General features: G+C 38.1%; 2 protein-coding genes across 2 annotated transcripts; one reads left to right on the top strand and one right to left on the bottom strand.

The window, feature by feature from the left end:
* Window positions 1–63,842: 63,842 nt before the first annotated feature.
* On the bottom strand, window positions 63,843–64,379 carry LOC129247401 (histone-lysine N-methyltransferase SETMAR-like). Its single transcript, XM_054886520.1, has one exon. The coding sequence runs from the start codon at window positions 64,377–64,379 to the stop codon at window positions 63,843–63,845; it is 537 nt and encodes a 178-aa protein (XP_054742495.1).
* Window positions 64,380–80,516: 16,137 nt separating this feature from the next.
* Window positions 80,517–143,976, top strand: LOC129248103 (voltage-dependent calcium channel subunit alpha-2/delta-3). Its single transcript, XM_054887537.1, has 14 exons — window positions 80,517–81,549; window positions 130,255–130,336; window positions 130,413–130,779; window positions 130,866–131,380; window positions 131,441–131,800; window positions 131,864–132,034; window positions 134,261–134,338; window positions 134,402–134,778; window positions 134,839–134,990; window positions 135,074–135,579; window positions 139,290–139,532; window positions 139,620–139,713; window positions 139,783–140,204; window positions 143,598–143,976. Exons 1-14 carry the CDS (start codon window positions 81,407–81,409, stop codon window positions 143,703–143,705), a joined length of 3,618 nt encoding a protein of 1,205 aa, XP_054743512.1. The 5' UTR covers window positions 80,517–81,406; the 3' UTR covers window positions 143,706–143,976.
* Window positions 143,977–144,179: the final 203 nt, after the last annotated feature.

Here is a 144,179-nt window from a genome sequence, read left to right as displayed (position 1 = left end):
GAATCTTCTATTTTAGTAACCCTTCACAAATATTCATCAAATGATACTCTAAGTTTGATTTAAAACTAGGAATAATAATTGGATTTTTTTTTTATAAAAATCATAAAGTATATATGTATATATATGTATATGTATAGAATAAATAAAGGTTGTGTGGGATACAAAAGATTTTCATTGTGCGATTTGTTCCATTCGGCCGGCTTAAACGCCACGTCACAAAATCCGCTGTATCTCCGAAAATATTTCAAATTTTGAAAAATCCGTTGAAGGGCATATTTTTGAAGGTATAATCTTTGAAAATATGCAAAAAAAATCGATTTTTTCAAATTTCTAGACCAGAATACCCCCTTAATCCAAACCAATCACCGAAGACGAATCATCATTCAACAAGATAATGCGAGCTTTTTGAGCGCTCAAAATATCGAATTAATGAGTCATCGACCTTACAACCCTTCTTTGGTAACTTATAATTTCTTTTTGCTCCCGAAAATCAAAAACAAAATGCAAGGTCAACGCATGAAGAAGCTGATGAAACCTTTAAATAACTCATTTTGAAGGTATCCACTTCTGATAATAATAATTCTTGGTATGCAGTTTTATATTCCATTAAATTTTAGTATAATAAAGTGCCAGTTGCAAGTGGCTACAAACTATCATTGATTTTTGACAATTTTTCTTTTTTCGTTGACAGGCCAGCACTTCTCTTCCATATAAAAAGATTTTCGAATGTACTTTGCATGGAAGAAAATGCGTTACCGTAGTTTCGTAATAGACAAATTTTTGTTTGGTGGATTGCTGAAAATACGAAAATAATCAAAGAGCGCTTTAAAGTGAGGAACTATTTATTGTCTCGCTTAGTAAGGCGTACTCCATTGATGAGATAAGAAAGCAGCCCTTAACTTGTTGAAAAAATTTGGGAGTGGCAAAGTGAATTTCATGCAGGAAACTGAGTCAGAGCAGGAACTAAATTTTTACGCTTAAGATTTATTTTGTATAGCTTTATATTTTTATTTTGCTACACAAAGAAGTGTAGAGGTTCATATACATATCTTCTTTGGAATCGCATTAAAAACAGGCTTAGAGTTTTACTTAATTTTTTTTGGTATTCCTCGATAACTCATATAAACTTTTAGATGATGTTTTTAATAGGAACTAAAGAAGTACTAAATAAACATCGCTCTGCGCATATTATCGCTCCTAGTCGAGGCATAGAGCGAGTACCTTGTATATGAAACTCCTTTCCTACACTGAACTCAAACACTTCTGTAATTCATTTTTTAGTTTTTTTTTTTTGCTTTACTTTGGACAAGTATGGCAAATTTAAGGTGGAGTGTTGCAAGTATACATACCAACGCCTATGTAGATATACACATACCAATGTACAGCTTCATTTTTCTTCGCTCAGCTTCACATTTCAATCCTTTGAAGCATCACAAAAGTATGTATGACACTTCCCTTGAAATCCATTAACGAACTCATTAAATATTACAGCCGAAAACCTGTCCTTTGTTAACCGCCTCCTGTGGAAATATTGTACAATAGTTTTTCCCCCTTTTCTTTACAACCAAAAACGACTAATGCAAGCATTTTCACGTAAATTATGAGAAAATATTCTTAGGCAAGTAATTTCGTATCTTCGCGGGCAAATAACTACGGCTGACACTTATCTGTTTTGACAGTTTACCCCCACGGCCAAAAGCTTTCCCAACGAATCTGCATGCTCTTCTGCTACTTTACTTTACTTTACGCCTACGCTTTTCCAGAAATACACACAAAGGAAAGAAAATAGTGGAAAGCCCTGACAAAATAATAAAGAATCCTGAAATGGGGGAAACATAGCAAGGAAACTTGAGCAAAAGAATGCAAGGCTAAGTAGAACAAAAATAACAGAGAAGCGTTAAAGAGGAATGCAAAATCTTGACGCTCCACTTTTCCAATGTTACAGAAATCAGGCTAACATTTACCCAGCGCAAATGGGTAGTATTACGATGAAACAGCGACGAATAACCTCGACTTACAACAACAGTAGCAGTCACAGCAGTCGCAGCAGTGTTGCCGCAAAAACAACATCGTTGCTGACGCTGCTTTCGTTGTGCGCCGTTTTTAATTCAAGGACATGGCCACATTAACAACTTTCAATTCGCCACGTCTACCCGCGCGCCACCACCACCCAACGCAGTAGCGGTTAGTTCGCAGCAATTTTCCAAATGTGTGTCTTGTGTTTTGTATTTGTTTGCATTTGGTGCTGGCTGCAGGAGGTAGTTAGCTTGGTAATTTTGTGCGGGCGCTCGCTGCGACGGATAGGTGCGCGATGTGGCTGTGGAAAGTGCGAGATTTTACGCGCGCAGCACAGCCATATCCTGTCGCTTTTCCTGTTGCAAGTAAGTAGTCGTGGTAGGGGCGCTTATTTTTAGTGCTCTGCTGATGAAGTATAGTTAAGCACCTTTTCTATTTAGATTTTACACAATTTTCTTCTTTTTGTGATTTTTGCTAACGTAGAGATTTGGTTATTTTCAACGGTTGCATTGTTGAAAAGATGGCAAAAATGTTACAAAGCCGCCGGAGGTGTTAGTAAATTGCAGAGATTTGGTTTGGTTCTATGAAAAGAAAAACACATTTCTAAAAAACAAAAAAAGCAAAGATTAGAAATTAATAGAGCTAAATATTTTATCTGATATTTTTGTTTGCTTTGTGAAGCTACTTTGCTCACAAGTGAAGCCTAGGTAAAGATCTTTAAAGCGAATCTAAGGGCACAACTATCGGCGTGGTGTCAGTATAATGATGCTAAAGCTAGACACTTGGGAAATCGACTACAGAGGAGATGAAGTGTTTCTAACTCTTTCAAGCCACCTTCTGATTCTTACACAAAATATGCTCGGAAATCTCATCTCCAAGGCAAAGACAGCAATTCTCAGCAAGTAAAGTAAGCCGGAGCATGTCAAAACTCGCTCGATTGTTGATCGCTAAGTAAGCAGTGAGTAACCTAGAATTTTTGTACATACATAGCTGCAAGCCTGCCTGGAATGGCTTATATGTTCCTTCATTTCGAGTAGGTACCACTGAAGTCGGATGGCTACCACGCTCGTCGTTTTCTTATACGGAGATGAACTGTGGGCAAATGTTAGCTTCTAGCATCGGTACAACGAACGACAGCTCTAAGAGTTGTATTTTCCCTGTCGCACAGTATCAGGGTCAGCTGTTCAAGTAATGAGCGATTCAATCCCGATTGACTTACTAGCCTTTGAGAGGAAAAAGTTGTGGACATTAAAGTACGTGATGATAGAAAAAGGAGTAAGCAAACATGAGCGCACGAAATAAAGGACCATAAGGCTATGACAAGACCGTTGGAGAAACGAAATATCTAGAAGATGGGCTGCCAGTGAACCACTGAAATCTACACATTTTTTAAAATCGATTTTTGGCTCCTAATTAAATAAATATTTCCAAAAATTATACCCGGAAGGTGGCTCATATTAAAAATGCGTACCATGAGAATAACTAATTCTACAAAAAATATACTCGCTAGGTGGCGCGATGGCATGAAATATGTAAAACTTGAATTTATGCTCCCATTCAGCTCATATTTAGAACTAACAAAGAATCGCATGTCGAAGCGATAATTTTGAATAATAAATCGAATCGGGAGAGTTTTTTGATTCTAAGAATATATATCACCCCCACTAACACTCCATTTGAAGTGTCCTTTTATCACTGTAAGATACGGCAGCCCATCCATATACACAGATGGCTCAAAACTCCGTAAGGTGGCGGTGCATACCACCTTGTTCGAAAAGTTCCCAGAAGAACTGCCAGGTGATACTCGTAAGTCAATTGATTTAAGTTCTGTGTTTTTTTTGTTAGGTTGCCTCATCTGTGATTGACATTGACAAAATTTTATCGCCATTGCTTCAAACATCTGGGCATACATATATTTTAGCTTTTGGCTCCCCAACAATTGTGGGGTTTCTCCGGCTCATCTGATGGCAATAATTAAGATCGTGATACTGTGTTCCCCCGACAGTCGGTTCTACATAACCGGATCGGCCCGGATTTCTATACAATCCAAGGACTGTCACTTTAGCAGACATCCCGTATATGTATGAGGAGTATTTATACAACAACAATAACAACCGTGACACTGGTACAGAGTAATGCGATACCTGGAGATGATATTCATGATATCTACTAATAGCCAGGTGGCTATAAAATCCCACACAAAGCTGTCGACAACCTCCAAGGTTCACCGACACGTGAAATGTTCTTGATGTGTTGGCTGTGTCATTTCATACAAATGTAACATAGACTCTTCATCATTGCAACATTGAGAGGCATTATAGGGTCGATGAACTAGTTTGGCTCGGCTCCAAAGTTCCTGGCGAGTATATGGTTAATGGCGCAAAAGTACTCTACAATATTTAAAACTATTTATTTTTAATTTTTAATTTGCAGGGAAAGTGAACAAAATCCTACAGAATCACCCGGAAATTGTCGCAATTGTCGGTCGCAATCCTTGCTGAGCCCAAACAAGCATAGTCTTAGCAGAGCAATTTTTATTAATTTCTGTAAAAACTTGGCCCATTTTAATAGGAAGAACTCGAAGGGCACAGACGCATGAATTCTCTCAGAACTGTTTAGATGAAATAGAGAAAGAGACAACTTTACACTCTCTATTCCGCCTCATCAAAGCCCTCTACGAGAACTCCGAACTGGCAGTGCTTCACAAAGGCGATATTAGCGATTTATTCACTACCAACAGCAGGCGTAAGGCAAGGTTGTCCCCTCTCGCATCTTCTCTTCATCATCGACCTTGATGGCGGCATGAGCCAACTGACCCTACACAAAAAAGGCATCGTAAGGAGTTTCACCAAACATCTTAAGGACCTGGACTTCGCCGATGACATATGTCACCTCTCTCACAAACTCTCCGACATGCAAGCGAAGGCGGACAACTACTGGCAAGCACTGTCGGATTGGAGGTCAACAACGCTAAGACCAAGGGCATGAGAGTTAACCACAATAAGGCAAGGCAGATATTGGTTGACGGATGTCCGGTGGAACTCGACGAAAGCTTCTGCTACCTCGGCTGCATCATCATGGCAGATGGTGGAGCAGATGAAGATGTTAACTGCAGGCTAAACAAAGCAAGGGCGGCATTCGGGCGAATGCATATGCTATGGGGGAGTTCGCGAATCTCCAGGCGCACTAAACTACGAATATTCGACTCATGCGTGAAGTCCGTATTGTTGTACGGAAGCGAAACATCGCTGGTCTCTAACACCATCACACAGAGGTTACAATCCTTCCACAACAAATGCCTCCGCATCATCTGCAGAACATTCTGGCCGAACACCATCAGTAACGACTCACTGTGGAGATTAACCGACTTTCCTTAAGGGGGGAGACTGGATTATAAGGTCAAAAAAATCAAATTTTTTTTTTCGTTTTAAGCGATTCCTAATATATTTCAGAATATTCACACAAAGCTACAGAGCCTAATTCTCAATATTTCCGTAGATACAAAGCCAAAGGTAGGCGAGAGTTAGGCAGTTACGCTGTGACCGGACAGCTATAGTACAAACTTTATCTTCTTTTCTCGACTTTTCATTTTTATGATTTCTTTGAATTGGCGTACATGAATGAAAAAAAAATAATGAACCTTTTGAAATGAATCATAGCTTGTTCCCTTCAGTATTAAATTCTCTTCTATTTGAACTAACAAAATAGATAAAAAAAAATTTTTCAAGATTTTTATACCAAGTTGAAGGGAATTTTTTTTTTTATAGAAAGGCAGATTTTTCTTTAAAACCTCCAAAAAGTTGAAATTTTGGAATTTCTCTCAGTTTTCTTAGTTCATCTAGATTCTAGAATAAAAAATCATGATAATTAGAAATCCATTTGAATTTTTTGCTTTAGATAATAATAATTACGAGCTGTATCTTGTACGCCAGTTGGAAACTCCAGCGTTGCAGCGCTCTACTAATTTCTATGTGAAACTTATTTAACCAGTACACAAATTTTTTATCTTTTTAAATGTTCATTCAAAGATAGAAAAAACTTTGCAGTGCTAAATTAATTTTTTCCTTAAAAAAAAAATCGCAAAGAGATGCAATTTTTAGATCTCACAAACCAGGCTAACCCCTTAAGCAAATCAAACAGAGAGAGTAGCGATGGATAGGACACACATTGAGAAAACTACGAGATAGCATCTCGAGAATGGCACTGGACTGGAACTCGCAAGGGAGCAGAGGTCGCGGTCGACCAAAAAACACTCATGGGACGGTTGAAAAACAACAGCACAGAACCGTGTACGATGGAAAAGTCTTGTCATGGCCCGAGAGAAGTGAACAAAGGAAAAAATGCCGCTGTCCTGTTCTATTAAACGATGATTTACAACTCTTTAATGAGATCTCAGCACTGTAAAAGAAAAGGATCTTCTAAAGTTTTTGACTAGTTCATATTAGCTTTAAGGGAGAACAGGGCAATTATGTCTTTTGAAGGGTCAGTAAGACGATAGACAAAGGCAGACAACTTATAGCCTCTAATCGCGTGGTAGTTCGGAAAAATGAATTTATTTTTACAGAATGTGAAAAAGCAAACAAGGCGTTACACAAAAAAATGTTGCCTTAACGGCGGAGCAGTCCTGTCCGAATGTATTGGTGCGTGACTACCATTCGGAATTCAGAGGGAACGTAGGTTCGAAGCTCGGTCAAACACCTGCCCCGCGGCAGGCAATGTCAAATCTCCGAGTGTATTTCTGCCATGAAAAAGCTCCTCATAAAAATATTTGCCGATCGGAGGCTGCTTAAAATTGTAGGTATTTCTGTTTGTGGAAAACATCAAGACGGACACCACAAATAGGAGAAGGAGCTAGATCAAACACCCAAAAAGAGTGTACGCTCCAATTATATATATACATACCTAAGGGCGAAACAGCAAATGCCGCATATTTTCTAGCGCTTAATATTTTATAGTAATCATTGCACAAACGCCTCATGTACAAGTAAATACTCATACATACATATATAACTATTTTCCCTAAAAAAGTGTACTCGATGCACGTACAGTACGCAAATTCCCCTCACACACACATTAACACCGCTGCGTGCTGTAGTTGATCCATTAAAAGCGTTGAAAGATTGGTGGCACACAGCTACACAGCTACATGCGAAAAATGGTTGACACTAATTTAAGTGCCTTTTAACAAATTGTCAACTGTGACAACGGTTTATACACAAACAGCAACAAACAAAAATGATTATATTGCAAAATAGAGAAAAAACAAAACCAAAATAGAAGTGAAAGCGAAACCGGATGGGAAAGTTTAGAAATATTTCAGTGTCAGCGATGTGGTTACCACAAGCAGGCTGAGGAGGGAAGGAAAATGTAAAGGTTTGCGTTAAGAGCGAAATTCGCTGGGAATACTTAGTATTTAGTGCTAACCACGTAACGCATGGAAATAATTAAAATCAGGTTTCTAATCTTCATACATTCCGTGTGCCATTGAATCAGCAGTTCTTCATAAAACTCAGCCACGCTTCCTGTCCTAAAAGCAAGGTTCGATGGTAACTATGAAAAAAATCATCTACGAGGATCATTTCAAACGTCCGTGCGAATATAACAACCACTTAATTCTTTGGTATAAACTTTTTTTATTTTTCGACCTTAAGCCCTTTTGGGCTTAAACACCGAAAACCGAAAGAGGAATTAGTATTTTTTTAATAATAAAAACGTTTAAAAAAAGTTTTTCAAACAAATATTTTTACTAAAAATTAAGTGTTGATTTTGTGAAAAAATATTTCCGGACTAGACCAAATTTCTGTGATTAAAACTTTTAAGAATTCCAGTTGCATAATTCAAAGAAAACCAGAGCAGCTGATCAACAAAACCAACGAAGCGTAGAAGCATACGGCAGATGACAACTACAGCAAATAGAATTTGACAAACCGCCACAAAGGCGTCTAACAAAACGGATGCCACAAGCAAGCAGAACAACCCGAATGAGTGCGCTGAGTTAGGGAAGCGTAATTTTATTGATTCGCATTGAAAGGGCAGAAACAAATATTTCAGTTGCAATTGTCACAATAGCCGGAATTGCTTGCGTACTAAGAGGTAATTGTCAGCATTGCCACAACATGGGGCACTGCAAGCCGCAACAACAGCCCGGCGCATGCCAGCATACGCGCCCAAAGATTCATGTGACAATGGGGCATTTAAACCGCTTTGAGTTGCAAATGAAGGTATCTGAAGTTGGCACCAATCACTGCCGGTAGCAGGTGGATTGAATTGCATTGTACTCTTGTTGCATTGCTGAGTTTTTATTTTGTTGCTGCCAGTGTAGTTTTCATTGATTGCAACAGCAATTCAATTACATTATAACAACTTCTGTTCCACCGCTAGTGACGCGGTTTTGCAAGGATTGGCGTTTTCTGTTTGCTTGCAACACTCGAGTTGCAAATTTCTAAGTCAAATTGGAAATGTTTATTGCAAAGCTAGTGCTTGGATTGGTATTAACAAATGCGCCGTGAAGCTAGAAATATTTCAGTGTCAGCGATGTGGTTACCACAAGCAGGCTGAGGAGGGAAGGAAAATGTAAAGGTTTGCGTTAAGAGCGAAATTCGCTGGGAATACTTAGTATTTAGTGCTAACCACGTAACGCATGGAAATAATTAAAATCAGGTTTCTAATCTTCATACATTCCGTGTGCCATTGAATCAGCAGTTCTTCATAAAACTCAGCCACGCTTCCTGTCCTAAAAGCAAGATTCGATGGTAACTATGAAAAAAATCATCTACGAGGATCATTTCAAACGTCCGTGCGAATATAACAACCACTTAATTCTTTGGTATAAACTTTTTTTATTTTTCGACCTTAAGCCCTTTTGGGCTTAAACACTTCGTCCAACGCTATTCTAGTTTGTTGAACCATTCCGAGTAATAGGATTTGTCCAAGTCTGAAAAATAGCTATTCGTTTCTGCAATCACCTCTTCGTTTGAATGAAATCTTTTTCCCTCCAGCGATTTCTGCATATTGGGGGATAAATAGTTGTTGTTGTTGACGATTTGGATACTTTGAGCGGCTCCAAATAGAGGTCAGCTCCCACATCACAGTTCATCTTAGAACCGTCAGTGCAGAGCAAATAGTAGTCCGAGGCAGCCAAGTCTGCAGAATAGTGGGGATATGAAACGAGTTGGAGCCCTGATTGATTTTGTTACCACAATTGCTGAGCCGTGAGCTGGTGCGCTTTTGTGATGGAAAAGGAAAATCACTCGACTTCCTCGATTCAAGCGAATGCCAAAGACACAGAATTAGTACCGAGAGTACTGCTCTGATATCCTTTCAAACCCCCTCTGTGTACGAAACTCCGATTGTCGTACCACAGTTCAAAATAATGAAGTCGGCACATCAGGATCGCTTCTTTGGGATCGCTAATTTTGGACAATTTGAACAAATCCAATCCAATCTTATTGACATACTTTTTCATATTAATCAATGATTCGAGACTGCCGGCGAAAACGGCATGCATATCATACCAGATCTCACTCGTGGAGTTTAATACTAATTCTGAGTTTTGGAAAAAGGTAAGCCCAGGAGGCAATTGCCACTTTCCAGGGTAGCGCCATATAAAATTCATCAGTTGCCTATATTGAAAAGTAAAGAAATACAAACTAAACAGTTCGGTACAAATTTGATTCCCTCGCTTTCAAGTACACACACAATACTAAACAACCGGATATTTATTAGCACTTCCCAGCAATTCAATCCGGCGCGCACTGGCTACATCTAACACTTCAGGCTTTTATGGTGGGGGTACACAGCAGGGAATGTGTTCGATTTGTTTTGCTGCTCATGCAGCGGCAAAATATTTGTGGAAAATCATCTTTTGCTAAATTTGCTAGCTGTAGTGTCGTATAATACATATTCACACTTATTTTCACTCGAATGGTGAAATTGTGGTTGTTGGCGGTTGATGTGAGTTTGGCTGCTAGTCTAGTGTCGTAGTTTGGCTTCTACTACCTTCTACTCGTACCTTCTCTTATTGCGCTCGTATGGGTAAGCTTGTTGCTTGGTATTGGCTGTCATTTCTTAGCAACGAGCTTAAATTACACTTAAGCCCCAAGAAAAGCAGAAGTGCCAGGCAAGAGCTTAAGTGGGAATCGAAATAATGGGAAAAAATTGGAAAGAAGATGAGAACATGGGGAGTGGGTGCTGAGGAAAACAGGGTAAACGGATGCAATTTAAAGCGTCAATTTTCCCATGCGGCAGAGAATGTCTGAGCAAAAGTATGTAACTCTTTCAGGCATTACTTGAGGTCTCAAATGCGTTAGCTGCTTTTGAATTTTGTGATTATTTTTCTGCAATAAAGTTCATAAACTGCTTCTCAGAAGTGATCACTGCTTTCTGCCGTCAGCTCAAATGAATGTCACATGGCAGATTTTAAAGTTCTTTCCTAGAGGGCAATATAATTTAGCCAGCAGAGCCACTGTGTCCTCATTTTCTAATTGTCCGCAGTGGCTTCTCAGAAATGAGTATTCTCGGTGTATTCTCGGAAATAGTTTTGTTCTTATCAGGAGCAGCACGGATGCAAAGTATGGATTTGGTATGCACGCTTTCAATTTCAGAATTCATAATTTCATAAGCCATTTGAGGTGCAAGAATTGACAGCAAAAAGGTCCACTTGCTGCATTTTTTCAGGTGAGGAGAACTTTAATAGAGATCCACCGAATATAATTTTGAAATGGGCCCGAATATTCGCAGATACAAACACGATGGCTAATCTTTCGTTTTTTTTTTATAATATTTCTGAATTTTTTTAAGTCGTAAGAACAAAACTAGGTTTCCATGAAAAAAAAAATCTTAGAAGGGTGTTTTTCAAAAATTACAAAAAAAGGGTTTTCTTAAAAATTGTGAACAAAAATAAAAAAAAGAATTTTTTTAAGCATATTTTACCCCAAAAAATTTGTAAAATTTTTTATAGATCAAAAGATACTTCAAAAATTAACAGGACATGTACTGTAAAAATGTCAATTGATTGCATACTTCCAGGCAAGAAAAATCTTACGCGCAATTAAAAAAAAAAATTGAACAAAATTAAGTAAATAGAACTAAAGATCAAAAGGTATTCCAAAAATTGGCAGGAAATATATAGCAAAAAAGTTAACTTCTGCATACATATAGCACATAAATCCAGGCGAGGAGAGTATTATGCCCAAATTAATTAATTAAAAATTTGGAAAAAATATTTTTTTGGAAAAACATTTTTTTTATAGAATATATGTATATGTTTTTTGGAAAATATTTTTTTGGAAAAAAAATTTTTTTATAGAAAATATTTCTAAATTTGCTTTTTTATAGAAAATATTTTTTTTTTTTGTTATTTTTTTTTTAAGTGTATCTTAGCATAAAAAAATAGGAAAAGTTAAAAGAACCAAAATACCCTTCAAAAAATGACAGGAAATGAACAGCAAAGAGGTGGACTAATGTCATACTTAGAATCGAGAAGAATATTAAACCAAATTAAAAAAAAATGTTAACAAAAAAATATTCGTATATATTTAATAAAATATATTTTAACAAAAATATATATTTTTTTTAACTTTTCTTTAACTATATTTTATACCAAAAAAATTATAAAATGTTAAAAAGATCTAAAAATCAAAATATCAATTCTTGAAATTTATAGGAGATTTGCAGAAAAGAGGTTAATTTATGGCATACTTCCAGGTGAGGATAATATTAATAGAGAGCCATTCAATTTAAATAAGGAAATGGGGTCGAATAGAGACCGGCAAAATGGCTAAGCAACGTTTTTTTCTTCTGAAATTTCTGATTTTGTTTTACCACCTAAGAGTGAAACTAGAATATTAATGAAAAAAGATACAAAAACGCCTGAGGGGTGCTTTTCAAATATTAAAAAATCAAGTTTTTTCTTAAAAATTTTGAACACAAAAAGTTTATAAAAATTAATTTTAAAAAGTATATTTTACCATAAAGAATTTATGAAATTAAAAAAAATCAAAAGATGCTTCAAGAATTGACAGGAAATGTATAAAAGAAAGGTTGATTTGCTGCTTAATTCCAGGCGAGTTGAATATTAAGCAGAATTTAAAATAAATTTTTGAAGAAATCATTTTTTATTTTTTATTTAAGTGCAATTTACCCTATAAAAATTTTAAAATATTAAAAAGATCAAAAGGTACTTCACTTTGAAAAATTACAGAAAATTAATGGAAAAGACTTTCACTGGCTCACTTGCAGGTGAGGAGACATTAAAAAAAAAATTTACAAAAGTAATACAAAAAATTCAATTAATATAAAAATTATAAAATCTTAAAAACATATTACAAAAAAATCTTGATTTAGAATATTTTCCCCAAATATTATAAAGATCAAAAAGTGAGATACATACTTTGAAAATTTACAGAAAATTGATAGGAAAAAGATTCACTGGTTGCACACTTCCAGGTTAAGAAAAATTAAAAAAAAAAATTTTAACAAAAAAATTATGAAATGGAAAAAAGTTCAAAAAATATTTCACTTTGGAAATTGGCAGCAAATTGATAGGAAAACGAGGAGAATATTAAGCGCAACTCGCTTAAGGGGACAGATGCCTGTAAAATTTCGAAAAAAAACATTTTTTTTTGTGAGATTGAAAAGCCCCGCTGCGACCTTCCTGGAAGAAGGTCTACATCCGCCGTATTTAATGATTAAAATAAAAAACAAAATTTTTATATTATTTTAATATAAAAATAAACTGTATGCCAATTTTGAAAAAAATATATTGACTTCTTCATTTTAAATAATTTCAATGAAAATCAGGGAAAATATGGCCGTTTACAGATATCTGTCCTCTTAAAGAGTATTAGCGAGCCATTGGAACAAATACCCTCTCCTTTCCCTCTACGTTATATCTTTTTTCTCTCTCGCGGAACGAAAATGCCCAAAACGTAGCATGGCCTTAAAATTTTACTCTCCATTCTCGCTCGTCCATCGACGCCTAAGAAGTTTCACTTGAAAAATCCACAATCTTGTTATCCAGGAAAATTATCATATACTTGTTTGATATACAAATTAATTTTATAGGGTGAGTAGAAGTATTTTAAACCATTTTTTGAAAATTTAGTCCTTCGAAACTGTAACGTCTTCTATAAAATTAGGGTGATGAGAAAATTAAATGTACTGAGTATGCAGCTCTTCCATATAAAATCTATAGTTTAACGTGCAAATGCATTTTTCCTTTACTTAACTTTCACTGCCGCACGGAGTTATAATCCGAACTGCGTATACCTCTTAAATGCTTATATTTATTATATACAAAAGTAACATTTCATCGGTAAGCCCAACATTTTGGTAACTATTAAAAAAGTGAATAAATTTAAACTCTCACACATAGCCACTGATGAAGTCACTCTGTATGTGGCCCAAAAGGTTGAAAAAAAAAAACTAACACGAAATTTGTGTATTGCTGCCAAACGGGACTTCACCACTATATTTCCTTCCTTCCGACTAGTGTTACTCTTCGATGTTTTTTTCTGTTTTTTTGTTGCTAAAGTGATATCGCAATTTCGCAGTTGTCGCTTGAACTGAAAACTAAATTACTATGAAAAAGAAAACCAGCAAAGAAAATTAAAAAATGTAAATGCAACGCAGTCTTTGTTTCGCTGTTCGTTGTTTTTGCTTATATATCTACAACGGTGAGACTACAAGAACAAAAATAACTATTAACGCCGCTTGATCAGAAGTGTTGGCTAATGCAATAATGGAGCGGGCGAGCGGGGAGGGGGCTGCATGAAGCGATTATGCCTACATTGAGAGAGAGGAAGGCAAAGGCAAAACTACACGAAACGGAAGTCAAGAGTTGCCTGCTGTCGGTTGAGTTTTTGTGGTCAATTTGCTGAACTGCAGCGCACGCACACACAGACCAACACACCCAATGTGCATTTGACGCAACCAACGAGACTGCAAGACCGCAGTGCAAAAGAGAGGGTAAATAGTGGTCGTGTGAAGGAAGAGGTTACAAATTCGGTTGGCAGGGATGAGTGTAAACGAGTATGAGTTTATTCAGTTTTGCCTTGTTGAATTATTCATTAAGCTTTAAATTTTAATAAAAAATATCAGAGAGTTGTTAAAAACTGATTTATGTATTTTTTATAAGCAAATTGGAAAAGAATATTAAACAACAAACGTTTTTAATTTAAATGCTTTTTAAAATGCACTAAAACTTATAGAATTATTGCTACTAGGCCTGCATAGATTCTTGCCAACTAGCAAAATAGCTAGTCAAATTCCTCGAAAACTCTCATTACAACGCTTATAGACTTCGTCGAAGAGAGTTGATTGGCGGACAAGAAACTTTGAAAATCAGAAATGTTTTTATCAGCTGGAACAATTGAAAAAGTGTAAACTGCATTATTTTTGGGGATAAAGCAGCAAACCAAGCAAAGAAAATGAAAATTTGCGAAAGAAAAATTCTGCTTCAAGTTAAGGGTGACTATTCACTAGACAGGGCTAGTTTACTGGGGCGGCAGCTCTTGGTCGGGAGAAACCCGAGTCATTCCGCTAACAGTTAAGGGTGAAAGGGCGAAGTTCAACAAGGTTAAAGGTGACCGGACAATGTTGCTAATTTTTCCAATTGTTATGTTTCAGCAACTGTCAAAATTGCCAATGACATCCAGCTGTCAAAATATTCAGTAAAATTCCCCATTTTATCATTCATAATTCCACGCGTGTCAAGCGTGTGGAAATTCTTAGAAAATATTACCGAAACTCTTGCTTAGTTGTACGTTAGATTCTGTTAGACTGGCTGATCAAAGACCCTTAAAGACCATATTGGTCCATAGCGAAACAAGATCAGAGTTCTATTTAAGCGAAAATAGGCATCGCTCGAGACGCGGGAACTGTTCGGGAATTTTAGCTCCAGTTCAGGGGCATTTTCATGTCTCTCAAGAGAGCACCCAGACAGCTTAGCCTAGTTTTCGAGCGAGCGGGACAGTAGCATGGCAGAAGTTCCAGAGTTTCTTGCTCTCACCGAGGAGCTAGGCGGTTTACATGAAAATCTGGACTTGCCGTAAAATTATAAGAACATTTAAACCAACATAAATACAGTAGGTTCTGTTTTTATGCGGTAGATACGTTCCGCAAGAAACAGCATAAAAAAAGCTACTAGTTCTATAGTAAAACTATAGATACGTTTCAAATGCTAAAACCGCATAAATCTGAAATAATGTAATAAAATCGCATAAAAAAGGGCACTAGTTCCATATTATAACTATAGATACGTTCCACAGACCGCATGAATCTGTGATGAGTTTTTGCTTAGCTGGTTTAGAATCTTGTTTATATGTACAATTCCCGATAGGTCGACATGCATTTTGTAATTTAAAAAAAAACCGCACTATTTCAAAACCGCATAAAAAAAAGCCGCATAAAAACAGAACCTACTGTACAAACTTTCTTTCATTGGAGAGTCGGGCGGTTCACATGAAATTTTGGAGTTCTTATAAATTTATAGCAAAATTGAAAGTAACATAAACGTAAACCTTTTTAATAAAATTCGGTCATTGGAGAGTAGGGCAGTTTATAAGAAATTTCGGAGGTGCCATAAAATTATAGGAAAATTTAAACCAACAAAACTATAAACTTTTGTTATGAAAATTATATAAAATGATATAAACTTCTCTTATAAAAAAATCGTATACGAGAGCAGTGATGAATTTTTTACAGTAAATTTTGGAGTAGCTATAAAATTATAGGAATATTTGAACTGACAAAACTCGTTGATTGAATAGTGGGGGTTTACATGAAATTTCGGGTTACCATGAAATTATAGGAAAACTTAAACTTAAACCACATAAATATAAACTTTTGTAACAAAAATCCTTCATTAAATAATGGGGGGTTTACATGAAATTTTATGTTGCTATAATATTATAGGAAAATTTTAACCAACATATATACAAAAAATTGTAATTAAAACAAAAACTCCATTGAAGAGCAAGGCCGTTTACACGAAATTTTTGTCTTGCCATAAAATTATTGGAAAATATAAAGCAACATAAATACAAACTTTTGTAACAAAAATCCTTCATTGAATAATAGGGGGCTTACATGAAATTTTGGAGTTGCCATAAAATTATAGGAAAATTTGAATCAACATAAACATACAAATTTTAAATTAAAACAAAACCTCCATTGTAGAGCAAGGCAGTTTACACGAAATTTTTGACTTGTCATTAAAATATACGAAAATATAAACCAACATAAATGAACACGTTTTTCATAAACAGGTTCATTGGAGAGCAGAGCAGGTTACATGAAACTTTGGCGTTGCCATAAAAATTATAGAAAAATTTAAATCAACATAAATATAAACTTTTATAACGAGAATTGTTCATTGGAGACGCTGGACGCTTTAATTACAATAAAATTATAGGGAAACTTTACTTATATATAATATTTTTATGACGGAAGTAACTCATTGAAGAGCAAAGCAGCTTTTGGTGTAACGCAGTTACCAGATTTGGCGTTTATACCACTCCCTATTTATATCTGCTATAAAAATTATAGCAACTTTTTCAGACATTGTGACCTCCGTCAAGGACTATGAGTATGAGCATTATGAACATTATCATTTTACATTTGCATGTCAAAAAAAAACATGTTCGTTTATAATTTAATATTAACAAAATATTCTCAAATCTTTTTTTCTTACATCATAGCAAATGTTAATGCAAATTTTACCTTCAGCGTTTCAAATCTAATTTTCTATAACATTATATGTAAAAGTATAAAGTAACTGTTTGTAGCATTCAAACGAGTTTCTCTTAACTGTGCAATAACTTCTGAATACTACTGTAATCATTTAGACCAGCTGAAGGAAAATGAAGGAAAAAATTGGGGTAAAAAATTTCCAGTTAAAAAAAGAAATAAATTCTTTTTCATCAGGGCAATTCACCGTGGCACAAGAGAATTTTTACAATGGCTAAACTCCATGAGCCAAAGTTTGAATTGTTGGAGCATCCACCGTATTCATGCAAAAATGCATGCATAGAAGGCGTCAAATGATGAGGTCGTTAAAAATGCGTTCAATACGGCCAAATGGGACCAAATACTGATGGCACTTTGGAGTATGAATGTGCCGAATTATCTGATAAAGCTAATTTCTTCATACTTTGATAACAGAACCCTATGGTATGATACAGACGTAGGCCCCAAAAGCTATAAGGTAACTGGAGGAGTTCCTCAAGGCTCTGTACTAGGCCCGGCTCTGTGGAATATCATGTATGATGGAGTGCTACGCGTTGAACGGCACGAACAAGCCAGCATTGTTGGGTACGCAGATGACCTAGCTGTGATAGTCGTAGGGAAAACGCTAAAAGAGGTCTCACAAAGGGTAGAGGACACTATTAATAAAATCAAGCAATGGTTACCACCATCTGGGCTAAGACTAGCAGACCATAACACCGAACTGGTTCTCATAAGTTCTAGGCGAAAAGTTGAAAACATTCAAATAAAGGTTGGTGGTCACAATATAACATAAAGAGATACCAAAAAATATTTCGGGGTAATGATCGACAGCACGCTCAAATTTTAAAAAAGCATCTGGAATACGCAAGCTCCAAAGCTGCGAAATCGTGCGCGGCTTTATCGCGACTGATGCCCAATGTGGGTGGACCAAGGCAACAAATGAGAGCATTGTTAGCAAGCGTCTGCAACTCGATCCTGTTTTACGCTGTGGAAGTGTGGGACGACGTAGTGAAATATCCCAGCTATTTGAGACCGGCTGAACGGGTGTACAGATTATGCAATGCCAGAATCATTAGAGGCTGTAGGACCATATCTGACGAAGTAGCAGGGATAATAGAAGGCAGAATCCCCCTCGATATAAAGGTAAAATGCATGAAACAAAAATACCAGCATGCAAAAAACGCGCGGGTATCTGGTGACAAAGCCTCACTGAGGGACGCCCTACAGAGGATCGATGATACCGCTCTGCAAAACTGGCAGACCAAATGGAACGATAATGGGAAGGGAAGAACCACTTTCGCTGTGATCCCCGACATACAGAAATGGATTCGGAGAACATATGGAAACGTTACCTTCATGCCGACACAGTTTTTAACTGAGCATGGCTGTTTCAGGAAGTATTTGTACAAACACAAGCACACAGACTCCCCATTTTGCCTATAATAATAATAATTAATTGGCGCGTACACTTCTGTTAGGTGTTTGGCCGAGCTCCTCCTCCTATTTGTGGTGTGCGTCTTGATGTTGTTCCACAAATGGAGGGACCTACAATTTTAAGCCGACTCCGAACGGCAGATATTTTTTTTTTTTATGAGGAGCTTTTTCATGGCAGAAGTACACTCGGAGGTTTGCCATTGCCTGCCGAGGGGCGACCGCTATTAGAAAAATGTTTTTATTAATTTTTGCTTTCACCGAGATTCGAACCAACGACCTCCCTGTGAAATACTGCCAAGAAAAAACCCTGTTGGAGTGCTCTAGATTTGATGGGAAACGAAGCACGTGGCGCTCAAATATCGGCGAGAGCATGACAGCTACTAGCCTAGTACAATATATGCTAGAATCTGAAGAAACGTGGAACTATGGCTGTAACGTAGCCTCAACAATTATGCGAAGGCTGAGACATGATGACAACGAACGCAGACAAATGATTGAATAAACACATCCTGCCCCCTCGAAGGAATATCTTAACTGGTAATACCGAGGGGAAAAAAGCATTTTTCTTTTTCTTTCTGTATAAAACAAAGAAAATAACTTAAAATAACGACTTCTTTGCACTCGCATGACCATTATATTTTCAAATTTATACGGCCAAGCACTGTCGCTCCAGAAGCATTCACTAAACATTTATGCACAATGTTTATGCTATTACAACAACAACAACAGCTTTCTGTATAATAAGTTGGGCGAAATATTAAGTTAAGTTGTGTTACGTAAGTTAAACTTTGTTACGTAAACTAAGTTATGTTGCGTAAGTTAAGTTATGTTACGCAAACTAAGTTATGTTACATAACTTGAGTATGTTATCTAATCCCTTAAAGTCTGCGTTATATTACACCATTCCAATAGCCAGTCGTTAGATGCAGACATTTACCAGACGAATGAAATGATAAACAAACAGCGCCAACTGCTGCTGATATTTGCATATTTACAGGCAAGGAATGTGTGATACTTAGCTAAACTTTCTTTACCCAAACCACAATATGGAATACAGACGAATAAGTGGGTTTCGAGTATTTCAACCGCACTCATCGCTTGTTCGGCCACTTTAAATTACACTCTCCCCTATTCCATATTCGCGCTGGCCACTTGCACATTAAATTTCCGCACTACACCTATGCGCTAAAAATACACACACATGTCACACACAGGTCAATGTGCATGGCTAAATTTATAGCGTCAACGACACAAATTCAATTCAAGTCGCTAAGTTACGCGATAGAGCCGCAACGCCACTGTGGGCACCTTGGTTGCACTCGTGCTGTGGATTAATTCGTTTAGTTTGTTCATTTCACCAATTTGGGATTCGTTTTTTTTTTAATTTTTGTTTCTTTTTTGGTTGAAAGTTTTCTTTTTTAACTTGGCTTCTGTCCCAATAGCACAGTAGTTGTCTGAGGTGTTGGGTTTTCGTTTTAATGTCATTACTCGGTTTTAGTTTTTTTTTGTTTTTTTTTCGTGTTGGTTTTTGCATTTTTTTCTCATTCATCTACCACGAAAATGGCAAACATCCACTACTAAATTCCAACACAACTAAGATATGAAAGTGAGGAACGCGCTGGTAAACCAACAAAAAGCCAAGGGTTTTAAAACGAAAATGTAAAAGCAAAACAAAAACAAAAACAAAAACCATTGGTTAGTGGACTTTTATATGCATCTGCTGCTTTTGGATTTGGTTGCTTGCAATTATTCAGTGTTTTTTAAGGCTATATATCGTATGTATGTATGCATGAATGTATGTATGTACGTGTGTATGTATGTACATATGCGATTGGTGTTTATTACACATGTCGTACCATACATCCTTTCCCTTGATATGGCTCAAATGTTCGGTATTTTCTTCTTTTTTTTGCATTTTCTCTTTTTATTTATTATATTTCGCTACCTCTGTTTGCTCGTTCTTTACGTTTTGGCTTTCTATTCCCTGGATGATTCATCAAAGTTTATTGTCCTTTTAACGTGAAACTGACAGTTTTTATTTGGGCTACAAAATACAAATGCAAGTAATTGATGATAATGTTCAGTGCCGTGAAGCGTAATAATTTCTGCTCTAGATAATGTGTACAAGCACACAAATACATACATACATACATACACACATATGTAGATATCCGTATATGTACATATGAATTAATGGCTTATTTTTGGAGCTCAGAATCGTGCCTGCTTCGTATTCTATTCCTCTGCCGTATGAAGCGCTGAAAATGGAATTGTTTGCACGGCGTCAAGCCAAGAAACATAAATTTCAGCTTCATTGCCTTTCTTCTGACTAGTTTGGCACTGACGTCAGCTAAATATAGTTACAACTTCTATTGTTGCTTCGTACCTCTTCCAATTTTAACTGCTTCCTCTTCTTAATGGAGTTGCAGCCACTTTAATGTCTTCAAAATAATTTTTCTGTCTCAAGCTAATTTAAGCCAATTAAAATCGCGAAATGAAGCTGAGTCTTACCTCATCTCGCCTTTCTGAGGCCAAGGAATCTTTGGTGAAAGCTTTTGATTGCAGATAATTTGATTCCCTTCATGCTTCAAACCCTATTCGATCGGGTCAATGCAGAATAATTCGTTGCACTGTGTCAATGTGGTTTAAGGTACACAGAGCTCGTCATTTGTAGGTCCACTTCTCGTGAATACTTCAAAGCTTACCTCGTCTAGTGCTTCTAATCTGTATAAGGACGGACTTGTAGAGGTTCTTTCTCATTCTGAGAGAGCTGGGAGTTTCGCTCAGTTCAGTGACATAAGTTTTGCGAGAATACCAATCTACACAGCGAGTTTAATAAATATAGCACAGGGACTTATTGACATGATGCATGACAGCAAGCTTACATGGAAGCCCAATATTGAGGAAAGAGTGAGGAAGGCAACAATCGCCTTGTATGGATGCAAGGGCGCAGTTGGTAAAAGATGGGGCCTCTCGCCTAGAGTTGTTTTCTGGCTATATAATACTATTGTAAAGCCTATTTTGTTATATGGAGTCATAGTCTGGTGGAACTCACTAGAGAAGACGACATTGGTGAAGAAGCTGGAGAGAGTTTAGAGGTCGGCATTCATTGGAATCAGTGGGGCGCTTCGAACGACTCCTACTCTGGCGCTCAACGCAATGTTAATTGTGGTACCCGTAGACATCGCAGGCAGAATTGCCGCTACGCGTACCGAAATCAGACTGAGTGGCTGAAGCTATAAGCTCAACCTCCCTTATGGGCACTCAAGCATCCTCAGAAACTTCGAGTTCATCCCTCTGTCAACGAATCAGTGTATACCTTCGTTTAGTCCAACCGGAACCTTCTCCACTTATATTCCGTCAAGGGAAGAGTGGGTGAAGGGCTACACTTTGGGGCAGGGCCTGGTGAACTTGTTCACGGATGGACCGAAGTTGGAAGGAAAGGTTGGTGGAGGAGTCTTTTGCGAGGAGCTCCCCATCAGACTCAAATTTAGGCTACCGGACCACTGCAGTGTGTTCCAGGCAGAGGTAGCCGCAATCCAGGAGGCAGCTGATTGGCTGCTCAAATGCGTATTAACGGTCAAGAAAGTAAATATTTACTCCGACAGCCAAGCGGCAATAAGGGCCCTCGGGTCTATGACGGTGCATTCGGTATTGGTCAAGGAATGCTTGACCTCACTTTCGACTGCGTCCGAATTCTTTGACATCAGCCTTATCTGGGTTCCTGGTCACAGCGACATTGCTGGAAACTGTGAGGCGGATGAGCTGGCCAGACAAGGGACATGTGAGGTGATTTCCCCGCGAAGGGAGAGAATTGGGATCCCCCTGACTACCTGCGGTCTGCTCCTGGAAAGATGGGCATCGCGCCAGCTCAGCGAGCGCTGGGCAAGTACACAAACGTGTAAGGTCGCGAAATCTTTCTGACCACGTGTGGACCGCAGGCGTTCGGGCGATCTTCTGAGGCTGACAAAATATCGGCTCTCTAATCTAGTGGAGGATGAGGTGGAATCATCTCAGCACCTTCTCCTTAGCTGCCCTGCTCTGGCGGGGCTAAGATCTAGGCATCTTGGCTCCTACTTCTTTGCCACGCCTGCTGATATAGCAGGCGCTGACATTAAAAATCTGATGAATTTCATCAGCAGCATAAAGCGGTCGACGTAAACATAGTCATCGTTCGTAATCCGCACGCTCCTAACCATCCCAACACCACCTCTCCCAGCCCTCTCCCTACCTTCAATCGGTCTTTCTCTCCCGCCTCACCCCATCATAATGGTATCACAAAGGAAGAATCTTTCTTCGTCCAAGTGTGCTCATTCTCTGGGTAACCATACCAACCTAACCTAACCTATTAACATGATTTCTATGATTCTTATTTAGTTTAAATTATTTTTTCCAGGCGGCCGCTGTAGCCGAATGGATTGGGGTGCGACTTCGATTTGGAAGTGCATAGGCTTGAACCTTCGAGCATGAAACAATAAACGATAGCGAAAGTTTTTTCTAATAGCGGTCGTCGCTCGGCAGACAATGGCAGAGGAGGAGTTCGGTCAAACACCCAATAAAGGGTGTAAACGCCAAATATTTTTTTCCAACGAAGATTGCAAAGATGAAATACCATTAATAATATCTTCTTCAGATACTGGCAGTGACCCAAAGTCTAAGGTTTTGGGTGCATCAACACAAAAATCATAATTGGTGTTTTCTGAGTCAATAACAAAATTGAATTTGAAGAAGTCAGCAAAAAAGTCCATTGGAAAAAGATGGAAAAAGAGAGAGAAGAAAAAAGAGAGAGAAAGAAAGAGATCGGTAATTCGCTTTATGTTTTTGGATGGGGAAAAATGCGAGGACCCATTGACCACAGTTAGCTATTGCTTCAACAAATTTAAACGTGGGCGAACATCTGTTTTTGAAGAGGAGCGACAAGGACGCCTGGCAGACGTGGTTACCGATAAAATCATCGAAAAAGTTCACGACATGATTCTCGCTGATCGACGAACGAGAGTGCGCGAAGTAACAGCGGCCATAGGTGTGTCGACCGGAACGGCAATTAATATTTTACAAGATAAGTTGGCGATGAAAAAATTTCCGCCCCAATGGGTGACGCGATTGCTCTCGGTAGACAACAAGCGGATGCGGCTGTTAACTTCGAAGCAGTATTCGGAGCAATTAAAGCTAGATCCGAAGAAATTTTTGCATCGAGTTGTCTCCGTTGATGAAACCTGGATTCATCATTGCACACCAGGAACTAAGCAACATTCAAAACAATGGATTCCTACCGGTGAATTGGCTGTAAACGAAGGCAAACACAGTCCCATCGGCCGGAAAGGTCATGGCAACGATTTTTTTTTTTGGATGCGACCGACGTCATCCTAATGGATTTTCTATAAAAAAGGAAGAAAGATCACTGGGCAATACTACAGTGAGTTATTGGACCGTTTGCACAAAAAATTGAAAGAGACTCAGCCGGATTTGGCGAAAAAGAAGTTGCTGTTTCACCACGATAACGCACCAGCACATTCATCCGGAGTTGTCGCCGCCAAGCTGCATGAATTGCGTTATAAATTGCGACCGCACCCCTCGTATGCACCCGATCTGGCTCGCAGCGACTTTTTCTTGTTCCATAAAATGAAGAAATGACGCGCAGGAAAAAAAATTTGTGCAAACGGGGAAGTCATCGCCGAGACAGAGCGTATTTTGGAGAGTTCAACAAATCCTATTTTTTGAAGAGGTTAAAAAAATGACCGGAGCGTTGGGAGAAATGTATCTTTCTAAAAGGGGACTATGTTGAAAAATAAAAATTTTAACTTTTTTTTGATTTCTAACACAGGTACTTATTGAACTCCCCTCGTATGTTCTAGTAAATACCAGCCACAATCGAACTGAAAAAAGAAATTCTACTAGCAATCTCATCTCAGCTGCGAATGGCAAACCTCGGAGTTTATTGCTGATGTGTGAAGACTTTTCACAAGAATCGCTTGCCATTATCAAGTGGCATCGAAATTCATTTCATTTCCACCAACACCTAAGGATGTGTGTGTCACACTATACTTTTATACCTTTACTTATATATCGACTTTGAAGGCTAATTCGGAAGCACTAAAATTAGTGGCTGACGCTTTCAATGAACTGAAATTGGAAGCCATCAAAGACTCTTAAAACCAAAGCCTATATTAATTAAGACATTTAATAAACCAGTTAGCACATCTGCTCAATATTTTACCTTCACAATGACTACCAACAGCACACATGCACACACACAACTACATACACAAGTGCCCGCATAATCATTGAAAGATGTAGACATATTTTCAATTATCACTTCACCGCCACCAATGACAATGGGACGATTCCATTGTATGTATGCATGTACACTAGACGCACATAATAAACGAGGTCCACACAGCAAACAGCAACAACAAACAAGAATAATAAGGAAATCAGTGGCAAATAAACAATAAAATATGGAATATAATATTGGACTGAAGGACTGAAAAGTTGGCGAAGGTTGAAAAGGCAATAAGCAAGAAGTGCAGACAAAGAGCAAGGTAAAATTGCTATATATGTACGGTCATATATATATCATATATATATGCACGAGTGTGTATGTTTTATTAAAGCCACAATAAACACAACCAATCAGTTTGCAAACCGCTAGGCAACATATTTATTCTTACTTGCCTACTTTACGGCTGAACCATTAAACCAATAAACCTTGGGATCGCATTGGGATGAGAATGAATTGGAAAAGACGGCCCGTGAGCATATGTTTCCACGTACGCACTTGCATATATATACATGAACGTATATGTGTATGTAAATGCAAAGTAAATGAAGCTGCCTCAATGCGAGATCTGCCTGCTTATTGGGACTTGCTTTAAAGCATTCCCCGCAACGTGGATATGGCGGATATAAATTTATGCGGTAAGCATCAAATTCTTAAGAGTTTACGGCACATATCACGAGCCTTATGCTTACACATAGCAGTTTTGTGATAAGATGCTCATGGAATACTCAGGGACCTCTCATGCTTTCGTAAAAATGCTATGGTAATGAGGCGCTATTCGAGCGTGTGCACCTATACATATTCAAACTTACAGTGGTGAGCATAACTGAGTGCATGACAATTCTTTTTAATGCTTACAATGATTTTCGCTCTATGCTACGATATGTGCAGAGAGATTTTTTTTGTAGTAGTTCTTTGGTTCTTCTTAAAAATGTTGGGGAAAAGAAATCCATCCTTGGTAAGTGGCTGTAGTGATGGATATCTTGTAAAGTATCGATCAAACAATTTAAATTTATGCTCGTTTTCAAAGCGACATTTCACACTAAAAAAACTCTTTTGCTGTTTTTTGTTTGTTCCATTCAGTTGTGAGTTATAGGAACAGAAAATTCGGTACATTTTACAGTTTTTCTTCGATAAAGGCGAAAATGCAAAAATGCAAGCCAAGCCGCTGAAATTGTGAACGGTGTTTATGGTGTCGATACTGTTAATTACGTGCAATTTTGGTTTCCTCGATTCCGTTCAGTCAATTTTGATGTGAAAGAAAATTTCGATAATGTCGATAAAATCACAGAAATAATCGAAGTTGACCGGCTTCTTAGTAGTTGTAGCAACGCCCAGGAGCTAAAGATCGACCATAAAACAATTTTGAACCGTTTGCGCAAAAATAATGGATTTATTCCCCCCAAACTAATATTCCTTATACAAACAAAAACCAAAATACTGGTTTTACGACTTACATTTTTTTTACTATTTTTTTTTTAACGTCCACTTTTTAACCAAATCCATATAAAGCAAACTTTCAAACTTGGTACAGGGTACGTCATCTTTTATATCGGTATGAAAACGCTGAATAACTTTATCATTTACCAACCGATCGACTTCAACATACATGTTTTCGATGCGTCAATTCAGTACAATTTCAACCATGGGTCGCTTTACACCGAAACAGCGCGAAATCGACGCCATAAAACCCGAAATGCTTGACAAGGTGATGACAAACGCAGAAAAAAGATCGCAGTTTGTGATTGCTAATAAAGGTGGCCACTTCATTGATATTGTATTCAAAAAATAGTTTTAATAAATTGTAAATAACCAAATCAAATAAAAATACCTCACTTATACAAATCAGTTGTTTTTTTGTTTTTCTTCAAAGTTATTAACTGTTTTCATACCGACATAAAAGATAGCGCACCCTGTACAAAGCTTAGAAAAATTCAAAAAAATCTTATTGAAAACAAAACCAAAATAATGGTTTTACGAGTTCAATTTTTTTTTTTTTAATTTTTTAATGTCCATTTTTTAACCAAATCCATATAAAGTGTAGAAAAATTCAACAAATTTTAATTTAAATTTTGAATTTTTTAATAATTTTTTTTTTTAATTTCGAGCATGCAGTTTTATCACCTATTACACTTTAGCAAAATAAAGTGTAAACTTTAGGCAGCTAAAAAATCGTGTTGATTTAAGTAAAAAAAAAAAAATAATTTTTGATGTTATATTTTTTTAACTGCTATTTACGTGCAAAAACTGGACGTAATTAAAAAAATTTGTTTGTTTGTTGCAAAGGTGGTGCACCTTTTTTCCATAAAAAATCATTTTATATGAAATAAAGTACAAAAAACAATCAGAAAAAAAATTACTAAAATTTAAACAATTTTTCTTACACTTATTTTTCAAAAATTTTTCTAAAATTTCACTAATCATGTTAGGTTTTAGGTTAGGTTTGGCAGCCGCAGCGCACATAGAGACAACGATGCCACTTAGTCCACGAAATGAGTCCGTTGTTACTAAAAGATATAAATAATTGGCGCGTTCACTTCTGTTAGGTGTTTGCCCGAGCTTCTCCTCCTATTTGTGTGATTTTTCATGGCAGAAATACACTCGGCGGTTTGCCATTAGAAAAAACTTTGTCTATCATTTTGCTGTTTCATGCACGGAGACTCGAGCCAGTGCACTCCCGAATGGTAGTAACACACCAACCCATTCGGCTACGGCGGCCGCCGTCTGAAAACCACTGAAAACGGCAGGTGATTCTTTTTAATTTTTTCGTCGGTTTCTTGCGCAAGAAATTCATTCTTATATGGAACAAAGTACCAAAACCCGTCCGAAAAAAATGTTGAAAATCCAAGCGATGTTTCTTGCACTTATTTTTCTACAATTTCATATAATAAGGTATAAATTTTAAGATTTTATTAAAAAAATGTGTTTGTGATGGCGGTTTTTTTCAAGTGCAATTTGCATATTTTGAATAAAAAAATAATAAATGATTTTTAATCTTTAGCAACTGGTATTGCACTTTTTTCGTCAAGAAATCCGCTTTTCTATGGAATAAAGCGCAAAAGCCGTCAGAAAAACAATTATTAAAAATCCAGGCGATATCTGTTGCATTTATTTTTCTAAAAGTTTAAGAATTAAATAATCCGAGAAACTTCTAAAACTTCACGAGCCTTGTTATTGCGTATTGGAAAAACTCTTAAAATGCATGGGCATTTGCGGCAAACGCTGCTAATCAATTCTTTATTAAATAATTTATTTTTTGTAGAAATTTTTATAAAATAAAAAAATAAGAAAAAAATAAAAAAATAAAATAAAATAAAATAAAAAAGTAAAATAACTGAAACTTAAAAATACTTCTATGAAAAGGCCGGAAACTCTGCACTTCACCATGCCGTCAGTGCAGCTGATGATAAATTTACACCTCTTAGAATGATGCACAAGTTTAACAGCAGGAACACTACAACAAAAATGGACAAAGTTGAACAATGGTCACGAATGCCCATACATGGCGTATTTAACAACGAATTGAAAAGCCCGCATGCCGACGCGAAACTGTCGCACTTATGGCTAATCAATAAAGTAATTTTCGCGGAAACAGAAAGTGCTATATTTGCTATGCAAGATGGAGTAGTGCCCACGCGAAATTATGTAAAGTACGTCATCAGAGAGCCCAATGCTCCGGCAGACATATGTCGTAGATGTGGCGACCACGGCGAAACTCTAAACCATGTTTTAGCTGGGTGTACGCTATTAACAAACTCCTTCTACCCTAAATGGCACAACGATGTTGCAAAAATTATACACCTACGAATTGCTCAAATGTACGATTTTCACCGTTAGAAGATACCCTATTACAGATATGTTCCAGAACCAGTGCATGAAGATAAGGACATGCTTCTCTATTATGACAGAACAATGCTTACGAATACCACAAGAACTCATAATAGACCTGACATATTTGTGGTAAATAAAAATGACAACCCTGCGTTTGCCATAGACATTGGTGTCCCATTGAACAAAAATATCCATAAAACGTACACAGAGAAAATCAGCAAATACTCTGATATGGGGATTGACATCAAGCGGCTGTGGAAACTCAGAAAGGTCTTTATATTGCCACTGATCATATCGGCCCACGGACTCGTTCACGTAATTCTGACGGAAAACCTCAAGAAACTCAAATTGAAGACGCACCTTATCTATGACCTTCAAAAAGCGGCTCTGCTGAATTCTTGTCACATAATAAGAAATTTCCTTCAGTAAATTAGTATATATTTATTGCTACAATATTCACACCTGTACCTCTTAGTTCTATTTTAATTTAGAGTACGATAATAAAAAACTTATTAAAACAGTGTAAGCATCTGACTTGCAGCTAAGCTGCCGCCAAGTTGTGTAGGTGCCTCCCAAAGAATGAGATGTTTGAACAAAAAAGAAAAAAAAATAGAATAAAATAAAATAAAATAAAATAAAATAAAATAAAATAAAATAAAATAAAATAAAATAAAATAAAATAAAATAAAATAAAATAAAATAAAATAAAATAAAATAAAATAAAATAAAATAAAATAGAATAAAATAAAATAAAATAAAATAAAATAAAATAAAATAAAATAAAATAAAATAAAATAAAATAAAATAAAATAAAATAAAATAAAATAAAATAAAATAAAATAAAATAAAATAAAATAAAATAAAATAAAATAAAATAAAATAAAATAAAATAAAATAAAATAAAATAAAATAAAATAAAATAAAATGAAATAAGATAAAATAAAATAATTAGAACAAAATAAAATAAAAACCATAAAAAAATTTTAAATAAAAATTAAATTTATTAATTTAAAAATTCATATTAAAAAGTTCAAGTTGTAGTTGAGAATAAAATAAATAAAAAATAGAAAAAAATTGAAAAAAAATTTTTTTTTTAATTTTAATTTAAAAATTCATATTAAAAAGTTCAAGTTCTAGTTGAAAATTTGTTGAATTTTTCTAAATTTTTTATAAAGTTTGAATGTTCGCTTTATATGATTTTGTTTAAAGCATAAATAATGTTAAAAAACATTATACCAAAAAATTATAACCCACAAAATATTCAAAATATGTATTAAAACAAAATATCATTCTGCACTCAGTTATGCGCGCCACTGTTTGTACACACCTACATGCATACATATGTGCATAAGTGTGTGTTAGTGTTGACTTTCAATTCTTGAAAAAATAGGAAATTCTTAAACAAGCAAGTCATATTCGTGTTTCGTACGCTTGGCTTAGGTTTGCTTGTTTCTTCCCAATCAACTCGGAGGCTGCGCGGTCTGATGCGGTTTGCGAGCACTCACATCGGTTTATTGTTGTTTTTATTGTGCGTCTCTCATTGGTAGCGTTGTGTGCTGTTAACTATTATCCTTGATTGGACGCCTGCTGTTTGTATGCTTTTAAGATTATGATATTTTTCTTATTCTTACTTCTAACTTTTGGTTCTTTTTTTTCCTTTTTAGTTTATTTTAGCTTTGCCGAAGTTGGTTTTCTTCCGGCAGAGCTAATAACGTGGCAGGTGTAAGACTGCGCTCATGGAAAGTTCGCTAAACAATTTATGCAACGCTAGTGATTTTGATTTTTTCTTTTTTTTTTGTATTCACTTATACGCTCAAACGTGATGGGTTATTTTTATGCATTTATTCACGGAGTAGAGGAAACAGTAATTTGTCTAATTGAAGACGCACTTAATTAAAATTCTTAATGATGTTCTAGTTCGAGGAACACTATATTCGTATGCCAAAGAGGTTGATGGTAGTCAAAAGCATGAGAATAGAAGTACTTTTCAATTTACTTTACATAATAAAGTTAGTAGCACAAAGTTAATACATAAGGGAGGTATGTAGGTAAGTAGGTCTGGTGGCTGCCAATATGGCACACTTACACACCTGTCGTAGTTCCGTTGTGATCCCACTGGAGCTTCTGCCTTACGCTAAGGGATCCCTTTTAAATAATCCTGCGGCTTTTATAAACGAGTTTACTTCGTTAGTTTAAGATGCGCTATATCCGCTTCATCTGTTAAAAATCCACTACCAAGCGTGTAAAGTCTACTTCCACCTCATCCTTCACACTCACAAAGGAGAGCTCTTATAGTTTCCCCCTTTTCTGAATTAAATCAGCTTCCACAATCATCGTAGTATGGAACTCCACGCCTTCTGGCATTGTTGCCTATTAGGCAATGACCAGTTAATACACCTATCAAAGTTCTCTCTGTTGAGTTTTAGCAGGCATTTTGAACGACCACTGTTCAATTTCGGCCACATCAATTTGCTTATAGATTGGATTTGTGGGGGGTTGGATAGGTCCAAGCGCTCAGTCAGGAAGACGATTTTACTACACCCGGATAGGGGACAGATATTATTTGGATGGTAAGACTGAAAAATTGTTTTGAGATCACTCTTCCGCGAATCTTTTTCATTCATTGATGAATCTTAAGAGATCCGGAAGAAGAAAGATTATGAACTTTATCCATACTCAGAACACCCAATAACCTAAGTCTGATTCTAAAAAACGCCGGACAGCTGCAGAGAAAATGCTCTGCAGTCTCCTCATTAGCACGGCAGGACAGGCATATTGGGTCGTCAACGATTCTCATGGTAGCTATATGCTGACACAGGCGTGATACCCTGTGATTACACCCACCAGTACTCTCAGGTCCTTCGTACTAAGTTTTAGGAAAAAGATCGCTAGTTTCATCCTTGGTTCTTTCACAAAGCACTTGGCTAATATGCAGGCGCCCAATTCAGACAAACGTTTTCTCATGAAGTCGTCAATCCATAGTTGAATTGAGGCAAAATTGGAACCTAGAAAGGGTTCACGACCTAGTGGTATGCTTTCAGAGCTCTTGTTAGCCAGTTTGTCAGCTAACTCGTTCCCTGTACAGGCATCCAGTGTCCAGGCATCCAAATATGGTAATCTTTGTTATGTTTTGCAACACTGTTCAGTTTTCTCGTACATTCACCGACTAATTTCGAAGAGCAGCGTGGGTTAGCAAGGGCTCTTAGTGCTTAATTCGAATTGAATTTACTGTTCTAATAATTTCTCTGTCTATCGCTAATTTACAGGTGGTTATGGGCATGGGTATCACCGCTTTATCCGATTGAATAGTTTGAAGATAACCAGTCCTTCAAGTAAGACATTTTGCAAATTTCCCAGGTTTTTAAAGCAATAATCACCAAGATATTTGTTACTCTTCCTTTGGCACGGCTTCTTTGAAGTGCAGGACATTCACAGAAAAGGTGCTGTGGCGACTCAATTTTCTCTACATCGCCACAGCTCCTGGAGAAGTCATTGTGAGGTACACTCATTCTACTGGCTATCACCTGTGAGGATGATTTGTTGAATCCAAGCAAACATTTTGTCCTTTTAAGATTCAGTTTTGGCCAGAGCGTTTTGGAGACCCTGCAGTTAGTAGTCAGAGAACACCTTCTATTGGTTTTGCGCTCAAGTCAATCGTAGTGTACAGTTCGTTTAGAGGAATGCTTATGTCCTCTACCACTCGCTGAAGGTCAAGCTCAGAGCCTTTCCTTGCGCACTCATCCGCTCATTCATTGCCCCCCACTCCAGACTGACCGGTGATCCAACAAAGTATGGTGTTGTGTTGTTGGAAAACGGAGAGCAACCTCCTGCGTTCTTTAACACATCTTGAATTGATGTGCGCTGAGGCTAGTGCCTTAATCGCTGCTTGACTATCAATAAAAATGGTAAGGTTTGCTGGAAGTAAGTCCATTAGTCTTATCGTCTTTGCTGCTTTGTCTATAGCGTAGATCTCAGCTTGGAAGACGCTACACCGGTTTGGAAGTCTAAAGGAACAATTTAAGTACATATAATTGTTCCGAGTATACTCCTGATCTAGTGACATTGCCAATCATTGAACCGTCAGTAGAAATATGGTAAGTACTATCATCTGATATGGCTCTGGTCCGCCAATCCTTTCTGTCGAGTATTCTTATTTCACAGTCCTTTTTCACATCTATTTTGGGACTAATACCAATAGCTTTCGCTTGAAATATACCTCAATGATCGGGTAGGTGGAATTATTGCTTTATCACCAGTTTTTCGGAGTGACTCCTCCAGCTAATCTATTATCTAATTTTGATCTATCTGGACAGATGGTTATTTAATTTTCCCAATTACAATAATTCAGACGAATTTCTCTAGTATGACCGACTAACCCTTATGGGACGTTCTGAATGAGTTTATTTCCCTTAATCTAAGAGCTGATTTGGCAGCTACTTGCTTACCGAATAATTCGATTGGTAGTAAGCTCAGCAAAATACTTAATGCAACTGTAGGTGTTGCAGGATGGTTCCATATGTAAAAGTCCACGCAAGTGGGGAAAGTTACTGATCCGCATTCACTTGGGAGTGGCCAGGTCGATTCTTCTGCATATGGTTCAAGCAGCTCACAACTTCCGGAGTTAGCCCAAGTATCCTCTGGCTATCTTCCGAACACCCGTTCGAGAGCGAGCCAACGTGAGAAGGTGAAGCATCTCAGGATTGCTGGTTGTGCGCTGAGTTTGGGATCCGCCACATAAAAATCCCCCGCAATGAAAACACGAACAAAGCCTTGACGACCCTTGCAAACGAACTAAAGACTACGATTTGAGGGCATGCACCTCGAATGTCCGGTCCGTTAATGGGGAAGGTGTATCTTCCCGGGTGATTGATGTCCTCGTGAGAGTAAAGGCTGACATCAGTGCCATTCAAGAGATGCAATGGACGGGTCAAAGCAGGAAAAACTGATCAGAGGGGGTACTCCTCTTTCGCTGCTACCTCCAGCTGGTACCGCATCGAATACTTTCAAAGCCGGAGCATTTGCATCCATTCGGACGACATGAGCCAGCCAACGAAACCGCTAGATCTTCATTCGCAGCACTACGTCTATGTCGTCGTAAAGCTCATGCAGCTCATCGTTCCATCGCCTACGATATTTGCCGTTGCCAACGTGCAAAGGTCCAAAAATCGTACGCAGAATCTTTCTCTCAAACACTCCAGGGGACACACGTTAAGACGGGCATGATGACAGCCTTGTAGAGTGTTAGTTTTGTTCCTCGAGAGAGAACTTTACTACTCAATTGTCTACTTAGTCCAAAGTAGCACTTCTTGGGAAAAGAGATTCCACGTTGAATTTCATGGCGTTAATATTATATTACAAAGTCTCTTACAACCTCGAAATCATAACTGTCAACAGTCACGTGGGTGCCTATACGCAAGAGCGCCGACTGTTTGTTTGATGACAAGCTTTGTGCCTCAGCGATGAAGCTTTGCGGCCCGCACGATCTTTTCGAGTATCAGGTTAAAGAAGTCACACGACAGCGAGTCACCCCGTTTGAAATCCCGCTCGGAGAGGTCCTTTGCGCTGCTGGTATTGCAAAGCCGTATTAGTTTTGCGGTGATCCCTAATTCAGTCATCGCGGCATATAGATAACTCATTTTTATGCTGTCGAATGCACCTTTAAAATTGACAAAATCGAATATACGGTTGAGTCAAAACTTGATGGTAGGAGCAGCTACTCGGAATACTGAGAATAGAGATAGAGTTAAATTTCGCCTGTTCGATTACTTCAACGCCTAATGCTAAGCTGTTGGCTCATTGATGCAGTGTAATCCTACCCTTATGATACATATCAACAATTCCAGTGGCATTCGTGCGGCTAACAAATTCTAGAGCCAAAAGTCGCTCACATCCAAAATGGTGCGAAAATGCCGCTGGTGTTTTCACGGTATAGCCGAAATTTTTACCACACACATTCTCTCCGATTCCAGCTCATTACAATATTGATGAAGTAGCTCACCGTGGCGCAATCCTTTCTTGAAGGAACTGCAAAATTTTAATAAGTGAAAAATTCTATCCCAGTGGATGGGACCCATTTGCCTGATTTTGGTCGTCTATAAACATCTAACACACAAAATTTCTACTCAAACTCTGGTATGCCTTGCAGAACTTTAAACCTTAACCGTTAAAGAACTTAATGATCACAAGGCCATGAAAAACGTAAACTTGATAAAATTCATCTGGAGCACAAATCGGTTTGAGGGAAAAAACTCTGAGCCTAAGTGAGTCTCATTAGCGATGCCAGCCTTAAGTTTTTAATGTCAAATAGTCCTTGTTTTTTAAGTGTAAGTATAGAAAATACACCTTGATTCGCTTGAAAGGGTACGAAACATTTAAAAAACGCACTTCGAATTGGTAGCCAATGCGAAAAATCACACAAAAAATGCACTCGTCTACTGAGATATAGCAGACCTGCAAAGTAAAAATAAAAAATAAACGAACATTTTAAAACACCTTTCAGTTTGTATTTCCACAACTTTATTAACCTTGGAAAAGTACTCCAATGCAAAAACAAAAACCCTTCCACCGCGATAACGAATACATTTGTTTTGGATTTACGTATGACAATGCCCCTGACATTAATGCTCACAAAGCCAATGTCACCAAGGTGCATCACATGCATACACATACGTAGGTACTTGTGTGCTTAACACACATGTATGTGTAAGACTTCGAATGCTTGAGCATAACTAAGTATAGTAGCGATATTTGATTGGCTGTGGTGGAAAGATGCAATGGTGCCCACGCAATGTGCGAAAAAATACAACAAGAGCAAGTGGGGAAATGGCATGGGAATGAGGGACAAATGGTAGCTGTTTATTGTATGCGTTACTTGCGATATTTTTAGTGTGTTTCACTATGTATCGAGATGGTAAAATGCTGATCATTTTAAATATGTATTAAACTGAGCTGTAAATGCGCTCACCTGGTTTCTCAAGCGCAGGCAATTGTTAATGCTGCTCGTTCTCAGCTTTTTGCAATTTTTTATTTTCACTGAAAAATACTTCTAAGTGCACACTGTACGTTTGAGGAAATTGAATAATTTTTGCGTAAAATTTTTCTATTTGTAATTTCTGTATGCTTGGGGTGTTTTTGTTGAATTTTTTTCGTGTTTTATTTTAAAAATTTTTTTTTTTTACCTTTATATTTTTGGTCAATTTTTCACACTGCACTTTGTTTAATTGTTTTCGTTAATTTGTTTAATACTTTTTAAGCTTTCCTTCAATTAAAATTCATTTTTCATCAAATTCTTTTAATACTTTTTAAGCTTTCTTTCAATTAAAATTCATTTTTCATCAAATTTTTTAATACTTTTTAAGCTTTCTTTCAATTAAAATTCATATTTTTTTCGAAATTTTTTTATCAATTAATTTGTTTCAGTAATTTGTGTTTTCAATATTTTCTTCTATTTTTCCCACAAAATGTTTGTTTCATTTGTTTACGTACTGATTTTGAATTTAAATTTTTGGTATTTCTGCAGCTTGGCACTGGGCCTGCACTTGCTTGCCGCTAGCAAATGGCGAGCTAGCCTGAACATTCACACAAATATTTTGCTTAGCCGGAGCTGTGATTGTTGCAAGACCAATATTTACGATTTGGAGTTGAAATCGTTGGCAAATGTTTTACAACAACAGTAAATTGCGCTTATCTTGTTGCGATGTTTTTGAAAATCCTTTTGTGCACATACATACGTACTTATATAAGTGCGTACGTGTGTGTAGAGTTCACGCTTTACACTCACTACTGTATATTTTGTTTTTTACTATCGCGCAAGCCGCCTTGTTAGTACATTAAAAAAACTGCTAATCTCTCTTTAATTCATATTAAACACATTTCTGCACCGTTAGACTGCTTTTTCTAGGCTTTATAATGCAATTCTTCCTGCGAGCTTTCAAGCAATATCGCCTTCAATTGAAATTCTTGCTTGACGTCTTGTTGTTTTTTTTTTTTGTTTTTGTTTTTTCTCAGCCAAATCATTCATTCCATTCTTTATAGACTTGTTAATTGCTGCTGCTGCTGCTGCTTCCTATTTCCTCTTATCTTTGCCTTTACTCTCCTCTCTCTCCTTGGATCCACACTAACCAACACCGAATCTACTAAACCTCTTCCACACTCACACACGCGCGCAAACACGCTTGCAGCAGCCAAAGGAAATGAACAATTTCAAGTGTAGCTCTGTTGCCTTTTTTTCTTGATCCTTTCTTTCAAGTACACACACCAGTGGATAAATATAGAAGGAGGAAAAAATTTTGTAAGCACCTACGACAAGCGACGTTCTTTGGAAAATTTTCATAAAACGTAACGTGCAGCTTCGCGTTTAGCGCCCAACTGAGCTTCTGTTAGTGCTGGATATTGAATATTAGATGTGAGCAAGTGGCATGTGAGCTCAACGAGCCGAGCGTGCGCCACACAAGTAAACGAACACAGGCTCACTGGCACACAGGCTCACAGTCACACGAAAGCAATCATTCACACAACGTCGTAGCACTCGAAACCGAAACCCAGATGTACCTACTGTTGGTGTTCGTACAAATACATATGCGAGTACATACATACGGAGGCACACACATATGGGAAATTCCAATTTATGACTGCATATTTTATTGTTGAATGGCGTCGCCGCGTCTCTATCACACTGGCACACTACTACACTTACGTACAATCAAAAGCGCAATCAACTTCGGCTTTAATGCTAATGATTTCGGTTTCATATTCGGCTAGACTCTACTGCCTCAATCGATGTTTCCGTTTGAATGGTCAATTTACAGCAACTATACAAATTTCGAAAATACTCGTGAAAGCTGTAAATAAATAGTAGATATTTTCGTTCTCTCTTGCTTTCTCTAACACACTCAACTTGGCTGAGCGCATTTTATGTGAGCGAAAGTTCCGTAAATGACAATTCCGCATGTGTACATGTATGGTAGGTATGTATATGTGCCGTGAGTGTCCGAAGCAACTGCTGTAGGGGCTGTTTTAGTGAATTGAAGGTATGCACTTGATTGTTGTTTTTTTTTTTGCTCTCTTGGGCGGAAGCTTGCGATTTTTATTAGCTAAAATTTTATTTTTTTACCTCTTTCCTTGTGCGTGTTTGCGAAAAAAGCCGGTAATAGTTTTGGGTAACAATAGAAGTCGCCTAACGTTGATTAGGGTTGCATTTAAAAGGCACTGCATTCATTTGAAAGTTTGAAAAAGGTTTTGAAAATGCTTACAGCATTTTTCTTTTAAATAAAAATAAAAATGTTATTTTTAAATAAAATTTAAAAAAATAAAAATTACAACTCCCATCGCAATTCACAAATTTTTGAGAATATCGTACTTATTTCCATTTACTCTCAATATCAACTCCACACAGAACGACACAAAGGGCGAGATGTGCTATCGAGAACAGTAAAAAATCTATATCAATTTTAAAGATGTAACCTTAATAGCCAGTCACAAACGAATACGCATTGAACAAGAAATAGGCCAAGGCTTTCATCAAGGACTTACAAGTAATTCTCAAACAGCTTACAAATTTTGTTAAGCATTTAATTACATTCCACGTCTATGACATTCCGGTAAACGATGCCTTTAGGTTAGGTTAGACTTGCTTAATCCTCTATATCGAAGTCAGAGCCTGTATCGACTGCAGTACTTCGGATCCAGTAGTACTACAACCACTGGGACCTGCATGGAATGACTCTAAGGAAATCAGATTTTAAAGCCGCTCAAGCAGAATCAATTTTTCCTGGCCTCATAAGCATAGATTTAACTAATCGTCAGTAAGTGCTTATTACTTGATGGAGACACCTCTACTTCTTGCTGTTAAACTTAAAAACCGCCCAGGCAGTTAAGCCTTCAATGCAGCTAAGGTTTCCAAAGTGGCATCAATAGGGTGTTTTTCCACTAACTGGAGCGATTTAAAGTGTAATGTCGGTTTCGAGTGACAAGTAGTTTTTTATGAGGAGTTTTTTTATGTCAGAAATATACTCGAAGGTTTGCCATTTCCAGCCAAGGAGTGGCCGCTAGTAGATACACTTTTTCTGTCATTTTGGAAGCCTGCTAGTCACGCTTTAACTCATTCGGCTACGGCGGCAGCTGTTCGATAGGTGGAGTTACAATGGTAAAATAAGAAACTTTGCTTTTGCAGTTCAAGCTGTATTTCTAAAATGCCACCACGAAGGATTTTTGTTCTTGGCTGAGATGAGATGAGATTTAACCACAATTTTGCTGGACTGCCAATAAATCATCAAAGAATGAACTGAAGAGATTTTGCATAAATAATTTCCCATGAAATGTATGGGCACTTGATGCCCCAAAGATTATATATATATATACATATAATTAGCGCGTACCCCCTGGGGTGTTTGGCCGATCTCCTCCTCCTATTTGTGGCGTACGACTTGGATGTTGTTCCACAAATGGAGGGACCTACAGTTTCAAGCCGACGGCAGATATTTTTTATGAGGAGCTTTTTCATGGCAGAAATACACTCGGAGGTTTGCCATTGCCTGCCGAGGGGCGACCGCTTTTAGAAACAACTTTTTCTTCATTTTGACCTTTCACCGATATTCGAACCTGCTTTCTCTCTGAATTCCGAATAGTCGTCAAGTACCAACCCATTCGGCTACGGCCGCCTACGATTAGAGGTTTAAAAAATCAGATTGCGAGAGATGCCTCAAAAACGATGAGTTGCACAGAAGTTGAGAGAAATCTACATAAATGTATGGACATTTGATACCTTGACAATTGGAGGGTTAAAAATCAGATTACGAGAGACGCCTCAAAAACTACGAATTATGCAGAAATTGAGAGAAGTGTAAAAAAAAATTTTGTTGAGTAATTTAAAGACGTTCAATGATAAAAAGGAATATTTCTTTAGTGATATGAAAAGTGTATTTCCCTTTAGTTGGATATCAAACTAAAAATCTACTTCTGATGCATCAAGCACCTTAAGCCGTAATCTTATCAGTCGCCCTTTTTCGGGTAATTTGGATGTGATAATAGGCGGCACCTATCGCAGAAATTTTGCTCAAAAATACGCACAACATCGAAAATACTAAATTCGACTGTGCGATTGAACTCAACTGACAACCCTGATAGCAGTTAAGCGCAAAAGTAAAAACATATTTAGGTGTGCACTCTCACTTTCAGCCTCCCCCCTCACGAAGTCACGTCTTCGCTAGTAAAACAAGCTTTTCTTAGCGCCGACGTAGCCTAAAGTAAAGTAGGTCCTTCCGAAGCACACTCGTTTCCTCTCAGCCTCATACACAGTACGTTTACTTGTACGAAATGAAAACGAAAGCGGAGCTTTGCAAAAGCTTAACTCGCCCAAATTGCTACTGAGATAAAAGCTCATTGCCTTTCTCGCACTGTCTTTCGCTCTTCAAAAGCTTGCCATAATTTATGCTACCAGAGCTTTTATGTTTTATGTCTCTCACACACACAGACGTACATGCATCGCACTGCTCCTTCGGGTAGCTGGCATGCCGCTTCGAAGCAAGCGAAGGCCACTACTAGTATTCCCAGCACAATCTCCATTAAGTAAGGTTAGGATGCGGGTTCCGTGTGTGCTTGCTTGGCACAGGCTTAAAAGCTGGGAGCGCCCCGAACACGCAAGCTTTCTTAGGTGGGTGTGTACCAACCGCTTGCATTGCTAGAATGCCTAAGGATGCTGTATAAGCCTAAAAAGTTTGACATTCAGACGATGTAGGGTTGTCTGGGAAGATGAAATGATGCGTGATGAACAAAAAGGCGAGTTTGCCTTGGAGGCACTGAGAAGCAAGGGACCTTGACAGCGGGATGACGACTGTAAACAAGCGAAACTAAGAACAAAAAAATCTGATTTCACTGAAGATAGATGATGATGCGCCATGATTCAATGTAATTGTTGGCACTTGTCTTTTTGTTGTTGCTACTTTTAAGCACGCCAAGCGGCACGTACAACGGAAGCGGGCTTTCGAGTGCGATTTGAGTTTTGTATGAAATGCTGGCTAGGCGCAGGAGACACAATGGCAATCGAGTGTGGGTGGTGTCATAAAAAAGGAAAAAATGACTTTTAAGTCACCTGACAAACAAGAAATGACTTTGATGGGAAAACGTGCGTGAAAAACGCGCAAGTTTGGCATATTTGTAAGCACCTTAAAGGTTTTTTCGAGCATTTCTTTTTCCTTTCCAGTATTCTTTTCGTCCATTAAAAAAAAAAAGTTCATTAATCCAGTGCAAATGGCGGGCGCGAAGGAATATGCGTTGGAAATGCGATAGTGTGCAATAATTTAAATAGCCTAGCTTTAGGCGCTTAAAATTACAGAGCTAAAAGGTCAAATGCATTAATAAATGCGCGCGTGTGTGAAACAGAGATGTGCAAATGTCAAAGGTCATATTGATTTTCAATTAAAGCAACGTACATACACGCATACATATATACATACATATATTCGCACACAAAAATGCGTCGAATTGAAAATATGCACCTACGCCAGTGGCTTGCAGCAACAATATCCTTTCCGAAGGGTCCGCCATAGTTGCACTTTTTTCATCAACATTTTCTTTTTCTCTTGTTCTTTTTGTTGTTATTTTTTGTTATTTTATTTTACTTTTTATTATTTCTTCCATTTTTTTTTGTTTGCTTACAAACACCCATTGCACTGCAGTCCTGCACGACAGCCAACAAGCGCCGCTGCATGCCCACCTGTGCAGTTGGCATATTTTAGGGCGCCTTTTGACTGCTCATAAATATTCATTACATTTTGCGGGAGTAATTACAATGACGGCGCATTTACGTTTGGCTGCTTTCTAGCCAAATATTTTTGCACAGCCATTTGGTACATAAAAATAATATGAAAATTTTTATTTTCTATGATTCATAGAAATATTTACATGCACATAGCCACGTAGCCACGTAGGTGTACATAATGCGCGCTCATAAATAAATTTGGAGGTGAAGCAGGTGTGTTTAATATTTTAGTGGCAAAGAAATGTTTAAATTGTGAAATTGATTAAATGTGGAAATTTTAAATAATATTTATGAAAAATTTTAAATATTTGCTATGCCTTTTTATTTAAGAAGTTGAAAGATTAGGCAGTTTGAAGAGTTCGGTAACAGAAATGTCGGTAAATATGCTGCAGCTTTTTAAAGTATCTCTTAAACGAACTTACAACTGATAAGTAAAGGGTGGGCATTGTAAACTTTGCTTTTTGAATCGGCTATAAAACAAAAACTAATCCATATTTTTTCAAACTTTTTTTTTTATTTTGAAGATTGAACATTGTCATTTATGAATGAAAAATAATATCGTTCAAATGACTGCCACGACTGGCTTTACAGTAGGCCATTCGATCAATCCAATTTTTAAGCACATTTTCGATTGTTTGGGCTGCAATTTCATGAATGGCAACTTCGATTTCGTATTTTAAAGCATCAATCGTCTATGGATGGCTTGCATAGCATTTGTCCTTAACGGCTCCCCACAAAAAATAGTCCAACGGGCTTAAATCACAGCTTCGAGGCGGTCAATTGATATCGGAAGCAAAAACGGTAGCCCAAAGTTCGAGTGTAATTTTGGCCGTGTGACAAGTTGCACCGTCCTCTTGAAACCAAATGTCGTCCATGTGATCCGCTTCAATTTTTGGAAACCAAAACTCGTTGAGCATGTCACGGTACCGCTCGCCATTTGCTGTAACCGCGGCTCCTCGCTCATTTTCGAAAAAAAATCGCCCGATGATGCCGCCAGACCAAAAACCGCACCAAACAGTGACTCGTTGTGGATGCATTTGCTTCTCTACAGTAACGTGTGGATTTTCTGAGCCCCAAATCCGGCAATTTAGCTTATTGACGTAGCCACCGATGTGAAAATTAGCTTCATCAGAAAAGAAGAAGAAGACTCACCACTTTGGAAATAGGTTTTCAATATTTCCCAATTTTGTTCAAGCGTATAGTGTCCCATTTCGTAAATGTCAAACCTTTAAGTAAATTATGAACACATTTGACATGTCATTTGTGTTACCATTCTCAAAAAAATAGGTGGTTCAAAAAGCAAACGCTATATGGCCCACGCTGTAGTTGCTTTTCTTTAACCAACTTTCCTCTGCATGCGGATGATTTAAAAATATCTGCCATTATTTCTAACTCGGGGGATTTACATAAACTTCAAGCTGATGAAGGCAGTCGCCGTAGCCGAATGAGTTGGTGCGTGACAAACATTCAGAGTTCAGAGAGAACGTAGGTTCAAATCTCGGTAAAACACCAAAATAAAGCGAAAGTTTTTTCTAATAGCGCTCGCCCCTCGGCAGGCAAGTTTTGAACTCTCGTTTCCAAAAATAATTAACACCATTCCTACTTGTTAAAACATCGGTTAGGTTATAATTCAATCTGTTGAAAAAATCAAAGATCTAGTTTTTAATGTCCATTTCACATTTCTTAATTACATAGATTTAATTCTATCTAAAGCGTACTCTACTCTGGGTTTTATACGAAAGAATAGCTCGAATTTTGCAGACACTTTATATTCTACCGTTTTTTTTTTTCTTTATTTATTCGTTCTAAAGCGTTTTTAAGAGCTATAGGAAAGTTTTTCAAAAACACACACGAAAAATTCAAAAAAATGCATGAAATTTTTATTTAAATCGATAATACAGTCCATATAATTTAATGTTTGAAGATTATTTCATGCAAATGTTGACCGCGACTGCGCTTCAAATGGTCCATCCGCTCAGTCTAATTTTGGCATACTCTTTCCAATGTTTCGGCCGGTATCTCACATATAAATGCTTTAATTTTGTCTTCCAATGCGTTAATTGAAGCAGGCTTGTCTGAATAGACATAAGCTTTAATATAGCCGCACAAAAAATAATCTAAAGGCGTTATATAGCACGATCTGGGTGGCCAATTGACAGGTCCCGAACGTGAAATGAAATGTTCACCGAACTAGCCTCTCAACAAGTCCATTGTTACACGTGCTGTGTGGCATGTGGCACCGTCTTGCTGAAATCACATGTCATGCAAGTCAAGCCCTTGCATTTTGGGCAAAAAAAAGTTGGATATCATTTCACGGTAGTGCTCACCAGTCGCAGTTGCGTTACGATTCGGGCCGTCTTTGAAGAACTACGGTCCAATGATACCTCCAGCCCATAAACCGCTCCAAACTGTGACCTTTTCTGGGTACATTGGTAGCTCACTCCAAAATCGACAATACTGCTTATTAGGGGTGTCCTTATTTTGGGAAAGTTACTAGATCATCGTTCACCGGGTATAATTTTTTCCTTTTGGTATAAAAAAAATAACTGCAAAGTTTGAAGCCGATCGGGCTTCATTTGATGGACCCGGAAATCGCTTATATCTGAAAGATCCACTAATAGGTGTAAAAAAGACGATTTTTTCACTTTTTTACTTTATTCTGTATTTTTTTGCTCATGGTTGTTGCTTTTTTTTTTATTAAATTACATTGAATAAAAATCTTGATGATTTGTTTGATATTGCCATCGGTGATGCGTTGGAAAAAATTCGAATTGAAGAGGACAGAGAATTTTTAAAATTGCAAAGACAAAAAGGTCGTCCAGGCTGCATGGTTGGTGTCGATATGAAGTTATATGGGCGAGAAAAACGTACGCAAGAACGACAAGAAAAAGAAGAAGCGCGTAAAAGAAAACACGAGGAAGAGATGGCTAGACCTTCAGGTAATTTATTGCAATATGTCATAATTTCAAAAATCATATTTGATTCTGAATTTTTTCAGATGTCGTGAATTGTGATGATGAAGATGCTGAAATGCCATTTTGTGAAACGATTGATGAAGAAAATGAACCGATTGACGATGACTGGGAACCAGAGAAAGTAGCTGGTAACGCAACATCCGCCAAAAAAAGAGGCCGAAAAGAATTCATCACAGCAAGATTGGCTGCTGCACTTGATAATGCTAAAGTTTCGGATGGTATGGCCGTGCATATCCTCATTGCAGCTGCTGAAGCATTTGGAATACGGGCTGAAGAGTTAGCTATCAACCGTTCAACTATTCATCGCGCTCGCCTGGAACATCGATTGGAAGATACAAAAGATGTGATGGCTCGGTTTCCCGGTTTCCCAACGTAATTAAAACTTCAGCTTATATTTAATTTTTATTGGGTTTTCAATTTTTCATTTTAAAATAAATTTTTTAGATAAATACCGTTGGATCATTAGTTGTTCATTGGGATGGCAAACTACTACAAGATTTGATTGGTAGACTCAAAGTTGAGCGCATAGCAGTTCTTGTGAGCTACAATGGGGCATCCAAGTTCCTCGGAGCACCGAAAATTGAATCGTCAAGTGGAGAACACATTGCTGCTGCGGTTCACGAGACATTAGTTAAATGGAACATTGCGGAGTACGTGCAAGGCAAATGTTTTGACACAACTTCAAGTAATACCGGCACAGAAAAAGGAGCTAGTGTACTCTTGGAAAAGAAACTAAAGCGTCAGTTGTTAGATTTATCGTGTCGACATCATGTTTACGAGATTCTTCTGTCGAGCGTTTTTGAGGTCAAATTATCACCTAGCTCGGCACCAGAAGTTCTAATTTTTGAAAGATTTGCCAAGTCTTGGACAAGTTACGATTTGGATTCGTTTTGCAGTGGTCTCAACGAAAAAATGGTTCTTTTGCAAATTGATCAAGTTGAACAAGAGAACATCAAAAAATTTTGTTTTGATCAGTTGACAAAGAATCAAATTCGAGACGATTATAAAGAGTTTCTCGAATTGGTTCTTACATTTCTTGGAGCAGGACCGTTCAACTTCCGTACACCAGGACCAACGAGTAACGCTCGATGGATGGCAAAAGCTATTTATTGCTTGAAGATTTTCTTATTTCGACAACAATTTCAGCTTACAAAAAGAGAAGCGAATGGTTTGCGCGATATTTGCATTTTTCTCATCAAACTTTATATCAAGCCATGGTTCAGATGTACGAATGCTATAGCTGCTCCTCTCCAAGATTTGAACTTCGTTAAGGCTGCTGTTCAATATGATCAAACTGATTCTGCAATCTCAAAGGCAGTTACAAAAAAATTGACTCATCATTTATGGTATTTGTCGGAAGAATTGGTAGCCCTAGCCTTCTTCGATTCAGATGTGTCTCACGAAGAGAAACGCCAAATGGTTGAAAAATTACAATCCAAAGAGCCAGTTGTGAAATTAAAAAACGGTCGAACATATACTAATTTATCAACATTTGAAAATTACACTTTGAAAGATTTCGTTTCAGAAAATACGAAGAAATTTTTCAACCGCTTTGGTTTGTCAACAACGTTTTTAGAGTTTGACCCATCGACTTGGGAAACGGCATTTGATTACGAAGAAGGTTGGACTTTTTGTCAAAATTTGTTTGTGGTTAATGATACAGCTGCAAGAGGCATCAAATTTATAAAAGATTTTAACAGAATTTTGACGAACGACGAAGAAGAACTCCAATTAGTGTTGCAGTTTGTGCAATCATATCGCGAAAAATTCCGTTCCTATAAGAAATCTGACTTGACACTCTGAACTTTAGTGAGTTTATTTAACACACTTACTAGAAAATGTAAAAAAAGCAACAACCATGAGCAAAAAAATACAGAATAAAGTAAAAAAGTGAAAAAATCGTCTTTTTTACACCTATTAGTGGATCTTTCAGATATAAGCGATTTCCGGGTCCATCAAATGAAGCCCGATCGGCTTCAAACTTTGCAGTTATTTTTTTTATACCAAAAGGAAAAAAATTAGACCCGGTGAACGATGATCTAGTAACTTTCCCAAAATAAGGACACCCCTACTGCTTATTTACGTGCCCATTCATCCAAAAATGAGATTCGTCGCTGAACACAATTTTTCGACTGTTTTATAATGAAATTCAATCATTTGCAAGCGTTGTCCGTTTGTAAGACGATTCATGGTTAAATTATAGACCAAACTGAAGATGTTTGACAGTGAAACAAAACACGGAACGTGCGACAGCTGTTTAAACCAACTGCTTAAAAAGATAATAGCTAAAAAATCACCCGTTACATTAGAATATGTCACGTTTATTTGTGGAACTCACCAACAATTCTCTATCGAACAACATTCTCTATCGAATTCAAAAAGTTTTTCTTAAGTATGGCTTTTCTTCCCTGAATTTCTCTGATCATTTCCCATCATATAATCAGTCTTCATCATCATCATCATATTGGCATTACAGTCCGGCGTGGGCCATTGCCTCCTCTACAATACGCCTCTATTATTCTCGACAGCTCGCTTTCGTTCTATGTTGTGAGATACCCACCTTTCGTTCATCGTCTTCTACGTCTTGCAACCATCGTCGCCTTGGCCGGCCTCTCCTCTTGCTCCTTCAAGATTTTGGTATTATTATAGCTTAGCACATCTGGAACTTTGTTTGCTTTGATATCAATAAAGACTCCACAAGTTCGATATGGCCGAAGTATTTAAACTCTTGCATGAGCTCAAAAATATAACTTTCGATTCTAATGTGACTATCATGAAAGGATCGTCCGTCATGTATTTCGTCTTTTCTATCAGGTCAGTCCATAAGTTCGTGCGTATTTTACCCATAATTTCACTTTTGTACGATTTTTGCATACAAAAAATTATTTGCGGAATACAACGGAACTATGTATTTATATTTTCTTTGATATATTGTGCATTCAACAAGTGATTTTAATCGCGGATAGATGCACGTGTTGTTAAAAAAACAAATGGAATCTTCGAACGCGTATAAGAGGAATATTCTGTATTTTTTTATAAAAGTGGTAAAAATGCAACAACTGCTGCTGCAGAAATAAACACTGTTCTCGGAGAGGATACCCTGAGTGTAAGGACTGCGCAAAAGTGGTTTTCAAAATTCCGAAGTGGTAACTGTGACGTGGAGGATGTGCGCGCGTCGTCCTGACTCTTTAACTCCGACGGCTTGCTCGAACTCGTGGGAGCTGAGCCAAATTTGGCTGTCGATGTGAAAGCTCAGAGGTTAAATTGATCGCATGGCACAGTTCACAGGCACCTCGTTCAGTTGGGAAAGCTTTCAAAGCTGGGAAAATGGGTTCCGCATAGACTTTCCGTCGCCAACCTTTAGCAGAGAGTGAATCTGTGTTCTTAGCTGCCGCAACGGCTTGAAAATGAAAGGTTTTTGAACCGTACCGTTACTGGTGATGAAAAATTGGTCCCTTACAATAATCCTGTTCGCAAACGCCATTGGTTAGATAAAGATGAAACACCAGAACCGACCCCTAGAGATGACCTTCACCCCAAGAGATTCTCCGGTCTATTTGGTGGGATATTGCCGGTATTGTTTATTATGAACTTCTGGAACCAAATCAGACGATAACTGCTGATTATTATTCCCATCTGTTATCAAACCTGAATGATGTACTTATTAAAAATCGACCGTCTTTAGTGAATAGACGCACAGTTTTGTTTCACCACGACAACGCAAGACTTCATACCACAAGGCAAACATTAGGCAAGCTGAACGAGCTCGGATGGGAGCTAATGCCGCATCCACCATACTCTCCGGATATTGCACATAGTGGTTATCACCTTTTCTGTGGACTTCAATCCCATATGAGTAACAAGAACTATTCCTCAAAAGAAGCTATAAAACGGGATATCAAGCGTATTTTGGCTCCAAGGACAACAAATTTTTTGAGCAGCGAATTAAAAATTTGCCTAAACGTTGGGAAGACATTGTAAATAATGAAGGAAAATATATTATTGATTAATAAGTACTTTTAACATCTTTTTTATTAACTTTAAAACCACCTTTAAAAAACGCACGAACTTATAGACTGACCTGATACATTTACCTTGAGGCCCGCTGGTCTTGCGGTCACTGGCCGCATGCAAACGCTTTGAAGAGCCTCCCTTTTACTCGCAAGAATAACAATGTCGTCCGCGTATGCGCACATTCGTATCGGTTTATAAAATATTGTGCCATCTTGATTTATTTTGTTTATTGCTGAAAGGTGGACTATGGCACGAATTGAAAATTGTAGACTACAAAATAGCGGGAAGCAACTATAGAGCTCTGTTGGAATCATATCTTCTCGAAATTCGTGAAACATTTGGACCCATTAGATCTTTCAACGGGATGATGCAAATGTACACACTTCAAGTTTGGTCAAAACTTTGATTGCGTTCCGAAACGGTGAAACATTAGCATGACCACTGTATTCCCCAAATCTGAACATTATTGAAAATCTACCTACTAAAATCTAGTACTTCCAACTCATGCGGCTACGGATGCCAACACTAGATCAAATACGATTGCTATAATAACCATTTTCTTCTCTTAAAATTATTGCCTCTAATTAAGTGAACCGGTCTGTATATATAATATTTGCTTGAGGGGAAAAAGAAATCCATTATTTTCTCGGTAGATTGGTGTAGTGATCAATATCGCGTAAAGTATCGATCAAACAATTTGAAGTTTATGCCCGTCGTCAAGGTGACATTTCACTATAAAAAAATTCGTTTGCTGTATTTTGTTTATTCCATTCAGTTGTGAGTTACAGGGTGTTAACAATCGAAGTCAACAAAGAGAATATTCGGTACATTTTACAGTTTTTCTTTGATAAAAGCAATACTATAAAAGCTAATTATGTGCAATTTTGGTTTCGCCGATTCCGTTCAGGCAATTTTGAGATGGAAGGAAATGTGGAAAATGTCGATAAAATCACAAAAATAATCAAAGTTGACCGGCATCTAAGTAGTCGTAGCAACACCCAGGAGCCCAGTTTTAAACCATTTGTAGAAAATTTTTTAATAAAAATAATGGATTTCTTTTTCCTCAACCTAATGTAATTGGGCCCGCTTTAATGCGCATACGTCGAATACATTGAACTTATTTGAATTTATAGAATTTCATATCACTTAATTAAGATTGACATTTACATCAATTCGAACAATTTAAACAAGTTAAATCGAATTAAAATCGCATGCATGCGTGCTGACATACAAACAAGCGCCAAAATGCGATTTAGTGATAATAAAAAATGTATACACAGAAATGCTGCGCGCCACAGTTGGTGGGATATACAGTTTACATATTTTTCAGCTTTTTGTTTTAACGAATTTAATGTATTTTTCATGCTGACATCCACCTGGATGGTCTGAGAAACTAAGTATGTGTGTGTGTGTGTATGTGTACTACGAGGTGTGTTCAAAAAGTATCCGCGAATTTTGAATTTTCGCAGGTTACGTATATTCGAATCTCGATTTTTTTGTGGCGATATGTTGGTACTCATGTCTCTCACTCATGCCGACGAGTTCGGCCATTTTGAATGTTCAGTTAATTGTTGACAGCTGCTTTGCTTGCATGTGTTTCGGCTCGTCTGCGATTTTTACCTATTCAAAAAGATGGATCAAAGAACCTGTATCAAATTTTGTGTGAAACACGGAATTAAGTGCGCGGATGCATTCCGAAGGTTGACTGTGTCATACGGAGAAGCTACTTTGGACCAAAGCAACATTTATCCGCAACAAAATGATCTCAGAACACGTCAACAACAGACGAAAAAATTGATGAAGTGCAGAAAATGGTATTGACCAATCGTCGAATCACCGTTAGAGAAGTTGCTGAGGACCTAGACAAATCGATTGGCTCGTGCCATTCAATTTTTTTCAATGATTTGGGCATGAGACGTGTCGCCGCAAAATTCGTACCAAAACTGCTCAATTTCGACCAAAAGCAGCATCGCATGAACATTGCCAATGAGATGTTGGACTCTGTGCGCGACGACTCAAATTTGCTCCAGAGGATCATAATTGGTGACGAATCGTGGGTTTATGGTTATGACGTGGAAACCAAAGCTCAATCATCGCAATGGAAGCTGCCGCACGAACCAAGATTGAAAAAAGCGCGCCAAGTTCGGTCGAATGTAAAAGTTTTTTTTACCGTTTTCTTCGATTGCATGGGCTTTGTGCATCATGAGTTCTTGCCACAGGGTAAAACGGTCAATAAGGAATATTACCTGCAAGTTATGCGCAATTTGCACAAAGCAATCCACCAGAAACGCCCGGATTTGTGGAAGAACAAAAATTGGCTCTCGCATCACGATAACGCCCCTGCTCATACAGCGTTGCTTATGCGCGACTTTTTGGCCAAAAACAACACACTAATGATGCCACAGCCACCGTATTCCCCAGATCTGGCTCCCTGTGACTTTTTCTTGTTCCCGAAACTGAAGAGGCTCATGAAAGGACGACGCTACGATTGACAAGGTAAAGACGGCGTCGAAGGAGGGAGGAGCTGAACAAAATAAAAAAAATGATTTTTTGAAGTGCTTCGGGGACTAATTTGAAGGGAAGAAAATAGACATTAATGAATAAATAAATAATTTAAAAAAAATCACAAAATTCGCCATACTTTTTGAACACACCTCGTATATGCAATTTAAATATTCGATTATTGCCTGCATAGTTAAAAATGAAACCAATGTAAATGTATGACATTTCTGTCTGCCAACTGTAAGTGTTGGTAAATTTCCATTTGCGAGCAATGTACGTTTTGTGGAAAATTCAATTATAAATTAAAATTTTTTCTTTCTTTTTTTTGAATGCAGAAAGCCACTAGAAAGTACATCTGGTTGATTGAGCTGTTGCTCACGTGCAGCTGACAATTGACATGGCTGGTTCAATTTCTCAATCAATTAAGCTATGCCGCCAACGCATAGACTCACCCACACACACACACACCCATACTTACATGCTTACCAAAACACTTGCAGTTTTTCTGTTAGTCCACTCATTTCACTCACTCACAGCTTTGCGCTTTCACTGCTGTCCATCTGCTTACAATTATAGTATTTTAAATTAATTTAAATGCTTAAGTACCTCAGTCTTGATGTCGCCTCAGCTCAATGCTTGGCTCAGATGTACATTCATAGCTATTGGCCTTACCTACCGTGTCGTACATCATTCTCATCAGCCCCTACATGGCCGCATATAAATACATACGGACGTATGCAACAGGCAATTAGCTGCGCGTATGTGTCACAAAGGTGAAGTGTCGCAAAGAAAACAAAAAAAAAAACAACAACGAAATGGAGAATAAAACCGAAGATACACAAAACTAAAAGCAAATTGAATGCAGAATATTTTTAGTATTTCGTGAAAGATATTTATTAAAAGAAATTAAACCGAAATCATGCAAGAATTATGGTGGCAATGTTTGAGGGCTGCGAAGAGTGGAGCGCGCATAGTTGATTGCTGTTGACCTCCAACACGAAAAGTTACACGCATGTCCGCACACATGTATGTATGTATGTTCACCGCAAGTCACTTAACCGGCAACATAGTTGCCTAAGTCATTGTCGTCATACAACAATCAACACTGTCACCAATGTGACATTTCTTTTCGACGTGATAGCGAGCATACACTTACTTATTGGCACAATGTACCCTGTAGGACATGCGTAAGCTGATTTTGCGGCTCTTGTGTACAAATTTGAGTGCTGTTGGAGCCACACCGATTTTTAAACATTTTTGAATATTATTCAGATAATTCAAAATACGAATTTGCCATATTCCTCAAAAGTTATATTATTGCTTTCGAAGTACCCTGTGGCAGCCTAACAAGAAAAAGCAGAACTCAAATCAGTTGGCTTAGAGCATAACACGAGGGAACTTTTTGATCAAGTTGGTATTTAGTCGGGTTGAGTTGCTGCAGATTAGATTCGGTATTCGTGCTGGTCTAAGTTCAACGACAACGGGTCGAAGTGAACGATGGGTGAACAACTTTCGTTCGCAATCGAAGCGTATTTCAAGGCCTATGTTTCGTGTGCAACTGCTCGTCGTATATTTTGTCACGTTACAATATTCGATATTTACATTCATGAGTGCGACGGTTCTTGTGCCATTCCAGTATTCCCTGATTTTAGTTTGGATCCATTTTTTGGTTTCCTGTTTTATATTATTATTGTTATCACGGATGGCTCGAAGTTGGACGGAAGGGTTGGTGGGGGAGTATTCTGTAAGGAGCCCCCCATCAAACTTAAATTTAGGCTCCCGGACCACTGTAGTGTTTTCCAAGTGGAGGTAACCGCAATTAAGGAAGCGGTGGACTGGTTGCTTAATTCGGTAATTACCGTTAAGGAAGTAAATATCTACTCCGATAGCCAATCGGCAATTAGGGCCTTGGGCTCGCTGTTTGTGCGTTCGAGATTGGTCGGGGAATGTCTGGCTTCTCTCTCGATTGAATCCGAATACTTCATCATCAGGCTCATTTGGGTTCCCGGGCAAAGCGGCATAGAGGGAAACTGCTGGGCTGATGAGCTGGCTAGACAGGGAACTTTGGTTTCGTCGCGAAATGAGAGAATTGGGGTATCTCTGAGAACCTGTGTTCTGCTCCTGGAAAGATGGGCCTCGAGTCAACTCAGCGAGCGCTGGGCTAATGCGCAAACGTGTAAGATCGCGAGATCTTTCTGGCCACGGGTAGATCGGGGACGCTAAGGCTAACAAAGCCCCAGCTCTAAAATTTGGTGGGCATCTTTACCGGGCATTGTCCGTTAGGTATTCACGCCGTAAGACTTGGGATTGCCTCAAGTCCGTTCTGCAGAAACTGTCTGAAGGACGAGGTGGAATCATCTCAACACCTTCTTCTCAGCTGCCCTGCTCTCGTCTGGCAAAGACTTAGAAATCTGGGATCTCACTTTTTCGCTACGCCTGCGGATATAGCCGGTGTAAATATCATAAATTTGGTGAAGTTCATTAGTAGCTTGTTACGGCTAACTACGAACGTAAATCAGTCCCCGTCGGCGCCGTCGTAAAATGTATGGTCATCATTGTATCTAATCCCAAGGCTCCTTCTTCCTTCCCATCTCTTTTCTCCTCTCCCATGTATGGCACCACAACGGACGAATTTCTTAACATTTGTTCAAGTGAGCCCTTTAGCTAGAGCAGCCATTTAACCTAACCTAACCTATTATTTTTGTTAAAGCCGAAAAATGGGATTGGTCCAGTAAATAGCCCTTCTGCCTCTTGTTTTTAACTTGAATGTGAAGCTGTTCAAGACTTTGAGAACCGATTAGCTGTCTGAAAGTATTTTAATTTTTACTTTTTCGAACCCTCTTTTGGATACAATTTCCACTGTTTCCATTATGGTGAAGAGCTCCGCACGTAAAATCGTGTTATCTGTACTTAGTGTTAGGGATTTGTGTGCTCTAGGCCACACTATTCCTGCTCCTTCTCCTTGGAGCGTTTTGATTGGATTAGTGTTCCACTCATCCCTAGACGGGAATATAACCTTGTATCTCTTTATAAAATTAAGTACGGGTTCCATGTGGTCATTCGCCTGGGTTATGCATACTACATGTTGAACCCTGTTCCAGATATCGAGGTGTCCAGTAAGATCTCCTGGTTTAAGTTTTTCTTTCATATGAAAAGAGAATGCTTGCATAGTAGCTTCCTTTTGTATTGCTAAATGTAACAGTGGTAAGTTTATAAGCCCTTCCATGCCGATATGGGTAGTTCTCATGGCCCCTGTTATGCTTAGGCATGCCAGCCTTTGTAGTTTACACAGTTTTCATATAGCAGTAGTTTGATTTGTTTTAACCCACCATACCCATATAGTAGAATAGGTGTTACCATTTGGTTGTAGATCCAGAAGGTCATTTTAGGGTTCAGACCGCAGGACTTACCCAAGAGTTGTTTTGTTGTCCAAAGATTTCCCGTTGCCCTTTTCATCACTGAGTTGAGATGGGCCTCCCTTGTGAGCTTTTCAATCAAGGTAATTCCTAGATATTTCGCCTCTTCCTTTAGAGGTACCTCTATTCCATTTAATCCCAGGGTGAGTATATTTAGAACACTTTTAATGGTAAATAGGAGAACAGTGGTTTTAAAAGGGTTGATAGATAATCCCTCTTTTCAAACTAATAAGCGGATTTTTTGACATATAATGGCTACATATAGGTTGCCCAATCTTATCTCTACGCACTTTTTTCTGTGTGGGTACCTCAAAAGTCTATGAAACAAGCTGAGCGTCCATCTCAGCATTGAAAGAAAATATCATTCGCGCGAATAATGGCATCCCGACATCATTTCTCCAGCGTTTGCAGCGGAGTACAGAAGCCATAGTCTTACCATCTACCGAATGTAGTGTTCAACATTTAGAGAAAATAATTAAAAAAATAATAATAATAAGATTCGCACTTGTATTCTATGTAACATTTCAATAAATTTTCCCATTGTAACACCTGCCAGAATGACAAGCATGCAGAATAATAATCAGTTTAACTTTTTCGTTTCAGATGTCCTAAAGAGCCAAAATCCTGTTGGCCTATCTTGTTTTTAAGACGCTTACTTTGGTGCCACACTACTACAAAAAATATGTAAAAAAGAAAAAAAAAAATGTTTTTGTGTATTATTTGATGTCAATAATAACATACTATAAAATCAAAACGATCGCATTTTATTTTCTTAAAAAAATTCTTAAAAAATATCTATAAAAAACTAGCAAACCCGGCCCGCTTCGCTGGGCACACTAAAATAGAATAGATATGGTTTAGAACAGAAAAGATATGGTTTTCATATTATTTATTTCTTTATTCTTTATTCAAGTGCTTTGGCATTAACAACATTTTTTGTTTTTCTATTTGTTTTTGAGTAAATAAAATATAAATTGAAAATGAGGAAAAAAAAGATTGTTTTTAAATTTCAAATCAACGCAAATGAATAACTAACTTTTATTAAACATTGGAGCTTTTTTAACCATTATTCCTTTATATTTTTCAAAAAAAGAAAGGAAAAAAATTTTTTTTTCCACGAACACATAATTTCATTTGAACATTCGGATTTCTCAAATTTGAACAGACTACTACCTACTATTTGATTTTCAAATACTACACTATTGAACTCCTTTGACGACGTTCGAAAGAACTTTTAACACTAAGAAATCAAAAACTCTTGATAGTGATGTGGATCCACTAACAAAAGTTCGAGTTCCTTCTTCGATAGCTGCCTGAATGATGATAAGACGGAATCATCTCTACATCTTTTCTGCTGTTATGCTTGGCCGGAGCTAAGATTCAGACATCATATATTTTAACTAAACCTGAAAAGCTGTAAGGTTGCAATAATAGACGCCAGCACAAATTTATCATCAGCACACAGCCGTTTTTTGTCCTTAATTCAAAATCTTCCTCTCTCGAAAATCTGCTTTGTCTCTTCCTCTTATCCCCTACGTTAACTTTTTAACTTCGTTCACACTTTAAGAGGTTTTCTACTTACCTGTCCAAGTTGATTCCACTTTCTTTGTGCCCAATCATCTAACCTAACTTAGCCTTACCTGTAACACTTCCGACGGGGTACATAAAAACATATGTAGGTATGTATGACTATGAATTACACTACCATAATTGGCACATTTCATATTGTGTGCGTGTGTACTTTCAGCGCATTGCGACACTTTGTCGCATGCCGCATAAATCATTGTCAGCAGACGTCAAGAGTTCTCTTCTAATGTCAAGTTATTCGCACTTTCACAATTAACATAAGCGTGTGATGCTCAGAGAGCGTGTGAATTTTTTTATATCAATTAATGACGATTGGATGGTTGGGAAAGTCAGAAGCATTATTGTTGCAAGAGATGGTTTTTAGTCAGAATAGTTACATATCACTGTAGCATATTTCAAGCTGAGCTGTGAGCTGTCTCACAGGTACGGTGTGAAGCGATTTATAGTTATGCAGACTAAATGTTTACTTATAGCTAGTCGAAGACTTTGTACCATAAGTAAATTGTACCATAAGAAGGCTTGACTGGCTCACATGGGGAGATTTCTATAGAAGTTGCTGAGAAGTGAAGGTGAAGGAGATCGAATAATACTTTCCATACCACTACGCAGAACTATTTAGTCGAAGGACTCAAACGCTCGATAGATATTTCTTTACGAAAATTTAGGATCTGCGGTCCAAAAGCAATAAGAATCGGACCTACAGATACCAACTGATTTTCTCGGTTTTGGCAGGTCTAATTTGAATCTCCCTGACGGTACCACAAGAGGCCTCCGAATCATTGGAATGCTATACGATTTAATTGTGTATTGTAAGTGGCGGCACGGCGGCCGCCGTAGCCGAATGAGCTGGTGCGTGACTACTATTCGGAATTCACAGAGAGAACGTTGGTTCGAATCTTGGTGAAAGCAAAATTAATAAAAACATGTTTCTAATAGCGGTCGCCCCTCGGCAAGCAATGGCTAACTTCCGAGTGTATTTCTGCCATGAAAAAGCTCCTCATAAAAATACCTGCCGTTCGAAGTCGGCTTGAAACTGTAGGCCCCTCCAATTGTGGGACAACATCAAGACGCACACAAATAGGAGGAGGAGCTCGGCCAAACACGCAAAAAGGGTGTACGCGCCAATTATATATATAATATATAAATATATAAGTGTTGTTCAGGGGACCCGGTGGCTAGAAATTTCAAAAATCCTTTTTTTATTTATTCGATATTTCGAAAGTATAGGCTTTAAAGAATATATTGTCAAATTTTTGGAAGGATATTCCCAGTATTTTCAATTCTACAACCGTTTTATCAGGTAGAATCAGATTCGTCACGTGGTCACTCTCAAAACTTTAAACTCAATTATCTCAAAACTACTTTGTTGTCAAAAACAGAAAAAAAACTATTCGACCGAATCGTCTGAAATTTTAAATGTTGTTCGCAACATCAATGGCTATGGCCTGTACTAGAATCATATTATTATTTCGTATTTTTTTGGTTAAAAAACTGAAAAAAAATACATTTTTAGAGTGTCAAATTCAAAACCTCGCCATTTTGTCAAAATTTTTTTTTTTTATTCTAGTAGGGATATAACTACAGTCATACTAATTAATATTTTTATTTTATGCTTTTTGTCTTTCAGATAAATAGAAGAGCCAAAATGAACAACACCTCCCATGTCCAATTTTTCGAGAGAATCAATTTCAGCGCCATTTTCAAAATTATTACAATTAAAAAAAAAAGTTTTTTTTCATTTTTGTATGTAAAAGAAATTAAATATTGTAAAAAGCCTATAAAATTTCAATATCGTTTTTCATTTTTTTTTATTGTAAAAAAAATTCCTGAAAATACCCTAAATTTTCGATCTCTAGACCGAAGTGTTTCATCCATAATCCCTTCCACTCTGTGTTGTGCATCTTAATGCTGATCTATAAATGGAGATCTCAGATACCTTATGTGTAGGCTTTAAAAGCTCGGTATAATTGCCAATATGTTTAAGTCGTCATTCTTACCTTATATCACCATTACCTTTCGGAATCAGTTTACGAACATCCAGTAAAAATCAATAAGTCTTAGTTGCGTTATGAGATTTAGCCAGCACCCAATCTCTGGAAACTTAAAACTATAGTACAGTCAGTATTGCGAAGAGTTTATATTACGGATCCCACGTTACGTCGAGTCTTCTTTTGCTATGCCAAAACGTAAGTCTTTAAAGGCTCTAGACTTAACGCAAAACTATGAAGTACTTTGGAATAGACTTTGTGCTTCTAGTAGTTCGGTAGGCTTTCCTTGGGGTCTTTACTTTATTTAGAGGATCCAAATCAGAAAAAAAACTCGATCACTCCTCACTTTATTCTATCAAGTCAATCACATAGGGTGTTGTTTACACCATTTTCTAAAAACTGCTGTAGGAGGAGAGCCCGTAAGAAATCAAGTCGCTTCACCTGCATAATCTGAGATATTGATAATAGAGTCATTTAGGTGAACCAAAATAGGACCAGAGGAAAAGTAGAACACGATCATTCTGGAGTCAACCCATTTATTCAACGCATATTTTAGAATCCTTTCAACTCGAACCTTAGTAACCCTTTATATAAGATCGGGTCGGGTTCAACGTAACCTCTACTATTGATATTGATAAGTTTTTACTCCATTTTTTTTTTGTCATTTTTTTTTTAATATAATATGATTCGTTATATAAAAAATTATTAAAAGCTCCAAAGTTTTCACCACATTTATAAAATTCAAATTATGATAGGATAGGACGTGTTGTCTGAGTGGCACAGCCCAGACGCAATTAGCATAAAGATGCCCTTTTGATATGGTGGTGGAGGTGTTAGGTTGGGATAGCATGGCATAAATAGCTGCTCATGCAGGCGCCTATTTCGACAAAGAATCGATTTCGTCCATTGTGATGCCATAGAGAGGAAAAACAGAGGGAGAAGAACCGTACGGTGGGGAAAAAGAAGAAGGGAATTTTTTTTAAAGGAGGATGACGACTGAACGGCAGCTAATCACAATTGCGTTAACCGCTTCAAGCTGCTGATGAAAATCAACAGGTGCGTGATATTTAAACCTGTTATGTTCTGAGAACGAGCTCGGCCAAACACCCAAAAGAAGTGTACGCGCCACTTATTTATTTATTTATATATCCACAGTTGGAGCAACAAAGTAAGAGCCAATATGTGTGAATTGTAGCCCGGTGAGAGCAGGACACCTGAGGAAAATATATTGAGATGATTCCACCTCATTCTCTGAACAGTTTCTGCCGAAGAGACTTGAAGCAATCCCAAGTTGCACCGCATGAATACGTAACGGAGCATGTCCGGTGAGGATACCCACCACATTCGAGAGCTGAGATTTTGTTAGCCTTAGAAGTTCGTTCAAGCGCTCCCGATCTACCGGTGGCGAGAAGGATATTGCGACTTTCCAGCATCAGACCGCAAGTTTTCAAGGGAACCCCTTTATGCGGTAAAACCGTCTCGGGGATCATCTGTCTAGCCAGCTCATCAACCCTGCAGTTTTCCGCTAAGCCACTGTGATCGAGATCCCAAATAAGTCTAATATTGAAGTACTCAAATGTAGTCGAGAGAGAACTCAAGCATTTGCCGACTAATTTCGAACGTACCAAGAACGATCCCAGCGCTCTAATTGCCGCTTAGCTATCGGAGTGAATATTTATCTCCCTTACAGTAATTATGGAAGTAACCAACTAATCTACTGCTCCTTTAATGGCGACTCCCTCGCTTGGAAAACACTACAGTGATCCGGCAGACTAAATTTGAGCTTAATGGGGAGCTCCCCCCCCCCATCAAACCTTCCGTCCAACTTCGAGCCATCCGCAAACATGTTTGCCGTGCCCTGCCTCCAAATGTTTCACCCGACTCACTCCTCCCTTAAGGAAATAGGAATAGAAAAAGTGCCGTTTGGACGAGCACGTCCATTGATCAAGCACCAGCAATTCCAGAATGTTCGTAACTTAAGTCTGGCTTGTGTAGATATATAGACACTCGAAGTGTAACCAACTTCAAACCGCTCCCGCAGCTGATTCACGGGCATCAGCTGTCTGTTAGTTGGCTAAATGACAGTCCAGAGTATTGTTTACAAGCGCGCGGAAGCATTTTGCCGAGAGTAAACGCGAAAAAAGAAAATCAGCAATGGATTTCAAACGTAATCGAGTGATTGCATAATATTTGGCTGGAAAATCACAATCAGCGATTGTTCGTGAACTCGAACACTTTAAAGTAAATAAAGTTTTCGTCTATCGCATCATTACAATGACACTGGTAGCATCGCGAAACGTCATGGAGGTGCTCATCAAAAGACTGCAACGGCACGTGAAATGGTTCGAAAAGTGAAGCAGCAACTTGAGCGAAATCCCCGACGAAGTGCCAATCAAATGGCGAAAGAACTGAAAATATTTAACCATAGCATCCGCCGCTTAGTGAAAAATTATCTCAAAGTCGCACCTTACAAGATCCAAAAGGCGCATGATCTCACACCAAAGCAGCAATAAGTCAGACTTGAGAGGAGTTGCTTGAGAGGAGTTGCTTCACTTGGCCGAAAGTGGTCGATTTCCTAACATTGTGTTTTCTGATGAGAAAATTTTTCCAATTGAGCAATGCGTAAACTCTCAAAACGATAGGGATTATTTGACCGACCGTTCATACGAGAATTTGAGTCATCGATTGGCCACCAGGAGGCAGCACCCGTCATAGATAATGGTTTGGGCGGCTGTAACCGCAGATGAGCGCTCTTCAATCGTTTTCATCGTGCCTGACGTCAAGGTAAATGCGAAATATTATCGGGAAATTATTCTGGAGGTTGCTTCGTTGCTTTGAAGTCAAGGGCAGACAAAAATTAGGTGGCAGACCGTGGACTTTTAAACAGAACTCAGCACCGTCTCACAAAGCTCGAGTTAACCAAGAATGACTAAAAAACAACGTTCCGAACTTCATAACGTCCACATAATGGCTCTCAAATTCCCCAGACGCGAATCCGATGGATTATGCTCCTTGAGCCATTTTGGAGAGCAAGGTCTGAACTCAAAGATGCACCCGTCTCGAGGTGCTGAAAAAAGCCATTGTTCGCAAGTGGGCCAAAATACCTGCAAGTCACATTCGGGCAGCTTGCGATTCGTTTCTGGACCGTGTTAAAGTCAAGGCAACAGGTGGTCATATCGAGCAAAAGTAAATTGATTCTCAATTTTGCATTATTTTCACACATTTTTTACTTTGAGTTGAATGAAAGTAATTTTGAAAACTAAATGTATGGCCTTTTTAATTGGTTAAACTTCAAATGCCGGACCCTGTAGCTTTATGCGCTGCTGGAATCTGCTATAAAAATGATCACCCGGTAGTAATTATTGAAATTCTACTCTTAAGTTTCGGCAACCTTGTATTATTCATATTTTTCAATAAATATTTTTTCTTTTGTTTTTCACTTCCATACTAATTAGCATTCCAAATAGATAAATGCTGCAAATGTACAAATCACATTTATGATATTGAGAGGAACTGCAAATATTTTACCACAATTAAAATTCAAACCGCCACTTTCGTGTCACAAATAAATAATGGAAAATGGACTAATGAGAGATGAATTTCAATGAAATTAACTGTAATGATGCGAATGTAATGAACTGTGAAGAGTGTCAATAATAATGATATAAATTTCACCAATTTCGCTTAAAATACACATTAGGGCTAAAATTTGAATGTCACTGACATATGAACTGAATTAATGTTTTTGTAAATGCAGCGAAATTATATGTAAAATATTGGTTGAATATTTTCAAGTGATTTTAGTGGTTCCGCTCAACTGATTTTTGTATGTAATAACGTAGTAATTTCGAAACGAAAATTTCATGTTAATAATTATATGCAATGATATAATATTTTTTCGTTTATCATTGAATATCAATTAATGTGCACTTTTCATGTATACATATACATATACGTATACATATATCTTTTGAGGCGACTGCTATATGCGGTTTGCGTTTTGGTCATTTGCATTCGTCTAATTATGAAATCATTAGCCGAGGTCTCTTTGTCAGCCATTATTTTATTCTGAGAATTTATATCGTAAATACCAACATATCACAAAAAAAGGTTTTCCTCATAGCGGCCGCTCCTCAGCAGGCAATGACAGACCTCCGAGTGTATTTCTGTCATGAAAAAGCTTTTTATAAAAACCATCTGCCGTTTGGAATTGGCTGAACACTTTAGGTCCCTCCATGTGTGGAAAAAACATGAAGATACACGCTATAAATAGCAGGAGTAAGAGCCCCGCCAAACAGCCAAAAAGTGTGTAAGCGCTTATTATAAAAGGTGGTCAATTTAGAGGTATCGATTTTTAAATTGGAATAAAACAATGAAAATTCAAATTGATTGGGCAATCTTTATTATTTTTGTGTAGAACCATTCATGACATTTATTTTTTAAAGATAATCCCTTTCAAATGATCACCCTTTATATGTATGTAGATATATTATATATTGGGTTGTCCGGAAAGAAATTGCCGATTTTTTAAAAGAAAGTAAATACATTTTTATTAAAACTTTGAATGAACTTTAATCAATTATATATTTTCCATTTTGTTCGAAAGGAGACATCACCATCCTGATGGGTGACCTAAACGCACAAATTGGCCAATGCAATCTGGGCCGCGAAGAGATAATGGGTCGACATGGGTTAGGTGTACTCTCAGAGAATGGTGAACTATTCACTGAGTTATGCGCAAGTAATAACCTTGTTATTGGCGGCACATTATTCAATCACAAACGCATTCACAAACTAACGTGGACGTCACCTGACCATACTACAGAAAACCAAATCGAAGGCTACTCCCTCTACTGCAAAACATTTGGATGTCCGGGAAGATTCCGAATGACATTAAGGAGGGTGTCATCACGCTCATACCGAAAAAGGGCGATTTATCCGATTGCAAGAATTGGAGAGGCATAACACTATTTAAGCATGGTCAATAAAGTAATAGCGCATATAATTAATAAAAGGCTCTCCGACGCACTGCAAAGTGGCCTACGGAATGAACAAGCGGGATTCCGACCACGCTGTTCTTGCGTCGATCAAATCAACACCCTGAGAGTGATTGTCGAGCAATCGGTCGAGTGGCGTTCGCCACTTTATCTCTGCTTCATCGACTTTGAAAAAGCTTTTGATACTCTTAACCACGAGGCAATCTGGGGAGCACTTTACTGCAAAGGAGTACCTGAAAAAATCATTTCACTTGTCAAAGAACTGTACAGTGAAGCAAGCTGCCGTGTGAGACATGAGGGCATCCTGAGCAACGCTATTCCAGTTCGGACAGGAGTAAGACAGGGATGCGTGCTATCTCCGCTCTTATTTAATCTGGTACTGGACTTAGTGATGCGACAAGCCTCAGCGGCGAACAGAGGCATATCCTGGGGCCTGAGCGGCAACCTTGAGGACTTAGACTACGCTGACGATATTTGCCTGCTATCACACAAACACTCACATATGCAAGCAAAAATAGAGGCGGTGAGCGAACTCGCAGCGAGGGCTGGACTGAAAATAAACATTGTGAAGGCAAAGATAATGCGCATCAACACCACCGATTCACATATCTTTCAGATACGCGGCACTAACATCGAAGCTGTAGATGAATTCTGCTACCTAGGCAGTGTAATAAATAAAAACGGCGGTTCAGCGGCTGACATACGTAACCGGATATCGAAAGCTCGCGTAGTGTTTGGCATGCTTGATAAAGTTTGGAGAGCAACGCATATAACGAGGCGCACGAAACTGAGAATCTTCGAGTCCAATGTGAAATCTGTCCTCTTGTATGCATGCGAAACGTGGAACGCGTCAACACGTGACATACAAGCAATGCAAGTATTCATCAACCGCAGCCTTCGCAAGATCACGCGCATTTTTTGGCCTAACGTCATATCAAACTCCGATCTGTGGACTATAACGAAACAGATACCAGTCTATCTCGAAATTCGACGCCGCAAATGGAAATGGATCGGCCACACACTTCGAAAGCCATATGGTGATATCACTAGAGCAGCCCTGGATTGGAACCCCCAAGGCAGCCGCAGACCTGGCAGACCATCTAACACGTGGAGGCGACTAGTAGAAACAGAAGTGCAACAAGCAGGCCGCTCCTGGCGGCAAATAAAATTCCTAGCTTCTAATAGATTTAACTTTAACTTGTTCATTGAGGCCCTTTATTCCACCTAGGAACCACGGGAAAATATATATATATATATTTTGTTCGATAACTTTTTGCCCTCTTTCCGGCAAATTCATTATTACGCGCTCATAGAACTTCTAGCCTTTATTTGCAAAAAACTGAACCAAGTGCGATTTTATAGCCTCGTCATTGCCGAAAGTTTTACCATTTAAGGAGCTCTGCAAAGACAAATGGTAGTCTGACGGTGCAAGGTCAGGGCTATATGGTGGATGCATCAAAAGTGTCCAACCAAGCTCTCTCAGTTTTGGGCGAGTGACCAAAGATGTATGCGGTCTAGCGTTGTCCTGATGAAATATGACACCTTTACGATTGCTCAATTCCGATCGCTTCTCGTTGATGGCTGTATTCAATTTGTCCAATTGTTGGCAGTAGACATCCGAATTAATCGTTTGGTTCCTCTGAAGCAGCTCAAAATATACCACACACTTCCAGTGCCACCAAACTGACAGCATAATCTTCTTTTGGTGAATATCAGCCTGTGAAGTGGTTTGTGGCGCTTCATCATGCCTGGACCATGATTGTTTTCGATTAATGTTGTTGTAAACAGTTCCTTTTTCATCACGAGTGATAATCCGTTTCAAGAACGGATCGACTTCATTGCGTTTAAGATGCATATCACATGCGTTGATCCGGTTTTTTAAATGAATTTCTTTCAATTCATGTGGTACCCAAATATCAAGCTTTTTTACCAATCCAAGACTCTTTACTCTTACTCCAACACTCATGAACGGTTGATTTTGGTATATTTAACTTTTCTCCAATCTCACGCAAAGTTACATGATGATCCAATTCGATTACAGCCTTGATAACCTCTTCATCGACATCACTTGGACGTCCTGAACGTGGCTCATCTTTAAGTGAAAAATCTCCAGAACGGAATTTGATAAACCAATTTCGACACTGTATTTCTTTTAAAGCGTTATCACCATACAAATTACGCAACTTTTTAGCAACCTTCTCTGAACTTTTTCCTTTATGGAAATAATAAAGTAAAATATGACGAAAATGCTCTTTTGTGGGCTTCATATTAAAATTGACGCCAAACAAACAAATATAAGCAAAATTACGCGCACTTTTTTTCTAAAACAAGCTTAAAGGGGCAGCTAATAACTGTCAAAATAAAAAATTAAAATTAAAATATTTATTATTTAAAATAAAAATATTTCTCCGGGAGCTCCTCGCAAAAAAGGCGTTTTGCGGTGATCACTATATCTCTGAACTGGATCTCTGAAGTTAAAAAACCAAACAGATTTGGTTATGTTTCGTGATGTTAAATCTAGTAATTAATCGAAGGAATAAGCAAAATAATTTTTTTTTACAAAATGGCGGTTTCTCAAAAAAACAAAAATATCGATTTTTGACGGTGAGAAAAAATCTTCGATTAATTACTAAAAAATATATTTAAGAAGCTCGTGTTAAAATTTGACACTAATCGGCTTAGCCATTTTCTAGTAATTTGGTCACCGACTTTAAAAATACCATTTTGAGAAAAACGCGTTTAAATTTTTCCAGGTAAGCGCTGCCGCTCCGGCTTTGTACTTTCCAGCACTCTGAAACGGCTTCTCAAATTTGCGTGTAATTTCGAAAATATTCGCCGGAACGATATTAAATTTTCTGTGTGTATTCTTAAATATATGTACATTAAGAAAATAAAATAAAAAAATCGATTTTTTGAAAATTCTAACTGTATAGGGATTATAAAATAATCAGCATTTGGTATTTTCAGCGCCACAATATGCGGTTACTTTAGCTAGTAGCTTCGTGCATGACTATCAATCGGTTGGCCCAAGCTTTTCTATTTCCACTAGTGGCATCAAAAGTCATCACATGAAACATAAAAACAAAAGTTTTTCCCTAATAGCAGTCGCCACACAAGAAGCAATGACAGAGCTTCTCATAAAATCATCTGCCGTTCGGAGGTAGACAACTTCAAAGACGCACTCCACAAATTAAGAGAAGCTCGACCGAATGCATATCGCGCTGCAATTGAAGTAGTTCGTCTTCAATCTTTTTCAATGCTAGCAACTGATATTTTTATCATAACATATAAAACCCCAATTTTTAACTGGCATCGCAAGTCTGTGAGGTAAGTACTACAAACTTCACTTAAGCAACGGGCACTCCCAAATTCTTAGAAACTTGAAGTTCATCTTCGCGATGAGTGATCAGGCTGAGCTCAAGTCGCACATTCTTGACCCACATCCCCGCAAGATAGGAATGGACGGGCATTATTTGCAGACATGTCTCACTGAACTTGTTCACGTATGGCTTGAAATTGGACTGTAAGGTTGGTGAAAGAATGTTCTGCAAGGAGCACCCCATCAACCCCAAAACTCAGACTGCGGAACCACTGTAGTGTGTTTCGAGTGGAGATAACTGTTGTCAGAGAAGCTATTGAAGTAAGTAAACATCTAGTCCGACACCTGGACGTCCTTTGCTACACTTAGAGTCAAAAGAAAACATATTTATACTTATACGTACTCGTATACACAGGCCGACCGCATTCGCATGCTTTAATACTAAGTTCATAAGGATACTTGGACACAGGAGCATTGCAATAAAGTGCTGAATGTGTGTGCTAGCTACATAGGTAGGGGACCCGTCACGTGTTTTCTTGCACAAAGAGAAAATTAAGACTCGCGTGAGCATCACTGGTCTGTTCCTAGAAATGTGCGCTCCGCGGCAACTCAGCGAGAGTCGATCTAACACATCAACTTAAGAGTCATGATATCCTTCTGGTCATACCAGACCAGCCGGAGGCGCTCGTGAAAATTTCTTAAGCTAACAAAGTATCAGCTCTTGGTTATTGCGGGTGTCTTTCCTGGTTATTGCTCTTCAGGTATCCATGCTGTGAGACTTGGCATTACCGTGCGGTTTGTTCAGGGTAGCTGTCTGGAAGATAAAGGGGTCAATATTATCTTCTTGTTTCTTGCTTTTATCCCATTTCACTTGGGTTCAGCTCTCCTAGTACGTAATCTCCAGATTTTTCGATCCTGGCTCGTCTCGGTGTTTAAATTCGCTTTCAAATCACTTTCTATTTGGTTCGTCCATGTATATTGTGATCAACCTGGCTTCCTCAGCACCAATGTTTAACACGTTTTATGTCATATCTGATTCAGGTTTCCTCTGGACGTACCCATTACCAGCGAAGATGACTTTCTTGTATTTTTTGCTCAATCGGTACGATTTTAATACTTCCACGAATGAATCGATTAGGTGTTTGGTCCAGCGTTGTGAAAGAGGCTGATGATCTCAACATTTTCATTTCTACCGTTTGAAGTTTTCTTTCGTGTGACTTTTTTATAGGCCAACATTCGGCTCCATGTAACAAAGTGGGACCCACAGCGGTTTTACAATACCTATATATATAATTTGCCTTTTAGGTGAAGCGGCATTTTTTTGTCACATAGTTTTCCACTCTAACCATGCCGAGTTAACTGTATGCTGCACATCTTCATGCACTTTTCCAGCATTTGCTATAACGGATACTAAATAATTCAACATGGAGACCTCATTTAGTAGGCTGCCGTCCAACAAAATTGGTGTTAAGCTTGCTGTTATTGAGGTGTCTGTCTTTTTCTACTTACTTTTAGCCCATGCGACTTGAGGTGGTTTTGCCACTGATTGAGTGTGGCTTGGATATCATTTGCGTCTCCGTTCACTAGCACAATGTCGTCTGCATACATTATGGTCCTCGGGCCGTTGCGTTGAATGCTGGCAGTTATGCAGGTGGTGAGAATATGATTTAGGTAATATTGACGCTTACTGTTTTACTACGCCAGAATCGCAGGATTAGATATCACCTGCCTACCGGATTACATTAGTTCGATCTTTCACCCCTTCCTTATTCGCCTTTCCTCTATAGATCTCTTATAGATGCTTGTCTTTGGATTGATTGCTCGGATAATCTTTAATTGACTTCATCAATATCTATATTAGTCTAATCTTCACTTCGTGAATCCTTAACTTTGATAGAAGTTTGATTCTTTCGGGTTTTAATATGAAAAATTTCGAACAATTTTTTTCTTTCGGAAAGTAACAGTCAGGAAGTGCAAGGTAAATTTGAGAGAACTGAAGAAGACGTGAGAAGGCGTAAGTTATAATTGGCCATTTATTATCTACTACCATGAAACAAATCCCTCGACTTATAGGATCAATGAATTAACTGAGGGTGAGATTATATAATAATCTACTACCGACTACAGGCTTTAGCCATCCTGGCGCCATTTTTATGTAAGTAAAGTTGCAGAATTTTCACGCATCAGTATATCTCATTAATTACAGCAAAATTTAATCACAGAGAACCCCAAATACATATACATAGTATACATATATACAAACATACATACATACACATATTCATATATTTGCAGCAATAAAAGTGAGTTTGAAAATGGTTGGCATGCTGCCAACTATTAATAAATTCCCAACATATACAAGTACATATTTATGTAAATCATACCACGAATTCATGAAAAAATTCTTTCCATGAAGATTTAATTTATGTGAAGTGACGAGTGGCGATAACAGAAAATCCATTTCGTCCTCACATTGCAGTTACATTAAAAATGTATATGTGCCGGCACCATCATAAAAACATCTTACGCCCACACAATACCTACAATAGATATGTATGTATTTCCGTGCAGGAACTGAAACGATATCACTTCGAACTAAAACAAAACTTTTAGTAATAAAACTACTAATATATCAGGCATGTAACTGTAATCTATCTGATAACCCTAAAGTATACTTACAATAAAAAAAATAAACAAATTGGTAGAACATTGGTGTTCCATCGACGATTGTAAGCCTAATGGAATGCATACTCGTACACACATCGTCATATACATGCAAGTGATTTTATTTATGGGTCAATGACCACAAAAAATGTTAGTGATGCGTTGAAACACCACATGAGCTGAGGGCGGAGCAGCTATTCTTGGGTGGAAAGGACGATAGCAAAGCAATTGAGTTTGGCGGCAATGGTTAGCAAGACAATGGTAATTAGGAAGTCGAAGCAATTGTCCGTGTATTTCGTATTTGGTTAATATGTAAATATTTACTTCCCTCACCTCAGGCTTTTAAGTCGAATTTTAGAAGCAAAATAGTGAGGCTAAATGCTGAATGATAAATGCGAATGATGAAGATAGAGAGATAGAGATAGAGATAGAGGTAGAGATAGAGATAGAGATAGAGATAGAGATAGAGATAGAGATAGAGATAGAGATAGAGATAGAGATAGAGATAGAGATAGAGATAGAGATAGAGATAGAGATAGAGATAGAGATAGAGATAGAGATAGAGATAGAGATAGAGATAGAGATAGAGATAGAGATAGAGATAGAGATAGAGATAGAGATAGAGATAGAGATAGAGATAGAGATAGAGATAGAGATAGAGATAGAGATAGAGATAGAGATAGAGATAGAGATAGAGATAGAGATAGAGATAGAGATAGAGATAGAGATAGAGACCCCTTGCGAGTTGGGGAAAAGAATACATCCGAGGTAAGGCATACCTGTCATAAGAGGCGACTAAAATCCGGTTGGAGAGTAAGGCCGAAACGCCTCACATGCCTCGAGAACCTCCAACGGAGATCTTCGCTTCTTGGGAGTGGACGACTAAGTTCGGCCCTAAGCTACTGTGAGGGCGGCAGGTTTCGGAAAGCCGAAAGAACAACGTCAAAATTAATGTATTGGAAATGACGATCTCGGGCTGGCAACTGTGGTATTCGGCTACCTTAGTAAGCGAGAATGACATCTCGTTGAAACGGCTGGTCGCCTAATGCCTCAGTTGTCTCCGTCCTGATAAAACTCTGGCAAAGCGCAGAATACGTTTGACCCCCATCGTGCAGGTTCCGTTGACCTTGTCCCTCATAAGGTACCGTATCAACCCTAGCATGGCCTCCCTACTTAACTTATCTATGCAACGGGGGCTAATAGGTAACTGCATATTATGGATGAAGAAAGCGGCCCTGAAGAGGTACCCAACAGAACAAAAATGTACACAACAAAAACAACAACACCAACAGCAGCAACAACAAAAATAACAGGAGATGGAGCGGAGAGCGTTATCAGCAACCCATTCGCAGGGAACACGCTTCCTCGATCGGCCGAAAATACACTAAGGGCTAATGACGCCACTAGTAGCGCAACATCTCAGCGTAGCAGCGCTAGCAAACTCCTTGAGCAGTATTGACATTGCCAAAATTCCGACGCGCCCCTATGCAAGCCAACGCTGCTAGGAAATGTGAATGAGCTATGGAGTTAGAGTTAAAGTTTTGGAAGGATAAGTTGAAAGTGTACCATGCCATCAAAAACATGTATTATAACATAAAGCACATACACACGGAGGCGATGGTTCTGCTTGAGCAAAAGGGTAGCGAAAAGCGTAAGGGTGATCACAAGGCTACATAGACTAAGAGCAGCAGGGATGCGCACCTCTTCCAATCAAGACAGATCAGGAACGCGGTTAGCAGCAAAAGGAATGCACCCCTGTCAGAGAAAAGACCTAGGGCGAGTGCTGACGAGGAGAGCCATTTCCCACCCTTTAATGCACCTGCAGCCAGAAAAAAAGTGTCGTACACCAGCACCAAAGACACAACAGGCCTGGAAGCAATAAAAACAAGCGAAAGACGACCATTCGCTCTAAGTCAGATGCGATTGTCGTTACCGCAAACGAGTAGGGCAAATCGTATGCAGAGATCTCACGTACCGTTACGTCTAGCGACGCACTGAAGGCTTGATGACCGTAAAAAAGATTCGAGGAACGGGCACAGGCGAACTACTTCTTGAGCTGAACAAGCAAACGGATAACTGCACTAGTGAATACCAGGGAGCAGTGGCGCAAAAGCTGAAAGAAATTGTGAGTGTAGCTGCAAAAACTCATATGGTGACTCTTTAAAGATTTGGATGAGGTAACCACCCAAAGAGAAATATGCAATGCGCTCCATGGGTAGTGTGGAATCAGCAAGCCAAACGAATTAGCGATTCGCAGCATGAAGCACACAAACAGCTTTCAGCAGCCTTCCAGCAGGGGATGCCAAAAATGTAGTCGAAGTGCATAGAATAAAATAGGTAGGGTATCGTGTCGCCTGCGTGAAATCTCGTCGCCAAAACGCTGATTCCGTTGCTGGCGGTCACATGGCCACACGGTGTACAGAAACAGACCGAATGATTCTGTGCAGAAAGTGCGGAGAAGCAGGTCATACGAGTATGGCTGCGTCTTGCGCTAATTCGTTGTATTATTTATATATGCGTTCTATGTGAAGAAAATCATGCGGCAGGAAGTACGAGGTGTCCACGTTTCCGGGATAGATAGAGATGAAAATAAACACAAAAATGAAGAGGAAGTGCAATCCAATCTTAATTAAAATTACTAGTTTGATGTAAACTAATTTTAAGATATGCGAAAAATTCATTAAAGCCTTACATTTTTCGCTTTAACTCTCCGTTGGACATCCGGGTCTGGTCTGATTTTTCCGACTTTGGACGTGAATTCAACATATTTCTATTACAGCTAACAACTTCAGCTTCCAGGTAGCTTCCTAAAGTTTAATTTGCTATCGATGTATGGATACAACTTTTTAAAACGGATCCTCTAACAGGCCGAAGGTTTTAAAAAAGGTGTCCAATGGAGGGTTAACTTGCACGCATACATACATATTTACATATGCAGTTAAACCACGCTCACTTAAACGTTCTCTTCGTAAATATGCTTTAAAGCCTACTCTCGCGTGACGACAGCCTAGCATCTGAGTATATTGAAATTTAAGACTAATTGCACTTTATTGCATGCGGTTGCATACCACAATGCCTGCATGAGACACATATCCTTACACATATATATATACCTACTTATATTCACACTCACACTCACATGCATGGATGGTTGATAGTGCATACATGTGCTCACACAAGCCGAGGCACTTGGGTCGAAGGTAACTAACAGAAAGTATGCACTATGCACTTAATTTTACAGGCACGCGTTCACACACATGCATGCACATTAGTGTATTATACATATGAAATTGTATGTGCGGATGTAATTGTTAGTACATTCCTGGTAGTACATAGTTACTTTGATGGGTTGTGCGATTATTTCCCCTTTAGGGGTTGGGGTAGTGAAATTATGCATCGCATGCAACACGCGCAACAACTTATTACACTCATCTACCCACTATCTAACTAGTAAATACATTTCCCAACCAGCCAGTAAATGAGTAGGTACGAACATGCAGTAAAAGTAAACTGCAAAACAATAAGCAGGACTCTTAGTTAAGGGGTAGCATGCAAATGTCCTTCATGATTGTTGGTTATTGCGGCTGGTAGTGAGTGCCGAAACAAGCGCACAGTTTGTCATGCATGTGCACGAGTATGTGTGTGTGTGTGTGACTGTGGGTATGCATCTCGGGCACACATGCGGCAGTAGTCAAGTATGAAAGTGTGCTCGTGCACTTGTTTATGTGCATAAACTTTGATGTCGCTTGGTTCATATAGTTGACTCACACTTTGCGTGGCAACAGCTGTCAACTGTCCTAAGCCATATTGTTATTGTTAATGTCGCCGTCGCTGTCGTCCCTGTGGTCGCATGTACCAGAAGTGTCGGTGCGGCGTGAAGACTTGCAGCACGAGAATTCGTCTTAATGAGTGGGAACGAAGGCGGTCATAGGAAATTCACCTTTAGCAGAGAAGAATTTGAAGACTCATAAGTTAATGCAGGTTTGTGCATATCTGGGTGTTCATGTGCATAAAGGAAATATTATATATACATATGTACGTACATACATGCATCTTCATGAAAGTGTATGAGATGTTTTACTAAAATAGTTTGCGCACATAATTTGAGTAGTTTTTTATATTTTTTAGCTTAATTTTAAGGTACATATTTTTTGATGTTGCCGACAAAATATTTTTATAGTAATGATTTTTTTTAAGATAGCGCTGTAAGAGGCGCAGAGAGGTTTTTCTTCTCTTCTTTTGCTTTACTTGGCGGTTTTATATATTTATTTTTTTAATATTTGTAACAAAAAAAAAAAACACAATATTTTTAAATGGGTAAGAGCTCGCATATGAGGCCTAAAGACTTCGTACCTATTAGCCTATCCTCATTTCTATTAGAACCGTTTAAAGCAATTAATAGGCACTTTGTAAGGGAAGGCTTAACACCATCACTACTTACAGAGATAGAGTAATCAATAGAGGATAAATAAAGGGTGATTTTTTAAGAGCTATAGGAAAGTTTCTCAAAAAAACACATGTAAAATTCAGAAAAATGCATGAAATTTTTATTTAAATCGATAGTACAGTCCATATAATTTAATGTTTGTAGATTATTTCATGCAAAAGTTGACCGCGACTGCGCTTCAAATGGTCCATCCGCTTAGTCCAATTTTGGCATACTCTTTCCAATGTTTCGGCCGGTATCTCAAATATAAATGCTTTAATGTTGTCTTCCATTTTGGGCAAAGAAAAGTTGGATATCATTTCACGGTAGCGCTCACCATTCACAGTTACGTTACGATTCGCAGCATCTTTGAAGAAGTCCGATCCAATGATACCTCCAGCCCATAAACCGCACCAAACTGTGACCTTTTCTGGATACGTTGGTAGCTCTTGCAATTCTTCTGGCTGATCTTCACTCCAAAATTGACAATTCTGCTTATTTACGTACCCATTGATTCAAAAATAAGCTTCGTCGCTGAACACAATTTTTCGATAAAAAGTGGATCTTCGGCCACCTTTCCAAGAGCCCATTCACCAAAAATTCTGCGTTGCGGTAGGTCGTTCGGCTTTAATTCTTGCACCGGCTGTATTTTGAAAGGCTTCAAACCTAAATCCTTTCGCAAAATTTTCCACATTGTTGAGTAACAGAGGCCCAATTGCTGCGAACGGTGACGAATCGAGAATTGATGGTCATCATTAACACTGGCCGATGCAGCTGCGATATTTTCTTCAGTTCGCTCTCTACGTAAGCGTGTTGGTGGTTTGATGTCCAATAATGTAAATTTGGTTCTAAATTTAGTCACAATGGCTCGAATAGCCGCTTCAGTGGGTCGATTACACTGACCATAAAATGGACGAAACGCGCAATAAACTTTCTTAACAGAACACACATTTTTATATTTAATAAAATTCAATGATTTGCAAGCGTTGTTCGTTTGTAAGACGATTCATGGTTAAATTATAGACCAAACTGAAGATGTTGACAGTGAATCAAAACACGAAAAGTGCGTTAGCTGTTTAAACCAACTATTTAAAAAGATAGTAGCTAAAAAATCACCCGTTAGTATTATCTGGTAGCCTCCCTAGGCATAGAGGAAGCTTTTAATGACTTATTTGGGTATCGCCGAGGGACTTGTGCAATTTATCGAAAGGTTGTTCCTAGACAGGTTCGAAATTTTGACGTTGAGTCTCTCGGCGATACGCAGCTCCGTCAAGAGTGGTACGCCTCAGGGCGATATACTTTACCTTCAGCTGTGGGCTCTGCCAATGAATCGATTGTTAAAGGCTCCAGAGGATAAGAGGGCACATGTGATGGCGTATATGCGATTCTGTTGCAATACTAAATAGAGGAAAATTGTCAGATACTCTCTGCAATATAATGCCAAATGCCTTGAACGATGTAAACAGGTGGGCGAAATAGTGTGGCCACGGGGTAAATCCCAATAAAACAGAACTAATCTTGTTCGCTAGGAAACACAGAATATCTGTTATAAACCCTCTGCCTCTACTACCGATTGAGGTCTATACAACTAGCGGCAAAATCACCCCTCTAGTTGAGAGAATCTTCTCACTTAGCCCCTTACAGAAAGGGTCACGCAAAAATACCAGGCGAATTCCCCTTCATACCCCATACAACAGACTTTTGTAACTCAACAGAGCTACACTTAAATACATCCTTTACCACAACATTCCCAACGAGAAATTATTGGGACAATGGGGTAATGGACAATAGAAATGGAGTCAGTTTCTATACTGATGGTTCCAAGCTCAATGAATACTTAGGCGGTGGCTCTCACTCTGAGGAGATGAGTGCCAGCATTTCCTTCCGACTACCGGATAATAGTAGCGTATTTCAAGCTGAAATTATGGCTGCCAGGGAAAGACTGTTGGTCTCAAAAAAAGTGTCCTCACCACAAGAAAAATAAATATATACTCAGATAGCCAATCGGCTCTAAAATCACTACAATCACCCAGTGTTACCTCGAAGACAGTAAAAGAATTTATCGACGTTTTGACAAAACTAACAGAATACTTTACCATAAATCTGCTCTCGGTACCGGGTCCCAGTGACATAGAAGGTAACTGCAAAACTGGTGTAGGTCATAGTTAAGATTGGATACCACATTACCGATCCAACCGGATAAAGTAAACACATCTATATCTCTAATAACTTGTAAGATACTAATGATAGGCACACCCATCAAAACTGCCGACGTGCTATGGACTCAGACCTTGACCTAAATAGTAGGATGACGTGGCGAGAACGGAATATGGGTCGCACTAGCCGACTGTTGAAACTTAACAGGAAGGACGTGAGAAATCTTGTTGGGGCTCTAACAGAACACTTTCTATGCGGGTGCATGGTCTGGGTAACAGAAGGTTTAATATTCTAGAAAAACGTTTTTTTTTTAATAATTTGGCAGAAGTAACCAATTTAAAACTAACAAAGATTGTCAGATACATGAAAGCCAAATGACTTCGTCTGACCTTCTCTGTGCAATTTTATAGCAAGCAATTTTTTAGAATATTTTAACCCTCTCATCATCATCAAGTAGCGATTGCAGCTCAGGGTGAGCTTTAGCTTCATCCACATTCCTCTTCCAATCTGCACGGTTCATAGCAACAGACCTCCAGCTCCTAACTCATAGCTTTTTCAGGTCGGCTATGGCTTTGTCAAGCCAGGTTAACCTTCGACGTCCTGGGGCTCGGGTCATTAGACAATTCGTTGATAAAAAAATATTTTTGGGGGCGGCTGTCTTCCATGCGCACATCATATGGGGTCAAACACCCTTCGGAGTACCTTTCACTCGAAAACTCTTAGGCTACTTTCGTCTTTGCTTGTGAATGTCCAGCACTCGCAGCCGTAGGACAGCACCTGTAGTATTATTGACTTTTAGAGGCGGAGTTTACATTCACGTGTGAGCAGTTTGGACTTCAGCAATATCGTGTGGGCATAATATGCTTTGTTTGCTGTCATTATTCTGTCTTGTACCTATTGTGTCGTAACTACTGTTGTCATTTTTTATTAACACTTCCAAATATTTGAAGTGTTGAACACCTTCAAAGGTTAATGTCCCGATTTGGATGTTTTCAGGGCTTCGTCTTTCTTCGCTGCGGGAGACCTTCTGATATTTAGTTTTGCCTTCATTTATTCTAAGGCCTACTGATTTTGCACGAAATTCAATATTACAGAAGGTTTCAATGAGATATCTTTTGTTCCTTGGCACTATTGGCATATCATCCGCGTACGCGATTGTTATTCCTTTAACCCTCTAAGAAAGAGACTAAAATGACCCTTTCGAGAAAGAGCTAACGGTTTGAGATGTTCCACAAATGTATTTCTCGTATAATTTTATTAAATGCACTTAGCCAACATATTTCGCTCCAATGTGTATTTTAACTCTATTTTGCATTTATTCTAAAAACAAAAACTGAAGCAAAATTTTGAAAGTTTAAAAAGGCCATAGCAAAGAAATTTGACCAAAGAATGCAAACCACTTTTAAGGTTTCACTACATGGATCTACGTCTTTCACCCTGGGCTGTTGTACAGTGTAATTTAACAAATTTAATAAAAGCCTTAATTTAATTATTTCAGTTTAAAATTGCGGTGCCTATCACGCCTTTTTTTTATTTTGAAGATTGAACATTGTCATTTATGAATGAAAAATAATATCGTTCAAATGACTGCCACGACTGGCTTTACAGTAGGCCATTCGATCAATCCAATTTTTAAGCACATTTTCGATTGTTTGGGCTCCAATTTCATGAATGGCAACTTCGATTTCGTGTTTTAAAGCATCAATCGTCTATGGATGGCTTGCATAGCATTTGTCCTTAACGGCTCCCCACAAAAAATAGTCCAACGGGCTTAATTCACAGCTCCGAGGCGGCCAATTGATATCGGAATTCAAAAACGGTAGCCAAAAATTCGAGTGTAACTTTGGCAGTGTGACAAGTTGCACCATCCTGTTGAAACCAAATGTCGTCCATGGCATCCTCTTCAATTTTTGGAAACAAAAACTCGTTGAGCTTGCCACGGTAACGCTCGCCATTTACTGTAACCACGGAAGAAGAAGAAGACTCACCACTTTGGAAATAGGTTTTCAATATTTCTCAATTTTGTTCAAGCGTATAGCGTCCCATTTCGTAAATATCAAACCTTTAAGTAAATTATGAACACATTTGACATGTGATTTGTGTTACCATTCTTAAAAAAATAGGTGGTTCAAAAAGCAAACGCTATATGGTCCCTGAGTTGACGCGAGGTCCATCTTTCTATGAGTATACCACAGGTCCTCAAGAGAATCTCAATCCTCTCATTTGCAACCGTGTCCAGAGTCCCTTGTCTTGCCAGATCATTAGTTGTCCCTCGACAGCCATTGGAAAACCTCCAAGTCATTGCAGCTGTACAGGATGTGTTAAGCTGAGAAGTTGCCTCAAATTCCCCCGGTCTACCTGAGGCCAGAAAGTACTCGTGACTTTTCACGTTTGTACACTAGCCTAGCCCTCGCTGAGTTGATGCGAGGTCCATCATTCCATGAGTAGACCACAAGTCCTCAAAGGAATGTTAATCCTCTCATTTGAAACCGTCTCCAAAGTCCCTTGTTTAGCCAGATCATCAGTTGTCCCTCGACAGACTTTGGCAAACCTCCGAGTGTATTTCTGCTATGAAAAAGCTCCTCATAAAAATCATCTCCCATTCGGAAGCGGCTTAAAATTGTAGGTATTTCCATTTCCAAATACCCAAAAAGGGTGTAAGCCCCAATTAGATATGTATATCATGTATCACATTTACAAAAATTCATTGCAATATAGCCCTTATAGGCTCATTATTGAGCTCTTCTTGTTGTCCGGTGACCAGGAGGGGCTCAGGTTGTGTTGTTTTCGAGCCCGCAACCATTCCACCCAATGCTTCCATTACGTGCCTAATAATTTTAATCTATGGTCAAAGGATACCAAGGCCTTCAGTGCAGCCTGACTTCAACTGAGAAGCTGCTCGTTTTGAAGGTTCCCTGTTAGATTGATCCTTCCGCATAGATATATGGCAATGACTTCCGTTTAGACGATACTTAGAAAACTACCCATCGGTACATGGAGATTTGTTTTTGGACCAAATTTTTTAGAGCCCATATCTTTAGATCCATTTCGAATGATTTTTCAGCCATTTGTATACCAGTTGAGGGTACACTATTCGAGTTTTCTTTCCAGAGCGGTGCTTTTTTGTCCAGTTCAATTTAGACCCTTTTATTTAATGATAATACCATCGAGATATCATCTCTGGGGAGTTGGTCAAGTGTATGTTGCAGGTTCGCAGATTTAATATTTTTAAACGGGATTACTTTTCCTTTGGAAAAGCCTTCCCTAGCTTTGTTAAACAGGCACGTTTGGTGAGGTGTCAGCTCGAGCTTTTCTCTTAACATTGATTTTTATCTGGAAAAAGTCTGACGTTTGAGATAAGTAATTTTTATGCACAATTTTTTGACTACTTTTTCGAGCATTTGAGATCCTACGCCACAAATTAATGTTTGTTTCTAGGTCTATTTGTTAGGCTAATCACTTAAAATACTTACCGTGCATTGTCCGCTAGGTGTCCATTCAGTGAGACTTGGGTTTGCTTCAAGTGTTTTCTGCAGAAGCTGTCTGGAGGACGAGGTCGAATCATCTCAGCTACCCTGCACTCGTCGGGTAAAGGTAAAATTCATAAGTAGATTGAAGCTATTAATACGAAAGTAATTAGCCAGTCGTCGTCGTCATCCTTTAATCCAAAATCCCTGCTCGCTTTTTCCACCTGTCTGGTTCTTTGACTGCCTGAGTATATATGCAGCTATGTGAGCACCCTTGTTGACCCACCCTTGTTGACCCCAATAAGATTTGAAATTCCTTCAATTTCAGCCTGAAAGGTACTAGGCCATTTACCCTTGGTAGAGGTTTTCGTGTTTGATACATAGACCACCGCACCGGTTCCAGTTTTCGAATTCGTCTGTGAACCAATCGAGACTGGAAAGATCGAACCAAGATCTTCCCAATTTCCATTCTTTCCAGTTACGCAGGATGGCGCTTCTGGAGTTGTATGTCAGCTCAGGGAATTGGAAAACTTGTTTTTATACAAAATAACTTTAAGGGCTGTTTTGCTCGAGGAATAGGAAAATATACCTGCCTAATTTCGCCCAAAGATGATAGTAGAGTCTTAGAGGCTCTTTCTGAAAATCTTGGTTGTCATACGAAATACAGATACAGTGAAACCTCTCTTGTGCCCGTCACTCACCGTCAGTCAGCTTTTGTTCATCCAAGAGAGTTATCCACTCAACATAGAGTAACTTCTTCCGATAGATAAGATTTGGTATAGAAAAAATGTCCGCTCTAGGGAGATAACCGGCTAATAGAAGTGTCCTCCTCTGGTTGCACTGTAGCTAGCAAAAATCTAGTCAGAAGCAGAATACTTTTGTAATTTTGTAAGCAATGATTTCTGATTGTTTTTTTTTTATGAAAAGTAGCAATTATTTAACCTTTAATTTTAATAAATAGTGAAGTGAGTTATAAGTACCATACATTTAAAAAAAAATTTAAAACTTAAAGATTTACTTAAACGTTTTTACGAAGAAAATACTTAAGTCAGCCACTCTCCAAACTAATTAAAGCAGAAAATTTAATTTCGAAGAAACATAAAATGTCTACTCCTCTGACTCTCACATATTTTTTGCTGAAAAACAAACTAATAATTAGATATGGCATTTGATTACACCTTCGATTCGATTCCAATACATCGAAGAAACTTCGACGAATTCGCCTGAGCTGATACATATTTACGCTCACTCTCTGTCTCTGTTACGAAAGTGTAACGAAGCAAAAGTTAAGCTAACACGCGCCCCTGCCACAACAGAACAAAGCAAGCAGAATGAGAATAAATTAAAAGCGAAAACAAGATTTTCTTTCATTCAATGATAAAGACAAATGAGCTCAAGCAAAATGGGAAGAAAAATCAATACGAACAGCTGGCAAATGAGCAACAAAAAAATTGACTCGCGCTCATTGAGCCAAATAGCACAGAAGTTAAATTATTTTTTATTATTATTATTCTTTATTTTTTGTTTTTTTTTTTTGCTTTTACTATACTTCGCCATTTAAACATGGACGCCAAAATGGCAGCACAAAATGGAAACCGCAAAAACACCGCCGCACATCCTGTACAGCTGCGATGACGTTAGGAATTGCGGTCGGAAATCAAAGGGGACGACTATCCCCAAGAGTTGAGTAAAAAAATTAGCGCTCACACGAAAATTGGTTCACAACAATTACAAAGTATGTGAAAATATAACGGACCAACAACATATCGAACACATCGTTAGTGCGCTCTCGAAAATCCCTGCCGAGCCACAAACGAAACGCTCTGAACGAGTGTGCCACTGAGCAGCCAGCACTATTAACTGTACACTTTCCCACAGCACCAACACTTTTCCTCGATTTTCACAAATTTTCATTATTCAGTTTTTCTTGGCTACTCAGTGGCAACGGTACGGTAACGGGAAAATCTTCCAACTTTGAGAAAACACACCAACCAACGACCAACTGTGGCCCGGTGCGCGATTAATAGATAGTTGCAACAACAACATCCCCAACGTCAACGACGACGACGACGAAAAGCCATCACACAACAATAACAAAATACAGAGTAGCTTATACGAAACGACCGCACAAACACACGCATATATATTCGTACATACGACTACATCAGCATACACACAAACGTACACCGAGTTTTATATATAGAAAATTTACGCACAGCTGAAAAATTTCCTTTTGGTGAAACAGTGAATTTCGGTGCGGTTTTCCTTCATAAGTTCACGTATCGATGAGATTTTTCATTGTGAATTTTTGGTAGTGGAAAAAGTGTTGAAAATCTTGTAATTGTGCAACAAGAGCCACAATGAAATTTATTACAACAAAGTGAATTGTGTTCTAAACAAATAAACACAAAATCTGGGCATGTCAAAGTTTAAATGTAGCTGCTGCTATAATCGTTCGTTCGTCGCGTCAACACTTCCATTTTCGGGACTCCACCCAGTTTTGTGGTCACCGAAATAATATACAAAATACGTAGTTCTAAGAAGAAGAAGAAGCAGCAGCAGTACTTAGAACAAGCAATCACATTGCGTCTAGCCAAATAGGCTAATGAGGCCATAAATACATATGTACAGATGCAAATATATTTGTGCCAGTGGGTGTGTGCGCGATCTAAGTAGTTAATAAGCTTGATTGCAGATTGAAAGCAGATCTTTAAGAAACCAGTAAATATTTTGTTGTAGTAATTCTTGGTCGAAAAGTGTATATCAATAGTGTCGTGTGTTTGAACTTGTGTAGCCGCGCCGTTTGCGACGCCCGCAACGCTCGAAATAGCAGGGAAAATGCTAGAAAAATGCCCAAGATGCTCACATGCGACAAGTTGATGACACATTTTACTGTCATTGTGACCGCATTCCTGCTACTTCATTGCATTGGGTTTTCACCGTTTACGCCGCAGACGTTGCGCGCCGTTGAGGCCACTCCCGAGGATGAAGCGTAAGTTAACAACTTTAATAAATAGAAAAGTGCACATAAACAACATGTACATACAAAAATTTACACACATATATACATACATATTCACGATACACCAGAAAATAAAATTAATTATATTAGTTGTTTATGTTTTGATCTGCTGGTAATATTCGTCAACGTGGAGCTGCTCTCAAAACATTTGATTCAAAATTAGTTATTTCAGAATTACTTTTTTTAATATTAAATTTATGTGGCCAATGCAGGTGCTACGTATACCTTCACAACTGGTGCCCTTGACTTCATGGCAGGCATTCTACTCACCCAAGAGCAACTGAAAAATCGGCTTGCTGAGAAGCATTGAATCATTGAGAAAATCGCAGCATTCCTGAATGGACTCGTTATCAAATTCCACGAATACCTTTATACTGAATTTAAAGCTAAACCCATATAATAAACCTAAAGGGGATTTTAATTGAACTATAATATCGGCGAAGAATGTTAAGCTTGATATACTGATAAAGGGTGATCCGATTGGAGATTTTTCTTCCAATAGGGTTTTTTAACAGATCACGCGTGACTACTGTCAAACAAAATACATAATTTTTTTCCGTATTCATTGACATTTCATTATGGAAAGATTTACTTCTCAACAACCTTTTCGACGCTATGTGAAAAGTGTTCATCGCGCGCTCAGGTCAACTTATGGTGTACATAACCGTACTACCCAATGCACGATTCGGCAAACCATCGCCAAAATTGAGAATAATTTTATTTTATTGGATGATACTTGACCGATTGCACCACGTGCAGCCCGAACTGAAGAGAATTTTGCGGCTGTAAATGAGAGCCAACAGCTTGGCTTATCTTATGGCACAACTTCGGCGATTTTAAGCAAAGATCTTGGTTTGAAATCGTATAAAATACAGCTAGTCCAACATTTTAAGCCGACCGATCTTCCAAAGCGTCATAATTTCAGTCCTTGGGCTCTGATTTTCGGTTTAATGGCTCCGTAAAAAAGCAAAATTGCCGTATTTGGACTGATAAGCAGCCCGAAGCCATTCAAGAACAGCCATTATAGTGCATCCATTGAAAACAACAGTTTGGAGCGGTCTATGGGCTGCAGAAATCATCGGCTCATAATTCTTCAAAGAGGCTAGCGCCAGTGAATGGCGAACGCTATCGCGTAATGATAAACGACTTTTTGATGCCGGAAATTGAGGTCCGTGATCACCACAATATTTAGTTTCAACAAGACGCAAAAGACGGCGCTACTTGCCATACAGCCCATGAAACAATGGATTTACTGCGTCGTCGGTTCGGGGAGAAATTGATCTCTCGTCTCGGACCAGTGGATGGGCCACTAAGATCGTGTGATATCACACCTTTGGATCTTTATTTGTGGGGGTATGTAAAGTCCTAGCGGCCGGCAGTAAAAGCGGCCGCCGTAGCCGAATGGGTTGGTGCGTGATTACCATTCGGAATTTACAGAGAGATCGTTGGTTCGAATCTCGGTGAAAGCAAAATTAATAAATACATTTTTCTAATAGCGGTCGCCCCTCGCAAGCAATGGCAAACCTCCGAGTGTATTTCTGCCATGAAAAAGCTCCTCATAAAAATATCTGCCGTTCGGAGTCGGCTTGAAACTGTAGGTCCCTCCATTTGTGGAACAACATCAACATGCACACCACAAATAGGAGGAGGAGCTCGGCCAAGCACCTAACAGAAGTGTACGCGCCAATTATTTATTTTTTTATGTAAAGTCCTAGTTTCGCTGGCGATGGAACGATGAGCTGTATGGGCTTTACGACGACATAGACATAGCGCAGCTATCATGGGTCATGGGTCATGCCGTCCGAATGGATGCAAACGCTCCGGCTCTGAAAGTATTCGCTGCGTTACCAGCTGGTGATAGCAGAGTATAATGCCTCCTCTGCGTTGGAAAGATCAGGTGGAGAAGAACTTGGCTTCACTTAGTGTGTCCAACTAGTGCCGGTTAACCCGAGAAAGAATCGACTAGCGCGCTTTAAGGAGAAGAAGAATGTAATGTCTGAATACACTGTGAATAAACCAGCTTCGACTGAGGCATTGGAAGCCAACATTACTAAAGTTATTCTCGAGATGCCGACCGAAGTCCTCCAGCGAGTCATTCAAAATTGGTGTTTAGGGATGGCCGAATTACCGTACAGTTGCGGCTTACAGCTTCGCCTACGTACTAAACAACTCTGTAGGAGGAGGAGCTCGGCCAAAAACCTAACAGGAATGTACGCGCCCATTATTTATTTATCAGAAGAACACACACCAAGTTTCAGGTAGGGCGGCCTATTTCTTTGAGTTTGGCATTCGTTTGAATCGAGGAAAAAATTCTTTCTAAACCCGTCTGCAGGCAGATCGAAGGGCACATACAAAGAAGAAATTCTTTAGCCCAATAGCCAGAAAAATCAGCTCATAAGGCTGCCATATGTCATCGGGACCCAAAACATGATAGTCAGTAGCCTCAAGTTCCACAAAGATATGCTGCTAGTATATATATATTACATATATATTTTTTTATTACCCTGGTTTAACGGCTAGGCAAGTATTTCGCTTGGGTGTAAAGGTAACAGATTTTGTCTCATTTGATTTTATTTTCCAATCTTTGAGCCATTGGAGTTTAAGAGAAGTCACATAAGGGAGGGAGTCAATTGCAAGTAAAGTGTCATAAACAAAAGCTCCGACGATAGTTTCCTCAGTAAGTGGCAGATCGTGAGTGTAAAGCAAGTATAAGAAGAGATATATAATACTGCCTTGGGTTAGCTAAAGTTTCGCAGAGCTGAGATTGTCCGTCATTTTGTTTTACAAAGAAGTGCCGATTTTTTTAGTAGGATTTGATAAAGATATAATGATTTGTGTGTAGAGTAACGTTTATTTTACAAATTAAACCGTCATGTTTGAGTACTTCCCCATTGTTAAGATCATATCCGGGGGCTTTCTGGGTTTTAAGCTTTTTTATCGCTTCTTTCACTTCGTTTTTTGAAAAGTTTTTTATGGGTGGATCCATCTAGTGGATGAGCTTCAGGGTGTCTTTAACTTTTTGAGCAGTACTTAGCGAGGGTTCGATATCATGGAACGAACATGGACGCTAAATGAATACCAAGGTTGCCTTTTGTGTACTTTGCGCCTAATAATGAAAAAACAGTAAAATAATAATGAAAATTGTTTTCAAAATATCTCCTTGGAAGTCAAAACACTTCTGTATTCGCTTAGACCGATTTTCAAAGCACTTTAGCCACTCAGAAGTGCTGTTTAGGCTTCAATAGCTTCTTCAGACGTTGAAAAACATTGACCTCGCAGGTTTTTTTTTATGCTCGGGAACAAATGGAAATCATTCGATGCGAAGACGGTCTGTAAGACGGAGGACTTATTAATTCTATCTTTTGAGCGCTCAAAAACTCTCTTGTGTAAGCCGATACACGCGAGCTCGTGGAACTGCTCTGGTAAAGTATGATTTATACTCGGCGGCTGATTTTCCTTAATTATTCGAAAACTTCCGGCAATCAAATGACTGCGTACCACTCCGAATTAACTGTTTTAATTTTATCTAGTCGTACAGTTGCGACATGGCCACATTATATGAAAAAACAGGCGACCATTTGCTTTAAAGTGCTTCCTCTGTGAACAATTTTTGTTCGATTAAGCTCGTTTTGGAACACTCATACTAGCGATTGCTGTTTTTTTCCGGCTCCTATGCATAAATCCAAGATTTCTCGCCTCTTACGAAGTCGTAGACGTTCTTTGAATAACCGTCGCTAAACCTCTTCCACATTTCTTTACAACATTCGGCACGAGAACTTATTAGGGCAATTGTTATATTAAATTATGCGGTACCCAACGAGAACACCAAATGCCTATGCAATATAGAATGTTTGCCAGTAGCACTAATGTCCAAGAATGCATTTATCTTGCACCGCATCAATTGATCCTGGCGCAACATCCGTTTTTGGACGGTCTTCACAAAATTCATCCTGCAAGGATCGACGGCCACGTTGGAACTCGTTGTACCAGCGTTTCGCAGTGCCTAATTGTGGTGCTTCAATGCCAAAAGTCGAAGTATTATTATTATTATTAGAAGTCCATTACGCACTGCGACCAGAGCTGATCTATTGTGAAAGGCCTATTTTGTAACCCTAGAGTTTTAGGCTTTTTAAAAATTGTATCACGATTTTGGATTTGATGTTCCAAAGATTGCATGGAGATACTACGATACCACCAAGGGGATGAAGACTCTGTCTGCCCAACGCAGGACATTCACAAAGCACATATTCTGAGCTTTTTATGTCCATTTCGCAAAAGCGGCAGACATTGGTCTCAGATAGACCAATATTATTTAGATGATACCTCAGGCTGCAGTGACCTGTAAGATATCCTGTTAAAAGACGCAGATCTACTCTGCTTAGTGAGAGAAGCTTGTCAGATATTCCTTTGTTGGGACTTAGGAATAGTTTGGCTTGACGCTGACCGGCACAGTTTAGCCAGCGTGCGGCAAGTTTTCTTTCTTCCCATTTCCTAAGGAATTCATTTATGTGGCCTTTTGTGAGTCCACAGAAAGGCTCAGGACCAGTAAGTTGCATATTTGCTCCTTGTTTTGCAAGGTCATCAACCATTTCATTTCCCTCATAACCTTCATGTCCCGGAGTCCAGCCTAGTGTTGAGGTTTCCTAACGTGTTAAGAAGGTTTAGGCAATCATTTACCAATTTAGAGGTGATAGTTGTTGATGGAAGGGCTTTTAGAGCCGCTTGGCCCCTGTTCTACCATTTTCCAATTTCCATAGCTCAGTGCCAGGCTTGAAAGAATGAAGAAGGGGACTATGTAGGAAGTCTTCTAAGATCTTTAAATGTCCTTTCATATCCCCACTTTTAAGTTCGGATATACCTTTTAATCTTAAGGCACTCGAGCGAGCCACCCTTTCAATCAATATTGGAAGCGGTGGTATGTTCAGGAGCACACCCAATGCATCCGTGGGGCATGCATTCCCAATTTGTGATTTGTTGAACCTCCTAAATGTTAAAGATGATGGCTCATTAAAATGATGAAGAGTCTCAATACACCTATACGAAAGAAACGAGAAAGAAGTGGCAAAAAAAAGACCCGTCATCTGAACGGGTTGGAATTTCATTCGCAATGGATTTCTGAGAATACCAGCTGATTGATCTGTGAACGATATCTGATATTTGATCTCTTTATAATTTATCCTAGGTGTTCACAATTGCATACCCCTTTTTATAGGCATCAAGGTTTCTCTGCAGCTAACCTCCCGCTCACTCTCACCCTCTGCCTACCCCTGACACACTCACTCATACTATTAATTGGCTTGTTTTTATGCTAAGTAATTCGCTATTAATTGCACGTTTTCATTTCTGCTTTCATTTCCTCTGCTTGGTGGGTTTCTTGCTAGCCATTGTGGCCTCCTATTTCTACTTGAAATTTGTCATTTCTTTTGAAGCAGGGTACTTACGTTTGTACATATTGTATGTAAGGATGTGGGCGTGCATGATTATAAGTGCTTCTTTGTTTTTAGTTTTGCAACAAAACATTGAATTGTCAGAGACAGACCACTCGCGTGCCTTAATGCTCAAGAGAGGAGGTGGTAATTTCTTTTTTCTTTGGTATCTTTTGGTTTTTTTGTTTGGTGGGATTATGTAGATGGCAACGATGGTGGCCTACAGATGCCACATACTAAACCTCCTGACCAGCGGCCGGGCGATGTGTTAAGTCGATTTACAATGTAGCCGATATTTTTATGCAAATACGGATGGTTTGGTGGTATTAGCGCATTTGTAAAAGTTTTTTCGGGTGGCAAACTGCTAAGTGAAATTTTATTTCTTATATTAGGTTGGTGCCTTTTGTTCATTTGAATTTGTCAAAGCTATACTGTTTATGAACCATTTTACAGAAACAGGCACTAAAAATACATCGACTTGGTTAGGCTGAATGATTTCAAGCAATTTCACATAGACCAGAGTTGCCCTCATTGGATTTTACTCTTGATCATAGTACACTATTTAGCGAGTTTTAACAAAATTTGATCTTCTGATGCGTAATTTTCCCCAATGAGTGGAACAATTTAGAACCAGTGCAGACAGGGCCGGCGGAAGAGGAAAATTCAGAGTATTGGGCTAGCGAACCGAACCCCCCTCCCCCCTACCCTTATTCGTTCTAATTAAAAAAGGATCCCCATATTTTTTAAAGAAATTTACAATCAATAAGAAATCATACAAACATATGCTTTTACTTTCCAAATAATATTAAGGGGGTATTCTAGTCTAGAGGCCCGAACTTCGAGCATTTTTTGACGGTGAATAAAAAAAAGCTATTGATATTTTTACCATCCATTTTTTTATTTATTTATATGTTAGGAGCACACAAAATGAATTAAAAAAAAAAAAATTCATGGAATTATGCGTCCTTGAAGTGGAAGGGGGAAACAAAAAGCAGTGTCCTCATCGTCACGATTTCTGCCCTTGTGGTCATCTGACAAAAAAAATGACAAATTCTTAGTTAATATGAATGTTATTATCGTATGACGCAGAAAAAAATTAAAACAAAAAATTTTTTCATAAAATGGCGGCTACTCAAAAATTCAGGTCCATTTTTTCCTAATTTTTAAGCTTTTTCGAATTGTTTACACATATTAAAAAATTTTAATTTCCAGTTTTTCGTGCGTCATCCGATAGAGATATATTTAAAGAATATTCATGATAAACTTCAAGCAAATCGGTTGATTAGAACTTGAGATATCGTGCCGACCGTATCGAAAGAAGTAGTTTCGAGAAAAACACGTTTAAAGTTTTACATCCGCTCAAACCAGTCTAGCTGTCGCGTCACTAAAATAGTTGTAACTTATATTTTTGAATACTTAAACTATCGAATTTTTAAAAAAAAATTGCGATTTTTTCAAATTTCTTGACTAGAATACCCCCTTCATTAAATCGTCTTACAACAAAAAAATCTACAAGTTTCATCGATTTATCTACTTCATGGCAAACAAAGCTGATCGTTGAGCATTTTTCGAGATAAATTAATTCAACAATGTTTCAACATTCAAAGTGTCAATGAGATCTGAATATATGTGTAGAATAGCTACATCGTTGAACCGATTTTGGGTCATAGTTGCGCGAAGATAATTCTTCAATCTTCGGAGAACTGAAAAGACCTTTCATTCGTACAGGAAGAGCCAGGTGTAGTCATAAGTAACTATACAAATTTTAAATATTCAGAGAGAAGCGATCGAATACTTTCATTTTCGCGGAAAAAATCAACAATATCCTTTAATTTCTGGATTACAATATCTTTGCTTTTCGTCAATCGCAAGAACATGTCTAAATCATTTTTCAATCTCGATTCGTCAAAATCATCTTGATAAAACTCAATGATTTTCTCAACCTCAACAGATTTTCCAGTTGCGAAGGCTTCAACAGATTTGAAAAATCGAGTAAAAATAGTATCGAATCGATCTTCTAGAGAAGTGATAACTTAGTCGAATACTTCAAAATACCGACAATGCAATTCGTGTTGACCATGAATACGAACAGCATTAGGTATAACGAACAGCTGATGAACGCACACAGAGAAACAAAGAGGCTTTAGAATTTGCGCTTGTTCAACAAAGGTGGCGCTTTTAGTTAGGTTAAGTAACATGGAGGGACATTTGAAATGTAAAATTTTGAGAAAATGTTATAGTTTGTTTGGTTTTCATTAATTTTATTGTTATTCAGATAAAAATTGACCTTTGTTTCAAGATTCCGAGTATTGGATCCAATACTCGGTGAATTTCGAGTATTGGGCACCCTATACCAACAACATATCTTTCGCCGGCGCTGAGTGTAGATATGCTGCGTTCTGCAAAATGCTGGGAAGTGACAGAGAAGGTGTTCTAGGATACCTTTGACGTCTACTTCGTTTCATGCTTTTCTCGCTTTACTTCGCGTCAGATGTGAAGCCCATAAGCATCACAACTAATATTAATTTGGCGAAAAAGATAGCTTAAACCTATTTGTTTGAAAACTGTTTAATGGTCGATCTTTAGCTCCTGGGTGATGCTACGTCTACTAAGACGGTGGTCAACTTCAATTATTTCTGTGATTTTATCGACATTTTCGATATTATCGACATTTTCTTTATCATCAGCTGTTACAGCATCGGCACCATAAAAACCATTTACCATTTCAGCGGCCTCGCTTGCATATTCGTATTTTCGCCTTTATCAAAGAAAAACTGTAAAATGTACCGAATTTTCTGTTCCTATAACTCACAACTGAATGGAACAAATGAAAAAGAGCAAAATATTTTTTTAGTGTGAAATGTCACCTTGACAACGAACATAAATTTTAAATTCTCTGATCGATGCTTTACGTGATTGGATCACCACAGCCATCTACCGAGAAAATAATGGATTTCGTTTCCCCCAAACTAATATTTTTAACATATCTCGCTTGGTACTATAAATTTTTTAGAATTTTAATAAAAGTTTTGCTAACAATCTCCCGAATTTATATAAAGTTTATATAAAAAGTTTGAAACTTGGATAAAAATTGATATTAAAGAATTTTAGTAAGCTCGTAAGTTATTAAACAAACAAATTTCGGCCTGACTGTCTAATCGCATCATATCACTTTTTAGCCATAACCTCGAAAGCCCCATCAAAAACCAAAGCAAATTCATAGAAGGTGACCTCGCTAGAGCAACAACGGCATTTACATGTGTTTTGTTTTTGCAATTTAGTCATGTGATTGTACAAATTTCAACGAGAATGTAAACGATCAAATAAGGCAACATCAATTAAGCAGAGCACTTTGACAGTCAAACCAGCAAATCATAAGAAAAAAGTCAGCTGCTATAGCGAATTCCCCTGGTGGGAATTCGTCTTGACTAACACCATTCAACTCGATAATCTCTAACGATTTTAAACCTAAAACTTAAACAGTAAGTATCTCCTTAATACCTCCAGAATACTAAAATTGTGGGAAATAGTGAAAAAATCTCTTACTGCGACACTATTCGCTAAAACCATTACCTCCTCCATTAACCACTAAAAACATCAAATTCGATACTCTCAAACTTTTTTAAGCCTACACCCGATGACTTATCGATCCATGAGCTAAATGCATAACCCCACACACCGTTTAAACCTTTATCCTCAGTCCGCTCTAACTCCGTGATCCAAATGCTGAAATAGTGACACTCAATTTCTTACTGCGAAACTAATCATGGCAATTTGTGAAATTTTGTGTGAATCTTATCCGAAAATGTTTTGTAATTTGTATTGTTGTAATTAGTATTGGGTTTTTTTGTATGAGTAGTTTACTTTTCTTATTTTCATTTCTATCAACCCAAGATCACGGCTATTCAATAGAAAGAAATGACCCGATACCAAACATTTATTGTCTATTGTTTCGATTTTATTATTTGATGGGGGGACAAAGAGGGCCACGCACCATTTTCAAGTTGTGTTTATAAAATTTCTTTAAATTGTTTACTTAGATATGAAAGTGGTCATGCTGAAATGGCAACCATCATCTAATGGTTCAGTTTTGATGATACCGTAAAAGTTATTGTACGTTGAATTAATACAATATATTTTAAAATAATGTGGATGTGAAATAACTGACCTTTTTTTTTGTAATTTTTACTTAGACCACTTTCACAATTATGGGCACAATTGAGTAATCGGCTGGAAATTCTCTATCTTGTTCGTTCCAAATATGAATATATTTGAGGATCCCAATCGTTTCCCCGATAGTCGGTTCTACGTTACCGAAACGACCCGGATTTATATCCGGTCAAGGACTATCACTCCAGCAGCATTCCCCGTATGTAAGTATGCTGCTACAACAACAACAACAGCATCCCCATAATTTATGGAAGTGACGGGCAATTTTGGAACTTTCTACATATTCGGTCAAATTATCTTAATCCACCCCTCGCTAACTATATAACGGGTGATCAATTAAGAGGAGTTTTTTTCATTTGCGTTTTTTTTACAGATCGCGCGCGAGTTGTGGCAAACTGTCATCGTGGATTTGTTGAACAGCGTTTGGCATTTCATCATGGAAAGACTCACACCGCAACAACGTCTACAAATTGTTCAACTGTATTATGAAAATCAGCGTTCTGTGACAAATGTTTTTCGTGCGCTTAGACCGCATTATGGTCAACGTAATCGGCCTGCCTTAAACACTATTCGACATACCATCAACAAATTTGAATCCGAATATTCATTGGTGGATAATTCTCGACCGAATAGACCACGTCCAGCAAGAAGCATTGAGAATATAGCGGCAGTAGCAGAGAGTGTACGTGAAAACCGCGATGAATCGATTCGGCACCGTTCTCAGCAACTTGGAGTGTCGTATGGAACAACTTGGTCAATTTTACGGAAGGATCTTCATTTAAAAGCATACAAAATACAGCTCGTACAAGAACTAAAGCCAAATGACCTTCCTGCACGTCACCGTTTTGCTGATTGGGCTCTTGAAAAGATTGAAGAAGATCCGCTGTTTTCGAGCAAAATTTTGTTCAGCGATGAGGCGCATTTCTGGCTCAATGGTTACGTCAATAAGCAAAATTGCCGTATTTGGGATGAAGAGCAACCAGAACAGGTTCAAGAGCTACCTTTACACCCAGAGAAAACAACGGTCTGGTGTGGTTTATGGGCTGGTGGAATCACCGGTCCATATTTTTTCAAAAATGATAATGGCCGCAACGTAACTGTGAATGGTGCTCGCTACCGTACCATGATATCGGACTTTTTGCTACCTGAAATTGAATCTAATGATCTCTACGACATTTGGTTTCAACAAGACGGAGCCACTTGCCATACAGCTCGTGAAACAATGACTTTATTGAGAAGTCATTTCGGAGAGCAGCTGATTTCACGTTTAGGACCTGTGAGTTGGCCACCAAGATCTTGTGATATCACACCTTTGGACTTTTTTCTTTGGGGATTCGTGAAGTCCAAGGTCTATGCTGATAAACCAGCTACGATTGAAGCTCTGGAAGCCAACATTACGCGTGTTATTCACGACATACCAGTCGAAATGCTCGAACGAGTGATTGAAAATTGGACCTTCAGAATGGACCACCTTAAGCGTAGTTGCGGCCAACATTTGAATGAAGTCATATTCAAAAAGTAAATGTCAAGGAATGTCCTTTCAAGTGATAAATAAAGGTTTGAACATAATTTACATTTTTGTTTTTTTTTTTAACTATTGAAAAAAGCACCTCATGATTGATCACCCGTTACGTAAATATAGAGAGATAGTTGGATGTGTGATATTCTACATATTGTAAATCAAGAGAAGATAGTCAAGCATCGATTTTAGACATCCCATCGGCCTGCTATCTCTCTGTCATTGCTGTATGCCCGGCAACCAGTAGGTGTTACTTGGAAAATTTGGCAAATGTGCCCCTACGCCAATTTTTTTTAAATTTTCTTCTATCATTACACCAATAGACTGCGCTTACTTCCACGGCGAAAGAATTCATTCAAAAATAAAAAACTTCACCCGATTTACATACACCTTTACCTTCAGCATGGTTATGATCATTTCTCCCCATTGCCTGTTTGAAAGAATACATCATCTCAAAGTAATATTTTCAACGATGGGTTTTTGAATATGTTCGCTTAGAATAAATGTTAAATTCATCTTTACTACTTTTTCTTAATACTTTTTTTTACTTTTTCCCCTTACAAATGATTCCACCCTAACACACAAATGTAGCTGTATACGTGCATGTAATGCGATATATGTAAATATACCCTGCAGGGAAAACATGAATTAATACCTTTGACTTAGGTATTACCTTAGGTATGCTGCCATTCTCTTTAAAAGTTGAAAGAGTTATGTTCAATAACAACAGGCATTATGACTGTGGTCTCTTGAATTCAATATAGTTTCGGCTTTCGATGCTTCGTCATAAAAAACTAAATAATAAAAAAACACAATTTTTACTAAAATATAGCTCATACTACAACAACCATAAAACGAAAAATTTCAAACTTTTTGCAAAATTTTTAAAATCTTTATTAAAACTTTCAACTTTTTAACCAGAATTGGCAGAATTTTTCGGGGTATACAGTGTCATAGTCCATTGAGTTTAAGTGCAAGTTTTAAATGGCTAAAAAATAGGTACTGGTGATTTTTCGGGATCTTGTTTGGCTTTATCTTCCATATAAAAAATTTCGAGTACATATGTACTTTGTACCTACAAACAAAAAAATTACGCAGTAACAACTCATTTGTGACAAAAAATGGACGACCCTTGAGGGATAAAAACTAATACGTTTTTCGTTTTAAGAGTAATTGTTGCAATTTTGAGCAAAGTGAAAGAAAATTTTTTTATGTCCAAACCTGTGTAGGTATGCTTTGAAATAGCCATATCCAGTAATCTCAATCCACCTCGCAAGGTTTGGAATCAGTTCGAAGGTGCACTGACTTTTCTCGGATTGCTCCCACTGTATCTGCTATTTTGCAATTGTTCGCAGCCTTTCTTCTTTCTTAGCTGCACTCGACGGCCTCAGGCCAATGGTGTTATATAATCGATCCATCTCAAGGTCGATAGGCACCATTCACGTAATTACATGGATTGTGTCAACTGAGGCAGTGACTACTGTCACGGAGTCATGTCTGTGTGTGGCTCGTGCATTGCTTCATGTTTGCCTTAGTTTTTGAGCTGCGAGTTCCAACTTCGCATTTCCAAGCCATCTTCTGATTCTTGCAATTGCATCGTTGCAATTCTTCTATCCTTTCCACAGCTGTAATCGGATCTATAACCATTGCATAGTACTGAAGCCCATTCATCTACGGCATTCGCGAACTTATCATAATTCTAAAATTCCAACAGTTTGAAAGTAGTTGGTTTTCCTGCGGGGTATTTCCCATACATATTTACTTATGTGCACATCTATGTATGTATATGTGCACAACTCTGCATCATTAAGTGGTATTAAGGAAAATTTTATTACTCCCATTAAATTAACATAAAACTGTAAGCTACGTAGTAACAAAATAAGCTGTAAAAATGGTACCAACTCGCCAAATAAGCTTTTTATGCGAGCAGCGCTCATTTGCATAGAGCATTGGAAGAATGCATGCCATATATTTTTGTTATGTGATAATGAGCGGATTAATAAAGAAAAATTGTTTACTGAACGAGTCATTTTGCAGTGGGAGGCTCAAGAGTGCCGCTTGCTACCCTACGCAGCTATTGCCAGGCTTTGCATTTGACGGACAACTGAGTGAGGACTAAAGGGGTACGGATTTGGATAGTTTCAACAGAGCCGTAGCCAACTACTTGCGAAAATAGCTGTGGGGTGTTTATAGTAAATGCTCATGAGGAGAATATTTTTGAGTTTTGTAAGAGACGTTTATGCAGTATTATTAGATTTTCTTTTCTAAAATGCGATTGGGGGCTAAAATTGAAATTCAATCGAAATTCGTTTGTCTTTCCTGTCACAATGGAAATTAATGAGAAACTTAAGTCGAGCAGCAAATATACAATAATAAATGTATGTGTGTGTATAAAATATCGACAGCTAAATTTTATTACAATTAATTTTTCGCTTAATTTCATGCAATAAAAGCGCAATACAGTCAAAAATTCTCAGAAAACTTGCTTGCGTGCAAATATTCGAAAATAGAAATAATGAACTATGAATGAATGAATGTATGTATGTATGCACATATATGTGAGTATGTAAGTACACGAATGCATATATATACTAGGGTGATCGACACGAAATTATTTTCGCGCCTCGAGAAATCATCTAAGTAGGATGCCGTGACTGAAGTTGTTATTGCTGATAAATTTTATTCATTTAGGACTGCCATCTATTTCAAATTATTTGTAGAGAATTACAGGGTAATCCATATTCGACGAACCCGACGGATTTCGATGACTCCTTGGGCCCATTCCAATCGACGAGGCTTGTCCGCGGGCAACAATCTTTGGGTCAATTGAATCTTATACGGGAATAAATACAAATCAATGCGGATAATTCGTTGTAAAGTGGTCCGAGCAATGCCCAACTGCTGAGAACAGCGATTTTGGGATGTCCTTGGCGACGCCTTGATCGGTTTTGATTTAGCCTCTTGTAATTAAAAAGAGCATCACCAGTCGAAAACCTTTCGTACAAACGTTTAATGGTGTTCTTAGAAGGCGCACTTTTCACATTACTTAATTTTTTATAAGCACGTTGAGTTTTCACGATTGACTTCTTTTGTTGAATGTAAATTTCAACAATTTGGGAGCGCTCGCGTGGCGTGTACTGTTCCATGGTAAACATTTGCTTGGACTGATGCTTCCAACGCGGTATGTCATTAAGCGACCTGACGTCTCTGTCAAAAGATACAGGGTTGCCAGATGGGTTCGTCGAATATTGGCAACCCTGTATTATATAGGGCTTTCCAATCAGAGGTATTATGCTATTTTTTAATATAAATGATCGGATGTTTATTTCATTACAAAGAGGAAGGTATGCCGTTAATAGTGGAAAATAACATCAAGCAAATGACCACCACGACCACGCTGACAGGACAATATTCTTTTCATGAAATTTTCCATTACCGAATTGCAAAGTGACTGCCCTATGTCCTCGATAGCCTCAGGAATTCCATCTTTGAGGTCTTGAATCGACCCTGGGCTGTTGGCGTAGACCTTCTTTTTCACGTGGCTCGAAAGAAAAAAGTCACAAGGTGTTAAAGCACCAGATCTCATTGGCCAATTGTGATCACCTCTTCGAGAGATAACACGGTCCGGAAACTTTTCCCGTAAAAGTTCAATGGTTTCGTTGCTTTTGGGGCACGTAGCGCCGTCTTGTTGAAAATAAACATTATCCAGATCAATACCATCCAATTCCGGCCATAAAAAATCGTTAATCATCTCTAATCTAATCTAAATAACACCTGTTATTGGAAAACCCTTTATCTATTAATATCGTAATCTTCTTCTTCTTGATTGGCGCGGTAACCGCTTACGCGATTTTGGCCGAGTTTAACAAAGCGCGCCAGTCATTTCGCCACATTCCTGATATGGGAAAAAAATATATTGGGGTCTTGCCATGGTAGCTAAAAGCATCCCAGGTCATAAGAGCTATCGTAGAAGTTTGGTTGGTGACGCGTTTGTCCTGGCGCGCGAACAAAACAAAAAAATCTCGTTTTGAATATTAGTTTCCACCCTGGCAACACTACCGCAACGACGTTTTATTCTTCGCTTTTTCTTGATTGGAGCAAGTCATTTCTTTCTTGTGCGAACCTTCGCCAGTCGGACACTCCAAGTGAAGCCAAGTCCTTCTCCACTTGATCCTTCCAACACAGAGGAAGCCTTCCTCTTTCACTGCTATCACCAGCTGGAGAAAGCGAATACTTTCAGAGCCGAAGCGTTTGTATCCATTCGAACGACATGACCCAGCTAACGAAGATGTTGGATCTTTATTCGCTGCGCTATGTTTATGTCGTCGTAAAGCTCATAGAATCTTTTAGAATCTTTCTCTCAAACACCCCGAGTGATCCCTCATCGGATGTTGTCATCGTCCAAGCTTCTGTGCCATACGATAGGATGCATGGTAAAAGGATTTTTAGAGGTGTACTACCTAGCATACCGTTATTCGACGCTGAGCGAATTTGACAGATATGCCGATGTTATTCGTTTTATGTTTCACTCAACTAAAGCTACATTTTTTGAAACACAAAACGAATGACGTAGAATCCAAAATTCCCCTCACATTTTTTTTCACCATACCCAACGAGCAAACTTGGCATCTACCAATCTATCATCCTTGGATAGGACAGGCATGGTGAGAGTCTTGTAGAGTGTTAGTTTCGTTCGTGGAGAGAGGACTTTACTACTCTATTGGATTGTTTGCTCTTTTTACAACAAATTTGAATTTTTTTGCCACTCCAACTCTAGAAATGCTGCACCTTTTTTTGAAACGGGAATGATTGCGTGGTTAGGATTTTGTCGTCCATATTTAAATCGGTTTTTTTTGGCTCGCACTAAGGAGTTAAAGTAGTAGTCCGGTGTAACGACCGAAATTTCGACGTTTTTTCATGAATTTTTTTTTAAAAAGAAAATATAATGCGATCGTTTTAAAATGTTTACATGTTTTTATTGGTGTTTTGAAGTATATAAAAAAATTTTTTTTAAGTTAATTTTATATTAATTTGTTTAAAAATTTTGACGTCAAAGTGGAACCCTTAAAAAAAGATGAGTTGGTTCGGAGAAACACACAGCCTTCCAAAGTCATCTGAAATAAAAAATTCAAACAGATTATTATTCTGTAGACTTTGTTTTAGGTCCCGAACCTAAAATATACATAAAAATAAAAAAACAAAAACAAAATGACGGGCTTGTGAAAAAAGTTCTCAAAATCTAATTTTTTTCTTCATAAATTGTTTAAATTAAATTAGTTTATTATTAAAAAATTAAATGTTTTAAAGGTCCGGGATCTATATATGTGGGTCTAGAATAACGGGTTAAATTTTTAGCCAAATCGGTTGAATAGTTTTGAGTCAGTGATTCCCCGAAATTTCGAAAACATGGTTTTGAGAAAAACGCGTTTAAAGTTTCGACAACAGCTGCTGCTGGTGTGTCACACGCTTTCGTCCACACTACGGCGCGCTCTCTTATTTTAGCTATAACTTTAAAAATAATTAAAATTTCTGTCTGAAATTTGTATAGTATATTTTTAAGATGTGTTTCTTCCGGAAAATGTAAAAAAAAAATCGATTTTTTGAACCCGTCACACCGGGCTACTACCTTAACTCAATTTTAAATTATTTCATGAGAACAAAATGAAATATGCGCTAACATTTATTCAACTTTTGCAGCTTTAGAAAAAATTTAAAAAATTTACGTAATTTATCTATAACTTTAAACCACTTCTCGCGGGTGGAAGAATGCTTATAGCATGAGCGCTCAAGGGTTACTTTTGTTTGTGATTTATGGCAATGATTTGTTCACATTTTTTTCCTCGCTAAATTTTATTTGTCCTCCACGTATCTCCTTTCAATCCCAACTCATTGTAGTACAAATCGCTTTTGTGTTCATTGGATTAAAATTAATGAGCTACTGCTCAAACTTACACACACCCATATGTACATCAGACACACAGCATCATTTTAAAGCAAATTGGCGCCAAGCACCTTACTAATGTGCAGTCACCAAAATGTATCGCTCCAAATGCTTGATGACCACAAAACAAGATTTAACGGCACATGTCCCTTAAAATTGCCCTCTCGCAGCACCTTTTTCAGCTGTTCAATGGCTGTTCATAGCATCTCTTAAACACAGATGTACTCTCACATACTCGTATATAAGAGTGTACTTATATATGTACATATCGTATATGTAAGTATGCGTGTATATGTGCATAGAAGTTCATGAAAACATATTTTGGCGTATCTGCGCGCTTGTGTGTATTCACCTTAGCGTGCCAAAGGACGTTCGACTCAGAAAATCAATAGCAACAACAGCAACGAGTGTAGCGCAGTATAAAACACTTCAGGCGAAAGTGTTTTCAAATTTATATGACAAAATGTAATAAATACACATACATATATGCTCACATGTACAAGCGCATGGACGTATAATAATTATCGAACTCTAACGAAAATGGTTCTGCTTTTTTCGCAGGAATTTTAAATGTCATAAAAACACTTAAAGCAAATGGCTTTGCGAAACATGAAAAATAAAAAAAAAACTTCTGGCAATGCTTTATGGTAAAAGGCGTTTAAGAATAATAACTCTCCCACATCAGTTTTAAAGTTTTCTCCTGAATACTTGTTAGGTGGTCCCAATTTACCCCGTTTTAGGATGAAGCGGCACACCATATCCTCAAATCGGATGTACAAAATGATTTCAGAAAGTTTAGAAGGCACTATTTAGCAAAGACATTCGATAAGCCTGCCTCTTATCACTGCTCTGAGCGCATGACAGTTCTGAATAGCGGCTTAAAACATACAAATGCAGAAGTTCTAGAAATACTACAATGGAGACTAAATAAGAAATTAAGTGACCTCGATTATGCTGCTGATATTTGCTGTATGTTGCAAACGTTAGCTGATGCTTCTTCTTGGTAGAAATACTCTCGGCAGTTTGCGATGGCCTGCCAAGGAGCGACGGCAATTAGAAACATTTTTTTCTTTTATTATTTGGTGTTTCAGGCTCGAAGTTTCGAGCTCGTGCACTTCCGGTTGGTTAGTCACGCAATAACCCATTCGACTTCAACGGCCGCTTTAGCTTCATATGGTGTGGTAATGGTAATGGTTTTGTCCGGGTTAGGCTAAGGGCTGTATGCACTGCGACCAGATTGCTCTGGTGTGCTCCCTTAAGTGCTTAATTTTCATTATTTAGTATTGCGTGGAATCGAACCAGCTCTTTAGGAGGGAGTATTCGTAAGTCCTAGTCTAGTAGGTATGAGCCCAGTATTTTGTGTATCCTGTGACCTAATGTTTCACAATTGGTGATTAAGTGTTGCATGGACTACTGCACAGCACAGAGTAATCTGAGCCCCTTTTTGTTTAGGGCTAGAGCAGATTTTGCTCTGTTGTTATTAAAGTTCAGGAACTGTTTGGACTGATTACAGTCGCTTGTGCCGTTCCAGTATTCCTTGGTTTTTATTTGGATCCATTTTGTGGTTTCCTGTTTTCGGTTGTTTTTGTTCAAGCTAAATAATGGGGTTGGTTCAATAAATGGCTCTTCCGTCCCTTTTTGGCGTGTATTTTCAATTTCTTCGTGTCTCTCATGGGCCGGTAGCTAAATTAGAGAAACCTGATTAAGTCACCAGTTTGTTGAGTGACTTTCCGAAAGTATTTTAATCTTTACTTTTTCGAACCCTCTTTTGAATACGATTACCACTGTTTCCATTATGACAACTGTCAAAGTAAATACATAATTTTTTTCAGTATTCATTGAGATTTCATCGGAGAAAGATTTAAGTCTCAATAACGCTTAAAAATCATTTTAAAATTGTATTACGAAAATCGACGCTCTGTGAAAAATGTTCATCGCGTTCAGCGATGAGGCTCATTTTCGGCTTAATGGCCACGTCATTTAGCAAAATTGCCTTATTTGAACTGAAAAGCAACCGGAAAACTTTCAAGAACAACTGTTTGGTGCGGCGTGTGGGCTGGAGAAATCATCGGCTCATATTTTTCCAACGACGAGGCTAGCGCCAATGTAAAAGTGAATGGTGAACGCTATCGCGCCACGATATACCGGGTTTGATTGAAAAGTAATGAGCCTTCCCGCGCGGAGCGTCTGCCTAGCGATCAAACAAATCGGCTGGTGGTGGAAAATGATCGTTGGACCTTCCCCTTCCACTAGAAACCGGTCCCAGTTTGCTGGCAACAGCGGTGCAGTCAACATCGTTCCGCGCGTGAAAGCTGTTTTAAAAGTGTGTTAGGATTTTGCAGTGGCGAAAATGCAGCGATCGTTGGAGCAACGTTACTCGATCAAATTTTGCGTAAAGCTAAACAAAACGAGTACCGAAACCATTGGGCTACTCAAGGAGGCTTACGGGGACCAATCTCTGTCCAGTGCCTAGGTAAAACGGTGGCACAAGTCGTTCAAGGAAAGCCGGGAGGCGCATGTCGAAATCCAAGGTCAAAACCATGCTGATCATCTTTTTCGACTCTCGAGGCATCGTCCACAAGGAGTTTGTACCTCCAAGAAGCACTGTAAACGCGGCATTTTACAAAGAAGTGCTCCTTCGGCTGAACAACCGCGTCGCACGGGTTCGGCCCGACCTCGTCAACAATTGGACCCTTCATCACGACAATGCGCCAGCGCACACCGCCTTCCTCTGCACCTCTGCACTGGCCAAGATAGGGGTTCCGGTGCTTCCCCATCCTCCCTACAGCCCAGACCTGTCCCCTCCGAACTTCTTCTTGCTCCCGCACTTGAAAAGAAAGCTGAAGGGGAGGCATTTCGACTACATCGAAGCGATCCAAAAAACTGTGACAGCCGAATTGAACGCGATTCCAGCGGATTAGTTTAAAAAATGTTTCATGCAGTGGAAGGACCGCTACCAGCGGTGTATGGACGTTCAAGGGTGCTATTTTGAAGAATATTAGTTGTATAAGCCAAAAGGTTTAATAAAACTGCTTAAAAAAATAAGGCTCATTACTTTTCAATCAAACGACTTTTAAATACCGGAAATTGGCGATGGAACAATGAGTTGTATGAGCTTTACGACGACATAAACGTGGTGCTGCGAATAAAGATTCAGCGCCTACGTGGACTGGGTCATGTCGTCCGAATGTATACAAACGCTGCGGCTCTGAAAGTATTCGATGCGGTACCAGCTGGTGGTAGCAGAGGAAGAGGAAGTCCTCCTTTGCGTTGAAAGGATCAAGTGGAGAAGGACTTGGCTTCACTTGGAGTGTCCAACTGGCGTCGGTTAGCACGAGAGAGAAACAACTAGCGCGGTTTGTTAAACTCGGCCAAAATCGCGTAAGCGGTTATCGCGCCAATTAAGAAGAAGAAGAAGTCATTAAATTTTTTATCGATTAGCTCCGTATTTCTATTCTCACACATACATGTACACTTCTTTGCAAATATAAAACACTCTTGTGAAGATATTGCATTACGCATCAACGTAAGGGAAACAAATTCATCACTCACCTTCATCAACTTATCTACGTTCATATGAAAATTCATTTTGTAGCAGTTCACATTTAATTGAATTTCAATTGAAAACAAGTACCTAGAAAGGCATGGTTACCCCGACGCCAGTTACAAGCGAATTCAATTAGTATTATTACCAACACTCCAGTCAAGAGTTGTTAGTGCGATCTTTTGATGCATTCTGTTGGCAGTTGCCATATTTTGCAATTGATTACACCTCTCCCATTCATTTGAGTGCAAATGGAGAATGATGTATGAAGTACTTGCATGCTCAGCCGGGTAAAAGAATGGCGCACCTTCGCTATACATGCAAACACAGACATGCGCGAGGGTGCACTTGCACACAACATCCATAAATAAAGGGACTTTCAAAAGTGACGCTTAGATGACAGTAGTGAATAATTGCGAGATGGTGTTTTTTTTTAATAATCTTTGACATTTGTCCAGTAGGCAGTTGTACAATTTTACACGATTGAGCAAGCATTAAAATTATTGAAGCTTATTATAAAAATGTTCGACCTTCAGGAAAAGCATATCGCAAAATTCGTGACTTATTTCTGGGAAATAAACATCCGAAGGAGTCCACAATTCAAAGTTTGGCGAATAAGTTTAAGGGGGTATACCCATGAACGGCGTGCAAAAAAAGGAAAAGTTTGGAATTTTTTTTTAAAGAAAAAAAATTCAACTATTTTTTCTTTTTACATTAGATTGTTTGATATTTATTTTATAACTGTATAAAAAATAAAATTAAAATATTAAAAAATAGTGGAGATATGACTCCACAAAAAAAAGGGTTGTCGCCGCACCTCAGCCATGATAACGGCCGTTCTATTCATCTGAAACAAAAAAATAAAAAATTATTTTATTCCGGAAGGTTGTCGTCATCATAAGAACTAGAATCTTTGAAAAATAATTACATGCAATGAAATGGCAGCCTCTTAAACATGAAAATCGCGATTTTACTATTTTTTTTTTACTTTGGTGGGCCATAAAAAATCGAAAATATTATTTGATTCTAATAATTCTAATTCATATTATATTGGCATTAATTACGAACAAAATGAGACCTTACACGTCCAAATCGGTAAATTACATTATGATTTATCGTGACTGAGATTTTGAAAAACGTAATTCTTCGTAACTCATGGAGATTTCAAGATTTCTCGAAAATTCCTGTTGAAGAATATTCGCAAAGGATTACAATTTTTTGAACCTGAATCATGGGAATACCCCCTTAAAGAAACTGGTTCTGTCGGGAATAGAAAAAGCGCTGGCAGACCAAAAGGTGAACGCTCTATTGAAAATATTGCTGCTGCAGCGCGAAGTGTTGCCGAACAAATTTCAATATCGATTTCTCGACACTCTCAACAATTGCACATTCAAATATCGATTGTTTGGCGGATTCCACCTATGGACGTGCTCAAACTGGACTTTTAAGGGGGTCTTCTGGTCTCCAGCGAAAAAAAAATCGATGTGATGCGAGAATACGCCAGAGAAAGGATTTTTTGAAAATCGCATTTTTTCACATTTTTCTGAGCACCGAAGTGTACCCTCCTCCGGCCGTTTTATCATAAACTTTATCTTTAAACGCGTTTCCCCGAAAATCGTGTTTTTTAAGCATTTTGGTCACACTTTTCATAGTAGTTATACTCCGATTTCAATGGTTTTGGTCTTAAAAGGTTCGGAAAACTTACCGCTAAGTTTCCCCGTGTACGATTTTTGAAATTTTTTTTCATTCCATTTTTATAACCTTTTAAAGTTCAAAAAATGAGCAAAAAAAAATTTTTTTTGCAAATTGTTGCATAACTTTTGAAAAAAATTTAAAAAAAAAATCTGTCACGGGAAAACTTAACCAGGGCAACTCTGAAAACAACGCATATCTAATTTTTGCTTTCTGATTACCCAGGTGGGAAAACCGTGACCAAAATGGAGACCTGTTTCGTTTGGAGGTGGACGTCTTCAGCGCCATTTCAAGGTCGCGGGTGTTAATTTTTTTCAAAGTCAAAACCATTTTTTAAAAGCCAAGAGATGTACCTTTAAAATAAAAAAAAAAAAATTTTTTAAATATTCACAGGATTTGTCACAATCAATCCCCCAAAAAACCCTTCATTTCAGGGCCTCGAGACCAGAAGACCCCCTTAAATGATGCAATTCTCCACATAGAACTGTCAAGAGTCGTATTTTAAATAAAAATAGTGAAACTTGAAAGAATCTAAATTTTTACATATTTTATTCAAAAAAAAATCTTTTGCGCCCCTTTGGAAGCCCCTCTACATGCAAATACTCTGCTCTTGTACATATTTCTGCTCCTATGACGAACACCATATTTTGTTCTCTACATCCAACTATTTAGCTTCCAGTCGCAATAATCAATCATTCAATCATTCAATCAATCAATGATGATTATTTACACTTGAGTGTGCAATGTTTGTCAGGATGCTAAGTTTTGAATTTTGTACAGTGCCATGGCGCATCTGTTCCTCGAAAGCATTTGATGCATTGGTTGTGCCAGATATCATATTTAGGCTATTTTAACATTTTTGTTAGTTACTTTCAAGTCTATTTTAAATTCGGAGGGATCTACGTTTCAACATAAATTTTAAATAATGCCTATGGGCTGTGGTATTCTGATGGATTCCTCGGCATAAAAAAATGGATAAGTTTCTATTATGGCATTTTAATTATATTTATTTATTTTTCACTTAAATAAATATATTAAAGGAGTAAGGCAACTAGTTTTCATTGCATTGTCCTGAAGGCAACACATTCAACGGGAATTTCGCCACTCCCTTTCCATTTGAGGAGGAATGGAGTAAGATATTCTCACTAAAAAACTTCGATTCTATAGCCTATACAGATGGCTCTAAAATGGATTGTGGTGCTAGAGCAAATAAACGGTGGTTAAGTTTTAAGGGCCGGTGTTGATTTTGAACAAAATACAATTTTTTTAGAAAATTATTGTTATTTCTCTATATTATGATAATATTGGTATGGCTCAATTACGCATGAAATAAAATATTGGCCAAATGGCCGCCGCGGCACATCGCCATCCGAAGGTCTAAATTTTCAATGACGCTGAGGCATAATTGAGGTTCTATGCCGTTAATGTGCCGAATTATCTCATCCTTTAGCTCTTTAATAACCCCAAAGAAAGAAGTCCAACGGTGTCAAATAACATGATCTTGGCGGCTAATTGAGATCGCCGCGACGTGAGATTATTCCGCCATCAAATTTTTCGCGCAAAAGAGCCATTGTTTCGTTAGCTGTGTGACAAGTGGCACTGTCCTGTTGATACCACATATCCTCCACATCCATATCTTCCAATTCGAGCCATAAAAAGTTTGTTATCATCTCACGATAGCGAACACTATTCACAGTAACTGCCTGACCGGCCTTATTTTGGAAAAAATCTGGCCCAATGATGCCGCCTACCCATAAATCGCACCAAACAGTCACTCTTTGTGGATGCATTGGTTTTTCGGCAATCACTCTTGGATTATCATTCGCCCAAATGCGACAATTCTGCTTATTGACGAATCCACTGAGGCGAAAATGTGCCTCATCACTGAAGATGATTTTCTTCACGAAGTGCGCGATATGCATTTTGATTTCAACGCCCCTTTTCATAATGAGCCTGAATAACTTTAACGCGTTGCTCGATTGTGTATCTTTCCATGGTTGAAATTGAATTAGTCTGAAATTCAAAAGTTTTAAATAAAATTAAAAAAAGCACTAGACGTTTAGATGTGGTTTACATTAAATATCGGCCCTTAAAACTTAACCTACCTTTATATATTCTCATAGACTTAAAATTGAAATATCTGTATGTCTTCCTAATTCTTGCAGTGTCTTCCAGGCGGAAGTACTGGCAATTAGGGAAGATTGTAAGTTACTAATCGTAGATTTCTCTTTTAAGTGCAATATCGCAATTCTTTCGGATAGCCAAGCTGCAATCCAAGCACAGGATTCGGCAACAATAACCTCTAAACTGGTGAAACAAAGCAGGAATAGCCTTACCACCTTGAGTGAAAACCATGAAGTTACCTTTCTGGGTCTCGGGACATCAGAGCATTGAAGGTAATGGAAAAGCAGATGAACCGGCAGAGGGGTATCTGCCATGAATAACATTCTTGCAGAATCGGTATTCACACCACCAATTTCCTCAAAGTACCTCCGAATCGCGGATTGTACATAGATGGAGAGACCAAACGGCAACCTCAAGCAATAACCAACATTGACAAACATTAAACAATGGGATGATGGGAGGACGGGACAACTAGAAACTCACGGCTCTCATAACCGACAGACCAAAAGGTCGGGAAACAAGCAGCCAAAATGACCATTTCTCGCAACACACACACTGACTCAGTTGTGAGCAACCGGAAAAAAATGAAACAATCTTCCATTTCCTCTGTGAATGCCCTGCCGTATGGAAGGACAAAATATTGACCCTGGGCAAACCACTGTTTCGAACAGCTGTCTGGCTTAGACGTCAACAACCTAATAAGGTTCTTAAACCTCACAGACTGGATATAATCGTGCTGTAAATAATCGTTAAACAAGTTGGTAGCGAGGATGTGGCAACAAAATGGTGCGGAAGTTGAATTCTGGATGAATCACCTCTTTAACCAACCAATCAAGCAGCTTTAGTGAAATTAACAGTGGAATAATACTCTTGAATACTTTAATCATCTAATGACCTCGCATTAGAGAGACAAGCAATTTTTTTTTGTGAAGTTTCAAAAATTACTCTTATGGGAGGTAATCGGTGAAAATGTTCTGCAAATAAATGTATCGTGAACTTTTACTACAAATATGTGTCCGAACGTTTTTGTTTTTTTTTTTACACTTTTTCGCAAAACTATCAGGTAAATAATTTTAATATTTGTAAGTGCTTAATAAAAAGTTTTCCTCGGTATGGAAAAACCTTTGCGGGCTTTATTGCATGTGTCTAGTGTTTTTATGCTGCGTTGAAGTGAGTGGCTCTACAAAAAAGCAGTTGCGCTGTGTAACCGATATCGTATCAGCATCTATTTTTCCAAAAGCAATAAATCCAATAGACTTTTTCATACATACATATACTTTATTACATTTTATTTAATTTTTATTCAATAAAAAACTTTTGTTTAATATTCCATTCAAAAAACGCACTATCGCTTCAATCAATTGAAATTAAATTCTCAAAAATGAGAAGGCCAAACCATTTAATCATACACGTACAAGCATAGATCTCACAATAGAACAAAAAAAAAATATTTTAATCGAAAAACATTTAACAATAGTACTAAAAATAGCACACAACGGCAACAGGCAACTAAATGCTTGCAATCATACTTACTTGCTGGCGTATCTATACATTAGGGTGAGCTATTTGTGTGACTGCGTAATACGTAAGGATGATATTTTTATCTTTTTCTGATAATTTAACACAAAACCTTGGATCTTACGAAATCTCAAAATTAAATAAAATTTTATTTATATTTATTTTTTTTTTAAATAAATTTTTTTGTTCTGCAGAAAAATTTCATTCTTACGTGAAACTTTGTATAGATTTTTTACAATAATGCTGTATACTCAGTTTTTCATTTTCTCATCAATTTAAATTTTTTAATGGGCTTCAAGGTGTCAAAGGGATAACTTAAGAGGGGAGCCTGCTTTAGAGGCTTCAAAAAATCGATTTTTTCGTGAATTTTTTTGGGAAGGAAAGAAACATTCGATTGAAACGAAACTTTCACGTTTTATTGTTATACTATATATTTCAACAGCCTTCTCAATTTTTTTCATTAAAATATATGTCACATTATGCCTGGTGCAAGCATTTTGTCGAGGCGCCTCGAGTGTGCATGTGTCGTGCGGCGGGAAAGATGCAGGTTGCAATTTTCATCTGAAACTAAAAACCCAAAAAAATGTTTTTTTTAGTATAGTATAGCTTCTAGTTAAACCAAGAAAATTAAACAAAAAGTGAGAAATTCAACAATTTTTCGCAAATTAAAAAAACAATCATTTTTTTTGGAAAAACAAATTCACTTTTGCTTGTTTAAAAAGTGGGTTAATCATAACTTTCTTACGGTTTTTTAGGTTCAACTAGAAGAGAATTCAGTTCCGAATACAATCAATGTTATCTTGTTTCGATAGGATGTTTAACTTTTTCCCTATATTTCCCGCCAATTAGGAAAAATCGTAAAAATAAAAAACCGAGAAATCGCATTTCGGGCGATCCGGCCGCTTCTTCAGTAACTTCGAAAATATTTTGAATATTTTGAATTTGCTCCTGAAAATTTGAGGACACATTCTTTGATAGTTTGGGAAAACATTTATGCAAAGAAAAATCGATTTTTTTGAAGCCTCTAACAGGCTCCCCCCTTAAGCAGAGGTGTGCACTGCGTATACTTTATTTCATAGGAGGAAAGTTCAACTATTTTTTGGCGCGTTTTTATAGAACAGTAAGAAGGACAATGTTGAGGTACAACCGTTGAAAAATACTTAAGAACGATTCGTTGGCAACCATAAATGCGCATGTTTTATCGGATACGGAGCCATAACTGTACTTTTTGCGCCTGAATATATTTGCAGTGATTGAAGTGCGTTGATTTATTTAAATATTTTGAAGGGTTCGCATTGATTTTTTGTCGTTTTAGAAGGAGCAGTGATATTTTTGTGTAATTTGTAACTGCTAAGTAAGTAAAAAATAAAATACCTGATATATTCCTACAGGACTTTACTGTAGTTGAAACGATTCAATAATGTCGAAAGGAAAAAAATTGGACTCCAGCTCTTCGGAAAGCAATCATAAAGTTGCAAAAGGCCAGATTATCCAACAGTGCTACACAATTAAATGTTTCAAAAACGATGATTTTTAATGCCTTGAAATATTTTTCTGAAAGTAAAACAACAGAAAAAAACCCAAAGAATATATAAAGCGCGAAAAATATTGTCAAACCAGGACCCCAGGAAAAGTATGATACTGCTGACATCCATCGAGAAATTTTTGTTCAGCTGGAAAAGCCAATAACGAAAAGAATAAATGCGCTTCGATTGGCCGAAGGTCTTCACGGTCGACTGGCATGAAAGAGGCCATTGATAACAGCATCGCAAAGACAACGCCGAATCGATTTTGCTTGAAAGCAGATATCCCGGAGTGAAAATCAGTGACGCTATAATATATTTTATTCAGAGATTAAATGAAAATAAATAGAGTTGGTCCAGATGTTAGAAAGAATTTGCGGCGGCCAAAACGTGCAGCAGTCGACTCGAAGTTCGCCACACTAATCATAAAGCATGCGGGAGGCTCAATAATGGTGTGAGGCTGCATTGCGTGGAACAGTGTTTGGCCAATTCATCATCTTGAAGGTAATAGGGATGAAGTCAAGTTTGTTCAGATACTCCAAAATGTAATGCTACCTTACGCGACGCGGAAAAGAATTTAACGGAGATTTGGAAATGTCAACAAGACAATGAACCGAAGCACACTTCTCGTGTGGCAAAAAAGTTGTTCGAAAACAAGTCGAACAATGTTCTCGATTGGGCATCTTCGAGTGCAATAAAACATCCATGAACATCAAAAACTAGGTATGCACCATTACTATATAAAATCTATAGTTTCAAGCATTTCATAAAAAAAATTGAAAATAATAATTTTTTTAAATTATTTATTAGGTGCGCAACTAAGTTCCCGCTGTTTGTCAATAGATGCCGCCAGCACTGTGTACTAATCGATTCTAGGATAACCTAAACGTCGTAAACCAAGCTTAGACATATGATAAACAAACTGCTTCGACACATTAGAGATTTTGTTTTGGTATCATATACTTTTGCTTTTGTAAAAATGTCTGATTTTGTGCCGAATAATCGTCATTTGCCATTTGATTTTCCTCTTCCATTCGAAAAAAACGGCGACTGCAGCACATCGAGAGCTACTAAAAGTTTATGGAGATGCTGCTTTAAGTGAAACAACGTGCCGAGATTGGTGCCGTCGCTTCAAAGACGGTGATAATAATGTTGACGATCGTCCACGTGAAGGAAGGCCAAAAACCTTCGAAGACGTTGAATTGGAGGCATTGCTCAATGAGGATCCGTGTCAAATGCAAGAAGAGCTTGCTTCAGTATTACAAATTACCCCTCAATCCATTTTCAAGTGATTGTATCCTTTGGGAATGATTCAGAAACAGGGGACTTGGGTTCCTTATGATTTAAAACCAAGGGATGTTGAACGTCGTTTTTTCTCCTGTGAACAACTGCTCCAGCGGCAAAAAAGGAAGGGTTTTCTTCATCGCATCGTGACGGGTGAGGAAAAATGGATTCATTACAGCAATTCAAAGAAAAGAAAGTCATGGGGACTGCCCAGTCATGCTTCTACGTCGTCGCCTCGGCCAAATATTCACGCTGCGAAGGTTATGCTATGTATTTAGTGGGGCCAAGTTGGTGTTATTTATTATGAACTGATAAAACTAAGCGAAACTATCATTGGGGATCGGTATCGACTACAATTGATGCGATTGAGCCGAGCACTGCGCAAGAAGCGGCCGCAATACGCGGAGAGTCATGAAAAAGTGATTCTACAGCATGACAACGCTCGGCCTCACATTGCTACTTTCAATAATTCACTTGTAAATATTTTTTCAGAACAAAGTTGTATTTTCATCAAAAAAAACTAGTTGCGCACCTAATTATTTTTTTCAGCCCTGTTTTTCCTTTGATTATTTGTTTTAATAGCAAATAAGTATGCTTATTTTGCAATAATTTCTAGTTCTACTGATCTATGGCTAAGAAATTTAAATAGTTATTATGGCAAACAAAAGCTTCTAATCGATTTGATGACTAATAGAAATAAAAATTTAGTAGATCTGCATGCGCCTTCCTACCTCACTTAAAACGACCAAGCCTAATATGTGTATGTATGTATGTATATACCCCACTATATGTATACATATACAGTTGTACATAAATATAAATTAGTGAAATTGTTGACCGCAATGTGGACTCGGCCGGACGAGTCATGTTAACAACCGACAACAATAAAAAACGATGTTAGAAGTGATAAGGATAAGGGGCCGCGAGGTATGAAAATTGATTACAAAAGTGATAACAGATAAAAAACAAGCACGCAGTAATATTGAAAATAGAAAGAAAATAATATACAGGACAAAGTAAGAGTATAATTCATGGCTTTAGAACTTGTTCGGCAGTGAATATAAAAATAATTTATCTATCCAACGCACATTTAATGCCTGTAAACAAAAACTTTGTAACAAGTGACATTACCAAAACACTTTAATAAATAAATAAAAAAAAACGTTTATCAAATAAAGAAAATAATAATAAGAGACTAACGCATACTACCTTCAACAATATAGGGCAATAAGGGCCAAACGTCTCCTCTATTTTGTGGATTTTATGCCGCCTCAAAGAGACAACTCGTTTTAATGGGAAGGCTTTTTCAGGCAAGAAATACATTTTTTAAATGTCCGCAGCAGTCATGATACATGGGGCCTACTGCTTGTGTAATGTGTCACGCACGTACACATTAAGCCGTAACGGCCGCCAAATAAATTGTAATAGTATGCTGGCGCCATACAATATACAGCTACTGGCCACTGAGTTATGGCATATGTGTACTTGAAAAACATTAATTTTTTAATCTAGTCAAGCAACTATTAAAGCTAAAAAAAGGTATAAGAACCAGACCATTCAATTCTTGCATAAAATCTGTCAATGAATGAGAAAATAAATTTTTTTTCTGTGTTATAATTTTCGGGATGCCGCCAAATAATGGGATTGAGTTGAAGAAAAAATAATATAGTTAATCGAAAATTTGCTCTATTCTCATTAAATTTTTCTCCACCACTATTTTCTTACTATTCTTGTTGCCAACTAATTAGTCTTCTCACACTTGAGGGCAGCATACCCATTTTGGCGTACTCATTTGTCATTAACATCATAACTGGCTCAATGGGTTGCCCTTGCCTTTTAGAAAAAATTGATTTTAATAGCCCCTCTGGAATTCTTTGCCATTCGCAATTTCATTTCATTTATTGCCCAAAATCATTTTAACATAAAATTCTTTAAAATTGTTTTTCTAGAAGTAGTTATGGTGTCAACGCTCCCCCATATCTAGAACCTGCTGAATATAAAAATATTTGCAATATCTGGAGAATCCGTTAGCCAATCGAATAAAATAAATAAATAAAATAAAATCGAATGGAACAAAAATAAATAAATTAAGAATATAAAATACAAAAACTACTCGCCATGCGCTGCTCTGCTGATAGGTATTCAAATCAAGTGCGGAGTTAAGAGGTCCCGGTGGTCTAGAGCTCGAAAATTTAGTGTATTTTCAGGAATAAAAAAAGAATAACGATATATAAATTTTTTGGACTTTTTATTTGACTTCTTTTATATACAAAAATGAAAAAAAAATTTTTTTTTTTACTTTTAATAATTTTAAAAATGGCGTTTTGAGAAAATTGAGTTTAAAGTTCTGAGAGTGGCCACGTGACGAATCTGACTCTAACTTCTATAGGGTGGGCCATGTAAAATTTGCTTTTTGAATCGGCTATAAAAAAAAAACTAATCAATATTTTTTCAAACTTTTTTTTTTTATTTTGAAGATTGAACATTGTCATTTATGAATGAAAAATAATATCGTTCAAATGACTGCCACGACTGGCTTTACAGTAGGCCATTCGATCAACCCAATTTTTAAGCACATTTTCGATTGTTTGGGCTCCAATTTCATGAATGGCAACTTCGATTTCGTGTTTTAAAGCATCAATCGTCTCTGGATGGTTTGCATAGCATTTGACCTTAACGGCTCCCCACAAAAACTAGTCCAACGGGCTTAAATCACAGCTCCGAGGCGGCCAATTGATATCGGAATTCAAGAACGGTAGCCGAAAGTTCAAGTGTAACTTTGGCAGTGTGACAAGTTGCACCGTCCTGTTGAAACCAAATGTCGTCCATGTCATCCTCTTCAATTTTTGGAAACAACTCGTTGAGCATGTCACGGTAACGCTCGCCATTTACTGTAACCGCGGCTCCTTGCTCGTTTTTGAAAAAAAAAATGGCCCGATGATGCCGCCAGACCGAAAACCGCACCAAACAGTGACTCATTGTGGATGCATTTGCTTCTCTACAGTAACGTGTGGATTTCCGAGCTTTATGAGACGGTGCCGAGTCTTGTTGGAACGTCCATGGCTTACAACCGAAATGTTGGCTCTAAAGCAGCTTCTAAAACATTTTACCGATAACAAGTCGCATTCACTTTGACACCAGGCTCGATAAAAGGATTGGAGAGCGTCCATCAGCGGTCACTGCGGCCCAAACCATTACTTGCGATAGGAAATTGCTTCGAGTCGACATACGTAGGCTCAAATTCTCGTATGAGCATTTGGTCAAGAAAACACGATCGTTTGAGTATTTATGAACTGCTCAATTGGGAAATTTCATCATAAACACAATGTTAGGAAACTCGCCTCGTTCGTGCAAGCTCAACAACTTCTTTGCTCTTTCGCACCGAACTTTTTTTTGCTGGGGTGAAAGATCGTGTGCTTTTTGGAACTTGTAAGCCTTGACCTTGAGCTCATTTTTCAATATGCGTCGAAAGTTGTCTTGCGATATTTTCAGTTCTTTGGCCATTTTTCTTTCACTTCGACGTGGATTTCGTTCAAGTCGAGCCTTCACTTTCCGAACCATTTCTGGCGTTGTTGCGGTTTTTTTGGTCCACCTCCATAGCGTTTTGTAATTCTACCAGTATCATTGTAACGTTTTATAGTGCGATACTCAAACATTTTATTCATTTTGAGGTGACTGAGCTCACGAACAATGGCTGGTTGTGATTTTCCAGCCAAATATAACGCAATCACACTATTACGTTTGAATTCCATCACAGAAAAAAAAAAAATTCAACAAAACTGAGACGCAAATGCTTTTGATGGCTTATAAACAATATATTGAACTGTTATGAGAACAATTTTGACGTTGATGTCTTGAGCTGTTTTACAGATACAAGCAGTGTGAAGTTGGTACTACTTCATATCATTCACCCTGTATATTCTTAAAAGCCTGTACTTTCGAAATATAAAAAAAATGGATTTTTTCTTGACCACCGCACAGTGCGGCCGATTCCCGAAAAGCTGGCCAAAACTCAAAAAATTAAGTAATTGATTCAAAATTTCTTACTCGGGGGTTGTCGGGGTCGCTGATTACGAATTTGATCTTAAAATTTTGAAAATCCACCCCCTTCCACCCCTATTGGCCACCCCCTCACGTGAAATAGCGTATATTCAAGAACATAATCTAGATGCATGTAAATTTATATGTTTTCGGGGTCGCAAGGTAGCAAGTGGTAGCAGCTGAATCTTATTTTATTCAGTAACCATTACTTTTTTGAGTAACCTTTAATAGGTTTCAAAGCAGCATATGACGGCGTTGTATTACTATACAGTTTGAAAACTCAAATTTTATAAAAAAAATTGCAAAAAATGTATCTACGTATTGCTGCAGCTAAAAATTTTGTGTCGAGGTATTGATATGTACTAAAGATTTCTCGAATTTTACTAACCTTCCGAAGATGATTCCATTTGGTTTTGTTCAATTTACTCCATTACAAAATCTTTCAAATGTGTACAACTTTCACTATTCATCGACAGTAATACGATGCTCAAACGAAGGCCACGTTGTGACTGAAAATACAGAGGATACTTAGGGTACAGGACGTTGCTATGAACGGTTTTCACTACACAAGGCATTACTGTAGCCAACCCAAAGACAAAAAAACTCTATCTAGAAACTTTTTTTTTCGACTTTTGGCCAGCTTTTTGGGAATCGGCAGCACTGTGCACCGGGACTTAATTAAAATTAAATGGAATTAATACGATTTTTAGAAATATCGCTACTCCTGCAATAGCTAGCTGACCTAATTTTAGCAAAACTACCGATTTTATACCTCATAAGCACACAAGCACAAATATCCAGACTCCAGCACCACCTATCGGATCCATTTAGTGGCATAGTATTGCAGAGTGTGTTACTACCGACTAAAAAGACTTCAAGTAGTCGTTCCCACGTTACCGGAACGACCTACTATATATTTTATGACTGTCAGTCGAGCAGTATTCACCAAACAATTAGGGGGAATGTTTAAGCTATTACAACAACAACAACGTTAAAAAAAACAACAGAACGACGGCTTCAGCAAAAAAACCGAACTTTGGCCGATCATTTTTTTTTATCATTAATTTTTCGGTTTTTGTAACATTTATTGAATACTAATATTGAAGCCTCCATTTTGTGGTGTTCGAGTGTGATTAATGAGCAATTGCTCAGTGAAGCGGGTCTCTTTATACAATATCAAATTATTATGTTATGTAAAATTATTAATATTATTTTATTTTTACAAGTATATATTGGGGGCTAAAATTAGTGTGATTGAAACATTTTATGTAGCAGTTTTATTAACATAAATATTGAATTAAAAAAATCATTCCTTTTTTATCACTTGTTCCATTAGGCCCTATAAATCGACCCTCAGTCGTTCTCTAACTTGAAGGTTACATTAGGCGCCTTCGATTCGTCAATTCTCTGCTCGCCATATTTGGCTTCTGCTCGCTTGACAAGAAATGTGCATGTGGAAGCAACAACAAAGTTATCGAGTAAGATTATACAAAACTATCTTTTCCGTTATTAATCAAATTTCATTGGGCCGCATTCAGAGAGGGAAACTTTTGTTGTATCAACTTTGCGAATTCTCTTTATAAGTTGGTCATTTCCTTCACACATGCAGTGCTTGCAATTATTGAGTTGTTGGTCTACAGTCAACAAAAACATTGAAGAGTACTAAAACATAGAAGTGACTCCAGAAAAATTGAGGGAAAAAATTAAAAAAAAATTGAAAAAACAGAAATTAAAATTTCGCAAGGGAGAAAGTTTAGAATTATTTTAATTTGAAGAAAATTACAAAAAAATAATAATTTAAAAACTACTACAAAAGAAAGTTTAAAAAAAAGAAAAAAATTTTTTTATTTGACAAAGGAAAAAAATTAGAATTTTGTTTTTCATTTTTTCCCCCTTGTGAATGTTTTTTTGTTTTTCTACTTTTTTTTAACCAAACTAATCAAAAACTTGCTTTTTGCCCTACTGCTGCTACCTGTTCAATCTATCGTATCTATTTCCACAAAAAAATATTTAATAGACTTATTTTTACAATCTTACAACTAAAAATTCTATTTAGTTCTAATTAGAAATAGAACTTTGAAAAGCCCGTATTTTGTTTTATTTTTTTTTTTTTTGCTAAAACACTTAAAGAGTGCATAAAACGAAATATTAACCCGATCACCGCTCGAAATTAAAAAGAAAGTTACAGGATTACCGAAATTATTTACTTTCCTCAAACTTTAAAAAAAAATGTATTCCGGATTATTCCGCTCTTGGTAATAAGAGAGAGGTTTTGTTCGCAGATTACACTGGTTTACAGCCAAAATGCACCAGAGACGCCGTTATGAAATTCCTATGTAAAATCACCGTCTGATTCCGAAAATCAAGGTTATTTTTTATTCTATGGTAACGTTTTTGAGATATTTACGAATTACCGTTATTTCAATAAAACAAAAAATTGGGCCCACTTAATCATATATATCTCGAAAACGAATTGAGCGATTTCAAAACCGTTTAAAGCTTTTAAAAGGTAATAAAATTTCTTATAAACTGTGTGTAAAACACTTTTTGCTAGGTCCTGCAGATTCAAAGATAACGAACTATCATAACGGATTTTTTAAATTTTTTTTGTAAAAATATAAAAAAATTTGTACTTTGAGAGAAAGGATCTCGAAAACTGTTTACTTTTTCGTGTATTTTTTGTTTTCACTCTAAGCTCTGTTTTATTACAAAAAAAATAAACTTTGGTTAAACAAAATCGATGAACTAATACAAAAGTTACAAGCATTCAAGTAAATATATCCATATAGTAAAACTTAAGTACCCTACAAATAATAGCATATGTACATATGATTCTTAAACTATCTATTTAGGCGACATTTACACCAATGAAGTGGAGGGAACCAACTTGCCATTCAACGGACTGCTATATTTATATTTGAGGTTGGAAAGTCTAGAAAAGTAACCTATGCGAGCATATCTACAGTGTCATTACCAGAACTAAATTCAACGGAAGCTACATTGCCAGAATCAAATTTAACTTTAGTTTCGGCTCCAGTTTCATTGTCAACAGCAGTATCTGATTACGCAGCATCATGTTGTACTGAATTGCAAACGGAAAACGAAAGAAACCCTTTGTCACAAGCACAACTCACTGATTGGATAAGGGATTTGGAATTGTCAAAAGAAAATGCCGAACTACACGCCCCTCGTATGCAACAATTTAAATTTGTTTCATCCGATGTTAAGGTAACATATTATAGGACTCGTCACGAACAATTCTCCCAGCACTATACGAAGAAGGACAGTGTTTGTTATTGCAAAAACATTGCTGGTCTATTTAAACAGTTTGGTGAATCATATGATTCAAAAGAGTGGCGATTGTTCATAGACGGCAATTAAGGCCGTATTATTGCATATTGGCAACCAAAAGCCATCTATCCCGATCGCGCATGCAGTAAATACGAAGGAAACATATGAGACAATGCAAAAATTGCTTAAATTCATTAAATACGAAGAACATGATTGGAAAATATGTGACGATCTAGAAGTCGCTGGAAAGCTATGTGGTCTACAATCTGGATATACAAAATACTGTTGCTTTCTATGCAAATGGGATAGCCGAGCACGTCAAGAACACTACATCATAAAGGATTGGCCAGAACGAATCGAGTTTCAAGTTGGGGTGGATAACATAAAATACTCACCACTTATAAAAAAGGAAAAAATAATTCTACCTCCGCTCCACATCAATCTCAGCCTTATCAAAAACTTTGTCAAGGCTTTGGGCAAAGAAGGCGAAGCTTTTCATTATTTGAAAAAAATCTTTCCACAGATTTCAGAAGCAAAAATATAGGAAGGGATTTTTGTGGGGCCGCAAATAAGGAAAATAATGGCCAATACCCATTTCAAAGAACTATTGTCACCAGTGGAGGCAGCGGCGTGGGACTCTTTTGAAAAGGTCGTTACTTCTTTTTTAGGCAAATACAAAAGTCCTAACTTCGAGATGATAGTGAACGATTTAATCAAAAACTATGCAGAAATGAGTAAATAAAAAACACATATAAGACCGTTTTCTCAGTTAACTTTAAAACTAAACAAAAAATTTGAAAGCAAATTTTTAAATTTACATGAGAATATATAGCCCTTAATCTGAATTTATTGCCCTGCTCCGAACAAACAAGAACGACCAAAATTTGTTCTGAATTGGAAGATTAATGTGTCACTTATGTATTTATCTAATTCCCTTTTTAATTTTCTTTCAGGAGTAAATATGTCTTTAAAAATTCATTTCCTCCACTCCCATTTAAATTTTTTCCCGCAAAATCTTAGCGACGAGCACGGCGAAAGGTTTCACCAGTAAATGAAAATGATTGAAAGTCGGTATCAAGGATTCTGGGATGTCGCTATGATGGGTGACTACTGTTGGTTTCTCATAAGAGAAACCGATCCTTATATAAATTTGCGTCAAAACAAGACACATAACTTTTTCAATTATAAAATAAGATCATAGAGTTAAGACAGAGTCATATGTACATATGCTATTATTTGTAGGGTACTTAAGTTTTACTATATGGATATATTTACTTGAATGCTTGTAACTTTTGTATTAGTTCATCGATTTTGTTTAACCAAAGTTTATTTTTTTTGTAATAAAACAGAGCTTAGAGTGAAAACAAAAAATACACGAAAAAGTAAACAGTTTTCGAGATCCTTTCTCTCAAAGTACAAATTTTTTTATATTTTTACAAAAAAAATTTAAAAAATCCGTTATGATAGTTCGTTATCTTTGAATCTGCAGGACCTAGCAAAAAGTGTTTTACACACAGTTTATAAGAAATTTTATTACCTTTTAAAAGCTTTAAACGGTTTTGAAATCGCTCAATTCGTTTTCGAGATATATATGATTAAGTGGGCCCAATTTTTTGTTTTATTGAAATAACGGTAATTCGTAAATATCTCAAAAACGTTACCATAGAATAAAAAATAACCTTGATTTTCGGAATCAGACGGTGATTTTACATAGGAATTTCATATCGGCGTCTCTGGTGCAGAAAAAAAGTTGAAATTTGTGATCCAGTGTTATTACATCGAATGATGCTAAAGGGTTAACAGTGGCAGCTGGCGTGGTTTTCGAGACCGCCCTATAGTTAGTAAACTTTTTGTTGAATGCTTTATTGATTATGTGAGTGCCAAAGAGACAGTTTTTTAGATACTTAAAAGCGCATTTAAGTAAACAAAATTTATATTTAAAATGTATAAAACCAAATTAAAAATTCACCGATTATGATTCATTGGCCAGGCACTGTACATAAATATGTTACATAAACCCCGTGACAAAACGATAGGGTCTCACCATTTTTACCAGTTTTGACTACTTTTTTTTAATTCTCATTATTTTTTATAAAAGTATAACTCATTTTGTCTAAGAAAAACCGAATAAATCTAATTTTAAAATTTTAGGCAAAAATTAAAATTCCATAAACTTTATACCCCAATAATTAACGAACTCCATCTGGTATCTCTATGGACCGAACCGCACGTACAGACCGGTTCACAAATGAACCAGTTCAACATAACCTTACATCCCGATTCCACGATTTTTACTTACAGTTAAATAAAGCTTACAGTTAAATAATAACTTTTTTACTTAAAGTTAGAATAATTTTCTAAATGCAGTTTTATATCATATTTAATTTAATATTGTGAAGTGCAAGCTTGAAGTTGCTAAAAGATCCAGCAAATTTTGTATACAATAATATTTTTACTTTGACGGAATTGCGTATTCTCTCCATAAAAAAAAATTGGGAATTTGCTATATTTGATTTAGCGGAATTTCTCTAGTTTTGGGATAAAATTTGAAATCTCTAGTAGATTTTTTATCATATTTTTCTTTGGTGGTATTGCGTATTTTCTCTACATAAAAAAGGAAATTTGCTATATTAGAATTAGTCGAATTTCTTAATTTTTCGTAAAATGTGAAATTAGCATTTATATTGTTTTTACAATAATGAAGTTTTAAACAAGTAAACGAAAAATTGTCAAAACTGGTGACAATGTTGCTGTGCTATCGTTTGTCGCAGTCTGTACCTATGTGCATACATAACCACACAAATAAGTATACATATACATAAATATATTTATATGTATGAACATATTTTTTTTTAAATTATGCTAGCTTGCATATTGTTTAATGTCAGGCTAAACACAAACGACACTTAAACGGCCAACGATACAGCAAACATAACTAATGTTGCGCATACGCCATGGCACACGTACTTACAACCGCCGTCACTCCCAAAGAGTGTACATTACATAGTGTAGAGAATATACGACAGGGAAACAATACGAGTAGAAACAAGTGAAATTAAAACGTGAGACACTAAAACAACTCGCACTCGCAGAGTACGATAACACAGCAGGTCAATGCTACAGAGCGCGCAAAAATTACCGCATCACAGCACACTTGTTGATTTCACATTTGTCGCGCATAAGCACTCCGTAATTTCGCGCTCTATTTCACTCTCTAACGCATTTGTGCGCTCACTCTCCAAAAGCAAATCTTAATTTTCGCTCTCGCTTCACACATTTATCTCACACTCTCGACTCACTCATTTCTATGCTTCCATTTTTATCACCATTTTTGTTATCAGCCATCTTTTGTTTGTAAACAAATAACAGCTGTTAGTAGCGAACAGCTGTCATATACACACGCCCGCTGACTTGTCTTTCTCGCCACCACTCACCGTCAACAATCGACGCACTGCCGATGCGACGTCAGCGTCGACACAGCGGAATTTCCTAACACACACATTTTCCACTTGTGTTATCACTATTAAGTATTTCTATGTTTTTGTTTTACTGCACATGCGATTTTCACATCCATATTTGCATACATACATACACATGGTGTGGTATGTATTCTCAGGCGCTCATTGCTTTTGTCATGCACATACACACACATACATATGCACATAGCGTACATGGGCTCACCGCAGGGCTACTAAATATTTTCGTTTGCCACGTTGTCGAGTGGCTGGCTTGCTGCCTATTTGACGTGTTTGCTTGCCCGCGGCTTCTGTGGCAGACGTGTCTGCATGTGCCCCTTTGTGAGTGGGTGCTACCGCATGCTCAAACACATACTTATACGAGTATATGTCGTTTGCAAATATACGTGTGGATATACCCATGGGGTACATGGGCATCAGTGTTCGCTCATATATGAATTTTTTGCACTTGTTTTCCTCTTCCTCCTCTTATTGTCTTGTCAGCACTCATAATATTGTGTGGATTTTTTGCCCTGTCTTTACTCTGTTTGAAGTCAGCAGAGCACAGTGAATATGATGACGTCGTCAAATGGTGGCAATACCTATTTTATTATACCCATAATTTTTCACGCTTGCTGTGCACATAAAAGTAAAATGGAATCCCGTAGGCATTACGAACGGAAAAGTCGTTAACTTGAGCCGCCGAAAAGTGGACTTATTTTCTAGGAGTTTTTTGTCAAGGTCTCTGCTTTTTGAATAGCTTCCTGAATTAAAGACCAGCATTGCAGTATTGAACAGCAACAACATTTGTACTTAAGAAATAGTTACGCAGGTCAATGCGTAGGTCGCGAATGTGCGTCATGGCACAGAAAAACTATTAAAGTGATGAAAAGTTCTGAGCGAAGAACTACTAGGAGCCACGAGAGTTGCTATTTATATTTCTCGCTTTGGGCATTTCTAGTGTTGTCAAATGCCATTTGTCGTTTCCATTAGCAATTATTATAAACGCACTCAGAACATTTTGAAGTGTGAACCATATTAGTATTGCCTGCACTGACTTTAAAAATTCATTTCACAAAAACAAATGAGCTAAGCCTTGAACATTTTCCTACGATTATTTTCCACAATTTTCGATGTGGATTAAAAACACAATGGCCTACACTTTTGCGTCACCTCCTCAGTTGGTTTTTTGGAAGCAACTTTTTCACGGCAGAAATACACTCGGAGGTTCACGATGCCGGTGGTGTTTAATACCCGGGAGTCCGAACCTATACACTTTCGAGTGGTTAAATATTCATTTAGCACTGTAAAAAGGTGGTACCACGAATTTTGTCGCAGTCGCTGTTCACTCATCTGCAAATTACGGAATGTTGTCCAAAATCAGTTGTTGTGCCAGAAAATATCGATGCTGTACGCGATATGATTGAGCAAAATTGTCATGTCATATAACGTGAGATTGAGGCATCCTTAGGCATTAGTATGACAAGCATTAATAAGATTTTGTAGCAAAAAAGGTTCATTCGTATTGGATACCACACAACTTAAAAACGCTCTGGAAACGCGATTGAACAGATTGCTTGAAAAGTTGATTCCAACGAACGGAAAGAAGAAGAAGATGATGAAGAATATTTTTAAAACAATAAAACTACCGATGGGCGATGTTAATTTTTCTATTGTTAGGCCACAATTATATTGAGCTACCCTCGTATGTGTACCTAGAAGCACCAAAAAAATATAAAATAAGGGGTTGCGGTGCCAGATTGAGGGCCATAACTCTTGAAACAACCTGACCGGAAGTGGAAGTATTTTTTTGTTCTTGTTCATCCAAGCTGGGATTTTTTTGTCACTAAGGCTTGTCTAATGTCTGCCTATATAATTTAGTACCGTTAATCTAAAGTCGAGTTATTCAGTTTGAGAGCAGTACGATTGAGCTTGTAGACTTTTAGTTGCTACTCCTCTCAGTTATATCTTAAGGAGTTAGAGGTAGTCAGAATTTCTTAGAAATTAGATTTTTTTTGCATTTTCTTAAAATAATATCTTAAAAATATTATGTGAAAATTTGAAGTGAATCCGACAAATACTTTTCGAGTTATGCAACAATTAACAATGAGCGCTCGGGCGCTCCAAACAGATAGCAAAACTTTAAATGCGTTTTTCTCAAAACTATGTTTTTTGAACTGGTGATCACTGTAACTTAAAAACCGCTTGGTAGAATTGAATAAAATTTATACTGCTGTTGAAAAACATAAAAACACGAGCCTGATCGAAGGATTTTTTTTCAAAAATTTCGATTTTTTTTAACAATTAATTATCAGTTTTTTCTCAAAAATACGAAATGAGGCCGCCAAAAAGCTTCAATCAGGCACAAGATTATCTATTAATAAAACTAATTTATCTTGTTCGATTGATTTTAGATGAATCTCCAAAGACTTGTGATGTTTACCGCAAGGGACTTCTGAAGAAATGGGATCCACACACACAGCGATAACTTTTACAATTATTATTTGTTTTTTTTTTTAAATGTCGCTAACGCCAAGTCGAAACATGATGTATCATATTAATGCTATGTTTTTATGTTTTTAGAATATATTATAATAAATCATTTCGGGTATCTAACTACCCCTAACCCCTTAAAACAATAAAACTACCAAGCAGCCATGTTATGTTAATTTTACTATTATTAGGCCACAAATAAATTAGCCACCCTCGCATGTGTACCTAGAAGCACCAAAAAAAATATAAAATAAGGGATTGTGGTACCAGATTGGGGGGCATAACTGATTGAAACAACCTGACCGAAAGTTAAGTTTTTTTTTTGTTCATCCAAGCGAGTTATTCAGTTTGATAACAATACGATTGAGCCTGTAGCCTTTTAACTTCATCTGCTCTCAGTTATATCTTAAATAAAAAGTTTGTTGGAATGTTGAACTCGTTGTGAAATTACTTGTGATTAAATTTATATATAACATGGACACATTGGAATATACATATAAGGTGGCATCACCCGTCATACAAAAAACAAAAACTGTTTTTCCATCGGAATAAAAAAATCTATTACAATTTAAGTCTATCGCCGAAATATTTCCGAAAAATATTAAGATTTACGTGTGCCGGATTTATTTTAAAATGCTTAAAAAAACTAAGTTTTTTATAAATAAAATTAGTTTTTGAAGTACGAGTATTTGCTCCAAAAATCATTTCAGATGATAGAAAAGTTTAAGTTATAAATAAGGTCTTTAAAAATTCAACCCTTACTCAAAATAACTATAATTGCGAAAAAGTTGGAATATAAATAAGTTAGATTTTCAAGAAAAGAAAACGGTAAGAAAATACTCTTCCAAAGACCTCTTAAAAGTGTAAATCGGTCAAGATTTGGCTGAGTTGCTCACTTTTTTCCTTCAACTCACCTTCCAAAAAAGTCAGGAAAATTATCAAAAATATCAGTATGTTGCTTCTGTTGATACATTTTTAAAGATTTGTATACCTACCTTTTAAGCTTATACTCTTGATTATCTGGGTTTTTTTTTTTTTTGGAATAAAAAAATGTTTAAAAACTAATTTCATTTATAACCAATTTGATTTTTGGAAGTATAGTACTTTAAATTGGAGAAGCTTATGTAAATCTGTACATTTTTCCGAATCATTTTGACGTAAGTCCAAAAACATAGTTAGTTTTATAATTCTGATGGAAACCCCGTAACTTTTTTGTTGAGGCTCCCTAATACGCATTTATGTATTTGACGTGTATATCCTTTGTTAGATGTTTGTCCCAGCTCCTGCTTCAAATTGCGCAGTGCCCACAGCTGTTTTCGAACCCAATCGTAGTCACACACAAACTCATTCGACTACAACGACCGAAACCTTCCACTTATTTTCATTTTTTTACTGTTTACTTTTATTATTTCTATATTTTGCTGTGTGATCCATGCTTTCATTTATTGCCAACCCGCCCAATATTTCGTTGTTTCATTATGTTGATGTGTTTTTCCATAATTGTCAACCGAGGCAGCCGGTTGTTTAGTGCTCGTCCTTTCGTTTGATGTGTATATTTGTATGAGGGCCTTAAATATTGATTTTTAAAACATAAGCATGTGCTCCTTGAAAGTTTAAAAAACTTTCATATTTTTATTGTAATGATTTAGTAGGAGATTTTGAGGAAGTTCAGATGGTATTAAATCATTGCTAAAAAGTAATCATAACCGGGGAAGGACAAAAAACAAAAGATACCCTCTCGAATATCTATAATTTATTAACTCTTCTAGCAACTCTGCTATAAAAACTTGCGACCCTCGACTAGGCAACTCACGTTGCCTTTTATCCCAATTTTCTGTTATTGTGAAAATAATAAATTTTTGCTGATGTACTCATATCCTAGGAATAATAACACAGTCCTGCGAGGGTGAGTTTCTAGAATGGCTGTACTTGTTTCTTGTAGTTTTTTATGCGCTGAAAACGAATCTGACCTTCAAAATGCTCCATCACGTCAGGATTTTTGGTAAATGAAGCCTAAAAGGTCAAAAAATGGCCATTTTAGCCATTTTTGATCATTTTTTTTTGGGATAGAAAATTTTTTTTTTCAATTTTCGGCGAAAAGATCGCATAGTACAACTCTTTAGCTTTAAAACCCATTTTTTAAAATTATTGTACGATTTTTAAAAAAAAAGTTATGACATTTTGAAATTAACAGTTTCAGTTACGTATACGTTGGGTATAACGTCTATTGGCGTAACTGAAACTGTTAATTTCAAAATCTCATAACTTTTTTTTAAAAAATCGTACAATAATTTAAAAAAATGGGTTTTAAAGCTAAAGAGTTGTACCATGCGACCTTTTCGCCGAAAATTGAAAAAAAAAAATTTCTATCCCAAAAAAAATGATCAAAAATGGCTAAAATGGCCATTTTTTGGCCTGTGTAATAAATTCAAGCAGTAGCTGAACTCTAACATATTACAAGGATGAACGAGCGAAGAATTTAAGGCATTGAAATTTGCGGAAAACATAAGGAGAACTCGCTTGAGAAATTAATTGATCGCAATGTTTTGCTAAACATTTTTTGAGGTTTAAACGTGAAAGATATGCCAAGAATAAGCGCACAGGGCGTCCTTCCAAAGTTTCTCTGATAACAAAACGTGCTGTGCTTGGAGACATTTTTGTCACTGGAGCTTCTTCATCTAAAGAAATAGGCAGCTTGATCCTAAATTGCCATTCTAACACCCTAAGAGTACGCGCAGAGTCTACTGGAAACCTTGAATATAAAAAGCGCATAACAGCCGAAGGCCATAGTAGCCAGTGCTTTAGGTTTTTTAAGTGGAATAATAATTTATAGTTATTTATCTTTTTAATGCTGTTCGTAGACTTTAAGAAGGCATTCGACACTATCAAACGAGACTGGCACTGAATATGGCTGGCACTGAGTAGAAAGCGAGTTCGCGCCGAACTGGCAGTGCTTCACAAAGACGATATCAGCGATCCATTCACTACCAACGCAGGTGTAAAGCAAGGTTGTCTCCTGTCGCCCCTTCTCTTCGCCATGGTCCTTGATGACGTCATGAACCAACTGACCCTGCACAAAAAAGGCATCGTATGGAATTTCACCAGACATTTTGAGGACTTGGACTTCGCCGATGACATGTGCCTCCTCTCCCACAAACTCTCCGGAATGCAAGCGAAGGCGGACAAACTAGTTGCTCTGGCACGCACTGTCGGACTGGAGGTCAACATCGCTAAGACCAAGTCCATGAGAGTTAACCACATTAACGCAAGGCAAATATTGGTTGACGGATGCCCGGTGGAATTCGACGAAAGCTTCTGCTATCTCGGCTGCATCATCATGGCAGATGGTGGAGCAGATGAAGATGTCAACAGCAGGCTAAACAAAGCAAGGGCGGCATTCGGGCGAATGCATACGCTATGGGGGAGTTCGCAAATCACCAGGCGCACTGATCTACGAATATTCGGCCCATGTAAAGGCAGTATTGTTGTACGGAACCAGCGAAAAATGGCTGGTCTCTAACATCATCACGCAGAGGCTACAATCTTTCATCAACAATTGCCTCCGCATCATCTGCAGAATATTCTGGCCAAACACCACCAGTCACGACGCACTGTGGATATTAACGACTTTCCTTAAGCAAATCCAATGCAGAAAGTGGTGATGGATAGGTCACACACTGAGAAAACCACCATATAGCATCACGAGGATGGCACTTGACTGGAACCCGCAAGGGAGCAGAGGTCACGGTCGATAAAAAAACACTTGGAGAAGGTCGATGCTGCGCGAACTAGCAGATGCCGACATCTCATGAGACAGTGCAAAAAGAACAGCACAGAATCGTGTAAGATGGAAGAGTCTTGTCGAGGCCCTATGCTCCCGAGAGGAGTGAACAAGGAAAAAAAAAAACAAAAACAAATATTTTAATAAATAAATAAATAAACTTAAAGAAATGCATTTTTAGATTACATCATCTTCAGCGATGAAAAACATTCAAATTACGGATGGACGTTACTACTGGAACGACCTACTTAAAGAGCAGCGAATAATGTCAAAACGAGCCCAAGTAGAATGATCTGTGGTGGAGTGGGCAGCTTTAATAAACTAATCCAGGCCGAAAATTTATTTTTTGTCTCGCAAAATGTGTGCTCTGTCCGATAAAGACATACTATTTGAGTACTTTCTTCCATTTATAATACTTTCCGAAGATTTCTGAAGCATACTGCAGCAAGACAACACGCCTACAAAAAGTTGTTCAAGACAATGGCTTGCCAGTTTTATAATGGCCAGCCTTAGGTCAAGATTTGAGCTCTAGCAAGAAACTTCTGAGCAATTCTGACAAGAACAGTTTACGTACCAGAAAAGACGTCCATTGAAAATAACGAGATTTTTAAGGGGTTAGGGGTAGTAAGAGACCCGAAGAAATTATGATTTTCAATAATTTTTTTTGATAGTTAATTGCTTTATTTTACAAAAATAAAAACATAGTATTAATATTATATATCGCGTTTCGGCCTGACTTCAGCAAATTTTCAAAAACAGAATTAATAATTGTTAAAGTTATCGCTGTTTGTGTGGAGCCCGTTTCCTCAGAAATCCCTTGCGGTGATCATCACAAATCCTTGCAGATTCATCTAAAATCAATCGGACAAGAGAAATTAGTTTTATTTATAGAAAATCTTGTGCCTTATCAAAGCTTTTTTTTTAAATTAACAATATGGCGGCCTCACGAAAAATTTTTGAGATTTTCGAGAAAAAAACTGACAATTAATTGTTTAAAAATAATCGAAATTTTTGAAAAAAAAATTCTTCGATCAGGCACGATTTTTTTATGTTTTTCAAAAACAGTATAAATTTCAGTGGCCACCAGTTCAAAAAGCATAGTTTTGAGAAAAACGCATTTAAAGTTTTATGGAGAGTTATACGAATTACTTAATTGCTTACACTGTGTCATCTTTTCCTAATAGTTTGTGCTATGAGTGCGACATCTGGTGATGCCCTTAATGCCATTCTGCAACCTCTAGATCTTCAAATTCGAAGGGAAGCAATGAAGGCGGCGTACAGGCTCAAGTTAAACGGAGTCTGGGGAAATGAAGAATGCACTGGCCTTTGTCAGATATACCACCTGTTGACGGAGCGGTGCACACTGTTCTCGATGCCAGTGGACAATCGGTTGCCTTTCATTAGCTTCGGTAGGAAGTATGATGTTTTGATACCAGATAGAGATCAATGGTTAAGTCCAGAGAACCTATTAACGGGATATCAGCACTTTCTACACCGACGGATCCAAAAGCAGTGATGGAAGCGGATCTGGATGGTACTTAGACGAAGGCACTAAGTACTCCTATGCCACAGGGCAGATGGCCACGGTATTCCTTATGGAAGTCTATGCCATCTTGAATGTGGCGTACTGGCTAATTGAGAAAAAGTGGCGGGGCAACAGTATTGGAATTTGTAGTGACAGTCAAGCTGCACTGAAAGCCTTTGCTAACCCACGCTGCTCTTCGAAGTTAGTCGGTGAATGTAAGACAAACCCGAACAGTGTTGCAAAACACAACAAAGTTAGTCTTACTTGGGTGCCTGGGCATTGTGATATTACAGCGAACGAGTTAATTGACTAACTGGCTAATGAAGGCTCTGCAAGTATGCCACTAGGCCAGAACCATTTCTAGCTGTCAATTCCGCATCGATTCAACTATGGATTGACGACTTCATGAAGTCTACCCATAGAGGTCGTTGGTGTAAGTTGAACTCGTGCAGGGTAGCCAAGTGCTTTGTGAAAAAACCAAACAGGAAAACAGCGACCTTTCTCCTAAAACTCAGCAGAAAGGACCTGAGAGTACAGGTGGGTGTAATCACAGAGCACAACGCCTGTGGTCAGCATATGGCCGCCAATGGGCCCGTCGACGGCCCGACATGCCTATCCTGTGTTGAGGATGACGACACTGCAGACCATTTTTTCTGTAGCTGTCCTGCATATTCCAGAATCAGACTTAGGATATTGCGTTGCGATATACTGAGTATGGATAAACTTCATACTCTTCCTTTTCCGGATCTCTTAAAATTCATCAATGAATCTAAGAGATTTGGGGAAGAGTGACCTCAAACTAATTTATCCGTTTTTACCATCTACCTTTTATCTTTCCTATCGCTATTCTTTCTACTGAAATCTATCCGGGTGTAGTACAATGGTCTGCTGACTAAGTGCTTATCTGTCACTTTCACACGTGCAGCATCCAGCTACTTGCTCTCGAACGCTCCGGAGCGCCGAGCGCACTTTGTTAATTGTTGAATCACTCGAAAAGTATTTGTCGGCTTCACTTCAAATTTTCACACAATATTTCTAAGATATTATACTTTAAGAAAATGCAAAAATAAAATTTTAAATTCGGTCTACCTCTAACCCCTTAAAGAACATATCGCCATATCGCGCATAGGTATAAAATAAATTCGTATGTCTCTGCCTTCTAATCATATTTAGGCCATAATTTGCTTGTCAGATTTCGCTTATCTGCTACCCGTTGGTTTTTTGATCGATTCATAAAACAGGACAGCCTAGTACCTTGTATATTATCTTCTTAACTTACTCGGCTTCTCAATACATTTTTAGTGATATCTTCTCTTAATTGAATGTCTTCTTTCTTGCTTTCTTCCAGCATTGGCAAATGGGCGATGCAATTTGGCGATGAATTGTGGGAATTAGCGCAACGTATGACCAAATCGCAAGAGATTAAGGCCGTAAATACATGAAAATATTTGTTGAGAGAAATGTGCAAGTACATTGATTTGTTTTTTTTTTTTTATTTCCCTAAAGAAATACAAAGAATACAATGCTCGCGTGGAATTGAAAAATGGCACCGAACTCATCAAATCCATCACAGTGAACGTGGGGCGCATGTTTTCGCGTAAAATGGATGCGGTACGTTGCATTCAACAGAAAGCCGAGGCGGTCAACGAAGAATTTGAATTTAATTATACAAACGCAGTGGAAACGTTCAAGTACTACTCAAGCAAATTCTCGATGTTCGAGGGCAAAATAGCAGAGAATTTGCCGAAAGAGATTGAGATTCCTTCCTGGAAGTATTTGAATTTCACGCTAAATCCGGATACGCACTTTTATAATATATCTGTAGATACAGAGCATAGTTCCGTCCATGTACCGTCTAACATATATGATGGCCGTAAGTATAAGAAAAGGAGTGCAGACATTTCCTTAATTGTTTAACTGTCTAACGCTACTTTCATATGTTGCTATTTACACGCGTAGTCTACGAGGTGCTCAAGACAATTATGTGGTCTGAGATTCTGGATGAGGTCTTTCGGCAAAACTATCAATCAGATCCCGCATTGTCGTGGCAATATTTCGGTTCCGATACTGGCATACTTCGGCATTATCCCGGCTTACAATGGCAAAGTCTTAGCAACAGTGAGGATGCCGACACCTATGATTGCCGCAAACGTTCGTGGTATATTGAAACGGCCACCTGTTCCAAGGATATTGTTATACTATTGGACAATTCTGGTTCGATGAGCGGTTTCCGCAACCATGTTGCCAAATTCACTATACGCAGTATTTTGGACACTTTCTCGAATAATGATTTTTTTACGATCTACAACTACTCCGCCACGGTATCTGATATAATACCATGTTTCGAAGGTGCGCTGGTACAGGCGACACCAGAGAACATCAACGTATTTAATGATGCCATAGAGAAGATACGCCCCGAAGGCTATGCGAATCTATCGCTGGCTTATGAGAAAGCCTTCCAGCTATTGCAAAAGGTAATGAAAGTTAAAGTAAAACAAAGCATGTCAAGTAACTCATTCACTTTCTAAATGCAGTACTATATCCGACGTCGCTGCAACGAAACTTCCACTTGTAATCAGGCTATCATGGTCGTCACCGATGGCGTCGCTGGTAATACCACCGAAATTTTCGAAAAATACAATTGGGGTAATGGCGAGAATGGCACCATGAATATGAACATACGAATTTTTACCTATTTGCTGGGGAAGGAGGTGACCAAAGTGCGTGAGATACAATGGATGGCCTGCCTAAATCGCGGCTACTATTCGCACGTACAAACATTGGATGAGGTGCATGAGGAAGTGCTGAAGTATGTTGATGTTATAGCCACGCCGCTAGTGCTGCAAAATGAAGAACACCCACCGACATGGACGCATTCTTTTACAGATCGAACGGTAGGGTAGCGGTTTTGGTGCACAAAATAAAAGTTGCCTATACCTGTTTCTCTTGAATTGCAGTACGAGCCACGTGAAAACGACACTGGTACACGTCTAATGATCGCCGTGGGCGTGCCTGCCTTCGATCGTTCCTACCGCAAAGAAAACTCTACGAAACGTGCACGTCTACTCGGGGTGGCAGGTACGGATGTGCCGGTGGAGGATATCGATAAACTGACGCTGCCTTACAAGGTGCATAAATGTATATTTGCTTGTCTTTTTAACCCTCCGTTGGAGACCTTTTTTAAAACCTTCGGTTGGGCACCCGCGTCCCTCCTTTTTTTCGTCCTGTTCGAGCATCCTTTTTAAATGGTTATATCCATATATCTGTCTGGAAGTTCACGTCTCGCTATAAAAGAAATATATTAAATTCACGAAAGGCCAGACCTGGGTGCCCAATAGAGGGTTAAGGCACTTTCCGATTTCGTATGATGATTAGAGTCTTCGAAGAAGCTTTAGCTCCACTTTTAAGAGCTTTAGGTTGAGTTAGATGGTGACCAGAAAAGATTTCCCCAGCTCCTCTACTAAGTTTTCTTAAACTTTTTTCTTCTTTTAATGGTAATTAGTCCTTCTAGAGAGGCTACTTCTACTGGCCCAATTCTTGAGGAAGTGAAATTTGAAGCGCATTCTTCCAACACAAGAACTTGTGAACAGGTAGAATCTATCTTTATCTGCATAACTCTTACAGTAAAACCTCGTAGTAGAGCAACTAAAACAGTGTAATTTTAAATGCAGCAGTCACATCATTTCTAAGTTATCCGTAGCTCCAAAGAAAGTAGAGGAAATAAGAGATCACTCTGATTAAGCTCGTTTTCGCCTCGTCCTCTTGTAAAAAGGTTTCCCATCGTTATTCTGGCTTCGAAAATGGGTCTGTTAAGCTTTTTTCTCATTGAAAAAGCGAAGTAGGGGATTTATACAGTAGTCTTATGCTAGTTTCACTGGTTAGCTTGCAGCACTCTAATCCGGTAATTCTCCTAAAGTGAATAAATAGAAGACTAACTATGCTTCTTAGTGTGCTTTATATAACAATCCTGGGTTTTCAAGCTACTCGCTGTGAACTGGATGGGTTTTATGGTACCTCTCTAGAAAGTTGAAGATGTCGTCTTTGGATCGAGCGCTCTGAGAGACAGGTAATCCATATCTTCAAACTGACTCGGCTACCTGGTACACAGATGATTCGAAGCTAGTGGATGGAAAAACTGATGCATGTGTCTTTGAGCTGAACTTTAAAATATCTATACCGTTGGGCGGTTATCCCACAGTATTTCAAATGGCGATCCATAAGATAGAAATTTGTAGGATAGAATGCCCTCGAAGTGCATTTGTATTTTGTCAAACAGCCAGGCAATCTTGTGGGCACTGCAGTCTCACGTAATAATAAAACTAAGCTCGTTGAGAAATGCTTCACTGCTACCTAAATGTTGGGTTGGGTACCAGGAAGAAGAAGGTTAAGCGATAACGAACAAGTAGACTGCCTAGTGAAATTTGGCACTACATCAAAATTCCATTAACCAGAAGCCTTTCACGGGCTCACCAAAGCCTACAAGCACAGATTGTATACGATGTTGGATGTGAAGTCTAGAATAGAAGTTGTAGAGATGAGGAAGAGGAAGCAGTTGAGCACTACCTTTGCAATTGTCCAGCGCTAGCTTCAAACATAGCAGGTTTTCTAGGGAAATATTTTTTCAATTCTCTTACGCAACTGTCGAGCGTGGGAATGGGACCAACCCTGCGCTTCATAAGGGCCTCAAAATGGTACCACGTAGAAAAATAAATGAAATTCCCGTGCTGCACAATGGTATCACAACGGATCTGCAGGGTCTAAGAGAGTTCGTTGTACAAACCGATTACCACCATAACTTAACCTAACCTAGGTTTCCAACTCTGGATAGAGAGAACTCTCTCTGGTTATTATATGGGGCATTGCTGTCTTCGATATCAATTCAAGAAATTGGGATTAGAAGAATGAAACGTTTCTCGCTTTTACGAGCTGTGAGTTGAAACACCAGACCACATCCTATTCGAATCTGCAACTCTCGCAAGGCGAGGTCTCACTCACCTAAGTGGTGTGACACTGGATGCATTGGTAGCATAGAAAGAAAAGCCGAAGAAGCGCTGAAATTCATTAGAATCCTTCAGCAATAGGCTTGCGGTCAAGCTCAATAGACCACATCAGAGGTCGTCGAGCAGTATGGCCCAAGGAAACCAACTAACAGAGACCTCCATTTGTAGAAAACTACTAAAATACAGGCTATACAATTTGAGGAGAGGCTTAGCCCTAACTCACCATGGTTGTACAGGCCAAAACATTGTAGTTCTTATCGCAAAAATAAATCTTACAGCGTTTCTGGGAAAGGGCATGACCAATCAACAAACTAATTCATTAGCTCGTGCATATATTTGTTACTTCATTTGCAGTTGGGCGTAAATGGCTATTCATTTGTGGTCTCCAACAATGGTTACATGCTACTACATCCAGACTTGCGTCCGATTTCCGTGAGTTACAACAAACCACTGCTTGTTCGAAACAAAGATCACCAAATTTCTCATCCTCTTTAGAAATCCGGAGAACTCAATCCCAATTACAACAGCATAGATTTCACAGAAGTGGAACATCTTTACGAAGACTTGCAGCCACGTGAACCGGGCGAGTCCATACTTCAACTACGTAACGCCATGGTGCAATATGAATCTGGCGAATTCAAAGACATAAGCGTTAAGTTTCATTACGATAATATGCGTCGAGTATCCGAGGAGAAGCAGGACTACTTTTTTGCGCCTCTACCGAATACACCATTTTCGCTGGGTATTGTGTTACCTAGTGAGTATGGCAAAACATGGATTAAGGTGGGCGAGGAGGTGTTGAAGAACAAGCACATGAAGGTGAATATTTCGGACTATTTTGTGGGTGAAAACTGGAAGGTACATCCCGGTTGGTAGGTTGCGCTGCAAACAAATTAGTGCCGGCATTTCTAAACTTGCGTTCTTCTTCGTAGGGTTTTTTGCAAATACCATTACCTAGAAGGACATGAATTCAAAACACCTGAAGAAGAGTTACGTCACTTTCTTGCCAAGATGATGCAAGACGATTGGAAGTGGTCTGAGCAGTATGAGGAGGACGACTCAGATCATGATGACAACGATGAGAGTAAGTAACTTGAATTGCGCAATTAAAATTCATGCACATAACCCAATTAACATTTTACCCTTCCGCTTACTTTATTTTTCTAGTAAATTGTGGCCGCATCACACTCGACGATGATGCCTACTATTGCAACAAGGAGCTGGTGCACCTGCTCATCTTCGACGCCAAAGTTACAAATTCCAGTTATGGCCAATGGAAATTCGCCAACAACGAGGAGCGCAATTTGATCGAGAGTTTTGGCGCCACACTACGCTTTGTCGCCACGATGAGCGGCTTGACTCGTTGGCAGTTTATTTACGGTGAGGTGGAAGTGGAAAATGATCGAGAATTCGGTGATTACCATACAACAGCCATTGATGAGACTTGGTACAAGAGCGCGATATTGCAACATCATCAAGAGCGCACCGAAAGTTTTGTTTACATGGTGAAGCATGCCAGTGATCCGGCTGAGGATAGCGAATTGATGGTGACCGCTTCGCATGCTATATTTCCACGTGATGGTGGTAAGGAGGCGCCCGCTTGTGTGGTCGGTTTTCAGTTCTCCCATGCGCGAATGATGGACCGTTTCTTCAATATAACTTCAGTAGATAATGTGAGTTGGATAGAGGAATTTTTATTTAGGCAATTAGCTGATAAGTAAGCAAATTTAGAAAATATTGGGTATGGGAATAAGTTTCCGTCCTGAAGGTGCATATGTAAGGTCTCGATCGCAGTAGTTGACATTCGTTTGAAACGTAAAGGTCATTTTTTTGCTACCGAAAAAACAGCGTTTGCGGAAAGTCATACTTTATTATTACCTTTTAAAGAAAAGTGCAGCCGAAACGTGTCGTATATTGATCAATATCTACGCTCCATCAAATTCAACTTTTAAAGAGTGGTTTCGACGCTTCGAAAGTGGCATTTCGACGTGAGTGATAAGATCGCGAAGGAGCACTGAAAAAATTGGAAGATACTCAACTAGAACGATTATTGGATGAAGACGCATGTCGAACCCTTGATGATATGTCTAAAGAGTTGGATGTTGACAGATCAACCATCGGTAAACGTTTGCACGCGATGAGGATGGTCCAAAAAGCAGGTAACTGGGAGCCACATCAATTGAAGGAGAGGGATATCGAGAGACGTTTGGTGATGTGAGAGATGCTTCTTGAACGGCAGAAAAGAAAAGGTTTCCGGCATCGCATCTTCACTGGCAATGAAAATGGTTAGCCCTAGGCATCGAAAATGTCGGAGCCTGCCAAGTGAACCAGGTCCATCGACCGCAAAGAAAAAGATTCATGCTTCAAAGACTATGTTATGCATCTGGTGAGATCAGAAACGTGTAATCTATTAACAACTCCTTAAACCATCTGAAACCATCACTGACAATCGTTACCAACTGCAACTAATGCCTTTGAATCAAGCGGCCGCAATGGGACGGTAGATCAGACAAACTGATTTTGCTGCATGACAACGCCAGGCCACATGTTGCTAAATCGGTCCAGAAATATTTAGAGGGACTTAATTGGGAAATCTTCCCCCACCCGCCGCATTCCCAAGACATTGCACCTTCAGATTAACATCTGTTCCAATCAATGCAGTCAGCCCTTATTGGAGAGCGATTCATTTCTTACGAGAACATCGCAAACTGGTTCTATGAATTGATCAAGTCAAAAGAACTCGAATTTTTCGACAGTGGAATCCGTACGCTACCTAAAAGATGGAGTAAATGGAACAATATATGGGAGATTATTTAACAGTAAAGATGCAACAGCTGATCATTTAGAACAAGTATTAAAAAAAGAGGCAAAAATCTCAACACCCGTGAAATCGTAGGTGTTCACACATAGTGTTCTTGGTCATCTCCTGCTCTTGGATCTTTATACTACCATGTACATATAGTAGTTGCGTCAATGAGACTTAGGAAGTCTTAGAGTTGCCGTAGATTTCTAGCGAATTTCCCTATAGTTTTCTGCCAAAGGGTAAAATAAATATTTTTGTATGTTATTGTGGTACAGTAGCCGAGCCAATTTTCAACATCAGTAAAGATAGTTGTAGAACGTCTATCAACAGTCCGGTCTACGTTTACGGAACGATCCTTATTTATATTCGATCAAAGAGTGTCGCTCCTGCAGCAATTCTGTTGGAATCTTTATAAAAAACACAGAGTAAAGGAGTAGTGCAGTCAAATACCTGCCAGTTTTAAGAAATGTTGCTCAGTATTTTCAAATAACCAAATTTAAAGTTCCGCCAAGGCTGACTTGCATTCAATCTGGGTGCATTACTGTCAACCCAAAATTTGCCTTAGAAACCCAAGAAAAGTAGGGTGGTGGTGGAGGTGTTGTCTGAGTAACTTTGCTTTAGTCGAACCAGCTTTATTTGTCTATTTTCTTTTCTGCAATTTCTTTCAAGTGAGCCATCGATAATTTCTGCAGCGAACTATATCGTAAAGCCCGCATACATAGATAGTGAAACTGTTTCCTTCTTAATTCCTCCTGATTCTTCTTGATTACAGCTTCCACATCTATCGTTGTTCGGCCAACCCATCTTCGTGGCATTGTCTCCCAAAAACCAATGGCCGGTTATTGTTGAAGTAATTCTGAATATGTCTTCTCGTGGCTTTCTTAACAACTCATCAGTCACTTTAACTTTACCTTGGAAAGCGGATAAAAATCGCACGATATAAGACCCGACCCGCAAGGTATATTGCGCGCAGGGCTGAGCACTTTAAGTAAGTGGTCAAACACAAACTATGGCACGTTGAGGCTTCCGGGACAGGTGGACTATACAGTCCCGCCTATACTTGCCATTACAACGTTCATGACCCTCCTACCCTCGAGGGAAGAGTGGGAACGGGACGAGGTAAGACAGGGCGAGTTCATCCATATATACACAGATGGCTCAAAGCTCGAGTGCAGGGTGGGCGGAGGTGTATATTCCGAGCATCTGGGGATCTCCTTCAGTTTTCGGCTTCCCGACTACTGTAGTGTCTTTCAGGCTGAACTGATAGCAATAATGAAAGCCGTGTACAGTGTGATTCGATACACGGAGAGGATATTACTGATAGCCAGGCGGCTATAAAATCCCTCACAAAGCAGTCGACAACCTCCAAGGTAGCCATAAAATACCACGCATCTCTTAACGAGATGGCTGAGTCATTTCACCTAATGATAACATGGGTTCCTGGCCATTGTGACATTGAGGGGAACTGCAGAGCCGATGAACTAGCGAAAATCGGTATCAAATTGGCTGATGAGTACATAGACAATGATATAGGTATAGCCTGTATGCAAACATATAAACTACGTATCCTCGAAGAAACTGTAAGAGTAGCGAATGAAAGATGGCGGAATGAAGCTACTTGCAAAATCGCCCGACAGCTATGGCCGACTCTCAATGCTAAACGCACGGAACTTCTACTAAGAAGAGATAAGCACAGGCTGAACACACTGATTTCAGTTATTACGGGGCACTGCCTAATCGGTAGGCACGCCCAGAGAATGGGTGTAGTTTCCCAAGCGGCATCTCAATGGGCCATGAGCCTGAGTGTATCCCACAGAGGACAACCGCTGCAACCTAACCTAATGGCTTAAGCTACACTGATTTTTTTAAGAAGCGAGAGGCAAGGTAATCGAAAGAGAAGGTTTACGCTAAGCAGCTAGTGGTCTCTTGTATTGGTGCATGCGTCCAATTACACTGTGGAACAAATTCAGGTTAGCAAAAATTAGGTCCATTCTGAGAGTGGCGGGTGAAAATAGAGGCGAAATTAGAAGACCCGTATCGCGCCGTTTTTTATGTTAGTTCGAATTTTTTTTTAATCGGCCTTCGAAGTTCGAAATCGGAGCCGATTTTCGGTATATTGTTTCATAAGTACCACAAAAATTTTCGAAATCAATTTTTCCAAAAATTGTAATTGTTTCACAGGTCTCTAGCAATAATTTGGATTTTACAGATTGAAAAAATATCAATTAGTCGACGAGTTATAGCCAAAAAACCATATAAACAATTTTGCTCCGATTTCGAACTTCGAAGGCCGATTAAAAAAAAATTCGAACTAACATAAAAAAACGGCGCGATACGGGTCTTCTAATTTCGCCTCTATTTTCACCCGCCACTCTCAGAATGGACCTAATTTTTGCTAACCTGAATTTGTTCCACAGTGTTATCTTATTATCTAGTAGCCTCACTGGAAAGTATATACTTTTAATACAATGGGCTTTTTAGCCTGAGTGTTTTAGGAGCCACCAAATCTCCTGGTGCTTCTTGGCTCGACCTTTTCAAATTCATATATTTTTCTATATTTTTATGCATACTTTTTTTCAGTGCCATGGCTGCATAAAGACCTGTTTGAGCGATGAAATCGAGTGCTACGTCATAGACAATAATGCGTACATTGTGATCGCGCAAAACGTCAATCATACTGGCAAATTTTTTGGCGAATATCAAGGCGATGTTATGCAAGCAATGGTGGATAAGAACTTTTTCCAAGCCATTAATGTTTACGATTATCAAGCACTGTGCCGCGAGGATATGGACGATTCCAGTGATGCGCAATCGCTTTTGCATGTAAGTAAAAGATAAAAAAACGTGAATATTTTGAAACAAGCTTGCAGACAATAATTAATATACTTGTATTTTAAATTTATTTAACAGCCAATTAGACTATTTAGCTTGGGCTGGCGTTGGTTGGTAGCACAGCTCTTCTGGCAGTATGCGCGCATCAAATGGTGGGTAGATGCAGCACCATGTAAGTATCTACGTATCTATGTAAGTGGCGTCTTCTAAGCTCTAGCGTTTTCTATTGCTTTTTTTGTAGTCTTGGAGTACTCCGATGAAATCGACGATGATTATGAAGCCGTCCCTGATGCATTTTCGCGTCAGCCGCAGAAACCCAAAGATATCAGCGATGATGGCAAATTGTTATTTGAGAAGAAGAAACCCGAACCGGTGTATACACCTTGCGATACGGGTTCAACACTTTACGTTTTGCAGCCGAATTCACTCGAGGATATAAACGACTATATAAAAGTGCCATATTCACGTCCGTTTTATTTAAAGAAAATACCGAACACCAATCTTTTGTTGGTGGTGGTAAATGTTTTGATGCCATCGAAAGGTATACGCCTGAGCACAGAGCCGCAACGTCTAGAATATGCTAAGGAATTTCCATGCTACAAATTTAATATGAGCTTTTACGAGCGAAGGCGTTTAGAGGAATGCTTTACGCAGCACCCAGAGGTGAGTTGCTTTTGAAGAGTTACGTTTTTGTTTTTTTTTTGCCTCAGAAACTTATTGGACTTGACACAGTGAGCGTCAACCATGTTAAGGTTTGGCTAAAATGGCGTTAAAAGTGAAAACACAGTTTCATTACTATTCAACTGGGGGTCAACAAATTGTTTGAATTATTCTTGTTTCTGAGAAATTATTGAACTACTCGTATAGTTTTTTTCGGTCTTTAATTTAATATTCGTTCTCGTTTTTTTCTTCCTTTTTTTTTTAATTTGATTTTTCGAAAAAAAAATCCTTAAAATTTCAAACGTTTTAATCGGAACTTAAAAAAAAAACTTTGGATTCGCAGTTTTAATTTTCTTTAGACTTTATATTTTGAAATGGCACACAAATCTCGTTGTTTTTTTGATCATTTTTTTTCTGGCGGTGTTGCCTATTTTCTCCATATGAAAAAAAATTTCGTGCATTTGTTATCTGGAGAAAATCTGCAACATAGCCCAGTTTTAATTGTATTTAGGTTTTAGTATAATGAAGTGCAAATTTGAAGTGGCTCAAAATGCAGGTTGTTTTTTTGATAATCTTTTTTCTGGCCGTGTTGCCTATTTTCTCCATATGAAAAAAAAATTTCGTGCATTTGTTATCTGGAGAAAATCTGCAACATAGCAGAGCTTTAATTGTATTTCGATTTTAGTTTAATAAAATGCAAGTTTGAAGTGACTCTCAATTCTCGTTGATTTTTGATAATTTATTTCCTACGGCGTTGTTGCCTATTTTCTCCATATGAAAAAAAATGTCATGCATTCTTTATCTGGAAAAAATCTATAACGTGGCGAAGGAAAAAATTCAGCAAAAATCAATAAGAATTTTTAACTGCTTCAAACTTGCGCTTTACGAGTACAAGGTGAAGTCCAAAATAAACAAGACTGAGCTAAAATAGAAACGACAGGAGTTTTGTTCTGATAACTTCGAGTTTATTTATTCAAAATAGTGCCATTTCACCTCGATACACTATTTTGCACCATCTAAATGCTGTTCGAAAAAGTGTTTCAAGTCATTGACCGGAATGTCCTTCAGGATGTCGGTGTAAGCCTTTTGGATGGCCTGTACGGACGCAAAACGTTTTCCTTTCATGAAAGTTTCCGAATAGGTAGAAGTCACAGGTAGCCATACCAGGTTAAAATGCGATTTCTAGTCAAAATATCAGTCACAAGAGTGGATCGATGAGATGGTGCATTATCATGCAATAAGCGCCAGCTTCCTGCTTCGCGGTATTCAGGGCGAATTCGACGAATGCGACGCAACATACGCTTCAAACCACCAAGATAGAAAAATGCATTGAAGGTTTGGCCCATTGGCACGAACTTCTTGTGAACAATCCTCTTGGAATTGTAAAAGCAAATGAACATCGACTTGGTTGTTGACTTCTCCAAACGCGATTTTTTGGGTGGTGACTCGTCTGGGCTTTCCATTCGGCACTTTGACGCTTAGTTTCAGGTTCATGTTGGAAACACCACGTTTCATCACCAGTTACAATGAAAGTTGTGAAGGAAGTTCTCGTCTTTTCTCGCCTCTTTAATGAGATTTCTCGAATGTTAAATTCTGAGCAATTTTTGGTCCTCGATTAACTTGTGCGGAATGAAACGTGTATAGACCGTTCGAAACCCCAAATGATCAGTTAAAATGCGATAAATCGATGTTTTGGAGATATTCAACCCGATTCCATGAATTTCAACAATGATTTCCACTCATTTTTGATAATTTTACGAACAATTTCGATGGAGTTTTCGGTGATTACTGATTTTGGGCGGCCCGTATGTTCATTGTCATTTATGTCCTCACAACCATTTCTGAAACGTGTAAACCACTCATGAACTCTGGCACGACATAGACAATCGTACCCATAAACTTTTTTCCTCATTTCAAATGTTTCGGTAAACGTTTTACCGATTTTAAAACAAAATTTGATATTAGCTCTTTGTTCGAAACTCGTTTTTGTACCGATGATACAAACATACTGACACTTTAGACGCAATAACTTCGCTTCCACTGAACCAAATGTCACCAAGGTATCAGTGGAAGTCAGCTAGAGATGTAACTTCCAATGCACTAACTCAATAAAAAGATGGCGCCATCAAAAATATTTGTATGATACCAGACTGGTTTGTTTTGGATATCACCTTGTATTGTGGTAGAATTAAATGGGTAGAAAAACTGTATACCCAAAAATTTGCTAAAATTCTGAATAAAAAGTTTGAATTTTTTATGGAAATCGGATGAATATATAAAAGTTTTGCATAAACTTTGAAACTTGGATTTATGTGGTTTTTGTTATACAACGAAATATATTTTCATAAAAAAAATTTTTAAAATTAATTTGTAAAAAATCTAGTCAAATCATATCAATATAAGGTTATCCAATTACAGGGTGTGATTGAAAAGTAATGAGCCTTCCCGCGCGGAGCGTCTGCGAAGCGATCAAGCGAATCGGCTGGTGGGGTAAAATGATCGTTGGACCTTCTCCTTCCACTAGAAACCGGTCCCAGTTCGCTGGCAACAGCGGTGCAGTCAACATCGTTCCGCGCTTGAAAGCTGTTTTAAAAGTGTGTTAGGATTTTGCAGTGGCGAAAATGCAGCGATCGTTGGAGCAACGTTACTCGATCGAATTTTGCGTAAAGCTAAACAAACGAGTACCATTGGGCTACTCAAGGAGGCTTACGGGGACCAATCTCTGTCCAGTGCCCAGGTAAAACGGTGGCACAAGTCGTTCAAGGAAGGTCGGGAGGCGCATGTCGAAATCCAAAGTCAAAACCATGCTGATCATCTTTTTCGACACTCGAGGCATCGTCCATAAGGAGTTTTTACCTCCGGAAGCACTGTAAACGCGGCATTTTACAAAGAAGTGCTCCTTCGGCTGAAAAACCGCGTCACCCGGGTTCGGCCCGACCTCGTCAACAATTGGACGACACCGCTTTCCTCTGCACCTTTGCATTGGCCAAGATGGGGCCAGTCCAAACCTGTCCCCTCCGGACTTCTTCTTGTTCCCGCGCCTCAAAAGAAAGCTCCATCGAGGCGATCCAAAAAACTGTGGCAGCCGAATTGAACGCGATTCCGGCGGATGAGTTTAAAAAATGTTTCCTCCAGTGGAAGGACCGCTACTAGCGGTGTATTGACGCTCAAGGGTCCTATTTTGAAAAATATTAGTTGTATAAGCCAAAAGATTTAATAAAACTGCTTAAAAAAAATAAGGCTTATTACTTTTCAATCAAACCCTGTACACTGGAGCTCCAGGAATTTATGATGATGGATTACTAATGACCGCTATTGAAAATATTTTTTCACTTCCAATAAAATTTCTAAAAATCAAATTTTACTCAAATACCTTTTTTTACCGTTTTTTTTCAGGAGGAAAAATATACATATTGCGGCGACGCGGCAGCCCTGCGTTTGGACATTGTAAATTTATTGATAACCATATTTATATTTTTAATAACGCGCTATTTACGCACTTAAATGTTTGTAAAAAGTTTTTTTTTAACTATCGAACGAGGGTATGTATGTAAATACAATTTTTTAAAGAGCTCTAGCTGCAATAACTAAGAAACACCCTAAACACGAAAAATTGTAAAATTATGTCACAAATAATTCAGCACAATCCTCTTTACTGTATTGACTATAAATGCTCCTAGCGTTCTCTCTTATGTGAAATACCATGTAGACTTAAACGGAAACGCCAAAAATTACTGAACAAAATAATTGAAAAGAAAAACTTAAGACAAAAACCAAGCAACAACAAATGTCTAGCAAAAGTGGCTAAACTTTTTTTTTTAACTTTATACACTTGTCTTGTACTTATGTATTGTATGTATGAATGTAGGACTAAATATTTGAAACCGAAGTTAACTTCATCTTCTGCTTTCCGACGATAATCAAGTTTTTAACAGACATCAACTTTTTTAAACAATCATTTTCGAAACCCACACACAC

Source organism: Anastrepha obliqua, chromosome 5 (genome assembly GCF_027943255.1).
Source record: "Anastrepha obliqua isolate idAnaObli1 chromosome 5, idAnaObli1_1.0, whole genome shotgun sequence".
Classification (NCBI taxonomy): Eukaryota; Metazoa; Arthropoda; class Insecta; order Diptera; family Tephritidae; genus Anastrepha; species Anastrepha obliqua.
Note: the sequence above shows the minus strand (reverse complement) of the source record. Positions and strands in the feature narration are given on the sequence as shown.

What these genes read in the sequence shown, in the direction of transcription:
- LOC129247401 (XM_054886520.1), bottom strand. Translation starts at nt 64,379, where the DNA reads ATGCATCTTAAACGCAATGAAGTCGATCCGTTCTTGAAACGGATTATC.
- LOC129248103 (XM_054887537.1), top strand. Translation starts at nt 81,407, where the DNA reads ATGCCCAAGATGCTCACATGCGACAAGTTGATGACACATTTTACTGTC. An exon ending in GCCACTCCCGAGGATGAAGC is followed by an intron (nt 81,550 to 130,254) that starts GTAAGTTAACAA and finishes GCTTTCTTCCAG; the next exon opens with CATTGGCAAATGGGCGATGC. An exon ending in CAGACTTGCGTCCGATTTCC is followed by an intron (nt 134,339 to 134,401) that starts GTGAGTTACAAC and finishes CATCCTCTTTAG; the next exon opens with AAATCCGGAGAACTCAATCC.